The sequence below is a fragment of the Echeneis naucrates genome, chromosome 8 (genome assembly GCF_900963305.1).
Source record: "Echeneis naucrates chromosome 8, fEcheNa1.1, whole genome shotgun sequence".
Taxonomy (NCBI): Eukaryota; Metazoa; Chordata; class Actinopteri; order Carangiformes; family Echeneidae; genus Echeneis; species Echeneis naucrates.
This window is the reverse complement of record NC_042518.1, coordinates 16,542,028-16,667,698: the sequence shown is the minus strand read 5'-3', so window position 1 is coordinate 16,667,698 and position 125,671 is coordinate 16,542,028. Positions and strand designations below refer to the sequence as shown.

Here is a 125,671-nt window from a genome sequence, read left to right as displayed (position 1 = left end):
ACAGAATCAGTAGAATTTGTATTAAAAAAATAGCAGCCTCCCATCTTTGGGTAAGATGCTTTTTATTTGGTCAACCCCAATCACATGTAGGTGTGGGTATGTAGGTGCTTGCATGGTCAGTTTTGTGACTCCCCCAGATAAAACGTTTGGGCGTAGACTAGCTCAAGTCCTGACCATATTCTTTCTATCTGTTAGTGATAAAGTTTAGCTTGGCTTCTGCTGTTCAGAATGTGTAAAGGCTAAATAAAAACAATTTTCTGATGACTGACCAGCAGGGGACACTACCCTCCACTTTATGAATCCTCCGCATTCACTTTGCAGACCTTGGTGAGCAGTTTTTCAAAGAGTCCTCTGATCTGGGGACGTTTCTATTCCAGACTCCAAAATAGATGTCTTCATTCCACGCAAGGGCACTCAGTGGTTGAAAAAACTCAGGCTGGGCAGCACGACGACGTAGTGGTTAGTGCTGCTGCCCCACAACAAGAAGGTCACAGGTTCGGTTCCTGGCCTGGGGCCTGTCTGTGTGGAGTTTGCATGTTTTCCTCGTGCCTGCATGGATTTCCTCTGGATACTCCGGTTTCCTCCCACATGTTTGAATTAACTGGTGACTCTAAACTGTCTGTAGGTCTGAGTGTGAGTGTGAGTGGTTGTTGGTCTCTGTCTGTCTCTGTGTGTTGGCCCTGTGATGGATTGGTGACCTGTCCAGGGTGACCCCACCCTCACCCAGAGTGAGCTGAAATTGGCTCCAGAACCCCCCCCCCAACCAGATAAAGGTTAGGATGAATGATAGATGACTTTAGCCTTTTTCAGTCATCAGAAGCAGCAGAAGATGGGTGGTTTTATGTCTGAGAACCTGAATTTGTACAGTACCGTTCGATCAGTGGCTCCAGCTAAACAACAGAGAGTATGTGTAAACATCTATACAAAAATGCTGTGTTAAAAAAAAAAAACAGGTTTGATGTGTTTCATCATGTCATCAGTGTGAGAAGTTTGAGCAGTGTACACCTGTCCTAATGAGTTTACGCATAATTGCTTGGTTGGCATCATGGCTGCTATTTCAATCCCCCACACAACCATGTTAATCGCTCGCCACTGATGTACTGCACCAGAGAACAGCTGGCTGATGTCTTCCTCACTCAACCTTTGTTGCACCTGTAAGAGCAGGAAAAAGAGCAGTCTCATTGTTGCATTGCTCTAGCTTTAATCAACATTGATAAATGAAAACATTAGTAATAGTGTACATGGCCTCTAATTAACACTTAGTTAAACTGTTTAAGGTCCCAAACTGTTTAAGATTTTTCCATGTCCATGATTATAAATGAAATCTAATGCTGTGAAAGCATCAAAAGCGTCAGTGCACATAGAAATGCTCACAGTATTCAGAAACTGAGCCTCAAAACCAGCCATCTGTAACTTTGTGATGTCACAAGTGGCTGGTTGATTTGTAGTTAACAGAGCTGCAGAGCATCAAGGATAGCATTTGGTTCTTAAAACCATGAATATATATATCACATGAAATGTCAAACATGTGACTCAGTTATTGATTAGAAACAGTACACGAAGGGAAAACAGCAAAGGGAGTGAAAAGAAAAAGTGTAAACCTATAGTGACAATCAGAGCAGCTAAACATTCTCTATAACTTCACAAACCGCTTGAGCACATCCATTCACTGGCTAATGATATTTGTCTCATGCTTTTATTTTGCACAGTTGATCCATCACACTGACAAACTAGAACAGACACTTGACTCATGAGTCATTGCTGTCACACAGCCCTCCCTTTGAATGATTATTGGTCCTTGACATAATAATTTGTGTCTAAACAGTCATGAAAAGTTAGCCTGTCATATGCATCCATTAGTTCAGCATTGATTCCCCTGTCTGAAAACAGGATAACTCAGACATGCAGTGTTTATCTAAGCAGGCACGTGTCCTCGCTTTGGTCACATGTCTGTGTCCAAATTAATTATGCAGAACTATAAAATATATGTTAAAAGAGTTACAAAAATCCTGTGAGCCTTGTGTAGAACTCCTTGACACAAAGAATTATGAGCTGGCATCATGTGATAATGTTTTGAGGCCAGTAGCACCAATATGTTATGTCATATCAGACGCCTCATCTGATCATCAAAAAAAAAAAAAAAAAAAATCTGTTCTTTCCAAAATATTCACACTGTGTTCAGCTGTTCAGCCAACACACAGATAGTGGGTGTTGAGACACAATTAGCTTTTTTTTCTATGGCATAATAATGTATTATTCAGCAGAACTTTCATAACCTTTCTATAATTAATTAGCATTAAAATCCAAAGTTCAACATCCAAGTTCCCTTGTTGTTGTTACTATGCGTGCTGGCAGGAACAAATGGTTATGTGTCTGTAATAGAAGTGGCTGCAGAGGCATCTAGTGGCTGTGGTTGAGTGCAGTTGTATGCAGGAGCACCGACACGGACACTGTCTCTGAACATCGAAAAAGGAGAAACAACCAAATGTATAGAAATATTTATTTGCAACATCGAAATGTATACAAGGAAGAATAAAGTGCTTTGTACTTTAGATTTTTTTTTCTTTAGGGACATCTTGTATAGTGCATTATCTCAAAGCAAGGGGGTGAAAACATCATTCACTTTATACAACGCAGGAAGACTTTGCAGCGAAGGAAAAAAAAAAACCTACCATGTCTGATCATTTTATTTTTGTTGAAGTTTTATGCAATTCAGAACGAGGCCTTGTAAAAACCCTGCTATAGAGTGGCAGTCAAAAACTCAAAATCGATGAATACTTACATTTCTTTTGGGATAAGTCTTCAGCAAATGCATGTTCACTTCTTAAAACCTTTAAGTGTGAAATTATGATGATAATAATAATAACAAAAGTAAGATTAAGAAAAAGTTGATGTCACATCCGTCTGTGCACCAATCAGAATTCAACAACATATCTAAGACAGTCCTGCTCTGTTTGAGCATGAAAGTCTTTTGAATCTTGTGTAGGATTTACAAGGAAACTATTTGGTCTAATTTGACCTTCAAAATTCTCTCAGTTGTCGAAAAACATCCCCAGGAGTATTTTTGAGCAGTTAATCATCTAGAAACTGAACCTGACAGCAGTTTTAAAACAAATGACATCTTTACAGTTTAAAAGAAACTTACAGTAAAATGCATATTCATGCAAGAAAGTACAGCTGTCTGTTTCAGAGATCGATGGATATATACATGTGGCCTATGCACAAGTCACTTATGAAACAGAGAAAACTTTAAATGAATTTCTTTTGGCTGGTGTAATACCCTTGTGTATAATACTCCCTGATATTTCGCATGAATTATTGCAACAAAAATTTAGACAGCCAAAAATTTGAAATCTAGCTAAACATATTAAATCTATTTGAAAGCTTGTTGCTGAACTTCACACATTCATCAGCCACTCTCACACCTCCATATTAATTAAAAATGTCCAGACCTGCGATTGAGTATAATCACCAACAAAATTACCCTGAAGGACAAAGAAATAATGGTTGTTTGCGGTGTTATAGTGTCAATAAGTGGAGGAGATTAGCAGGTGTGACAGCTAATGGTGCCATTTAAAGGTTACAGGGATAAATACATGCATATGCTCTCCTGCTACCAATCGCAGTCAATATTGTACCGGTTTCAGTTTGCTTGAAGTCCCAGAATTGACATTACAATCACTTTCAGTTTAATATCAGTTACATGCACTTTGTCTGTGACTGAAATTTTCTAATTTGACTCATACCATCTACATCTCATGACATCTTAGTTCAAAGCAGTTCTCATAACATGCACGTCCACACACACACACACACACACACACACATCTTTATGTTTTCTATCCAAATCCAGAGTCTTGTTGCACGTTTCCGGAGACTCTGCTCTCTAGCCTTTATCATCTTGCTTCCTGCTGTGCTTCTCTTGAATATGAAAAACAACACCAGCACACACACACATGAATTAAAGCCACTTCTCACTGTTGTTTCTGTTATCACTGGCTGCAGCCTCCACAAGATACAAGTGACGAAGTGAAGTGATTTACACTGATAAAACTAATGGTGATATTAGACTATTTAGCATCTATGTTGGAATAAAGGTTTGTTAAATATAGTCAAATAGTCAGATATTCTCTTTTGTTTTCAACATATTCACGCAAAATATAATTTAACATTTACAAATTTCTTATTTCTTCATTGTCTTAAGAAATCTGTATCTAATCCAGAAGAATAAAAAAACCCTCCCTCTGCTACACTTCATGAATGCACTTTCAATATTGTTGTTGGTTTACTGCACAGCAAAATCAACATGTTTTTTACTGATACGAACACTGAGAGAAAGGGAGGGTTTTTTTCATGTTTTTCAGGAAAATATTGAAAAGAACATCTCCTACATGTGAAAATAGCAGACTTTGCAGGGAACTATTGCAGGCATGATGACAACTGGAATCAATAAATGACTTGGAGATTGTCAAGCATAAAATTATCACATTTTGAGAGTACATCTTAATAATTCAACATTTAAATCTTCCACTCAGTCCTCTTCAAAAGGGAGGAGAAGTACATCAAAAGTGCTATTGCTTTCATAGAATCTCTTGTTTGCATTCACAAAAAAAATTAAATTCTTACTTAAAGTACGTTCTCTCAATGTAAAGTGTTCATTCTACAATCTAAAGCACGACTCAAGTTTTCGGGACTTGTGCTTTCCTTTGGTTATGAATTCACAATAAAAGAATAATAGCCTGGCAGTGCTTTGATTCATTGTCCTCTAGCAAAATGAGTCTGACTCGTTGTTATGGCTCTCCAAGGAATGCAGTTGCATGTGCCAAAGATTCATTAGGAAAACAACTCCTTCTTTTTCTTACTCTTTCATCCCCACAAGACAAAAAAACACATGTGAATATAAACCAACACTGACAAGGCAAAGGGGTTGAATTGTCTGTACATCCAGTCAGAAGCATCAGAAATCCGTCTTCAGGTCCAGTATTGTCGGTGAAAGAGGAAGGACTTGGGAGCTCTTCAGATCTCTTGCTCGCTCTTATAGGTCATAGGGTCAAGAGGAATGGCAGTCTGTAGGATGTCAAACTCCATCTGGTTATTGTCCATATCCAGAACACACATGACGCTGTGACTGCCTGATGCCATGGTGGCATTTTCCTGGAACATGTTTGGAAAGTCTACAGAAACTGAAGTCCTCTCATCTATCTTCTCATTCCCTACGATCTGAGAGGAGTCAAAAATGTCATCCTCTTCCTCCCCGCCGCTCAGTGCTAACTCGTTCTCATAGCAGAAGGCGCTCAGCGACCTGGGAATCAAGTCCTGCGTGGTTCTACATTCGGAGGCATGTGTAGCAACAGAAGAGGCCCGGCTTGCAGCCTCGTCAAGCTCTTTGGCGCTAATGTGAGGTGTTGACGGCACCTCGTAGGTCTTGTGGAAGCGAGCGTAGTCTACCTTGTAGCGGTCACGGTCTTCATAGATCACAGGCTCAAACCTGTGACCCCAGAAGATCTCTCTGGCTAGGTAGGAGCTACGGAACTGGGTGGTCATGGCTGTAGCCTCGACCATCCCCTCCAGGATCACAACAATCTCAAAGTCATCTGTCTCCAGATCAGCTCGGCTCAGCGTGTACAAAGGGCTATCTTTATCTATCTCGTGGACAATAACCAGAGGGGATACTAGAAACAGTCTGTCCGTGCCCTCGTCATAACCCACATTGAGGTCCATCTGCTCCAAGGGAATAAATTCACCCTCAGCTGTGACATACGATCGTATCAGCTGGGCACGGACATGGGCCTCCACAATGTGGCTCCTCCGCAGGTTGCCCACCCTCCACATTAAGCACAGCCTGCCATCACGCAGGGCAATGACGGCATTTTTGGAAAACATGAGGGTCTGGTTCCTTTTCTTTGGCCGTGCCATCTTTGCCATGATGGTGCCAATCATGAATGAGTCGATGATGCAGCCCACAATGGACTGGATCACCACTGTTATTACAGCGACAGGGCACTCCTCGGTAACACAGCGCCAACCGTAGCCAATAGTGGTCTGGGTCTCCATGGAGAACAGGAGTGCCCCAAGAAATCCCTGGACGTGTAGTATGCAGGGCAAACTCTGTGGCTGCCCCCCTGCTGCATGTCCAGAGGTGGCTCCATGGAAACCACCCACCACCAGGCCTTCACCCTTCTCTGTAGGTTGCTCCTCAAAGTCCCCATGGGCCAAGGAGACAGTGTAAAAGATAATGCCAAAGAAAAGCCAAGACACCATGAAGCTGGTGCAGAATATGAGCAAGAGGTATCTCCAGCGGATGTCCACACAGGTGGTGAAGATGTCGGCTAGGTAGCGCTGCCTCTTTTCTTCCATGTTGGTGAATATGACATTACATTGTCCATTTTTCTTTACAAAGCGGCTCCGCACTTGGTTGGAGCCTCTTGTTAGAATCTTCCCGTTGTAGTTGTTCATTCCTCCTCGTACTTTCTTGTTGGGCTCGGCAGCTGTGGCTCCTGAGCTCCTCCAACTCTCTTCTGTCTCTAAATTGCAAGCTGAGTGGAGTCGGAAGCTGGGGTTAGTGTGTCCGTTGTGAAGTCCTAAGCTAGAGATCTTCTGGCGTTCCTCTCCTGGTAAAATGTCTGACACGATACTATACCTGTCAACAGCACAGAGGAGGAAATTAGGGTTGATGTGATTTCAAAGCATTTTACTTTTCTGAGTTTAGAAAGACGTGGTCGTGTTAAGTGTGTACTGGGTTATCGCTGATGTGCATGGCCTATGGCAGGCATCTAGACTTGGCGTCTGTCATGTCTCCTGCTATTGGATAGATGTTCCCCTCTCATTAACCACACAATAATCCATCATGGCTGTAATATTACCTGGCATGTTTATTTATTTATCAGAAAAACTGTAAACCAGTTTCTTACTCCATGTCTTAAACTTCCATTGAAGTATTTCATTGTAAAGTTTGGAGTTAAATAATGGCCCAGGAGCTCCTGCCTTAAATCATAAATATAAACAAATTGATGTTGGAAAATCAACATCACTCAAACTGTATAGGGAAGAGGAAGAACGAACAGGAAGGGAGCTTACAGAGGCATTAATCTTACTGATCCCTGTGTACTTTCCAGTGTACCATTTAAAGCACACAAGGGCTCTATGCACTATCTCAGACAGTGGAAGGAGGATAATGCCTGACTCATTGGGGGTGCAAGGGATTTGATAAGTATGAGATAAGCATCAAGCACCTCCAGTGTCTGAGCAAACACTCGTGAATAAATAGTGTGGTTGAACATTTTTTTTTTAAAGTCCACTCAAAAGCAATCAATCAGCCAGATAAACTCTGGTCACCTGGGTGTATGAATTAAACTAACCTGTCCCTCTCCTTTACATGAAGGATTAGCAGCTGGGAAGGTGAGTTCAGTTTAGCTATGTGAGAAGGATTGCTGTCATCACAGTTTATTGGATTATATCTGTATTATATATCAGTGTCATTTTCAGATGCACGTCGGTTTACTTTTCTTACGATATGTAGGCTAAATAAATGTGAACTCAATTTTAATGGTTTATTCCAAGAGAGATCAGATATTTAAAGGCGGAATTAAAGACAAATCAGTGTGCAGCATACATGGAGCCGCAGCAATTAAATGGACCAAAGGTATAAAATGAAAATATATATATATATATATATATACACAGCAGAGGTATGATATTCTTTACTACAACACTTAGTCTTATTTTCACAGCAGTCTCAGAGCCTGGAGCTCTGTGTGTACGCCCAGTCAGGACAGTGTAGGATGGCCTTGGCCTTCTTCAAAGATCTGCTTGCTGTAAATATCTCTGAGCTGGGCCTGACTCACCTCTACCAGCTCGCCACATTGACGCACCATTCCTATGGGCCCTGCAAAGATCTCCTGACCACACAACAAAACGAACAGATGAATTTGTTTCTGTAAAACTGGGTTTTCATGGCGTTGGTAAAGTATTTCTCAAATTCATCCAAATGAGTGTTAAATTCAAGGGGAAACTGAAATGTGAAATTATGCCATGAGATGGTGGGTTGACTCTCTTATTTTTCATTTATTTGTTGATGTTAGGCTCAACCAGATGTTTAATATTATAGAAGACAACCTTTGTGTCCTAGTTCATACATAAATTCCGTAAATTTGGATGTAGATGTAGTCCTAGACACTGCTGGATGCTGATTCCAGATTACTGTCAATCTCACCTGTTGGATCTACTTGATCCCATGGCACCAATGATCACTGCATGGGGTCAAGGTGGGAGGTCAGTCTCTGTTCTGCTCCCAAAGATCAGCTCTCCAGCACGAGAGGGGTTTTTGAGCTCCTGAGGGGACCACTGAGGAAACAGCGGCACAAACATAACCAGCACATGTCAGTTTTTATACAATGATCAAAATAATCTCACAATAGTAGAGCTACTGAGTCTTGAAATGGGGATTATTCGGTTCCAGAGTGTGCTGAGAGGAGACAGTTTTTATTCTGATAAATTCAGAATCTTCCTCAACTATGTTTAATCTAATCTTACACAGTTTCATCACCTTTTAACACAATATTGTATTGTTGTGCTGAGTCTCCAGTCTGGTTGTTGTGTTTTGTTTAACAGAACTGAAGATGTGGATTTAGACATAATCCTGATTTGATTCTGTCAAATTTCTTAAGGAGCTGTGACCTTGTCTGATCCTGCTCTTGACAATGCATACAACAATGAAAGGATTATCTTTTAAGACAGTGAACTTAAGTATGCCGCTGCAATATAACACTGATATAAATGACTGCTTAAAATGAAATCCTCTACACATCTGTGACAGTTTTTCATCTGTTTCATTAGTCTATTCTCATTGTAGAAAAAACAGTAGCCGTAAATAAGGGAAAATTCAGTTCAGCTATTTTAAGTAGGGGAGACAAAGAACCTGACACATAATCTAACCTGAAATACGTGAAAATCACAACAGATAGAGTGTACAAGTCTGCAGCAGTGTCATGAAACTCCTCAGTATAAAATAAATCAAGGGAGGAGGATCCATTTATGTTTGAAAAGCAGTTCTTAATAAGGCCTGTTTAATTAATTAATTTAATTAAACAGGCCTATCTGTGTTTATTATTATATTATGTATGTTTTGTGTCCCTCTGCACACAGGCAGGAATAACTTCTTCCACCTCCAAGCTGTATCTACAGTGTCAAAGGAAAGTGCATCCGTCCAATGATCTGTCATCAATGATGCTTCCCTTTTCGGAGTTTCATTGGGACTGATCGCAATGACTTTACCGAACAGGAGGCCACGGAGAAGGAGAGAACAGGTGCTACTGTGTGAGAGCAAAGAGATGCAAACACACACACGCACACAGACAATGCAAACTAGTTATTCATCACCAGGTAATACCAGGACCTTTCATCAAGGCCAGTTTCCATAGAAACATGCCTCTTGTGGCATTTTGGGGGATGGAGCTAAGTGGAGAGAATCACCAGAGACACAGTGGTGTGCATGTGTGAGTGTGTGTTGTTGTTGGGGGGGGGGGGGGGGGGGGGGGGACACGGGGCATGTCCGTCTATAGCAGCAACCAACTCTACGTAGGTTCATCATGTCCTGTCTATGTAGCCATGTTGTCCGTACAGTTTTGTCTGATTTAGCAGTGCTGTCGTTTACTATATCTCTTCATCAATAGTTCCTTCCTAATCCCATACATCACAGATTAATAGTCAGCCATATCTAATGTCACACTGAAAACGGAAAGGTGGAGTCTGTCTGTAATGTATGACTACTAATGCAAAAATGTCTCTACCTCCCCTGAAGACTTTGGTGATCTTTGGTAAAAAGTCCTCAATCACAAAAAGAAATGATGTATCCAATGTGTTCTCAGACATGGCTTGGTAATTTATTGTGTACAGGAACAATTATGCAGAGTGGTCTGACTCACTTTCAGTTATTTGCTGTTTGTAACTGGTCACCAAGGACAGGAAATGAACCTTAATGTCTCTGGGAAACCAGATGTATTGAAGCATATAAAATCTGTCATATGGACACCGAAATGTTTCCCTGCCCTGGATTATATCAATAATAATAAAAATGGCATCTGAATACCTTTTTACATTGATCTAACCCATGTGAATTACCATCTGAAACATCTCAGTCATTCCTGTTAAACTTTGTTTTTTCACTGTGGTGAAATTAGAGGTGATGATCAGGAGCAAATTGATTTCTTGTGTTTTCTTCCTAGTTTAAAGAATAGTTTTTTTGTCACTTCCCTGAATGTGTCCACTGTGCACATCTGCCATGTGCTCACATGTGCTGTGTGAAATAGGCCCACACACCCTAGATTCACCTCTGCTTGTCACGAACCAACCCACAGAAAAGCAGTCAGATAAGCAGAGAAGTATTCCACATCACATCACAGACAACCTCCGACTTGGTTTCATTGTATTTTCTATGGTCCTTTTTATCATTTGCAAAGCGTATCACGTATCCCATTTCACATGTGGTAGATCATATGTCCATCTGTAATCAATCCCACTGACACTATTATAAAGTTTTCTGACATTTAAGCTAAATGAGAGAAATTTTATATTTATTTTGTCACTTATTTTTTAATTCTAATCTTATTTCATGGTTTTTGAAAAAGTTCAGTTACTTTGCTCCTGAGGAGACACTGAGAGTGTCTCTTCTCATCTACGAGACCTGAACAGTATGGATGTGACATTAAATGGCCTCATAGACAGACAGAGGTCCCCACCACTGAGTCCACAGTTGGTCAGTCCATATCTTACCTGTGAAATGTCTCAGTGTAGGACAACACTAGCGTAGAGTCACATAATCAAGGCAAAATAAATGAAGGTTTCTCTATGATGGAGAAAACTTTTTCATAATGTTTTCCACTGACCTAGTTTTCCGGGTTCAAGGTTTTGTTGCACACTTACAGTTTGCATCGATAATGACAGCAGATAATTATATTATTTGTTTCCCTTTGTTGTTGTTTGTTGTTGTTCCCTTTTCCTTCAGCACATGGCAGGTATCACAGAACCTTTATTCATCTTAAGGAGTTAGATGCATTTCTTTTAGGTCTGATTTCAAGAGATATGAAAACGTACAATAGATTGAATACATAAAAAGGAAGGAGCCATTTGTTTTAAAATGATCAACAGGTGTGTGACAGAGTTGCCTTTAGATAGATTTTATGCCTGCCATGTTTTAATATGCCTCCAGGATGATTTTGTTGAGTCTCACACATGCCACAGAGATTTCCATTATATGAGGGAGCAGTGTGACTGTTCACTTGATCACACGACACAGCAGTTTCCATGAAGCCTGAGCTTCAGTCTGACTGACGCAATGCTTATTTTGCTTTGACATCTGTGTCTGGGAGTCTGGGAGCAAAACTAGACGAGCTCTTAACACCTGTCATCTGCCAAGCCAAGTTGTAAAGTGACTTTGATTAACAGAAAACAATTCAACTGTACTCATTATATACAACTACTGATGTTGAAATACTTCACAGTTCTAATATAGTTATATAAATAAAAATGATAATATAAAAATTGACACTCACCTACCAAGTTTATTGATGTTTTCTGTCACTTGGCTATGTAATAAACTCCCTGAATACCACAACTTCACTTCTGAGAACCCCTCTGTCAATGTGCAGGGCAGAGGTCCCACATCCTTAGACGTATGTGGTTTGTGATCTCTTCGCGTTTTAGTTTCCTCTTCATCGCTTCTTCATTGTTTTATCCCTGTTGTTTCTCTCGTTTAATCCTTCATTGTCCTGCGCTGCCTCCTTCGCTGACTATAATCCTGTCTGTCCACACTCTCCTGTGTGTACTCATACTCCCCGAGCTGAAAATGCTGTGTCAATCTCCCCTCTCCAGAGCATTGGTTTGGTGGGGGAGGGAGGAGAGAGCGATGGATGGACAGATGAGAGGAGAGGAGAGGATAGGAGAGAAAAAGAACAGAAAAGAAAAGAATAAAAAATGGGGAAAGCGAGAAAAGGAGAGCTGGGGCTTCCACTTTGTCTTTTTCCTCTACGTATGCGTAGGTGTTGAATAAGGCCTGATGTGTCCATGTAAGTGAGCAAAAACTCATTTGAGTCAGGACTCGCTTTGAGGAAGAACAGGGATGATGCTGTAACAGGTGGGAGACGAGGGAAAATGATACTGAGTTGCTATTGTGGTTTAAAACTCCAAAATGATTACGGTGCAGAGATATTCATGTACATTGAAAAAAGTAATCCCTTTATGTCTACCTGCATGGAAGTTTCCAAACTCCCTATCCCTGGTGTCAGTCTCTTACAACACAGGCACATTGTTTTCTCACCTGTCATTCTGTGCTGACTTACATTTTCAGGGCTGCGATGCTGCTACTTGTCTATGACAGGAAATGAACACGGGGAACCTGTCATGTCATAACAATATCCAGGCCTGACAGTCCATGCCAGCATGTCAGATTATTAATGCATCATGGAAGAGAGATGTCTTGCAATTCCAAATTTGTAATATAGGTTTTCTTGCTTTAACTATACACAGTGCATTATATTTTATGAATGGCTTGTTTTTTTAAGAAGTGATATGAACATCACTCTGCCTAAAAACAGGTAACTATGGCTTTATACTTTTCACCTTTGCTTCTTTCAAAGTTCATAACGTCCCGGTGTACATATGCTGATAGTAATGTCGGCTTTGAATACAGCTCTTACAACTTTTTCTTGTTTCTGGAAGTTTCTGGAAGAAAAGCTATTCAAGCAAACCTGAAAAAAAATCCCAGCATAACTGTGTATGTGCTCACGCTCGCTCTGTTGGCGAATGAAGACAGACACAGTCTCATCAGGCTCAACATCGATAAGACCAGCTCAACATTTGTTGGCTTTATTTAGAATTCCTTTATTCTGAATCCAGATGACTATATGAAAAATGAATTGAGCAAAACAGTTTCTATGGAAACCACACTAATCCACAGCTCCTTTAGCCCCCTCATCGCCCCCTCCCTCTCCCTACCTCTTCGCTCTACCGCCTTCCCCCTCCCTTCTAAATTATAGAGCAGGGGGCTCTTCTTTTCAAAATGTCTTTCCCTGAATAGGGATGTGGGTCTTACATCTGCCCATATGACAATCTCACAGAGGAGGAACAAGGGGGCGGATGGAGATATGGTGAAGTAAGTAGCAGGGACAGTAAACAGCAAACAAAAACTTCAAGGGCCAACTGTGAGAGTAACAAGGACACTAAGAGAAAATTACATTTTTGAAGGAAGTTTGTTTGTTTGAGTGCTGCTGTCAAGAACGATATGGCAAAAAACCCTTAAAGGGTCAGGCAAACTGAGGTAGTTTGTCAGTTGGATAGGAAATACTGCGTTAGCATTGCAGTACTCATCATCAGGAGAGTATCAGGGGAGACTTGAATGATGGACACAGTGAGTACAGACCCTAAAACTGAACCAAAATACAGTGAATTCTCAGATTGTAAAATGGGCAAAGTTGGAAAAGGAGTGGAAATACTATGATCCAGGTTTATCTTACCCAGTTTTTATCCAGCATAATTTATGAGGCTTGTTTTAAGCCAAATTCTGCTCTCCACCAAAAGACGTATCAGAAAATAATTCTTTGGAGCTGCATGAAAATCTAAATGGAAGAAATTCCACTGTGCAATTCTGCGTCACAGGGGATAGAAGCCAATTTTGGCACAGCTAGATTATTTTACAAATACAAACTATTATAAGTCAAACAGAGACATGCTTTAAAGCCTTAAATATTCATTAGCATACAGTTAGCATGAGTTAATATCCTTAGAAAACTGCACAAGCATTAAAGGGAAGCTCCAGGTGGGTAATTTGAACCATGATTGTCAAAATGGTTATACCTATTAATTACCCCAAGCCTCATTTTGAAGATAATAACAGCCTTCCTCCACAATGGTGTCAGTGCTCACAGCTGAGAGGAGTCTTTGAAACAGAGTGTCTGTAGCTTTGCACAGAATCAGGAAGTAAATAACTGGGTGGCATTAAAACAAAACATGTGTTTGGTAAGATGGGGAAAGGAGGATATAAACGGTTGCACACACTGATCAGACAGTCCCACATCTAGGGAAGAGATGACCAGACAGACAAACTCCTCAGCGAAGACCGGACTGTGTGTAGGTATAAATAGATACTAATCAGGCCTGGGTGTCAGATTAGTTCCCATAACCTTTTGCTCAGCTCACCCTTATTACGGTGGCCTACGTATGGGTTAGCTCCAGAGGATGTCCTCTATAATTAATATTCTGCTTTCTGTCTGCTGATGGGCTCTCATTCACATGTATTTGTATGAAATATTTGTGTGAATTACTGTTCGTTTTAAAGCTCTGAATCGGCTGGCCCCCTCCTGCCTATCCGAGCTGTTCCACAGTCATGCCCCTGGGAGAACATTAAGATCAGCCAATCAACCGCCACTGACCGTACCCAAATCTCAGCTGAAGACCAGAGGTGACCGAGCCTTGGGGTGGCTGCTCCCAGGTTTTGGAACAGTCTGCCATGGCACATCAGATGGGCTGATTCCACAGAGGTTTTTAAATCCTCTTTAAAAACGCTCCTCTTCCTTATGGCTTTTAATTGAGCTGGCACTTCTTTTTTTTTCATATTTTTATTTTATTGCACTACACTTTGTTTTATGTATACATTTTATGGCCTTTTTAAGTTCTGTATTTTATTACTTTTACCTTATGTCTACCTTATCATTACCTTATTTCATGCTCTTTACAGTTCTACTAACTTATGCAGCACTTTGGTCAGCTTTGGTTGTTTTTAAAGTACTTTAGAGATAAAGTTTGATTTGAGTTGAGTTTAAATGAGTCATGACTGGTTTGTCTCATATATTAAATATATATATATACATATATATTTATACTGTATATATATGATCATCCCTATTCACTGATCATGTTTCATTCTTAGATTTCAAATAATAGTAACACTTATGCTTGAGAATAATACACAGTGTGAACAACTGAGTTACACATAAAGGGGCCAGGCTCTGTGCCGGACGCCTCAGGGATGTATAAAGAAGCTGTGTATCTTTCTGTTGGTGTGTAGTGCCCTCACTCCTTTGTACCACCACAGAGGCACTCTAAGTAGGCTGAAAGCATTTGCTCTGTAATCTCAGGTGCCCTGTGCTGATTCTACTGCATCAAATGTGAGAGTAGGATGTGTGTGAAGCCAGAATTTAGCTTCAATTTGTATGGATTAGTGTGAAAGGGAGAATGAATGAGGAGGCAGAGATGGTGAGATTTCATGGGAAAGGAAACGCCCAGTGATTAGAAAAGGAGAGTGAGGGGTCGTTGGTGCTGACAGTTATTCAGAAAACAGAATTAGGGAGAAAGAGAGGTAGGTGGAGCATAAATGTCAGAAGACAGATAAGACAGAGAGGGTGGAAAGTATTAAAAATATATAAACACGAGTACAATTGTGTATCTGTTTCCGGGTTGTGGGGGTTGCTGGATCCAATCCCAGCTTGCTCTGGGTGAGGGTGGGGTCAGCCTGGACAGGTCACCAGTCCATCACAGGGCCAACACACAGAGACAGACAGAGACCAACAACCACTCACACTCACACTCAGACCTACAGACAATTTAGAGTTAGCCCAAACATGATGTCTTTGGATGGTGGGAGGAAAATTGAGTATCCAGCAGAAACCAAAACATGCACAAGGAGAACATACAAACTTCACACAGAAAGGCCCCAGGCTGGGGGAAAGAGGAAAAGTACAATCAGCTCACAGTCAAGCTTGAGAGCCCTTGAAACACTCTCCCCAGTGTGAGAATGAGATTTCTCTCAGATTAGTCTGCTGCAGACAATCATTCATTTTTCCACTGGGAAACACAACTTCTCATGCAATCCACTGATTTATAGATAGATATATAGATAGAGAGCTAGATAGCTCATGATTATTGCCTGCAGCTTATCGCCATCTGGTGTTTTATCAGCGCAGTACCTGTCTAAGGAGAACAGCATCAAGTTAGTTAGAGAAACTCAACCAGCACCGGATATGAAAGGATTAGACCTTCCAAATAAAACGGCTCGCCTTTCTAATGAGTCACTCTACAACAGTTACCGGTGCTTAAACATGTGTTGACTTTAGCAGGGGTGACACAGGGGTGAATGCATAAACATGACGGTCATTTTCATGACCACACGCCGCACGGGAGTGCCCGCGTTGCCGACTATGAGCTTCACTTTGAAAAATACGAGCCGGAAGATCGGATGTTGTTTGCATCCGGCTTAGCTCGACTCCGGTTCCTGTTGCCCGAGCTGACAGCCACGTCACCTCCTCTGAATCAACTGTACGGTGAGAGCCGATGCTCCCATCCCTCCGACCGTGACCCGGACCGACACACGGCCCCTCTGTCTGCCCACAGGCTGGACGGAGTCCTGCACACAGTCTGCGTCTGAGGCTGCACATCTCCACGCTGTCTGCCTGGGACGCGTAAAGGCCCGAGAGCTGCTGCACGGAGGCTTTCTTGTTGAAGCGGAACCTAAACAACATGAACGTTTTTCGTCTGGCCGGTGACGTGTCACATTTGGTGGCCATCATCATCCTCTTGGTGAAGATATGGAGGAGCAAATCCTGCGCCGGTAGGCGGACACACCGACAGCACGGCAGTGTGGCTGCAGAGGGACCGGCTCTTTGTGCTCCACTTAAATTATCTGCTGGGGTTGAGGGGATACGTTGTTTACACCATGTGTAGGGCAAGCTACGTGGCAAAGCAAAGCCCCTGCTCCACCTCACAATCTCATGACCTGCCGGTTGTCTGCTCCAAACAATGATTAATCTCATTTTATCGCTTTATTTCTGTCAGGCATCTCTGGAAAGTCTCAGGTGCTGTTTGCACTTGTTTTCACCACCAGGTACCTCGACTTGTTCACAGTCTTCATTTCTGCGTACAACACCATCATGAAGGTAAGTGAGGACCTGTGTTTCAGGTAAAGTGAAAACACAGGATTTAACTGAGGCTTGTGCATGTCACTGGCACGTCAGACCGGAGCAGTGAGGTAGAGCAGCCAAAGACACTGTTTTCCTGGCTGCTCTCCGTACCAATAATCGACACTTGGTTCTGGTCCCAGGTGGTGTTCCTGGCTATGTCCTATGCTACTGTGTATCTGATCTACATGCGCTTCAGGAATATGTACGACTCTGAAAACGACACCTTCCGTGTGGAGTTCCTGTTGGTGCCAGTCATTGGACTGTCCTTCCTTGAGAACTATGCCTTCACCCCGCTGGAGGTAATTAAACATCAATACCACACACTCCTGCATTCAAGCTTAAGTTGTCTTTCCATCGGTACCCCAACCACGTGTCTCCCTTCTGCTGATTTTACCCAGATCCTGTGGACCTTCTCCATCTTCCTGGAGGCGGTGGCCATCATGCCGCAACTCTTTATGATCACTAAGACTGGCGAGGCCGAGTCGATTACCACACACTACCTGTTCTTCCTGGGCCTCTACCGAGCCCTCTACATTGCCAACTGGGTGTGGCGTTACCATACAGAGGAGTTCTTCGACCAGATCGCAGTGGTGTCCGGTGTTGTGCAAACCATTTTTTACTGTGACTTCTTCTACCTTTACGTCACAAGAGGTGAGTATAGACTGTAAAGGTCAACGATTCAGTATAATAAAAATTTGTTGTAGCTGTGTAGCCTTTAGGTCAGCAGTGGAAGAGCAGAAGTAGTATTAATAGTAGTAATAATACTACTATTGTTTTTGTGATTACAATCCTTATCCATAACAGGGATTTGGATTTTTATCAAGTAGTTGCTCAATTGTTCAATCTGTTCAATATGAAAACAGTGACAAATGCTCGTTTTATTTCACCAACCTAGACAAACATTTATTTTTGAAGCCACAAATAAACTAACTCCAAATGACATGAGGCAAAAGTATTGAAACTGAATTTAGACTGCTGTAAAAGTTTGGTGTTTTTCCTTGATAACTCTTCATTTACTAACTGTATGTTGTTCATTCATTCATTCATTGGATTGCTTCACCTCTCACTACTGGTTTGTTGTCATTCTTTGTCCCTTGGCTGGCCGTCTATAGTTCTTCGTGGAAAGGCAAAGATGATCCTGCCAATGCCCATCTAAAAGAGGCGTCTGCCTGCTGCAGCTCAACAGTTGGAAACACCTTGCCCTTCCACTGTACATGTATTTAGCAATGGGACTAATGGTCTAACATCATTCTGTAGACCAAAATCAGTGCACCTCTAGAAGCTGAGTGTTCTGTCTCACTGGTTGCTTGTGTGTGTGAGTCTTTGTGTTTGCTAGAGTGTGTGTGCATATGTATACACACATGGCATGGTGTGGTGCGAAGTTTGTGATGCTTGTTTGGGCTTTTTTTTCATAAGACGCGAATGTTACACTTGAAATATGCCCATGATGTATGTATGAAACCTAAATTCAGGCAAGTGTGAAAACAGAATCTGTCCTTACTGTCCCCCTTTGTCTCCCCTGTGTCCTGAGAGATGATGTGGACAGAGATATCTGAGATTGGCTGTAGCGTTTCTACACAGAAAAGAGCCAGACTGTGTGTAGCCTAAGTTACCACACAGCACAATTTGTCTTCAGGACCAACTGCCCCCAGGCTTTAACAGCAAAGGTTCATAGTTTTCTGCAAATCTCTTGTCCAGTGATTTACACTTAAGAGAAATATTATATTTATACATTTCTACTCTGTAACCTTGCACAGTCTTCCAACTCTGTAATGTTAGACCCTCTCTTACTGTATGATGTGCTGTATGAAACTTTATCTTTATTGCCAAGTATGTTAACTTTTTGTATTTCCTTTTCCTTTGTTGTCATTTTGTATTTTAGTGTATTTCTTAGCGGGAGAAGAAGGGCTATGCATATTGTCATGTGAAAGAAGCCAAAGATGGAACAGAAAAGTGTTGGAATGTTGTTGTGTTTCAGAGGTGATCACCCCAAGTGGACCATCTTGTGTCAGGGGGATTAAAAAAAGGGAATTGGTTATTTTAGGGTCTTGATTTTGTGTAAAAACTAAGAATGACACCAACACAATGTCTATTTGCCAAAGGGTTAACTTGTACACCCTTTTTATGAGATTACTTTTATTATAACACGGGACTTCCCATTTCAGAGAGTGCTGTTATTTTTTTAGAACACACACACACACACACACACACACACACATATTTATCCATGCATCCTTATTTAACTGGATGGTAAGAAAGTGCTGGTGAATTGGGCCAATAATAAAGAGACACCGAATGAGGTGTGTGACACAGTGTGGAGACATTTTCATTCACACACAATCACATTTATGGAAGATGGCCCATCGACTGCAGGCAGGTTCCCATCAGTGCAGGAAAGTCTTTCTGTGTTTGTACAAAACCTTACTTCCTTCTCTCACAGCTCCTCCCACTGCTTTGGCAGCAGAGGTGATGGAGAGCGGTGTTGCAGCAAGAGCCGCTGCCTTCTCCACCACCTTCACCTTCTTCACAGCTTTCCCTTTCCCTTTGTCCTTCCCCATGATTCCTGCGCCCTCAGCAGCACCTTTCCCCAGCGCAGTTACCAGCTCGTACCAGAAAAGCTTCTCTGCCCTCTTCCTGGCCTCTTCCTCCTCCCTCTTCCTCTCCTCCTCTTCCCTCCTCCTCCTAGTCTCTAATGCTGCTCCTTGCTCCTCTCTGTATTCAGCCTGCCTCTGCAGAGACTCCATCTTCAGACCCCTTTCTCCAAGAATCCTCTCTTGTGTCTCCTTGATGGCTCTTTCAGCCTCCTTAAACATCTCATTGCTATAGAAACCACCTCCATTGTCTGCCACCATCTTGTCTACCTTCTGCAGAAGTTGTACAACCTGTGTGTCCTGTTTATTGTTTTCAAAGACATGATACCCACCATGGCAGCTGCTGACAAACTCCTGCAGCTCATGGCTCTCCTCCAGGAAGTCTTTGATGCATTTGCCCTGTAGCTGGTCTCCCCAAGTGAACAGCACCACAACAAATTTGGTGGCTCCGGACCCAAAGGTCGCCTTGATCCACTCCAGGCTGTTCTCCTCCTCTTGTGTGAATCTGCCCGGATGCAGGGTCACCAAAAAGGCGTGGGGCCCTGGAGATGATAGGACAACACATCGTCCCACCTCTGCCATGATGTCCTGAGGGGGGAGGCTTGTGTGGAAGAACCCTGGAGTGTCGATCACAGAGATGTTGCGGCCGTTTACGGTTCCAGTCTGTCTCATGCAATGTGTGGTGACGGAACAGGGCGAGGTGTCTGTAAAGAAAGCAGACCTGCCCAGGATGGTGTTGCCTGAGGAGCTTCTGCCTGTTCCTGTCCTGCCCAGCAGAACAATCCTAAGTGGTTCAGTCACTGCAGGAGGTGATGCTTCACAGGCTGCGGCAGGAAAGTGAGAAAATATACATTTTGTCATCCTACAGTGCAATATTTAGTCTCACTGGAGTCTACCAGTCATATCTAGACTAAGAGAAACTTAAATATATTTTCAGACGGTTTGTTAGAATAAGGTTCCTATATGCTGATATTTTGAATGTTATATGCTATTATTGTTGCTGCCCTGATCACCCGCTCAGTGTGAGGGCTAGTCGACATACCTTCATGTGACGCAGCATTTTCAGACGACGACATCCTGACAGAGAAACTGGAATCAAACCTTTGACCTCCCGGCGATTCGATGCATGGAAGCACGGATCCGGATATTTTCGCAGCGAATCGGACTTGATTCTGCTTTTAACTGTCATTTCATTTCCACTGAGGCGTAGAGGCAGCAGCTGATGCAGCCCGTAGGCGGAGGACAGGGATGGACAGGACCAGCTGCAGGATCACAGAGAAGAAGGTATAACGCAGAAAGCGGCCCATGTAGACGATGCTGCGGCCGCTCGTTATGATCAGACTGGGAGAAGTTGCAGGCGGCATCAATGGGGAGGGGGTGTTAAAGTTTCCCCATGCCGGCACTGGAGGGCAGTACAGACCAATGAGTCCATGCACACAGGCAAACTTCATTTATATAAATTCTGTGGCGACAACCACGATCACCAAGACCAAGAGTTCATTGAAAATAAAAAAAATTGAAGCTGAAATTACGTGCTATTTTGATCCAGCTAAGAACATTGGCTGTTCTGTTTCAGTGAAAACTCAACTGTTCCTGCAGATTAAGGTTGAATTTCATTTAACTTTATGACAGAAACGAGACCGCCTTACATAACAGAGAGACAACTAATCAGATTTAGCCAGGTGAACCAATGCAGACACGCTTATTAGTAGCGATAGCAATAGTGACCCCGCAGAAAATAATAATAATAATAAAAAAAAAATCAACTATTTCTGCTGAGATCCCCTATTCACCATCACTATGTTTGGCATTTTATGCTAATGTGTTATTTTATTATATGAAAGTGGTAACCAAGAACATTTAAGGCTCATAATTTCTAACACAGCAGGGGAAACATTAAACAAATAGTCCCCATATTTTTGCCTCGTCAGGGCGCAATGTGTTTAATTTGACAATGCAACTCCAATAAGTCAGTGAAAAATGATTTCTTCAAGAAAAAAGAACAATTTCTTTAAAGCCCAATTCTTCACATTCAACTCGATCATTCATCTGACCTTACAAAAAACAGAGTGATGTCGAAGAAGTCAAAGAGGCAAAGTCTGTGAGTGTAATTCAGTAAAAAGAGTGGAAACACCTGTGTGAGTGTACACACTGTTTCCCATGACCTTTAAAACTGAGTGCTTAGAAATATTTATTTGTTCTTTTCACCTGCTTGGTAAAAAGTAGAAGAAATATGAGGAACACAAACCAGCTCAAAAATGAAACATGAAAAAAGGATCACGTGAGCACATCGGAAGATATTCAAACATCAATTTCAGCAGTTACAACACACTTACCTGCATGTCAGAATATGGGGATGTTCTCAGTGTTAAACCGTTCTGTAAGAATTTCTTTTACTCCCTCCAAATAAAAAACCTTGCCAATGTCAACTCTGCCCAATGAAAAGAGCTGCACTTGACAATCCCACTCTATTGTATTCTATTTAACTATATTCTGTTTTTTTTTTTTTTTTTTTTGCTATATTCTGTTTTGTTTTTTTTTTTTGCTATATTCTGTTTTCTAATATCCCTGAAGAACAGTCCCTTACATGGTTGCTCTGCTGTACCCAAATTGTGTTAGGTGAAATGTAAAAAGAAATAAAAGACAAGCTGTCACTCATGTCTAAAATTTGTCTTTTATCCGATTCCTCTAGCCTGACTTGTTCCTGTAGTGATTACTTACTAAGGCATTATTCTCCCAAACTGAATAAACATACAGTATATACATACAACAATGTAGAGCCAAAGTAAGAATAATCCAAGAAGATTGTTCACCAAAGCACAATATTAAACAAAATACACTACATTAAAAAAAAGAAAAGAAAAAGAAGTATAGTATAGTATATATCCCATTTCCCTCCACCAAGTTCAGAACATATCACTGGAATGGCTTGAATTCCAATGAATTTGAATGGATTGCATTCTCCCCAAGAAATTAAGGCCAAAAAAACAAACATTTTAGATTGTGTATTTTTACAAAAACATAAATGTTGAGAAAGAAATAAAATGCTTCAGTTTTCTATTGACATCATTTGTGAAAACAGTTACATGATCCGACTAAATCATCCTTTCAGTTCTTCCTTTTTCACAACCCAAAGGCAACATTTTATTCTTCGGCTTTTCTGTCTGAATTGTTTTTTCAACTCAAACAGTTTCAGATGAAGGGAACTTTTGCACACGGAAATTGGGACACCGAAACAACTGACAGCTGCTACTGTGTTCCTATAATTACAGAGAATCAAACTACTTCCTTGTTTAAATACTAAAAGTTCACCAGGGTAAACCAAAGACATCAACAGTATAACAGCTTCTTGTAGATTGTAAAGAAAACTTCAATTTTACTGAATTTTATAAATATAATGAGTTTGTTTACTGACTCCAGCAAGCAGCAGTGTTACTTTTTGCTGTAGTGATTACAATCGTTAAAACTAGTCAGAATATTCAAATGATAGAAACTAGTACCATATCTTCTTTGAGGCATACAAGAAACTACAGATCCAGAATTATGCAAAACAAGTAAATTAGCCTCACAATGGATTCTTTTTTTATTTTCATTTTCAGATCAGCTGCAAAGATTCGTTATATGAAACTGATCAAAAGTTACAAACTAAATGGTCTAACTTAGATTTTTCCTCCTTCGAACAACCTAATGAGAATGTAGTTGGGTGTTACTTGAGTTGATATCAGGATGAGCTGTTGGCGGGCCTGTCCCACTCCACCTGGTTTCTCACTGGAAGGCATGCTCCCTTGCTGGGGACCTGCTGTGTCTCTGTATCCTCTGGAGGGAAATCCCAGCTCAAAACAGGCACATCTGCGCCAGTGGACCTGAACATGGCATGAGACGCTGATCTGTCTTGTTCTTGTGATACCTTATTCTCACCGCGTGTTTCGCTCAAGTTGCTGCTGTTGGTACCGTACTGGTTGGGCTGTGAGACACATCCAGTTCGACTGAGGAAGTCTGAATTCCCAAAGTCAAAGAAAGTGTCGTTTTCACCAATCCCCAGTCCAAAGCTCTCCAGCATATCCATTACTGTTGATGTGGATGGAGCACTGGGTGTCTCCTCCTCAATGAGACTCAATGTGGGCAAGATGTCAACCAACTCTGCTATCTCCATCGGTTGGATAACATCAGTGATGCTGGAAGGAAAATCCTTCTCGCCGCTGTAGGACTCTTGTGTCTCCAAAATTGTATATCCTAAGTCCATCTGCGTAACAAGAACAGGCTCTAGTCCAGATTCAATGAAGGTGCTTGTGCATCCCAATTCCAATGGGTCGATGTTTGCCAGGCCAACAGTTGGCTGGGCAGTGATGTCGACGGGGTACCCTCCCTTTGCAACGCCCTCTATTAACATCACTGCAGCCTCTTTGGGGCCGACCATGTTTCCTGCTGGTGGTGGGACCTCAGCAGTGACGACATTCGGTGGCGTCATGCTGACTAAACTCTCTGGCAAAAAAATGAGAGAGGAAGAATAAGCTTAAAAAGACAAGGTAAAATCTTTGATTTGTAGCATTAATCGGAACAAAGCAAGGTGACTTTATATCTGCTTGTTACAGCAGCAGTCATTGTGACAGAGGCAGGGCTTCTGGTGTAAATGGTGTCTACCACAGTGTTTTCTACAATTAACTCAAAATAAGTAACATGTTTTGATGTTCAGCCAAATACAGATTCTACAGCTGCCCGCAATGATTCATGTAAGCCATAGCATATGGTCGAAAGTATGCTTATTTACAGCCGTTGGGCTACAGCATTACAGCAAGTGGCATACATTAGTATAAAGCATAGCTCCCAGGGAGTCAGCACAGCATGGATTAGCAAGTATTGTAGACGGGTTTTGATCCATGGTGTTGAAAATGCGGGACACCTGGATGTGTTATTTGGCTTTGGGCTAATTTCGCTGAATGTTTTTAACAATGTTACTCCAGTAGAATTAGAAACTTGTCCACCTCCGCCCATGTCGCTGCTGTACCTGTGGTGGCTCGCTGTGCTTGTGTTCGACTGGGCCATGTCAGTCTGGCAGTCAAACTCCCCTCATCTTCCTCACCATGAGGACTTGGCGGTGGGTCACCTCCCATCACCAGACCCAGAGGCACTGCCCCCACCCACTGCTTGGACCGAACGCACTGTAGACAGTCCATTATCCAGCGTGCGTCTCGCCACACCACATCGAGGCGCTAATGTAAGAAGAAAATTCCGTTAGATTAGTTAAAGCTACAACATGTTTTGAGAGTAAATCTTCGGATGAAATCTCGAAATGGCATAATATTACTGTTGGTGCACTTTCATCAAACACATTGATGGGTGACTTTCCCTCATTAAACTTGTATAAATCAGGAGAAGAAAAGATGTACAGAGAGAAACGCAGAAAGAGGCTTTGAGTTAACTCTGATTTGCAGCAGCAGCTGTTCTGCTTTATTGCTCTTACATGTGATAGGTCAGTGATATGATTTAGCCTCTCTCGGGCTTCCTGCACCTCCCTGGTATCCAGCGCCTCCCTCAAGGCCTGCTGGGCCAGATGAGTGTCCAGCTCCAGCCTCACCCAAGCTTGGCAGTATTGGGACAGGAATTCCCGTTCATAGGTCCAGAAGTGAACTAGGGATGAGAGGAAAGACAAAAGAACAAACGATGACAAGCTGAGAGAAAAGGCATCAGCACTCATTACTCATGACTTTTTCCAGAGCAGTCAAAAGGAGAGAAAGATTTAAACTAGAGTAACACCAAACCCTGAGGTATGGTTGAGACATAAGATCATAGGACTTTAGAGACAATAAAACAGTCTCATCTTCAAAAGAGCAAAAGATAAGACGTACCATGTCAGTGTGATTTATGCATATTACACTTTCCAACCAAACTGGAAGAAATTAATTGAAAGGTGAAATGCATTTCATTAATATCTTCTTAAACTATTTGCTTTAGCTTCTTGGAAGATTAGACATATTTACTGCCATTAAAATCTATTGTCTCTTATAGGATGCTACTCTTTTTTTTATTTTTTATTTTTTGGACCTATTGACAACATGCTGTTCCTAATAAGAAAAGGTTACTCTGCCAGGTATTGTGTCTTAACCTGAGGGCACAATATTCCCTGCTGGTAAGAATGTTCCGTAGTTCCCTGATAGAAGAGCACCACAGTTTGCCGCTGTGATGCATGTCCCATATCCATGAACTACAGTTCTCCACCTACCTAGCTCAAAGATCTGCAGAGGCATGGTAAGGCCAGGCTCCTTGGTCCCTACCAGAGGCCAGTAACTGGAGCTGAAGTCCTCACTGGGAGGCAGTAGTAGCAACATGGACAGCTTGTCCCCAAACTGCAGCAGTTCCTGAGTGTATACGCCATACTGGTAGGCCTGTGGCACAACAGATGCATTTCTAAAAATATTGTACGCTATGAAAACTTTCAATATGCCTGCAGTATTTACCCAGAGGGAAAAACCATATAATCACTATAAATAAATGAAATAAACACTGACAACACTGACAAATCACTTCATAATAGTTTCCTCCATTATTTTGATGGACAATTGATGATATAATCATAAAATAAGGATAATTTAGAGATGGCTGTGGAGAAAAGGTTTTACCCTGTAGAGGGGGATGTTGAGCTTTGTCAGGAGATGTGTGACTGCTGCTCTCAGAGACCTGACAAACTCCACCAGCCCACTGCTCTCCATCAAGCTCTCATCCTCACCACTCAGCAAGTTCTGAATACTGCTGCTGGTTGCAGAGTTAGCGTGATTCTGGAGCCATGACCACTCCTCTCTGTCACGCGACAATTCAGTTAACAAAACATTGCTTTAAAGGGCATCACCAACACAGTCAAGGTAAAAAAAAGAAAAAAGAAAAAAGAAAAAGATAGAACTGTATTTCTCTATGCTGTGTTTGTACCATGATTTATGTTTGTTTTGACAGCTTACATATATTTTTGGATTTATATTCTAATTCTTTATATTGCCATGTGTTATCCAACTTCTTGGTGATGACTTACAGGAAAGTCAAACGTCAATTGTCAGCAACAACAGCAACAAGTCTATGGTATGGTGTAGACAATGCTCATCAACAATGAATATTTATGACATGTACAACACAGAAAACAATTGCTTTGAAATTTTTGGCTCTAATTAGCATAGTTCGTATGGAGGTTGGAAAAGTTTGTCACCTGGACACGTGGGCATTGTGTCGGACCCGTGTGTGGCAGAGTAGATTGGGAAGCCTCTGCGGCACCAAGACCCTGATCTGTTCTACCGAGCTGCACAGTTTTAGGATGCCCACGTACAGGCCTGACTGCGCCCACTGAATGCTGTGCCTGTGGAAGGACAGCTTCTCCTACAGAACAGAGAGAAACAGGTAGGGTGTCTACTGTTTCATCAAGATTATGTTTATCTGCCTTTTTTTCCTATGTCTGAATTTGTTTTGAATTTGGTTAGCTAATTTGGTTTCTCCAAAGTAATTCCAAGCGGTTATTTGATTTGCACACAGGAGAAAAGCAAAGCTCAATAATCAAGTCAGGGAAGTAAATACATTCAATCAAGATGTGCTCAGTGTTTAATATACTCTGCTGCACATAGCTGCTGCTCAGCAAGTGGTAATTTTGGATATTTTCCATGTCTCTTTTACACAAACACAAACTCAGGCTCACCTTTAGCTGCTCATAGAGCATGTCCATGGCAGTGGGCTCAGGTAGGAGAGGAGTCCTGCTGCGGTTCTTTTCCAGGCGGACCAGGGGCATCCAATGGAGAGGCGGATCAGGAGGGCTTGGAGTGGAGCAGAACAGTTAAGGTCAAAATGAAATGCAGGCACCACTGAGTTTTAATGAGTCATGTTACAGAAACAGGGCCGGTATAACACTTCTAACCAACAGGCATTAAGATAAAAAATCATTCAACAGATTGTGATTTGGTTATCTGTTGAAGTGTAACAGACACTTTTTCAAAAAAGCCGCTGGGCAGAGAGTTGGAGTCCTTTGTTTAAAGGGAGGCTGCACACTCTTTGTTAAGGAAATACAAAAGGGTTTAACAAAATGCTCTTTCTCACCTGGGAGGGTTTGGAAACTCTTTCAGAGTCACCAGTAGAACGTTGCCCTGCCGGTCTTTTAGCGGTTCATAGTACACCTGACCCAGATCCACTGTTCCAAGGGAAGACTGACAGAAGAGAAAGGTGCAGAGAAAAAAACAGAAGCACAAGGCTGAATAAATATTAAGAAATTATGGATTGTTGCAGTGAAATTCGGGTTCTGGGAGTACAGGTATGGCGCCTCAGATAGTGAAAAGAGGCAGCAGTAAGAGGAGTAGGAGGGAGAGGAGGTGTAAAGAGGTAATTAAAATGGCAATTAACCCATTTTGAAGCTTCTCACCATGTAAAGTAAGCGGCTTAACTTCCTACCTGCAGCTGGGAAACAGCTCTTAAGATGTTGTGCCTGTTCTGAAGGAGGGAGGAAGAAGATGAATGTGCTGAGGAAAGGGCCTCCTGGAGCCAGGGCACTTGCTGCCATGCACATGACAACTGCAGGTTAAAAATATGACATTCAATTTAAAATACAATTCACACTGAAACGGTATAAAGTTCCCGTTCAGAATAAATACACATGGAGAAACAATGGAGGGCTTCATGTCTCATGCAAAACAATTCACTGTTTACACATATTGACTCAGTTTCAAATGGATTTACAGGGTCTGTTGTGTGTCTGTGTGTGGGTTGAATTAATGCACACACATATGTACTGACAGTTCACCTTGGCAAACCAGAGGAAGTCGTGTGTGATGGAGTTGGAGCAGCATTGGATCTCCACCAGTGGGATTTGATCTTCAGCTGTCAGCATGATGTTTTCCTTGTGATAGAACACAGTCGCTAAGTACACACCCCTGAAGAAATTGACATGACAGCAGATACCAAAAAAGTTAGGTTATTCCGTTACACATATACCTATATATATATGCTGATATCAAAGTGAGGTTGTAATTAGACTTAACTTTATTGCAAATTGTGCAGATGCTTGCAATTTAATTCATAAACAGCAGATTTTTAATAATCTATGCAACTTTACTTCTTTGAAGCAATCCTTTTCCTTGCAGTTACACCCTTTCTTACTTACAAGCTGTCCTGTTCGTCCAATATTCTTCTCTGAATTCAGTCCACTGAATGTATGTGGCAGTGAGGCGCCTTGATCAGTCACTTCCAATTTGCCACAGTTTAGTGATTTCAACCCTCATCCTCAAAAGAGCTCTTCACTAATCTTGAGGCTACAGCAGCTTCAATGTGACTACTGTTCCTTTTCAATAGCCACAACAGATAAGAGTTTGGACTTGTAGTTAGCAGTTTACAGTAATCACATTTTGTTTAATCCACTACTCCCTGTACCCTAAAGGCAGAGTGGGACAAGGTAAGACAGAGTGCTACCTTTGTAAGAGGCGAACAAACTTGGTGGCAGACTGGAACAGTTGTTTGATGCCTCGAGACACAGACAGACGCTTGCTGGGACTCTGAGGCTTAGAGTTCTCTGTAGAGCACAGGAAGACAAGGATCAAATGGGATAGAAAATCACTTTGTATGCCAAAGTACATTTACTGTGCATGCACAAGATATTTGATTGGGACAAGGTGGTGAATGTGTTTCTCTGAAAAGAGTTGACACATACAGTTCATGCTGCTGATATAAAATGTTGTGAAGTGGGAATAAAATGCTGTACCATCAGCACATTAGGCACCTTTAAACCATCACAATAAATACATTTTGACATCCCTGATGTTCAGCGTGCTGTCACAGCCCAAGTGCAGCTACAGGTATGGGAAAATGAAAGCAATTCCGATCAACTGGACCACTACATATAGAGCTGCCATTCTGAAATTCATTCATCCACCGCTTATCCATTTACCTATGCAGTATCCCCTGTGATGGGGTTCTCTGGTATCTTCTAGTAATTTCCTCACAATGGTTTCATGGTTTCTGAACTGTGACTTGACACCCATGCATTCTCTCCAGCCTGCACAGGAAGGAGGAGAGAAACATCACCTTTATTTTCAATGCAATTAGGGAAAATATCTCGAGACAACAAGGGCTCATCTGCAGGCAAATCCTGAGCACACACTTTTTCCTGGCTGAAGTTCACTCTGAGCTTTCAGTTTCAACTTAAGCTAATGCAGCATGCATTGTATCATGAATATCAACACTGTGTTTATATTCTGTCTCATGTTCGCATTATTTTGCCCTTTTTCACAATTTCATAAATATTTTGACGTTTTTTTTTTTTCTCCACTTCACAGTTTGAAAGAACAAAGAATGCAGTGAGAGAGAATGTGTGCCATGCTGAATTCAAACTCAAAGTAGCACAGATGCAAGGCCCACTGACTCACAGTGACATCTTTAATTCTTCACATTTTAATTAATACAGATTAATTTATTAATCTCCCAGCCATGAGTGGATTCCACTTCACACTTCACAAGCACATCGTGCTTGATGTCAACCATGTAATTTCATTAAACTGAGAGAAAGAAAAAGAATGGAGCCCTTTCTCAGGAGAAAATCCACATTCATCAAAGTTTTGCAGTTCAGTATACTCACTGGAGGGGGCAGCACTGACTGGAGTAGAGCACTGAGGCGGGCCCCATCCTTTCACATTGTAGGCACTTACTCTTACAAAGTAATGCACTCCCTGCATTTGGAGAAGCACCAGACCGCCAAATTATCATCATGCATTAACCTTCGGAATTGTCCGTTCCGGGACAAAGAAATCCACATACTGCTCTCATTATTAATTCATCTGGTTAAGTAAGGCAGTTGAGCTGGATAAGTGTTATCTTACGTGAAGGGGTTTAGCACAGTTGATGATGACTGGGGAGTGATAAACACAATCTGCGTGTGGGTCAAGAGCTGTTGCGTGGGCATTGTTGCCTCTCCCTTACTTATCTGAGGATGTGCTGACAAGTTTGTCTATGTGTGTTAGATGTCCTGATGTGTGTTGAGGACTCCATTACTTACTGCTGTGAGTCCCTTGATATTATAGGAGGGATTCTTGGTCTCTGTAACTTGGACTGAGGCAAGGATGTGTTTGAAGCTTGCTGAGGTGCTCCATTCCACTATGAACACAAAACAATCCCACTGACTGATTATTCGCTGGCTTTACTCAAAACACACATAGGAGAACTTTGGAAGCCTTTGACTGTTTACAATGCTGGGAACTTTCTGTATCTAGGCTTAATCTATTCTTGGCTGCAAAGTCCGACATTTATGCAGCTATTAAGCTAAGAAGCAGAAATAGGGGTTGAACTAGATACATAAATATAGAGCTTTTGTACCTGATAGCTTCAGTGATGTGTGAAACCTTGATTATACTGGATCAATACAGAAAACATTCCATTATTTCTATTTTTTATACATAATGCCTATGTTTGTATTTGTCAAATCTCTTAGTAAGTGTTGTCGGACCTCCTTTTATCTTCTCATCTATTCATCCATACAGGTATAATATATCAAATTCTTGTTATGTACCACCAACCTCTGTAGCGAGTGATGAGTCCCATGGTGTCACCCTCTGGCTCTTTGATTGCCACAAACAAAGAGGACGAGCTAGTCACCACTATGGACACATAACTGGGGGGGCCCGGGAGCTCTGTGTGAAGCATTTAAGGAGAATTGTGTTCACAATGTGCACCAGTTCATTCTGAGAGAAGATGTACAGCAGTCAACACCAATATACATATATGTATATATATATATATATATATATATATATATATATATATACATATATATATATATACATGCAAACCTCACAATTCATTTCAATCCACCATGCCACAAAAATGTTACAAACTATTGCTTTTTGATTTATTTCTGATAAAACCCACTTGACAATAATGCAACCTGTTTGTTACACTTTACACATATTAATGTGGTTCAAAAGAGCCATAGTACTCGGTCAACTTCCAACAGCCAATGCTTAAGAGGTATCAAAAGCCCTCCTCCTCCTGGCTTTTAGACCAATTAACCAGGATTTAAAGTAAAGTATGGCCCTTCTTCGCTTGGAGCTCTGTGTCGCTCTAATACATCAAAATCTGTGCGCTGTAGCTGATCCTGCACTCTGACCCATCTAGATATAAAGAGATCAGTAAACTACTGTGACATTATTAATGAAACAGTAAATTAACTCCTTGGTTGTGATCAAATATAATTCCGCCTTCTTCCTTGACTCTCGCCAAAAGGGTTTTTATAGTTTGTTCAACCTAAGCTGCAACCTAGAGTGAATAGATAAAGTCAAAGGCTTAAGATAAAAACATACATTTGTATGTTGAATTTTAAGCAAAAAGCTTACATTCTTATCTAGAGGATTTTGTAATCTTAATTAAACTGCATACAAATAGAACAGCAAGGCCCTTACTGACCTTAAAATGCTGCATTCGTGAATGAGTCAGGAAAAGAAAATCGAAAGTGCTTCAGAGAAGTAAAATGAGAGCTAAGTGTATATACAGGTATATAATTAAATAAAAAATATGACAGTTTGAACCATTGAAGTATTATGAGTGAGAAGTTTGAGCAGCGCGGTGCAGGAAAAGCAGGGCTCAATATATCTGAACAGAGATTGCACCAAAGGCTTGGAAGCTAATCTGGGTGTGGATTATCACTCATGCACCTTCCATCACCGAGGTTTTGAAATTGATAAGAGCAGCCACTGGCAAGTCTTGGGCATGGGAGAGTTTAGAAATGTTAATGACATGGCAGTGTGTTGAATTTTGAACTAGTTCAGAGGGAAGGAGGGAAACTTTCAAGAGGCCAGCTATGGGAAGTCAGTAAAACATGAGAAAGACACTGGGCTGAATATTTCATCGCCGTGGCCTTACTCAGCAGTAATGGCAGGCTTTGTTGAGAAGGGCTGGAAAAAACCAGCAGATCTATGCTGGAACTAAAAATGCAAGAAATAGCTCAGAAAACATTGTGAAGTTGTAATGTCCCCAACCATGGTGCAAGAAATGCCACAAGCTTGACCCAAGACACCCGACCTGTCTTATGGAAGTTTTCTCTCATCCGGCAGTACAGTTGAAGCCTGAGGCTCCACAGGCGGATATGTCGCTGGATGTCAGACTGTGCCTGAGGCCCAGACCCTGTCTTCCTCACTAACTCATTCTTCCTATCCTCCACTCGTTTATCTGCCAGCGCCACCAGAGCGTCCAGCTTCAGTGCCCACTCTCTTGGTTGGCACACTGAGAGGAAATGGAGTTGGGAAAGACAGACAGAGAGAACAGAATCTCAATACAACATGTGTAGAACTGTGACATTTTGGATGACGGAGTGTTTTCAAACGCAGGACTTACAAACAGGGTTGTGCCTGGCTCCTGCTTTTGTCAACACATGGAGCAGAGGGGAATTGTGGGTAAGGGCAGCTACGTCCAGAGGGACCAGGCCCTGTTCACTCACTCTGTTCACCCCTTTCTCCCGATCTCTCTCCCAGTCCTTTTCTTTCTTCTCTCCTCTCTCCCACATGCTTCCACCTCCTCCACAGCCGGTGTGGTCCCTGGACAGCAGGCTTTGCACAGCCAAAGTGTCCTCATTTTCCACTGCCTCCCACAGGGTTTTGTACTAATGGGGAGCAGGATAGACAGCATAAAGCCACGAGGGGGGGGGGGGGGGCAGGTGAGAGAAAGAGAATAAGAGGGTTCATAGCAAAAGAGAAAAGAGAGGGAATAGGGAGTTACTGTGCCAAGGAAGAGGCAGCAGTTGAGACAGCATGTGATCTCAAAGAAAGATGTAATAATTTCAACCATGAAGATACCACATCAGAGAACAGATGCCCAGACCCACCCCTTAAAATGACAAATGAAACATCTTACAGCATCTGCAGACTTGCTGAGGTGCTTGTGTGGGTCAGTTTCACTGGCAACAGATGACTCTCCTCCCCTCAGTCTGACGGAGAGGTTCCTATATAGTCGTTTGGGGGAAACAGGACCCAGGGAGCGCCGGCGCTGGGGTGGGTTCCTCATTGATACAGACATGACAGGAGAGGGAAAGCGAGGACAGGAGAGGAGAGAAAAGCAAGAGAGGGAAAAGCTTATGAAAAGGAAAAAAATAGTTGGTATTACTTAACTCATTTAAGAAATACAGGAGAAGAAGTTATTTTTGAAACAGAGAAACAAGAACTTAGGGAAAGAAGAAGGAAAGGTGAAAGTCATTAGAAACCTGGAAGAGCGTGTAAGAGGGAATGAGATGAGAAGTAAAAAGTGAAAAAAACAAAACAAAACACAATATCCTGTCAGGCTCATACAAATTATCCCAAAGTAAAAGCAATTTTATGCCAATTTGAAGGGTTAGTATAGGCTGGGCTAAGAAGTACTGTTGTGTGGGTGGATAACTGGATAAAAGTTACACTGCCTGTACAGAGTAGATGAAAAATGGCTTGGAGCATTTATTTTAGTGCTTCTTATAGCCTCCCTTTTGTTCTTTTCTTCTTCCTCTAATGTGACACAGGTTTTATTCTCTATGAATGGCGCCTCTCAGCACACAAAGTAACTGACCCATCAATCTAATTAACTAAAGAAAAGTAATCTCACAGTAGAAAAGCTATGATTGTTTTTTTATGATAAATATGAATCTCCTCACATCATTAGCATAAATATAAGAATCCATCTTTGCCTCTATAGTAATGATAGTTCTTAATCTTTTGCATCATTAAATCAGTCACTTTTGTGACTGAAAATCTCTCACAGTTTTTTTTTTTTTTTTTCTACACTTAGTCTGGCATAGCTTTTCTCCCTTCTCCCTCTTCAGTCAGCAAGTCTTGTCTTTCATTTGTTTCGTCCCTCTTTTCACAGCCCTGCAGTTATCAGTGATTTTCACAGTGCTTCGGTTTACGTCATGCCTCAAGCACTTGTATCTGTCGTGTCTTGGTATAAAAAAAGAAAAGGGAAAAAAATGGGATCATCAGATGCTATCATCTCTGTCATCTTTCTCTTCTCTTTCCATCTTTCTATGTTCTCTTTCACAGTGTTTTTTTGTTTTTTTTTTCGGGCGGGGGGGGGGCATCTCTCTGGAGCTGAGTAATCCACTGTCCTCATGTGAAACTGAATACCCCCTAGTTGGTGCTAACTGAGAACTGATTATGAGAGCCCTGGCTCCACTGACTCCCCAATGACACATCACCTCTATACATGCCACCTTTCTGTGACTCAGTGTGTGGGGATGCAGGGACATAGGGGCAATACCAGCCTCTATTATTGGTGCAGGTTTCCAGTTTATTTATTTTGTTTTATATCACTTCTGGAAAGTGCTGATGAGACAGTTGAGCGAGGGGATCAGGTTTATCGTTTCCTTTATTTTGAGGAAATGCACATAATAAGAAAACACCTGGGAGGAGGAGAAACAAGTGTTTGCAAAGGGTGCTAGCATTGCAGTTGCAGGAATAATAGTTATGTGAGCGAGGTGAACGCCTGATCTATTAAAAGACAGACAGCATTCATTCACTGTGGTTTTGTTGCATGCAAGTATCTCAGCTTAATTGTTTTTAATTTGGCCCCAGCATTGCGGGAAACATGATGACAAAATGAACATATTTGGAAGGACACTTTCAGTTGTATCAAGTTCGGCAGTATATGGAAACATGTGATGAGTAATACTTCTGACGTCTCAGGAAGTAATGCGGTGCATTCATTTGTGTGAATAAAGCAGGGGTGGGAAAAAACCTTTCTTTTCATCGCAGTTCAGTTCTGTGTTTGTAGATTATTTACGAGCATTAAATTGCAACAGGCAGCATAAAAATCCAGATAAAAATTCTTATTTTTTTCATTAAACAGACAACAGCCTAACTGAAGGCAAAGAATGTTTCAGCAAGTCAGGTTATTATACAGACCGCAACTTTAAAAAGGTTATCTTCAAAACCAACAACATAATTTATGTTTTTGAACAACTTGAAGTTTTTTCTTGCCACTCTTGCCGAGTACTTCTTTTGTAGGGGATCTGTCAAAAGACTTTCGTCTAGACCTGCTCCATATGTAACGTACCTTGAGGTAACTTTGTTATGATTTCGAACTATAAACATAAAATTTGATTTGAGTCACTGAGTTTTTACAGTAGGTCTTAAGAATAGCTGATCATGCAGTCATTCGAGGCGGAACAATCTGTGACAGAAAATAACACCTGAATATTCATCCAGTCTTAAATAATATTTTCTATGGTGAGCGGATGGAGCGCTCCAACTAAACATTTCGTCAACTGAGTTTGACAAATCAAACTAACTACGGAGTAATTAGTTTTAAAAAGTTATTCACGTCTTACCGTTGGTCGACACTTTTGTTTCATCATGTTTTATTTCTCCATGATCGCGGTGCCCACTGAGCTCATGTCACCCGGCAGTTTTCACCTCCGGAGCCTGAAACGAGCGCACCAGAAAGCAGCAGCAGAGAGAGGGACCGCTGCTTCCCCGACACACACACGCACACACACACACACACACACACACACACACACACACACACACACACACACACACACACACACGCACACACACACACACACACACACACACCACGCACGCACACACACGCACGCACACACACACTCACACTCACTCACATACAGATACAGACTCACAAACACACGTACATACGTGTGTCCCTTCAATGTCATTTACTTTCTTCACTTTTTTAAATGACAAACAGCAGTATTGTCAGATGCAAATTGAAATATAATAGAAATTGGACCTGTACTGTTGATCCCAGATAAGCGGATGAAAATGGATGGATATTATTAAACTATTATTATTATTAAATTATTAAAGTTCAATCAAATTAATTTGGGATTTTGAGAGAACAATGTGAATTACAGATTTGATAGATCTGGGTTTGGGAGCGGGATAAGTGTAAAAAGTGTGTTTTAATAGTAAATGCATATTATTTCTGAGTACTGAAGCAACTATGTTATCAAGATGCAACAGTCTCTGTTGCAGTTACACATACTTGTAAACTGTAAAATCATTAACTTTACTAAGGAAAAGCTATTTCTGCTACAAGGCCTTTACTGTTGTCATCACAGGAAACAAAAAGCTATGGCACAATGTGAGCAGAGTGATGTGACAATGTGTGGGTTGAGGTGAAAATGAAAGGGAACAGACATAGAGCTATATTTTGGGCATCTCAACACCACCAATGATGGCCACTGTCTAGGTGAAGGAGTATAATTGTCTGAAAACATTTTCCCAATGCATGAATCTTTCACATTACAAGCTACTACAGTTTTTTTTTTATTGCTTATGCACAACTTTGAATAGAGGGCCTGGTTTTTCAAAACAATACACACAATAAGCACAACCATACAGACAATTAGCATAACAGCTCAAATCTTTTTCAAAATGAAACACTCATGTAAAAGCTATAAACTACTTTATAAAAATTATATTTCGTATTTACCATATGAAAACACGTTTCATTTGACTTAATTCTTTCTGAACCAGTTACACACTGCTGTGCTTATCCTAAAACACTTTTAGCAATTCTAGTTCTCAGTGATTTGAGTACTGTAAGTGAAGCAAACAGAAATTGCAAAGATGCAATACAGAAAATTCACCAAATACAGCACAATACCAGTGTGATGAAAATCTCATTTATTCCTCTCTACATACCCAAAATCAGTCAATATTTCAACGAAATATGTCCATATCCATGCTCGTACAGTAGTGTGCATAACACTGAAAATAAAAATTACACACACACACACACACAAAATGACAAAAAAAAAAAGAAATAATACTAATAAAATAAATTAAATAAATAAAATTAGATAAGGGGGGTGGGGGGGGGGGGGGGTCTGACAAAAAAAGAAAATCCACTAAGGAAAATAGTAGGGATTATATCTTCGCTGAGCTGGTTCAGGTCAGAGAATTTTAGTGACATCACAGACGATATCTTCATTGGCAAGACAACAAAGGGAAGAACCGCCATGAATGTTGAATCCATCCTTGAATGGCTGTGGTGTCAATTTGGTCACAGGCCTCCTCCATGGCCTGCATGAGGCGCACCTGAGCCTGAGGCTAAAGATCATAAACTTTCCACCTCCATGTTGAGTAGAACTCCTCGATTGGATTCAGAAATGGAGAGTATGGTGGAAGGTATAACACAGTAAATTGAGGATGCTGCTGAAACCAGTTCTGGACCTGTGCAGAGTGGTGGATGATACATTGTCCCAGATAACAATGCATTGCATATGTTGCATTTGTTTCACTGTGATGATGTTGTGCAATTGGTCCAGAAATGTCAGAATGTGAGGTGTGTTGTAAGGGCAAATATTTGCATGACGGGGAAGGACCCAATTCTCCGGTGATGGGTGATGTTACCCCCATGCTGCCCTGGGACATTGATTATAGTCCTGTGGCCAATGATATTTCTGCCTCTCCTTCTTGATTTCGTGAGATTAAACCCTGCGTCTTTAATGTAGATGAACTTGTGGGATTTTGTCAGCATCCATCTGTAAAACTCTCTGTATTACAGTGAAAGACAAGATTGTGTAGGTCAGCATGGCTCTAATACACAGTCAATTAAGGTTACATGTGCAGTGAGCAACATCAAAGTGCTAAAGTGAACAATACAAACCAATACATACCTCCACATACTCATGCCAAAGCCCTCTCCGAATTCCGCTCAAAAGGCGCTTGATACAGTTGTTTCATCTGAAGTTGATTTTTTTTTTTTTTCAGGGCACGTGCCAGTGTTGATAGAGAGACCCAACATTTTTGAAAATGGCGTTGTCACCAAACATGTTGACTTGAATTTCTCTGAGCCTTATTGTATTATTGTCCAGAACCATGTTTGTGATTGCTCTTTCTTGTTCTGGTGTGAAAATAGGCCCCCTTCCTCCTTGTTGCTCGCCCCTGAATCCTATGTGGAAAGAAATACACGTAACCTGTCGTAAAATGTCACAGGAACCACTATCAACGTATGGTACTAAATAGCTTATTAATTTTGTAGGTCTTCCTCTTCCTCTACTTGGCACAGGCTCTGCCTCCACCTCTTGGTATTCCTCCTCTCATTGTCACTCTTCCTTGTCTTACTTGTTCATTTTTATTTGAAGACAAGTGAACTCACCTGTGTTTAACCAATTGGCCAATGGGTGTGGTCATTTGAAAGTCAGTGCTTTGGAATTTGCAAGGAAGTGGTATCATGATATACTTCTGTCTAATGTATTCAAGTATGTTTAGTGTTTTGCAAATCGCTGTGTGCATTGGTTTGCAAAAAGTGTGAATCTGACATTCTGCTTATTGTGGTGCTAATCTGTCCTTGTGTTTTGCTCCTTGGGTATAAGGTTTTGATAACTGCGTCATACTTTTGATTTTAATATTCATGCAATGAAAACAACTGTAATGTGTGTGTGGTAAGAGTGGGATGCACAGGAAGTGGCTTAAGACAGATCAAGCCAAATGAAAGAAAAGCAAAGGGCAAGTATTAATGTGCCAGGTTTTTGCATGCCAAGTCTCCACTTATTCTTGAGCAGAAGCCAAATCCATTTGTTTCTGAGCTGCACTAGCCCCTGAAGAATTATCTATGTGCAGCTGTTGTCATATGAAGTTGACAGATTTCCCATCTGAGCAGTGAGGAGGTCTCTTTATCTTTCTCTGTCAATTCATTGCTCTCAGGGGCCAATAAAACTGCACAGACTGATTAATTTAACTCTTTCCCATGCACAAGTATCAGTATTTCCCAAACTCTCGTCAAAGGTCTGCTACGCTTCTGTGTCAGCCAAATAAGGCTTTGACCACTTCCTGCAAATAACGGCCTAACACAGTACACTTTGCCTTCAGTGCGTTCACCGGAGCACAACAGAGTTGTCTGAGGCAACATTATTGCACTGTAAGAAACTATGAAAGATTAGGATTTTGCTCTTGTGTACACTAGTACACAACAACACACACACACACACACACAAGTTGAGCCAAAGGTAAGCTGGCTATATTTTATACCATGCACTACTTTGATGTGCAGTAAATTGTGTTTAAGGAGAAGTAGAGTGAGACTATAAATTGACATGTTGGTAGTCGCTGATACTCGCCCCCACACTCATATCTTCAAATAGCTTCACAGTTGCTGAGAGGCTTTGTTGTCATGGTGATAGCAACATTGTGGCCTTCATAACATTTCATTCAGCAAGCATTCATTAGGATAAATTGAGGTTGATACAAAAATTTGAAGACACTAATGTATAGATTTTACTTAAATATACAACATCAACAAACCTTTGAGAGGAAACACCTAAGTAAACACCTAAGGACCTAAGTAGATAATGAGGCAATTCCAATAGAAAAAATATCTATTATAAATATGGTGGTATGGTAATTACAGTGTCTCCATGGTTAGTTTCATTCAGCTCCTTAGTCATTGTCCATCACAAATTGAAATCCCACGGAAAAGTGAACGATGTTTACAGTTTATTTCAAACAACATGACTCTCAAATCAAAGCCTTTCAATTTGAACCAGTCCAACTAATACAGATTTTCTGGATTCACCATCTTCATTGCTATTGAATAGTATAAACGTGGCATTGGAAGAAATATAATGACGAAGAAAACACTCATTAAGGCTAAAGTGTTTCTCAGTTCAAGTTGGTAGTATCATAATTAAAGATATTTATTTAAAAATGATCCATAAAAAGTATTTAATGCTGCCAGATATTGAAACGTTTTTTCTAATCTGTATACTCAAATGTATACAGTGTCATAATCTAACTTCATCCCTTGCATAATTTGTCACTATGAATAATAACTAACAAGTTCCTAAAATATGTTATTTATTTTCTTCTTTTGTTAATTTGAGGAACACATGAAAAGAAATTAAAATCAGTGTATAAAAATGTGTATAAAATAAATCCCATTTTCTCAGTTAAGTTCTCAGTACTCTTCGTTTTTCGTTTCTCGTCGCTTGTAACTCTCGCTTTGCTCTCGCTGTGTTTGTAAATAAAGTTTGAATTGAGAAAGAGAAACTTTGTTTGGGTTCGCCTTGGAGGAACAAAACGGGCACGCTGCTAATTAGCTTAGCCTTAATGCTATAGTTAAAAAGGTACGTTTTCCTGTTGGCTAATAAAATAAACTAGCTTACTTTCTGGCTGGCCTGCTTGAGCTCAGCCGTCCTTGTTTTGCTTCAACAGGCGAAATGAGCGAAATGGCGAGTATGGATATTATTTATGACAAGTTCCACTTTAGACACGATCCAAAATGGAGCGGCCGCTTGGGGCCCGCGGAGGGCGGCGGGCTGCTGGTCTGTATGGCCTGTGTCATTGAAATGATTGATAGCGCACAAGTGGCGGTGAGTTTTTCTAAACGAAATGAACTAATTTCACTCTGCTCAAATATAAAGTTGAGCCAATACCGCTCCACTGTAGCTGGCTGTGTATGTTTTGATAAAGGCGTATGTTATCCCAAGCACACCTTTGCCCAGCTAACACAACCAGGACCTGTTAGAATAATATCCACAGAAAACACATTGTCCCGTTTCTGTACCACGTTGCTCAACCTGTCTCCTCCATACAGTCAGTGAGGAAGTCTTTTGCCTTGTCTGGTATCAGTGAGGTGCTGAGAAGTTCCCCAGGCGCCCTGAGAGTGCTGCTCCAACAGGACCATCGAGTCTCAATGCGTTTCACAGCTTCGCTAATGGGTAAGAAATCTTGTTGCATCCAGCTTTATTGGGAAGCAATGGACCGTTTCAGATAGTTTGGATAGCCAGTTAATAATTCTAACATAAGATGTATCAAGTGTATCAAGGGTGAGTGTGACCCAGTGCAGAGTTTCCTATTAACAGCTTTTACTAACCACTGCTGGCTGTTCTAGACAGTTTCTGTTGAGTTCAACTGTATGACCTTCCTTCAAGTAGAAATCATAGAATAGGGGCAAAAAATATCAGCTATTTGCAAAGAAAAAAAAAAAAAAAGAACAATGAATCAGCCTTAAGAACTAAAATAAAGGATGCACATCCTGAAAACTTCCCAGCTAATCTGACCTTGATTCTTTATTTCTTTTTATTTTTCTTTCTGTAACAATAGGAACAGTCAGTAGAATAACGCAAATATTCAAACAGGGGATATATTGAATTTTTTTCCCTTTGACTTGAAGACTTATGAATGATCAGTATCGTATGTGTTTTAAATATCACTGGTGAATTACATTCTGGCAGTGTTCTAACTAGCAGTGTTTTTTTTATGGTGTTGCTTCATCAGGAGAATTGACAGATACTTCATCTGCACTGGATACATTTCTCTAGATCATTGCAGCATAAAGTATTAGGCCTACACAATTTTAACTCAAATCAATTTAAGGCAATGACATAATGTATGGTAAAATGTTAACCCGCTAAAAGCTCTGACCAATATATAAGACATTAAAATAGACCTTTATGAGTTTATGGTTTCCTGATGAGAGTATAATCCAGTATAAAAAAGCATTTTACCCCCTCCGCAGTACACATTTTTCTTGCTTATTTAATTGTAGGGTCGTATTTAAAGATGCTGTCGTGGAAGAGGTATCATTTGTTATGCACTTCATCATGTGCCTTTTTTTGCAATGGTATAAGTTTTGTATCTGTGACTTACTGATACAAAGCGTGCAGCCTGATTACTTATAGCTTAAAAACTTCAACAATATGAATATGCACATCCATGATTTTTTACCTTTATATTTGTGTCTGTTTTTCAAGCATTTTCTTATTTCAGCTCTGTGAGACCTCTGCGCATCTCAGTGGGTTTGTAAAGTTGTTTTTTTTAATCTAGTGTGTCATTACTTTTCTATCCCCAGGAATGCTTCACAGCATGGAGGACCCAACCTCTCTGGAAAAAGTTCATCAAGGTGAGGAGATGCCTCTTTCCAGTGTATTGGTGTGTCTCTGTGTGTGTTTGTGTGTGCATTTGCATGTGCATGCATGCTATCTCAGAGAGTAAAAGTGCACACACAGAGGCTCTGAGTCACTCTTTTTCTTAGAGACTTCAACACATAGTCTCTTTGTGACCAAGTGAACTGTCACTGCTGGTTATTTAAAGACATTTTGCACAGTTCAGAGTTTTGAAGTTTTTGACTTAATTTAATATTTTTCACTATTGCATAGTACCTATTTCTCTTGAGGTAGCTACTGTATATACAGATTTCTCTTTATCCTATTTTAATGTTTACTTCTCAGTTAACTATTAGTTTTTAGCATATAGACAGATTTATCTCATTGCATCTCATAATAAACAAACTGACTGACAAACATGGTAACAGACTGAACAGTTTGTAACATGTAGTGATCCTGAAAGTGCAACACACTCAAAACTGTCATTCACAAGGTAAACAGGATAAATAAAATCCTTGAGCGAAATAAACCTAAACAGATAAACTGGAGATAACTTTTTGATTTTGAATGAATGAACATGAATTTTTTTCCTCATGGATGCTGACATTTTCTTAGAATAAAGTAAAGTACCATGATGCTGATTTAATGAATGCTTATAGTCATCTCTTTACGTACCTGCATTCATTTGTGTGTTTATGTGCATCAGTGCTGGTTCAGCTGCTTTTAGAGCTCCAGAGTGAGGTGTTATATCGCTTTGTTTTGGATGAAATAAACAAACAGGTGAGACACACACACTCACAGACCCATGCAGGCACAGAAATATGCTGAATATCTTAAAGCTTTCACCAGTATTTGAGCATCATCCACTATATCCTCTGAGGGTTGTTTAGTTAGCAGACCGTCTCCCCCTTGCTCTTGTTTTGTCGCCTCTGGGGAAGACAGTATTGGAAACCTTGATTCAGTAGCTGCTGCAGGTGGTAAACAGTAAAGCTTTATATACTTATGATGACAGAGGGGTATACTACCGGGCAAAAGTGCTGAGAAGTCTCATTTATCTAACTAGAATAGAGCCTGATTAGGAGATTTTAAAATAAATCTACTTGAAGAAATCGCCTTTGAATTTGAATGTTGGCTGTTCAACTGCTGGTAAAGAAAAATATTTGTCTTCTGAGCTGTGAAAAAGATATAAATTACAGACATGTCTCAAATGAATAGGCTGTACATTAAAAATGGGAGCATTTTACCTCACAGTTAAAACAGCACTTGCTCTGCTCCTATATCTGCCCTCTACCTTTCTTTTAAAAATGTAGAAATATGTATATATTTATATATATATATATATAAATATATATATATCTTATCATAAGCGGAAGTGTTATTTAGAAAAGTTTCAGTTTAATTCCATCCAATTAAAACTCACTTCTCTTATATTACTTGTTTTTTTCCATCTGCAATGTTCCTGAATATCTCTATGTTGAGTATCTGAAACTTTGTTGATCTTTAGCCCTTTACAGAACGTCTGTAATGTGAAGCTTTACGGTATGCATGAATGTTTTTGCCATTTTCATACAGGTATGTTTCTTAATATTGTTGTATGTCTGTTGCTGCTGATTTATATTTTGTGCATTCTGCGTCCAGCTAAGTGACCAGCAAAGTGCCCAAGCTTTTCTTCCCACCTTTAAACTCTTGGGGAACCTTGTGGAAGTAGTCCCCAACCTGGCCCATAGTCTGATTACTCAATACGGTAAGACAATGCAACAGTTAACCAGTCACTTCTTATTGCTATGGAGGTGCTGATGTAAGAAGGAAAAGAATGGTTTGGTTTTGTTAGAATTTACACTTTTAGTCAATGGTAAGTTCTCAGTATAAGATAAAAAAGATCACTAAGTCAATGTATTCAGAAGGGAGATTGTTTTGAACTGTCCGGATCTTCATTAAGCCTCAATTATTCAACTTATGTTTCTTTGAGGAAGGAAATGAAGTTTTCTCAGCTGTCTGCTCTAATGCAGCCCTGACCGTTGATTTCATTGTACGCACCCTTTTTCTTATAAGGCACAATGGGAATAAAGTTTTGAATCATGCTGGTTTGGGTCCAGTTTAAAATATCCTGTGACAGAATCAACTGGGAGATGGATAAGCAGTAGAAGATGAACGAATGAGTGAATGAATGGAAATGAATTTGTAAAGAAATATTTGTACCCTGTCCATTCACTTATGTTCCCTGTTGCATTCCCTCCGCTCTTTACAGATGACAAAAAAGTCACAAAACTTTACTTGTTTCACTTTCTTTAGCTATATAACCTTTTCAATTGCTCTCCAACTGCAATGTGATAACATAACTGTGTCCATACCAAAAATTCAGTCTCCATCCAATTCTTGGCTTAAGCAAACTCATGACATAAAAAATTTACAGAAGTTAAAATTAGGTGTTTATCCAGTGTAATGAGGCAAAAAAATAATGCACATCACCACCCCTCTCAGTCAAAAATACACTGATTTGATCTCTGCTGCAACCATCTGTATAATCTGTGTCTACTCACTGAACTGTTACTGCACTATTTAGTGAGCACGGTGAACCAGCTCCAAGTGGTTGCATGTGCTGTAGTTTGTTTGTGTCATGCGTGCGTCCTGAGTGCTTGTCTTCATAGTGAAAGTGTGCCCTCAGGCAAATAAGAAGGTATCATAGTCATTTTACTATGCTACGTGTGTGTCCACTTCCCCTGAATTGTCATGAGTTTCACAAGCTCCCCTGAGCAGCTGCAGGTAGCAGTCATGTTGTTGTGATGCTGACGCAAGACACGGGCTGCCTCTATTGACTGTGTGTGCTTGTCTGCGGCCTGTCACTCAGCATGTCTCTGTGGGGCTGTTTGGACTAACGACATCAGTGTGGCAATGACAACATGAGCCCAGAGCACTGAACCTATTTCTCTCTCTCTCGCTCCCTCACTATCTCTCATTCTCTCTGTCTCTCTCGCTTTCTCACTCTGTTTCGCTCACTCTCTCTCTCAGCTGCACTGTCTGCCTGTCTATCTAACTGATTAACCCCTCTGCTTCTCTCACCCCATTGCTTTGCTCTGTCTGAATTTTCTTCTTCAGCCTCTCTCCTCTCCTTCTCTTTTCCCCATCCTTCTCTTATTTTTGCCTTGCTAGTGTTCTAGTCCCTTGGGTCCTAACTGAGGAGTGGATACAAAGAAAATAACAGAGCAGGGAAGGAAAAGGAAGCATTAATGAGATAAGGAAGGAGGAAGGCAGGCAAAGATAGGTGGAAAACAAGTAAAGTGACAAAGTTAAGTGATTAAGGACATTGTTTCTCTGACAAGACTCCATATTAATAGAATATTATGACAGCTTGGTCTGCACATTCAACTTTATTTCCAGGAAAATACAGGAAAAATATTTTTTGGCTTTGAGTAGGTGGGATTATCTGTGTGGTATGTTTTAGATTTGGGAAACACAGAAGGTATAAAAGCAGGACCCGGCATGGAAGACCCGGCATTTTCCCCTGCTGCTTTACAGCAGGGGAAAAACAACAAATCCAGTGAAAACAGATCACTAGATGGACAGAGCGTGCACAGGTTCGCAGTGGGGCAGTGAGGCTGTAAACAAGGCAAACGGTACTACTCCCTTGTATTTTCTTCCCTCTATTTCCATCCTGTGTCTGTGGAGGTTTTATTGTGCTCCTCCCCCTCATCCTTCTTCGTGCTCTCCTTCTCTCTTTATTCCTGGCTCTCATCTTCGCTGCCTCATATATTTTGGTTTAATCAAACATGTCTGGGAGCCTCTCCTGCCTCACATGGGTTTTGATCTGCTTCACAGAGCAGCTGGGCTTGGGCTTTGCCTTCTTCCACAGTCACATCTCTCTCTTTTGCTCTTTCTCTCTCTTCACTTGCTCAGTTCTCTGTCTCTTTCCAGCTCCAGTGCTGCCCTGCACTATATCACTGCTTTTCCTTCTGTACACAAATCACACATAGTAATTTACCTGTGTATCTGTGCTGTGCCTTCCATTGCGTCCTCCCTTAGATTTTGTTATTGCAGTGATTTAATTACTGCTGCAGTATTTCATTGCAATTGCCATATAAATGTTCAAGGTTATTTCTCTCATGTTTGTGTATTTCATTGAAGGAGTTTGGTTTTTACATTGTGAGCATGCTCATCCTTAAATACAACCGTTGTGTATGGGCCTGTGCTTTGATCAATGGCCAGTCATAGCTACACACACATTTTTTTTTTGCTTTTCCTGCTTTTGTTTGCTATATCATTTATGATATTTATTATCAACTCCTGATTCAAATTCAGCACAAACGTTCACTTGGATGAATTGAGTAATGTGGTTATAAGTCAAAAGTTGTAATGCATGTTTTTTGCATGAAAAATGCAATATCTTGGGAAGTCCCAGAGAGACTCCATTCAAATTGGATACAATTTTGGTGGTCAAAGGTCATAATGACCTCAGGAAACCTTGGAGACATCTGCCATGTCTGACTGATAATCTACACATCTGCTGCAGAAATTCAATTAGACTTAAGGATGAACGTTACAGTGATGGCAGAAGACATTCTTTTGGTCATAGCGCAACAATTCATAGGCTAATTGTGACATAAAATAAAATAAGCAAGTGATGACATTTGGCCATAGGTAAAGCATAATTTGCTGTAACATAATGTTCTACAAAACATTTTGCTTCCATTTGTCATTCCATTTGTCACAACTGAACAGAGGCAGAAATTGTGACCATATTTTCTACAACTTGACTGCAAGGCAACAATTTAAGTTTGGTTAGGCATTGTTGACTATCTCACATTGATTTTAATGTTTTAAGTGTTTTTTTGTTTTTTTAGTTACATTTCCACATAGATGATTAATTCCTGTGGTACCAGAATGCATTAAGGTTGATTCTGTCTGTGAATGACCACGTTACTTTGCATTCATTCAGTTTTTTATTCTGGGGAACTGTAAACCATGTAAATGTCAAATTATTAATATAATATCACTATTATTCACGAATTGGAAAACAATGTTGCTGAATGCTGGAGTCATTGGAAAGAGTCATGGTCTCTCTTCACAGCAACATTTCATTGAAGCAACTCCCAATCTCTCAATATTCAACATTTTTGTCCTAATGAAGTGAGGGATCTAAGTGGTTAATATCCCTTCTTTCAGTGCATGTCTCAGAGGTGATCATAATTATTTAGAATATATTAAGGGCTTAAAGGTTGTATGATTGGGAGTGTGTTTGTTACTCTGATCTTAACTAACTACATGCAATTAGTGTAAGTTGTTTTGTAATTTTACGGCAAAAAACCTTAAGTGAGATTGTTTTAATGTTTTTATTTTGCGCTGTGTAGTCAAGTAAATGGAAATGTACTTGCAATAACATGTATGACAACCATCTCCTCCTTCTGGGACTCTGTCCTGTCTTCTGCTGCCCTGCTGTTTTTGTTACTATGCCTGGGGCTCCCTTTCCTGTGTTTGTCTCATATGCTTTCAATTAAATAAGCCTTTCTACCCCAGCCTGTGTAGTTTTACCTTTTGCTGTCCGGGAATCTCCCTCTATTCCCTACTCACTATACCCTACCTGCCATTTTACTGCACTTAGTCCCCTATTGCACAATCTGGCTCTACAACAGTCTGCTGTAGGTAAAGTGTTGCACTTTTTTCCGAGTGATTTTTCTTCCCATCCATCTCATTTGCTCTTCTCTGTGTGCCTCTCACAGTATATACCCATTACCTTTCCCGGGGGGATTTTTGTCTTTCTCATGTGTCACATGCTCGCACAAACAAAGAAGGTCTTCAAAATTTAAAGACATGACACAGGCGAGAAGACACAAAGACACAGTTTACTTGATATATTTTTTTAATATGCAAGATATTTATTTGTTGTGGTGAACCAACCCAGTTTCACGCATGATCATATATATATCCTACTTTTCTGTGTATTCTCCCTGTGTTCATACATCTGTTTCCCATCTCTCGCAACCAGTGCCCTTGCTGGAGCATCTGTGCTCAGCTTTGCTTTACCCAGATGAAGTGCTGAAGGCCTCTGTGGTATTTGTGTGGCTCAAGCTGTTCGGGGCAGCCGGGGGCTCTGCAGCCCAGTCATTGCCCACTACCATCAGGGACCGTGTGTGTATCCTGTTGCTGCAGACCTTAACCAATGCAGGCTCCCCACAGCTCATCAACAACTGTACTGGTGAGAAAAACATCTGAGAATTTTATATGTTAGACGACAGATGACATGAACTATATTCTATGAGATTAAAACACCTCAAATTTAAGATTACATCCACATTCCACTCTTATTATAATTTAAAAAGAGTGGAGTGTGGATGTAATCTTAAATTGATTTAATCTTAATAAGATTACCCTCACTAGCCCTGGTGAGAACAGCAACATGGAGGGATTAAAGAGGATTACTTTTCTTTTTCGTCAGCATTGGCTCATATAAATAGTTTTCAAGTAACTGCTTTAAAAATGTGTAATTAGTCTCCAGATAGCATGGAACTATGCTTGAACTATGCTTCAGTCACATCATATATCTCATCTGGATGTATCTATGACACTGGGCCGTATGGTTGATGTTTATTATGTATGTTTATATACATACAGACTTTTTGTCTTGTTTAGTTACATCATTATGTAAATGTGAAACACCTCCATATCAGAGACATTCATCATAATTGCAGAAGTTGTTTGTTTGGTCTGATAAGTGCATATTATCAGACCAATGGTGGTGGCTCTGATAGGGACCATTTTGCCCATTTTGGACAGTAGGAAGGAGCAGTTTTGTCTGTGACACTGATACTACAGAAACAGTTATATCAGTATGTTACTAACACTAGATCTTTCAAAGTAAACAACCCCTTTCAGCATAATTTCTTTAAGAATATAAATTAACAAGTCTGTTATAACAATTATTAATGGGATAAAATTTCAGCAATATGTTGAACATGTGTGCATACATTTGTCATCATTATCTGTTTTCACACCTTTTCTGTCACCTGTTAGGTCTATTGTGGCTGCTGGTGCAGCTGGGAGAGACAGTGTCAGTTCTGATGAACAGTCCCGATAGTCAGACCATGTGCAGTGAGAGCCATAATATCCATGCTAACAACAGGCAGGTTGTCTGCCAATACCAAGAGCAACAGCCCCCTGACCAACGCCATTTGCCTCTCATACTGAAACAGGTCTCTGTCCAAACATCCTGCTCCCATGCCCAAACATGCATTCTGGCACTAACCATAATCATAACAAGACATTCTAATCCTGGATTAATGCACCTTTGAATGGGGATCCAGTGGATTTTACACTGGAAAAATATTTGTGCTTCATGTCTGGGAAATCAATGTGTGATGACATCTAGTTAGATTATCTCAGTCATGACTTATGTTACTCAGCTGACATTGGTATTTGTGTTTCACTTAAATGTGTAATGACTTAAACTAAGTTTTAACTCAATAAACACCCAATCTAAATTTTTTCCTTAAAAATAAGTAATGCTTATTTTCTTGTAACAAATTAAACTACTATGAATTAGGCTTGGGAAACCACTGAGAACTTAGAAAGTGAAGCACGTGAAAAACAACAAAGAACAGCAACATAGCAGACTAAAACTAAAGAAGAAAAGAAATCCTACAAACAGTTTGATTCACAACAGTTAAAAAATACTTTGTGATTAGACAACAGTGATTGCACTTTCTCCACGTCATGTTAAAGTCATTGTTACTAAGTAACCTACATTATATCTAGATTGAAGGATTTACTTTGAAGTGTTTAATCAATGTTCATACCCGTTTCCAGGGTTAATTTAACTTAACAGTGCCTTGTTAGTTTCTTTATAAGCTAACATTAACCCGACTTATTCAGAAATAAATGATGAACAATGTTATCTAATAACTTCTAATTGTAGTGCTGTTATTCTAGTCCGATCCAGTGCTGAAACAGGCATAAGAGGACAATGTCAACGAATACTTAGATGTGCGAAGTAATGAATCTATCTTGTCTTCAAATGATCTCAGACTTCAAAAACTGCAGCTCAGGGCACAAATGGTGGACTGAAGACAGGGCAGATGAGAGACCAGTTTTTTATGTCATCTCTTACTGTCATCAGTGACATAAGTGGAAGTGTGGAAGAAACACTATGTACCTCAGTCTATAAACACTGCATAGGCCCTGATGCACTGTTTGTGTCTTCAGCTGACTGCTGGATTTTAATAAAGCCCATTGAATGTGTCTTCCAGTTGCTGCTGAGTGGTGATGAGATGTTGCAGGTGACCAGTGCTAAGTGTATTGCATCTGTCCTGGTTCATTCCCCCAGTCAGTACAGTGCTCCATTCATCAAGGCTGACGTACCTGGTGATATGTACACACAGAAGCACAGGGTTTTTTAAACTGTTGCCTGTAAATAAGTTCCTTTTCTCTTAATTCTGTTCCCTTCTAACTTCCTATTCAAATGCTATTAATTTCTCTTTCCTATTGTATGTCATTGTTGCTCTCGCCTTTATGTTCTTATCTGCACTGTGTCTCTTCATCATTGCAATGTTTCTATATGTATATCGGTCCTGCCCACAAATTGCGGTATACAGGACTTAAAGAGAGAGAGTTGTATCACATTTGCATGAACACATAACAGCGTATTGTGGTACGATGATGCTACACAGGAGTGTTGCAGTGTAGCAGCATTCTTCATTCTTTGCTCTTGTTTCTCACAAAAGTTATGTTTTTGTTCCTTGCCTCTTTTCCCCTTTAGAGTTTTTGTTCGACTGTCTAGCTAGTACTAAAAGTGACATGCTGCTGTGGTCAGCCTACAGCTGTTTGGTGTTAATGACCGAAGAGCCACTGTTCTTCTCCCAGTGCCACTCTGTTTATGGTGAGCAAGCTTAGACAGATCAGAGACCACTCCCAGGGCATGGTCAGTCCATCATTCTTTCTGTTTTTGTGTTTGAGCTGCTTTGAAGTAAAAATTTCTATTTCATGGTATATCAGTTAACACGTCTGAAAATAACTTATGATCAGTAATTGGGGGAAAGATGACTCATGTAACAGCTTAAAAGCCTGAAATTCAATTTCAACTGCTGAAGAGGAGGAGTTTGCTTCTGCCTGTTTCTTTGTTGCAGTTTTATACATTTGCATTACATTTCCATTACAAGGGACACTGGAGGAACAAAGGGCCACTGTACATTGTCGTATTGCAACTAGACAGATGCTGCCATTTTAATATAGCACAATATGTTTAACAGACAAAATAACCACATAACCTGGTCGTGATTACTTTTGGGCAAGAATTACATGATTGCGCAACACAAATGAATGGTAATGAATGCTGTTCTGACACAAAGTTGTGTACATGTGTACACTGGAAAGCCTATGGTGTATGCCTTCCAAGTAGATTATGTATTTAAGGTTTTACTCTTGATGATGCTCTTTAATCCTGCAACACTCCAGCTCTCCTGTAGAGAAACAGTTTGAAAAACGTTTGTAAAGTAAAGAATAGATTTAGCAGTATGCAGGGATAGTGGAGCTGCTATTACTTGTGCTATTAAGTTTTTATTCTGACTCCCTTAAAACATGAGATTGTGACAATGGATTTTATATTGTAGTAAATTGGAATGATTGTACCACTACCACTGTTTGACATGCATGAATCTATGTGTGTTTGTGTGTGCATTATCTGTGCATGTGTTACATTTAAAAGAATGTAACAGACATATTAATGTAGGGAGTGTGAAATCAAACATGCAGTGAAAGCACTCTCATAACTTTGACACTGAGCAATATTACACTTGGTGAGTGTTTTTGGGGTGTTGGTGGGCCGTCTGCCTGGTCATGTGTAAAGTTAAGTAATGTGTGTGTGTGTGTGTGTGCATGTGTGTGTTAGGTATTGAGTCCCTGGTGCGAAGTCTGAAGGAGGCTCTGCAGCTGTTCAGCCTAGAAGTGCAGAGGCAAGGTCTGCTGCTCCTTACTGAGATACTCAAAAGGTGACACTGGGCTATAATTTAATTTTTTTTATATTCTGACCCAGTGCCACGATTATTTCCTGCACTGGATGTGAAGCTCAGTTGAAATTTCCTGCTCTGAGCATTCTTGCTCACTGACTAAGAATTATGCTGCTACACCTAAGTATCTCTCCACTTTGAATGGAGGGCTACCATGTCACCAGAAGAGAGCTGTAGCAAATTAAATATGATTCATTTAGTGTTCAATTAGCTGTTCATGTTGACATTTTCATCAAAGCATCTTTGTTTGAAATTTTTGGAAATACAAGTGTTGTTAAACCTACATTATGCATGAATGTAAGGGCCTTTCAGCTCAGTCACAAAAAACAATGTTTATTTATTGATGTTTTTAAGTATCTGCTCCTGAGACTTCTTTGGCATTGAAAAAAATCAAGCAAAGACAAGAAAGACATTTTTCCCACTGCAGTGTTTTTTTCTTTTTTTTTTAAAGCAGTGTCTTTGTTACGTCACATCTCACTGTCTCATTAGAAAATATTTTTTATTGAAAAACGTTTTAGCTATATCTCTAATGTAGCATATGAAATTCTGCACAGATATTTTGTTGAGTGGTATAATTATGTCACAACATATACTTATGTTGTGGGCCATTGACTTAATGTTCAAATGTTTGCTCAACCATGGAATCAATCAGTGCCCTGATTAGTTTGCAAAATATGACAATTAATCATATTGATTAATATGGTTACATTAAGGGATGTCACATATTTACTTTTGGGGAAATTACATAGCCTGGCATTCATTTCTTGCTGCACTAACCCTAACCACTACTTGCCTAACCCCTTGCCTAAGTTAAACCTAAGCCTAACAAATGCAGTAAAACTGCAATATTCACACTCATACAAACACTTCTTCATCTTGTGATTACTGCATCTCTCCTCCATCTTCTTCCTCACTTTGCATGTAATAGAACATTTGGTGCCTACAGTGCTTTAGAAAAAGTACTGTCAAATCTGGCATCAACTTGGAGCTGATGTATTGCTTGAATACATTATTTTTGACTTAATGATATTACTGGCCTCATAGTATTTTTCAGTGTCTAGTACTTAACAAGCTTTTATATTATAGTGAAACATAGTTATTAGTAGGTCATAGTCAGAAATTGTATGCATTGTTATCAGTTATAATGATATATTTTTTATACTCTGCTATATGTTTTATTTAAAAAACGACAGTATGTGCAGCTACAGCTATACATGAAGGAGAAACATCCTGTAAAATATGTTAAATATGGTTCACTTGAAAGTTTAATCTGATATGAATTATTTGGCTGCTGGCTTGTAGAGGAAAATATCGTACACACCAGTAAAACGTTGTCATATTCTGCAAGGCTGACATAATTTTTGAAGAATTGTTCCACTCATCACATGGCAATTAAACAGGAGATAAGATATTTTTGAAGGGCGAGGGAAATTTGTCCTTTATGCTGAGTGAAAAAGTAGTTAGAACAGAGCTCCTAAAATGCTGAACAAGCTACCGTGTATGTGTGTATATATGTACTTCAGTTTTGAGAGGACCAGTTTTGAGTTTATAGACCTCATGGAGTGACGACAGTTTGGATGGTTGGATGGGAGCCTATGATGTCAATGAGTGTCCTCACAAAGATAGAACCAGAGATTACGTGTCTGTTTGTATGTGCAAATCTGTTTTTGTGTGCATGCATGTGTTATTTAAGATGTTCTACATGACTACTGTTGTGGCAACAGTGAATCAGTCTACATCACAACAGCACAACAAATGTTGTAGTGCTGTGCCTTGAACGAGGGACGTACTCTGGTGATCTTTGTAGCGTCAATAGGTCAGCGCTATTTGTTGATTATATCCTATTACCCTGAAAAAGTACCTCTCTTTGTTGAGGTGAGTAAGGTAGAGGAAGGGCATGTTCATTCTGACTCAGCAAAGAGTCACTGCTGGTATTGGCACCTCAATCCAAAATAGATGAATGGATGAGATAAAACTCGAAAAAGTCAGATTTTTTACTTTTACTTACTTTGAATTTGAAATGTCTGTGTCAGAAAGCTGCATCAGTGAAAACTACTGTCTGCACCCTTTCTTTGTGTTATTATCAAAATGACAAAAGTCATGTGTTAGATCCACATTGTTCTTATTTCATGTTTTTCTTACGATAGTAATTCTGATAGAATTTGTGATACATCTATCTGTCTGTCTAATCTAGGATCTGTTCCTTTGGCTCTGGATTACAGTTAAACTATGGCATTATGAATGAATGCACCAGTTTCTTAGGATGTGAGGTTTTAGCTGTGTGTGTGTATGTTTACAGGCAGCCCCCAAATGTCCGTCTTTTCCCCAGTGGTCCAGGGTTTGCGGCAGTTTCAGAGGTTGTGAAAGCTGCAGTCACATCCTCTTGCCTCTTGGTAGCCACACAGGGTGCCAGTGCTGCCTCTGCCCTCTTCAGGTATACAAAGAACATACATGCTCTAGGGAAATTACTCATACTGTCAAGAATACTTCACAGTCAGATCCTCAGCATTTTAAAATTTGACGTTTGTTAGTGAAACATGTGAGTGTTGTTTCCCTGTAGTCTAGACATCAAGACTAATCAAGGACTTTATAATTTAATTTAAGTGGGATTTGCAAACAGATGCATCTTTCCATTCATTTACATACACAGTCACTTACATTCATGAGGGAATAATACACACATACAGTACACGCATAAACAATCCATTAAATAGAAAACACATGCTTACAGATTCAGAGACTTGTGGATTAATTAAAGTGCCTTGTCTGTGCCTTGTCTGTGTCACAGTTTTTATATACGCTGGCAAACCCATAGCATGAGCTGCAGTTACTGAGTCACTTACAAAGAGACACACACACACACACACACACATTAATTTAGAAGCCCACATTATTCTGATGCTTGCATGGTTCCATCCTCCTTCCATCTAAACACGTATGCATTTCCTCTGTCATTCTGAATTCTCCAGACTGAACCACCAGTCCAGACCAATTCAGTACACTGAGGTTGAAGGTCTAGTGGAGGCCATCACTTACAGATTCCCCGAGCTGCCCCAACCCTCCCCTGCTAATCTACGAAGTTCTGTGAGTTTGTTTTTCGTTAAAATAATCAGTATAAAATAAAGCCAGAATATGAAACAAACACCCTCAAGGACTTTCATTGTCTTGTTGTGGGGCAACAGCGCAAACCACTATGCCGCCGTGCTGCCCTCATGTAAATCAATGGGAGTTCATTCTTCCATGGTCAACTGAACACCTTTTTTTCTACAGTTCTTTGATTGCTGCCTGTTCTGAAACCTACTGACTGTCTGAAACTTAAGTGAACCATTCACTTAAGTTTCACTTAAACACTTTTAAACACTGATAGTTAAATGACTGTCAGTGTGATATATCCAGTTGGCATGCTTTCGTGTTCCTGCTTACACAATGTAAATACTACACTTTAATCACACTTAAGAACAATAAAGAGTCATGATTAAGGTTCATTAAGTGTTAATGGGATTTTTAATTCTTACACAGTTGGATTTCTCCAGGTGTTAATGGAGGAGTTTTGTTGATTTAGATAAATCTTTATTGATTTCCTTACGGAAATCTTTTGGATAATTGCTTTGATAAGGGATGGGAGATTTGATTAGATTTGCTTGCGCTGTGTTTCCTCAAGGGTTTTTCAGGGAGGGGGAAAGGGTTTTGTTGTACCTGGGTGGTGTGCATGTGTAGTATGCAAGAGGTTGGAGTGAATACCAATATGTTTCTATAGTACCACAATATTTAGAGATGAAGGAGTTTCAATGTACATATCCGATACTTTCACACTGCAATTTCTCCAAGTTGTAAATGCACTTAAAGGAGCTATTTGTAAGTTTTTACTACTGCAACTTGTTACCAAACCAGATGATACGTTATAACTTTAACATCAGACTTCATCTCTTTTCTTGCCAAGAGCTGTATCTTTGCCTGAAGACAATCTGACAATCTGCCTGAAGATGTAGCACTGCTCAGAGGATGTGTTTTGACCTCTTTGGATGTGAACATAATTACTGATGTTTTTGCAAAGCAAAAATCAGAATACAACACCATAAAATTTATGCTTTCAAAAAATCTCTACTTAATCTGAACAAATTGAAAATGCTCTAGGTTCTCAGAATTGTCCTGATCTCGGAAACATTAGCCACAGTCAGGAAATACTTATTTCAAGTATTCAAATCTTTATTTATTCTATCTTTTATATGCAAAACGTGCCTTTGAAAGTTGAGAAAAAAATTAGCAAATAATCACTAACGTCACATTACACTGCATCATCTGATCTGACGTTTATCAAAAATGCTAGTGTCCTCCAACACTTCTGCTTTCCAGCTGCTTTCTTTTTATGTTTCTTTTGTTTTTATCTCATGTCTCACTGCAACCCTCCAGGGGAGTTTGAAGAGGTCAGGCCCCTCCAGCCAGGCTTCCAGGTCCAAAGGGTTTCTTCTCCAGGCCCTGGTTTGTTTTCAGGCTGCCTGCAGGTCAGCACATTGTCAGGTCACATATTCAAGAAATTAAATGGCAACACTTAAACAGTTCAAAATTGTTTAATGGTAAATAATACTTAAAACTTTGTTTTAAATATCAATTACAAAAAAGCAATCATAATAAGCATTATATTTAGTTTTTGTGTATCATTGTAGTCTATGGATTAATTTTATCATCAGAATTTTTAATTCAATGTGCGTGTGCATACATTCTTTGTCTCTGCCATTTTTGTAGTGCGTGTATGTATTTCACTTTATGCTTGTGTATTTGTGTCCAAGGTTAGCTGAGGAGTGTTCATCAGAGCCTGTTCTGAGGGTGAACACATTTACAACTCCATCAAAACACAACGATGCTCAGAATTCACTGGAGTCTCTTTGCCACTGTCTGCTTCACTGTTGCGACTCCATCTGGATACCGACTGTCATTGTGAGATCTGGACACACAAACAGCACATTCCCTTTATCATTGTCTCATCTTAACCCTCCCTCTCCCCATCACACACACTTGTAGCCAGACACTTGAGAAAATTATCTTGCAATACCCCACTTCTCCTTTCTGAGAAACAGGTCACAATAATTGACATGCTCTGTCTGGCGGTTCCTCTAAATGACTGTATTAATAAGCATAGCCACATAGCCTCTGTCTTTGTTAGCTTTGTGTACACATGAATCAATCAGACACTCTTCTCTAGTCCAACCATTCGTTTTTTTATGTGATATATTTCTAAAGTTGTTTTTTATTCAGGCAAAAAAATTGTTTACAGTTTAGATTTTGCTCATTTGTCTCTGATTTGCTGTTTGTGTTTGTATGTGTGTAGAGGATGTGTGAGCTTGTACCCAGTGCTCAGATACTGCAGCAATTCTATTCCATCATATCCTGCCAGTTCACCCTCCTTCCACCTCTCATGCCTGTCTTTGCAAATAAGCTGGGTGAGTTGAGTACCTCTGCATATGTCTTCAAATTAAAACCATGTATCCACATTATTTCATTTCATCTCAATGTTATACAAACTGTCGTCTTATTTTACGGTATTAATACGACACTGTCACTTCCCCAATTTACATTGGCACACTGGAAGGAACGATATTGATGTTGCTATCTATAATCAGTCATCAGCCTAAACTGTTCAGCTTTAACTCGTCATTATTTCTGTGTCTGGAGGACATTTAAACAAGACAGGCTGATAGTCCTATTAGTGGTCTTGGAGTATATTTCCATTTACAATCATTTAAAATCATGAAGTATAACATTAATCACAGGTTAATTCAATAAATGACACTACATTGTAGAGCAGATAGCTACATAGATTAACTGGCTTTTTTCTCTCCTTTAGGCTTCTTATCATTGTGGCTCTTTGTGTGGCAGTGTCGGTCCAGCCAGCTGTTTCCTTTACTTTTGTCCCGACTGAAATATCTCACATACACATCAGAAGGGCTGTCAAGAAATCTGATGCAGATATTCATGGTCTTCTCAGTTCAGTTCAGGTCCTGACACTTTCTCCAGCCCTTATCAAACATCAGCATGTTAATATAGCATTAGTCAGTATTTTACTACAGCCTCACATTATCGCTCAAAGACCTTGAACTCCCAGTCTGATTTTATACAATCCTTCTGTACAATAGAACACGTTCCCTTCTGTCTTCATGACATTTAACCATAATAAGTAACAGACGTTTTATGCACCCACAAATGAGACAGGAGTAAATGAGCCACTTAATGAAATGAGATATCAAGCATCCATAGTGGACATTTTCTTAATTTGAAACGATGGACCATGAGTTTCTCTTCATATTTCTGTCAAGAGCTGGCTGTGCTGGGGTGGACAGAAAATTTATACATACAGTTCTCTTAAACTGTGATAAAATTCATGATATCAGTAACTTAGGTGACTGGCTGAGGGACAGTGCACACAGCTCATGTTTTTAAATTAGCCCCACTCTCTTTCAGTCTTTCTATTGGGAGCTGGTCATGCCAGCCACATAATGCACAAACCATACCTGAAAGAAACAAGGGGCATCTGCATGTCAACTATACCTGGAAGTACAAAACAATGTTATTACAACTAAACATATGTCAAATTAATAAGGGTGCGATTTTAATGCAGAGCTGTAAACACCTTGGTTAAATGCTAAATGTCCCATTAAAATAACAAAACCCAACTAAACATACAGTGAGAAATAAAATTAATTTCTCTTTTTTTCATTGTTCTTTTCTGAAGTTCTTTCTACTGTAGCTCAGCAGCAAGGTAATGTTTATGAAATTTAAATCCATATGTTATGCAGTTAAGAATTATGCCAAAAACAGTATTGCTAATGCGTGATTCTGTCTCCATCAAGCATAGAGATAAATGGCTGAATGTTGACTTCATGAAATTTCACATCACTGCAGGGAAAAAACTAAGCAATCTGTCCAAAGCTGGCAGTCCACATGACAAGCCTCAATTATTGACAGGAATCTTATTGCCTCAGGCATTGAGACAAGCCAGTGCAGTGGCATTAAAAAAAACATAAGTTTTATATTTATGCTGCAAGCAATTAACAAGGCAGAGCAGTTTTCAATATATATTGTTGAGAATGGCCCTGGCATATCAGTCCAGAGGAAAAGGAGTTTGTAATTTTATCAAATGAAGAGAGCACCCCTCTCAAATAAGTGAGAGGTTCCAAGTGCTCTTTCTCGCTATCTTTCTCTCTAACTTCAGCAAAAAAACAGCCATGACATTAACAGCAGAGTTATGATCTACCGAGTTTTCTTCACCTTTTACATTAAAATGGGTATGCTGTCCTTTTAACTCCAGTGTTGCCATATGAACAACCTTTTTTTGCTTTGAGCTACTTTAACAAGATAAAAGGGACCACTCATGTTTCACTAGTTGAATTTATTCATACTGATCTCCATAACATATCTGATGAATGACAAAGGTTAAAGTAATTTTTCATTCATCTTCCAACACTTAGCTGGGTCGTGGGGGTGCTGGAGCCAATCCCAGCTTATACTGGGTGAGGGCAGGGTACACCCTGGACAGACCAACAACCACTCACACTCACACTCAGACCTACGGACAATTTCGAGCCACCAGTTAACCCAAACATGATGTCTGGATGGTGGGAGGAAACCCATACTGGCATGGGAAGAACATGCAAACTCCACACAGAAAGGCCCCAGGCTGGGAAGCAAACCATATTGTGGGGCAACAGCGCTAACCACTATGCTGCTATGCTGCCTTAAAGAATTGTGTTCCATAAATAGTGTTTGGGTTTTGTTTTTTTTATTGTCTTCCTCCTCTTCCTTGTGCCGCACTGTGTCATTCCTCATTTATTCTGCTTTCCCCCCCTTCAGCATCCTCTGGTTTCTACAGGCTGGCTCTGGAACACAAAGGCTTTCTCTGTGTTGGAAACAGGTACACTGTAACAGGATAACCTGAGGATACACACACACACACACACACACACGCAAACTCACACACAGCAATTAACAAAGCACTGTTGTTTGACTGTGGGTGTGTTAAACTGTGGGGCCTCAGAAAGTTGGGTTCTTATTATTGCCTGTCACAGCACATAGAACAACGAGGCAGATAACATGGCTGAGGCATCTGTCATTTCTGAGCTACACTGTCTAATTCTTTCCAATAAGTCAGTCTTCTCAACAGTGTCTGTCTCAGAGCAACAAATCTTTAGCCTCAAAGCCCTCTGTGTTTGATTTTGTGTGTGTTTGTTTCCGTGTTCTTTGATGTTGCTGTTTTGTATATATAAACATATTTGCTCTTGTGGGTTTATGTGCGCGTGTGTTAGTGTGCCTGCTTTTGCTTTAGCGTGTGTTGCTGTGGTCATAATTGTGGTCGGCTCAGTAGGTTTTAGGCCCCTATGCTCTGAGCAGTAATGAAACTGAACCATGCTGTGTCTGTTTCATATCTGAAAGGACTAAGTCAAAGCACATTCTGTCCATTTTCTCGGTTCACTTTTCACTATAAGGACAGAACATAAACAATGTTCGTGTGCTTTGTCTTTTTTTTTTTTTCACTGTTCCTATACTCTCTTTTCTTTTTATCTTGTTTTTCAGTCATTCGTTTGTCCTTCTGATCAATTCTTTCAGGAACCCAAATCTGAATGCATCTTGCTGTGGTTTTCTACAGAAACTCAGTAGGTGTCTGCTCTCCCAGGCCAACCCTGCCTCTGGCTCCTACCAATATGGTATGCAAATATGCACGCACACACTTGCAGCTCACAGAGAGCAGGTACATGCAGCACCAGCAAAAACCCTGCTGTCAGTTTCCAAGCAATGATGTCATTGAGACTATTATGAATGTAACTGCTGATAGTACTTCAGTCAGTTTTTCAAATCATATATTTCCAATATCCTAAAAATGAAAGAAGTATTTTTAGACAAAATAGTTAGTTAGTTAAACATTAAAACTAACTACAACAATGACCTACAACAATGCCACAGCCTGCTTTTTTTTTTTTTTTTTTTTTTTAGTAACTCTGCTGGATTCTTTCTCTCACTCTCTCACTCTTTTTTCCTCACCCATTCTTGAATACTCTCTCTCTCTTTTCCCCCTCTCTCTCCTCTTCTTTATGTTTACTCCACAAATCAAAAACATAAAACAAGACTCTCATCCCTAATAGAGCTGCCTGTTCTCACAAGTGTCCAACTGTGTGAAGAAGAAAAGTCTTGGGACCAGCTTGGCTCACACAGTAAACAAACAAGCTGGTGATGCGATTTCATAAATATACAGTTTGCGACCCTGAATAATCACTCATCTATAGAGAATAAAAGGAACTGACTCTGAAGTTTGTATTGGAAACATGGCCTTGAATTGAAAATTTAACAGTGTCTGACTAAAACCTCAAAGCTCCTGTGGAAAGAGTCAATGCCAAATTTTTTAAATGCTATTGTGCTTTGTGACATCACAGATAATACTTCAAATTAAAAGGTTGTTGCTTTCAATTATGTGAGACTGGAGTTAAGTATATTAAAGAGCAGTAAATTTAGGAAGGTGAAGATGTCACTAGACTAAAATCTAGCATATTCCTCTTCTAGTCCCTCCATACCATAGAGTCGCATTTTATTGGAAACTTGAGCTGCTCCTATGAGACATGTTGCAACATAGAAACTAAAGTTAGGTAAAATATTTCTTTAAGGTAATGAGGTGTACTAGCAACAATGTTGGTGTGTATTTGTGTATTATATGGAGCTAGACTCTTGTTTGCTTCCTTTGGTCCCCCCCTATCAATATCTTCCTCCTTTTCCTCACCCTTATCTGTGTCTATAAATGAAGCATTTGGCATTGGAGCATTTCTTTTTTTTTCTCTCATTCTACCAATCAATTTAATGTCAGATATTTATCTTGTTCAAAAAGTTCATTGTTTTCTTTATTTCAAATTTTAGTCACCAGATTAAAACAAATTTTCCCTTCATTATCTTTTCTGTGCACTCTCCACATCAGTATTTGGATTTTGTGTTTTGTTCATTGAATTACTCTGATACTACATATTAATTGTAGTTATTTTTTTAAGGGCATTCGTACTTTTGCATAGCTGTCTGGTATAGCTGTGTGAATGCCAAGGACCTCTCCTCTCTTCCGCTTTCTACCTCTACTACTATATTCTGAGCAGGAGGCAACATGTCACTGGAGCCTGCTTTGTTGACCTGTTTTTTTTGTCTTTCTCCCATCTGCTGTTTCCCTTCTCATCCTCATCATCTGTCCGTCCTTTGCTCTGGGCCTCCTTTTGAGGCTTCTTTTTGTCATCTGGGACATCTTTCTCTTCTTCTCTTTGCTTCCCTCTGTGATCATCAGTATTGCCGTGGTCTTTGGCCACCTCCCCTTACAGCTCCTGGCTATATTTATCACTGGCCGTCTTTATTTCATTTATTTCTTGAAATCCAGTTCCTTTCTTCTTTTTCCTCTCTGGTTGATTTGTAGTCCCCACAGACTTTGCTGTGAGTTTATGGCTGCTCTGTAGTCATGCATCAGTGACTCTTATCCCTGTCTGCCATCTCCATGTGCCTGCTTTGTCATTTTCCTCCCTCACACTGTATACTGCATATTGGTTTGTTTCCTTCCTGTTTGCCATAACTCCCACCCAACAGCACCGTTTTTCTTCTTTGCCATGATTTCTGTTTTCCTTTCTCTTTCAGTGCTGTTTGTTTTCAGTTCATTTTGACTTGTGAATCATACTCTTCTCCCCTTTCCTTTGTATCTTTCTCTTTCAGTAGCTACCTAAAGACCACCCAGGAATGCAGACAACATATAGATAGTAATAGGAGGTAGTTCTACTCCCTGAACCCACCCTGAATTCCCAGATTTTTCCCTTTCTCTCTCTTTTATCTCTCTTTCAATTTTGTGATATTTGATATATTTATATATGTCCCAGTCTTTCTGTCCTCCAGCCAAGTCTTCCCAAGAAGTCCCACATTGGTCCCTCATATCTCTTGTCCCTCCTGTGGTGTTTAACTTCTCATCTCACTGTTCCTTTACCATCATTTCACATGCCTTCTTAATTTTATCCTGCTATTCTTCAGGGACCTCATTTATATAAAAAAGTATTCTTTAACATTGCCGGATAACATAGTATGGCTTTTCAAATAATGTTATGGAATTTTAATTGTGGCATCTTAGAAGGCATAGCTTGGTTAATGGTTGATGTTGGCTGTTTGATATAATATATAATTGTGAAAGTGTGAATCAGCATACCACCACTCATTTCTGCCTCAGATGAATTTTTCATAAACCACAGCTTTGGCTTGGCTTCAGTCGTAAATATAAAATTGGTGCGTAATTCTTGCTGTGTAAAAGAGGCCTCAGGGTCTCTTCTGGTGTGTTTTACTGTACTCCCTTCATCTCTCTCCTCTATTCTTATCCTCCCTTTTTTTTTTCTTCTCTCTCTCTCACACCCACTACCTAAAACTATGTCTTCTTGTTTTGTTCTTGTCTCTGTTTTTTTGTATTTCCTCATTCTTCCCCTAGATGCTGAAGAGGTGGAGAATCTTCTGCTGTACAATCTTCCCTCTCTGTGTTGTCGTCTGTCAGACTGGCCAACTCTGCTATGCGAGGCTCCAGGGCTCCAACTGTGTGAATATAAAGGGCCAAGAGCTACTCAGTACTGTCTGGTGATAATACTGCACCTAGCCTTGCAGCAGGGAGACAGGTAATATAGTGCCTAAAGAGGAGATGGTATTTGTTCTTTTTGTGTTTTGCTTTTTAAAATGGGAAAAAATGTCATATTCTAGACTGATATTTGTGGCTGGAAAGTGAACTAACTAATAACTGTTCCATATAAAAAATCATTTAGCAGATACAAATTCCTGGTAGCACTGTATTATCTGTACTAAATAAATTAATATCAAGAGTAACACATCTTTTTGTGGTCATACTGATTTGGGCAACTAGCTAGCTGCACAGTCTGTGACCCGGTTTTTCTGTTTTATTAGCATAGTGTTGCTTGATGATATCAACTCAATCAAATGTTACATCACCTCAGAACCTACTGAGCCATCTAAAGGTGCTTATAGAAATGTTTGACAACAACAATAGTTATTTTGCAAAACATTAATTATTAATGTGCACGTGATGATCAAACAGAGACATTTATTGTTGATTTACCTGACTTATTTCTATGCACATGAGAAACTCTCTTTACAAAGTGTCATTTTTCTTTATTTTAAATCAGCCCATGACAGCAGAAAAAAACATTTGAACTCTATCACAATATATCCCAAGTCTCCCAAGTGTTATCATATCACCCTCAGCATGAGAATAAAAGTGTCAAGGAAAAAAATAGAACTTGGAACTTTGGAATTATGCAGACTTTTGTGCAAATTTGCATTCAAATATGGTTAGATCTTCAAATAAGTTAGAATGATTAACAAAAAATTTAAGTATTTGTCTAAGAATCTATAAAGGAAACACAGGAGCTGGTTGCCATCTCTATTCATGAGCTGACAAAACAGATTGTGGTGCATGAAGCTTAATGTTCCCACACCACAGAGGAACCTGCTGCTCCTCAAAAATGCGTGATGTTCCTCAATCAAGTAGAAGCCTGAAATTTGTCAGAGCAGTTTAATTTTCAAATTAATGCTGGGAAAATGTTCAATGAAGTGATGGAACTACTGTTTTGGAAAAACATTGAGTGGGACTATATGGGAACTGTACCAACATGAAAACATAATTTTGGGGATTTTCTCCCTTTTGATTTTGACACTTCAACATAATTTAAAAAGTCATTAAGTAAATCTTCTACAGAATTACTTCTAACAAGGAAAATCCACAAGTTGGAGCCAGACCGCAGTCAGAGTCCAGACCTGACTCCAGTAGAGATGCTGTGTAATGACCTCATAGAGCTGCTCACATCAGGCTTCATGAGAGCCTGTCTGACCTGGAGCTACTCTGTTGGAAAAATTTTTCAAACTTCCCTCTGAACTATGCAAGACTGATTGGCAGCCACTGGCAGCCAACTTGTTCCAATTCATTGTTGCCACAGGATCATCAGTCATTAAAGTCAAGGTTTCGCATACTTTTATCACCAGCAATTTGTAATGGCTGTGTTCAATAAAGAGACAAGTCATTAAAACAGTTTTTGTGCTAAATTAAGCCCATTGTGTTTATCCACACTTAGGTCTGATCAGATCACATGTTGTAATAAATGCAGAAAACCAGGTCCATCCACAGAGTCCAGCGACTTTCTCTTACCACTTTGAGCCAGTGTATCACTTGGCTCTAGAGCCAGATTGTGTTATTGTTATTATATATATTAATATATAGGCAAATATATTCATTGATTCATCTTTAACTGCTTATATAGTGTTATGGTTCTCCAACTCTTTTTAAGTATATGATTTATGACCTCAGAAATGCATAAGCTTCTTTGGAAAGTTTAATCTGTCCTTCAGTGGCACCTCAGCTTTTGTATTACCCCCAGGGAAGGGCAGTGTGGTCCCATCAAAATTAATGATATCTGTGGTCAGAGATTTACATAGTGCTTCTATGTGTAGTGTATGAGTACACAAACAAAGGATGGGTCCAAACAGGGTGAACCTATTACATAACAAGACTAATTATGTAAATTGAGCCAGCATTAGTTTTATCCAACAGCCACACCTTGTGACTGTTACATTCCAACTGCGCTTGTGTCTGTGTGTATTTTTGCGTGAGAAAGAGCAAAAGCAAGTTTGTGACATCAACATGCCCCTGGAGCAGTTTGTCTGCTTTGCACACAGAGTTTGTGTGTTTGTCCACATTATTACCCTCACACTGAACATGTCTGCTGGGGTTTGTTTGACATTAAGCTTTTTTTCTGTTTGTGTGTTTTATATATTCAAAAGTGAATTTGGCCACATATGTATAATATTGAAAGTTAATGTCATCATTGTCATTCATCCTTCTCACTCAGGCTCCTCCCAGACCAGACAGTGTTCTCCAGTGTGTTGTGGTTGTTGCTCTCAGTGCAGGAGCAGGGCAGCTGTGTCCTTCCTCAATATGTGCTCTGCTCTGCCCTCTACCTGCTGGCAATGACACAGGACAGGAGCCCCAGCCTTGACATGGTAACTGTTCAGTTCGCTGAGCACATAACAGAACAAATTCTGTAACTTACTGTAGTAGTGCAGCAGATACACAGCAGCAACATTAAAGTACAGTTTAAGAAATGGTTGAACAGTTTTTTAGTAAAGCACCAAGGCTGTACTGAAAAATCAAAGACCAATTTGTAGACTCAAAACTTATGCTTATACATAAATTAGTTAATACACCTACTACCACTTATCCGTTTCTGGGTCACAGGGGGTGCTGGATCCAATCCCAGTTCACACCGGGGCGAGGGCAGGATAAACCCTGGACAGGTCACCAGTCCATCACAGGGCCACACAGAGACGAAAAAATGCTCACACTTAGACCTACAGTCAATTTAGAGTCACCAGTTAACCCAAACATGATGTCCTTGGACAATGGGGAAAAAACTGGAGTACCCGGAGGACAACCATACAGGCATGGGGAGAACATGTAAACTTCACACAGAAAAGCCCCAGGCAGGGGGACCAAGCCTGCAACCTCATTGTGGGGCAACAGCACTAACCACCAGGCCGCCGTGCTGCCCTCTTTTTTATACATGCAGTATGTAATTACATTTAATGATTTGTTCAAACTTTTATTGGATTTTAGTGAAACAAACAAATAGGCAGATAGATATTGGCATAGGCCTATATTAATACAGAAACGACAGTCTTTGAGTCAAAGCAGCGTGTCAGGCGTTCATGTGAAGTATCACGAGTGTCCTGCAATGTATCATCAATGTCTTAACAATTTGTTCTTCCTGCCGTATAACCACTGAAACTGTCATTTACATGCATCTTTTGTGCTTATCAAATATACTGAGACAAGTCTGATTCACTTTAAAATATTATATGAAATAAGATTAAGCAACATTAAGATTTCATCCAAAAAAACAAAAAAGCATTTTTAATAAGCAGCCTATTCATGTAGTGTCTCCTAAAATACTCAAAGCTTGTCAGCTCCTATACATTTTTTTATGTTACATCCACATTGTGCAGTAGATGATTAAGTGGCAAAAATATTAATTACAGCACAATTTCTTTACAGCTACAGTGAAAAAATCTACATTTTCTCACAATAATGCCCTTTTGTCTCAAGGATGTTCGGAATGTGCTTTTGCGAATTACTTCACTTTGTATACCTTATTTTCAATAATGAAAAAACACAGATTACCAGTAAGATTGGTGGGATTTAAAATCATACTCAAATATAGGCTGTGAAAGAATATATATTTTTGTAACTTATATATGTGCCTCTGTGCACTCATCCAAAAAAAAAAAAAAAACCCAACCGAAAAAATCTTTGGCTTTCTCCCTTTTTCTTTACCACTTTACTAAGGCTCATTTGAACTGCATCTCCAAGGCACTCTCCTCTTGCCAAAGCTTCTCCTCCCTCTACATTCACCACCCTGCACTGCTACATTTCATCTGTCGATATCCAGAGCTTGCAGAGAAATTTGGACCCATTGTCCTGGAACTTTGGTTGACCAATCAAGCAGGGCAGACCATGGTAACGGTTTCACTTAAAGCTCATGCTCACATCTTGCATTCAGTGTGTTTTGTAATGTATGATGTATGATGTAGACTGTCTTTTAAATTACTTTTAACTTTCACGATGTCAGAACTGATTAAAATGTCTGAATAGGGAGACGAAACTGAATGCCATGCAGATGAGGAGAAGGATCAGGAGCCAGACAAAGAAACCATGGAACTTTTGGAGCTGATAGAGAAGTACCCATCAGTTTTACTGACCGTCTTGGTGAGACCCAGATACCCAGGGACTTGGATTTTAAACGTTGACCACATTAGGAAAAAGACTTCATCAACACTTTCATACCCGTAAAGCTATTTGTGAAGCCTGAAATCCTACAGCTTACAGTCATGCAGTTTGTGGAAAACAAAAGGCTTTAACCTGCAACTTGTACATGGTTGGCTTTGGTGTGTGGGAGTATTGCCCATACAAAAAATATCCCATGTTTGTGTCTGTCTTTGTTCTTGCTTGAATGACTATAGGACATGATTTGCACCAGAGAGCCCCCCCTTGCTGAGCGAGCCCTTAGGGTGCTGAAAGTGCTTTTGTGTGGTCAGAGGCACTATGAGGTAAATTTGTCTAGCAGCCTTAGACCAGCCCTTCTCCAGGCGCTACAGAGGCTCAGTGTTGAGAACATGGGCCATGGGCTTGGACAGAGACGCACTGAACAGGGTAAGAGAAAATAGTCACTAGGGGAATACATCAAATACATCATCTTCCAAAAACCACAAATGGGATAAAAAAATCTTTGTAAAGTTGATTTTGACACATCATTTTCTGGTAACCAACAGGATGAGATTGACTATAATCTATATGTAAGACATTAGGAAATGTGATACTGAATTTTTACAACTGAAGAATTTGTTGAATTCAATGAGTCAAGTAGTTTTTAAAACAACAAGGCAGCTTCATGTAGAGACTAGCAATTCATTGAAAAGACAGATAAGTCAGGCAGCATAAAACTGTATTGGCAGCTTCATGCACCTGCAATGCAGCAGTTGAGCATTAGTTCATTATTTCAGTTGGAATTAATGTGTACAAATAAAGAGCTTTGAATACTAAATACCTTATTACAACATTTGAATAGAACAGTCATTAAGAAGACTGCTCCCTATATCACACCCTTTATTGTTATTCACCTAATCACATCTATATAATCAAATGCATGAACAATACATGCACACGGTAACATATAATCAAGAGACACATTCAAAGACCAAGAATGTTTTTTATGGTTTAATCATACTGCTCAAAGATATACCACTTTACAAAATAAGCTATCTTGTCAGATTTTTTTCTTAGTTTTTCCAAAGCTCTTATCATAGCTGCACACTGGGGCCAAATTTAGAAATGTAATACCTCACAACTCTGTGATGGTTCATATGGCTTCATTCATCTCCTCATAAGCATTTTCTATAGCATGTCACAATTTACTATCCTGTATCAAAATTTAATGTGAACAGATTTTATTTGACACCCAGTTGTATCTAATTAAAGTGCAAATACACTTAATTACAGTTGGTAGATTGAAGTAAATGCTGCTGTTCTTTCCCCTGGGTTGACTGCCTTTGATGCTACAGACATTGTTATGTTTTCTTCTGGGGCATTGTGCCGTCTCACTCATACATATCACAACATAATATAGCAAATTGCAGCTTTAAATGAAACAATCTCAGTCCATAAGCCCATGCACATAGTACACACAAACACACATGCATTTAGCCAGTGGACTCGTACACTGTAAAATGTAATGGACAAATCCACCATGACAGTCTTTGTTCTCCCCACACAGCGAATACTGAGAGAGTAAGTTAAATATTAGTTTTATAAGCAACCAGCAGCAGCAGTCACATCCAGACCCAGGGTTAGGGTTAGGGTCCTTCAATTATGGCTAGAAAGTGATTTTTGATTTAGAAATGATTTTATGTTTAAATTACTCCACACAGAATTCCCACTGGAGTCTTTATGAGAAAAACATTTGAAGAGACCAATATGTTACAAGAAATCCAAAGTGTTTGTTAGTCAACAGACAGGCAACACTGAAATAACTGGTGCTATAGGAGAAAATAGATGCAGATGCCAGAGATATATGGCAAAGATAGTTACTTTGGATTTCATTTACTCGAAGAGGAACAAAGCCATGTGTAATGGTGAGGTGGGCCATGGTCAATATCAGAGAGAGCTAGATACACAAGCCCAAAAAATCTGAGTCAAATAAACAGGAAGACACAAGCAACTGAGATGAGAAACACACAGTAACACATCACAACATTCTGGTAGGTAGCAAAGTAAGTGAACACTGGAGGGGACCGGGTGCAAGCGGAGAACGCTCAGGTGACTGCAGGGCTGAGAACAGGTGTGTGGATGGGTGTGCCAGTCATGTGATGGATAAATGGGAAGGTGTGAGGACACCTGCTGGAGAGTTAGGGGAAGACAGGTCTGGAGAGTTGAAGGGAGGTGTGAATGAGCAGGGTTACTAGAATTACCCTAAGAGATACAGATGAGCAGACTGATGATGTGAATTCACCCAATCGTATTTTCCTCATTACTCACTATGTACGGAGATGGGCAGAGCACTGTATATTGTGCTCACTGGCAAAAAAAACAAATGAACAAAAGAACATGAGGCTTTTCTTTCAGTGCAGTGTATGTTGCAATGCAGTGCTTGGCTAGCAACCATCAATTTTAAAACTTTTCACACTGCAGTGTAGGATACTACGAGGCCTTGACACAGGGTATAGTAGTTCTCACTTCACATTCAGACAGCACTACAAATTGGTCAACTGACTGCATAGTGGACTATAGGGAGAGTAGTGAGCTGGAGAATACAACCGTTATTCTGTCTACTCCTCAAATAGTGATTGATCAATTCCTATCAAGTTATATATAAATTTAAAAAACTAATCAACTTTAAAATGAGCCTATCCTCTACAGCACAATCTTGACCTAAGGTGGCTAACAAATTATACTAGGAATTTCAAGAATGATGTGAAAATAAGAGTTGGTAAAACAATAGCATAGCATAGTTTGATTATTATTGCTAATTTAAGAGAGAATCTGTGCTGATACATGTTTGTTGAGCCATTCACTCTGTTAGAGATAAACACATGATGATTACAGGAACCCAGTTACGTGAATTGGGCGTATCTTCAATCTGTTGCTGTATAACAAAAACACATAATGAAATAATGTAAGTAGTTGTGCATAATTGGTTGGTTTGTTTTTGTGTAGGTAATGTGTCCTGTGGTGGTGCTATTTGAATTTTGTGTTTGAACTGTCATGCAACCTCTGCTTTCACTGAACTGTAATCACAGAGTTGCTGCTATAACTTGGTTAGTTTTAAATTGGAATGACATAGCAAAACAATTCTCAGAACACTGTCACCTGTGATTAATGTTTTGAGGGACGAACCATTAATCCATTATAACAAACCTTCCCAAAATCCTTTGTCAACACAGACTGCAAGACACTACTTTATCTTGACTCTTTTGAGTGAAAGCTATAATTTTGTTTGCTTTTTCCAAGAGACTCTACTACCAGTGTGCATTAGGCTGTTATCGTTCAAAGCTTTAATGTTGTTCTTGTTCTAAAGAGGAAAATGTTTGATATAATATCAGTTCTGAATACTGGTTGTGGTACTTTTTCGAAGATGTTGGTTGATCAGCTAGTGGGCTCTATTTCAACTTGTTTGTATTTTGTGTGGAAAGTGTAGCACTTGTCAGACCGTTTCAGGCAGTATAAATCCAGCGTTGCAGAAGAGCCTTGCCTGTCAGCTACAAAATGTGTCAAATTGTTGAGACTGAATTTTCAACAATTTGACACTTTGAGTCATTGTAATCACACCGTAATTGTGGGTTTTATTCTTGTGAAATTACGCACTGTCCTGTCTGAATCAGGCAGTGCATGAGTGCTTCCAGGTTTACAGCTTCAACTCTGTGTCTGCATATCTGCACCTTTAATGTATTGGTGGTAGGGGTGTCTGATGCCATATGGCATGATTATATCTATTTACTTGACCAGGTTAATGAGCGCAGCTGAAGGGCACAACACTAATGTGCCAGCTGGGGATTCAGAAACTGTTGCTGTGGATGGGCTCTGTCTGCTTTCTGCTGATCCTGAGCCTTGTGGGAATTAGAGACTGTTATCCTGCACATGTTCCAGTTCAGCCCACTGTAATTTGCATTAATATATACTTTATATTAGCCTCTAATGTGCTGGCATCCCAAGGGGAAGATATTTTAATGTTATGCTCTACAGTGGTGAAAGAAGTATGTAGATGACTAGTCTGCAATCTCTTTCCTGTTAGAGCACCCCTGCCCTTTGTCTCCTTGCACGTTGTTGCCCTCCTTACATTCCGCCTTTGCTTTTTCTCAGTCTCTTTCACCCTTAACCCTCCCTGGTTCCAAACCAAGAAGTGTTGGTGTTAATTTAAAATTTTTTTTACTTTCTTCAACTTTCTTCTCCCTAATGATTTCTATTTTTTCCAGACACATCTTATTAAGAAACCAGAGCCTCTTATAAAATCCAAGTTAATGCAAGATATGTCAGTTCTATAAGAAACGAGTTTGAACAATGTCCTCTAACACTGAGAATTACTCTGGGAACATGTCAGGCTTGGCAATAAGCAGAGGTGAATTCAGCAGATGTCAGCTAGTCATTTACCTTCACCCTTATCTTTCTGTCTTCTCCTTACACACGTACACTTTTGTTGCTAATTCTTCTTTCTTTGTACTGTTTTATTGAATGAATCCTCTTCCTCCCACACTTTCACTTTGTTCATATTTAACTTTTCCCGTATGCCTTTTTCTCTTGCCTTTTTTGCATTTGTACTTTACTTTCCTCTCTCTCTATTTAGCAGTGAACTCACTCCCTCTGGTGCTGAAGCTGCTTTGTATGACTCAGGCCAGTGACCCACCTTCATCTTTCTCCTGCAGTAAGATGGACGAAGTGCACTTCAAGCTTCTCTACCATGGTGAGGTTAAAAGGTGCCAGGAGCAGGTCATAGTAAGCATAGAGCAATGCTCCTCCCCATCAAACCTTAGCAGTTAGTATATAGACGCAACAACGCTTTTTTAGACATTGTTTACACTACTCGGCTCACTCAGTCACACACCCACAATAGATTTAGTGACATGCCTGACAGATTGCAAAGATGCATACAAACATTGTCTCTTGCACAAACAAAAACACTACAGACGTAGAAAACACATACTCATATACTCTTCAGCAGTTTCCTTGCTCACGTAGGAACTGACATGCTGCAGTACATCACGGACACACAATCAATGAGCACCTTTACAAAAACACATCTCTACATTCAACACCTGGCATGTTGCATTGCTGTTATTTCCTCACCCCCCTCTCTATACGCTTGCATTCCTGCCTAAGTTGAGGCTTTGATTTAATGTCACCATCAGCAAACCCACTGAGAAACACACTCAATGTTGATCTGAAAATGAAAGCACTGTTCAGAGATTTGCTAGACATTTACAAGACACGTTTGACATTTGCACTGGCATATCAGATTAATTCATTTTTTACCAACCGATGGCAGGCATGACATGACAGGCAGAAAATGGCAAGGCTCATCTTGTTACATTTTATTTGTCACTCACATTGTGTGTCAATATCTTTCGATGAAATCTTTATCACAAGCCTTTGAGAGGACCAGACTTGAATGCGGTGTGTGTGTGTGTGTGTGTGTCAGTCAGTAATATAGCTGGGAGGTTGAAGCCTACCGACACAGAGAGCCTGCTGCCTGCCCTCAGCTACCTGTATTGCTGCCTGAGCGTGTCCCCTGCACATTGTGCTGACAGAGGTTAGACACACTCTCCCTCCCCTTCTAACTCTCCATCTCTTTGTCTTCACGTATTTGTCTTGCTCTCTTTCCTCTCCTCACATTACACCCTTCACACACTCTGCCTCTTCAGCCTCATTGTCCCTGTTTCTCTGTCTCAACTGCTCTCCTCTCCTGCCCTGCTTTGACAGAAGTGGGAGGCTGACCTTGACAAGTATGTGGCATTGACACAGAGGACATAATAAGCACACAAGGTGTCACCTGCTGTACATCTTAATGGTACTCTGGCGCATTTTCTTCAAAACGTGCAGATATAGCAATGTTGTCAAGCCTGAGAACTTCTCACACATTTGCACAAGGGTGCTCAGGGTTGTGTCATCACCTTGCTGAGCCTAGATACTGCACATGCAAAGACAAAACCACATATGCCAATACACAGTATAATGATAAGTACAATAAGTAAAGAGCTCTGTCCTGCACAGGAAGTCACACACACACACACACACACACACTTAGCACGATCTGTTTTCTCCTTTTTGCAGATAAGAGGAAGTAAGAAGAAATTTATCAGTTGAGTTTTATTAGACATCTTTGTCAAAGAGGAAACAAAAAGAGCAAAACCATTCCTGATGACCACACAAAGCCAATACAAAATTGTAATCAATGAGACAAAACAGTGAGGAAATAGCTCCACTAACTTAATAATAGAAGAATTTACAGTGAGCTGCCTTCCACAGCATGTATCAGACAATGCTAATATGCCTCCTGCCTCAAGATATCAATTGTATGACATGACATATTCTTATGAACTGACTTTATTGTGAGCAAAATAATTTGACCGCACAAGCTTCCAAGGAAAAACAAACCTTTAGCTGAGGTCACTGAGCTGGTTGTTGTTAAGATGCAATGACTGGCCATAGAGCAGGGGTGCCATTGGGAAGCAGACTGCTTCTGCTGCAGCCAAGCTACATTCACCATATGAGGGTGTGTTGCATAGAAATAGGCAGTGTACTATATATTACTCCAATATTATGCAAATGATCTCCACCTGTATTCTGTTCGTTTTGGTTGGTGCAATAACCCTATTTCTGCTTTGTACATTAAATTCTAAATATATGAGCTCTGTCATAGTCAAGGCTGAAGTGGCAGATAATTTATTTTTTTTTGCAATAAGGGCTTGATATAAGCCTGTGTTCCTTTGGCCTCACAAGTTGGTGTGTTGGAATCACTGTGGGTGGGTGCCTTAAGTATGTCATTAGGTAGTCATCCAGACCAGCTGCTATTAACACACTGGCACACTCTCATCAGAGTGTGATGACATGATGCCTTCTCCTCCCCAGCTGTCTCCATGTTACTCTCTAACAGCGGACTGATGGACCAGCTGCAGACAGTCCTTGCTGCTTCTTCCTCCACTGCTCCATCCTTTTCTCCATCAGCCTGTCCTCCTCCAGCCCTGCTGTGCTGCAGCCATCTACTCATATCCTCTCTCATTACCTTACAGTGTGTTCACAATGCTCAGGTACATACTACAGCTCAGCTCAGTATTTATCTAATCACAACTTAAAGATAAACCTTCCCACTGTCAAGGTACCATCAAGGACAAGACAAAGAGCATACAAAAATGGAGTATAAATTCAGATGTAGGTGATGAATATATAACACTATTGAATTCAATATGCAGATTTAGTTTAAATCTTTGCTCACACAGAAGGGATAAGACATTCTTACTTGCAATGAGATTTTTGGTCCTCATCTGTAACTCTTGTTCTCCCCTCTCTCTCTTCTTTGTTTCTCTCTTGTCTGCATTATTTAAGGTCCACAAGAGCATCAACTGGGGTCTGGACACAGCTGTGAAGCGACTCCTAGTTCAGAAAAGAAACACAGACAATCTCTTGCTTGGTAACAAACTGTACATTTTTGCTGATAGCTCATTATTTTTTGATATCTTCTTCCCTTTTAGTTAGCAGATCCTAAAACTTTTCACCAGCCATTTAAATGCTATGTTCATAGCAAGTGTATGTAACCAAAATGTACTTCAGTGATTTTGTGAGAGTAATTTATTGTATTTATCAACAGCCCATGGTTGCTCTCTTCCTTTTTGTTTCTTTGCTAAATTCTGCTTTAATGGTTCCTGCCAAGTTCATTGCAGTCCATTCTTCCTGTAGTTTTGTGTTGCCCCATTTTTCTTCTATATTGGAAAACATGCTGGACCATTTGTAAAAACCAAGACAAGCTCAATTTATGTCAGTAAAGTTTGTTTCAGATCTGAACAGAGTAAACAAACCCTGATTACTGTTGAAGCTGACATTTTACTGCATGAACTTCAGGATATACTAATGTGGTTCATTCACTCTTCCCACAGAAGAGTGACTGTTAGTCAATGTTTTATCCCTGGCAGACGTATCCAAACCCTGTGTATGCATTTCACACACTTTCATTATATTAAGTGGCCTACCTCCCAATGCACCACTCGGAGACAGATCATCCCTGCTGCTCCTGTGTCTCTGTCTGTCAGCTGGATAAGTGGCCTGTCAGAATGACTGTGATGTATTGGCTTCCTCCCTCTCCCTGCCTATCTCACTTTCTCTTCACTTGTTTGCACCCTCTTTCTCCTCTCTGTTTTCTATTCTTTTCATCTCCTTCTCTTCACATTCTAGATTTCCTTTTTCCATCTATCCATCTTTCTTTCTCTATTGTTTTACCCTCTTTTGCAAATGACTGAGTCCTCCCTCTCTCAAAGAGCTCTGATCTAAGTGTACATGGCATTAGTACAATCATAATGGCTGGCTCGCAGTTTGGATCCCTCTGTGTTTAAGCAATAATTTTTGCCATATCAGCCTCCTTAATCGCCAAAAATAATTTGATCTCTCAGCCTTGTTGAGCTTTCTTTAACCCTGTCTATCCCTGTCCCTCTTTGACACTGCACTATTTCCTGCGACTTAAATGTTTACCTTTTGTCCCTCCCCATTTCCTGTCACATTTCAGTTAAGAAATTGGCCTCAGCTCTTTTTATTACTCTTGTTATTCTGCCTCTCCTCTGTGCTTGTATCTTTTTCCACGTTCAACTTTGATTTCCCACTAGCTTCCTATGCATTCCTCACTGCTGTGTTTAGGTGGTCTATTTTATTCAAATTTTCTTTGACTTTCAAGTAATTTACCAGTCCTTCCCCTCTAACCTTCTCTCTCTCACCTTTCATTCCCAGTCAGCTACTTGAGGTTGTTGCAGGCACTACTTGATGTTGACTTGGCATCAGCAGTTGTGTGTGTCAGCACTGGTCCTGGCTTGGTTGGCTCCAGACCCCCGGGAGTCCACGATGGAGCTTTGTATCCACTTGGCTTCAGAGGGGCCCAGTGCCTCTCAGCTGCTCTCAGTGGACTTCTTTTACAGGTTGTAGTACTTGGGGGTGGATTTGTGTCTTTGTGGGTGTGTGCGTATCTGCAAACACACACGTAGCTATAAAAAGGAACCATAGAGATTTAGACCCAAATAAATTGCTTAAGAGACAGTTAGTGTTTGACCATGAAACTAACCGTATGTACAGTCAAATTGTAAATATTGACATGGAAAGATCAGAGGGGTTTTTTTGTCTTGTTGAAATGTTTTAATCATAATATGGTTTTTACATCAAGCGACATATTTTAGTCCGCTGCAGAGACAACCAATGCATTATTATTGCATTTCCCAAATCTTTTTTGTGTGTGTGTGTGGGTGCCCAATTTAAAAGCAGACACCTTTAGCAATTTCACTGTTTTAATGGAAGGCTGAGTGTGACCAAATAAATTATTTTCAAGCAAGGTTAGAAATGTGGTGTTAAATGGAGACTAATGTGACTAATGTAACTAATGTGATGTCATTCAAAATTCTATAAATCAGCAAATATTGACTGACTTGACAAATGATGACAAATATAAAAACAATCACAATGCGTGCAGAAATGTTTATTCAAAGTATTAAAGACAAAAGCTTTACCAGTTTTGAACTATCTTGTAACAGATGTACATGTGCAGATACATACAACGTGTGCACAAATTTCCAATGGCTTAAATGTTGGCATGAAGATTCCTCCCTGCTCTACCTTTCCTTTTCTCCTCCCTATATCTCTTGGAGCAGAGATTGCATAAAGGAAATCTTTAAAATCTTTACAGTCTGACATTGAACCTGCCTTTCACAAACAACGCTGTGTAGAAAACAAGGTTGCAATTGATTTAGTAGTTAGCATAATGGAATGGCACATAGATCCGTAGCGATCACAATCTTCTTCAAAACAATATTACTGGGAGCTGGTGTATTGACTTTGGCTACTAATCAGAAAGGAATCAGACTGTCCCGCCAGCATTTGTTTTACATCAAGTAGGTGAAGCATTATTTCTCCTGGGTAGCAGCCAGCAACGAAAAAGAATTCAAAATATGAGTCCACAAAACAAGGCAGTGGGTAGACGCTTTATCAAACAGATTATACAGAATCTTATCTAGGAATGTCAGCTGTGCTGAACTGCTGCGTATGTTGATCATTACACAGCCCTTTGATTTTACCGTTGTCTTAACCTGGTAATTTTTTAAGATTTAAGCAGGGCTCCACAGTGGCACTGCATAAATATGAAGCACTAAAATGGTCCATCAAACAGCTATTTGTTACTACATCTAATGCTGTCAATTAATGCTCAAGTCTGAACAGTAACACGATAAACACTTAATTTTTTTATATATAAATGAAGCGCAAGCTTGGCAAGCCATGTCACCTGTTCAAATGAGGCTTATAAGTAAACATGAAAACAGTGTTACAGAGGTGAAAATGCAAACAGAAGCAGCCAACTCCTAGAACAAGGATGTGCTTTCTTGAAAACAGTTTATCTGAGCAACATGTGCTTGAATTAACAGATACAAACAGATTTTCTGAATGCACAAGGGCCCAAAGTGGTTGTGGGAGCTTGCTGCTTTACTGTATATTTCAAAAACCACAAATAAATCTACATCTAATGAAGTGTAAAACCACATGCACATGTTGATGCCAATGGGTAAAAAAACATAGCCATCTGTTCCACTGCGCTGACGAATACTATATAATATGGTTATAATAATGATGATAATTATTATCATCATTATTATATCATAATAATGATGATATAATAATAACATATTCATTAAGTAACAATGAGCATCCTAGCTGTAAAGTTAACAGTTTCAAGGATGAGTGATAAACAAAATGTTATGTAGTTTTAAAGAAAATATTTTAATATTTGAGTTTGACAATTTTAAAATAACCTGGATCCATAGGATAGTTAGGATCATGCCTGTTGTATCTTTTTTTCGTCCTCTGCCTGTGGTGCAGCTTGGAGACTCCGGTTCCACACCAGTGAAATTTCCTCTCTGTATAAAAGACTGTAGTGCTGAACTGAGCTGCAGCACAGAAGTTCAGTCCTCTGTAGTCTGCTGTTCAGCAGCTGATATGTGTAACACCTCCCAACTCTCCTCTTCTCACCTCTGTTTTGCTCTCTTTTCTCCTTGATACTCTGGTGTGGTGGCAGATGGAAACATCAGAGCTTCTCGCCTCTCTTATTTGGTTCTTTTCTTCCCCTTCACTCTGCCCTCCATTTTCTTGCTCTACTCACTTTCCTGTCCTTCGTCTCATTTAAAACCTCTCCTTTCATCTTCATGTCCTCATCTGCCCTTTTCTGATCTGTCCTTTCTCTTACCTCTGGCCACTTCACCTCCCTTGCTTTTTCATCCCCTCCTGCTCATAAATTTGATTTCTTTCTTCTCCTATCTCCTCTTTTCTGCCTCAGGATTAGGGTGTAACTCTCCACTGTTGTCTATATATCCGTCTGGCCTACTACAGTATTTTTGGACACTACATAGAGCCCACTGCAAATACAGCCACTGTAGGAAATACATATATTATCAAAACCTCTCTGCTGTTCCCTTGTACTTCCTATTAGTTTCTGTCTGCCTCTGTGTCCATTGGTGACTGTGTGTTTGTCTGTGTCCATATCTGACAAACAATATCAAATTTCTGTGGCTCTCATGACTTGCAATGATGTGATGAGTTGAGAGATGAAAGATGATGTTAAAGATCCTTTTATGTGTGTGTACTCATCTTCCGTCTCATGTTTCACTCCACTGTGTCTGTCTCTTCTTAGAAGCACGAGCTGTTGCTGAGAGCCTCAGTCAACTGCCTAAGCTCCCTTCTGGGCTTCCTTCAGAGGAAGAGTCATGTTACAGGTACAACACAGTCAGCTTGAGAATGAGTGAGTGCGGATTTTCTGCACATGGACATGACAAAAATTATATTTTAGAATATTGGTGCCTTATTAATTTGTCTTGCTGTTGTACATCATATTATTACTGTCATCAAAGTTGTAGTATTTGTGTTTTGTTTTTTTTTTGTGTGTGTGTGTTCTGGCTTTGGTTTTCTCTTGTAAATCATTTTGAATAATGGTACCAGTAGTAGTTGTGGAGCAAAATTAACTGAATTGATCTCACTTGTAATTTTTCCCCTTCTGGTTTTTTTTACATTTGAGTGTGACTGTGTTTATGTCTGCGTTGCAGCAAAATTTGTGGTGTGTCAGCCGTGGAGTCGATTCCTCTGCTGCTGCCTTCTCAGCTCAGGAGAGAGTTGCCTTCTCCATCCTGCCATTCTCAGATTCATCACACTTGTGAGAGAACACACACACACACACACACACACACACACACACACACACACACGTGTGCGCACAGACGTACACACACATACACCACTCAAATCAAGTATAATTGCTTGGATATGGGTTTGAGCAGTAATAAATATTTTATATTAAGGGAATCAAGTGTTAATGAAGGTAATAAAAACATAAAAGTACTAAGAGTTTAAGCTCAAATGAGCAGTGAGAGTGAATACATTGCAGTGTTTTGAAGCCTGGTTAGTGCAACACTTGTAAATTAAAGAAATATATTTTGTGTTGTGAGCTTTGGCTCAAACACTTTATTTTTCATTTATTGTACGGTGAAAGCAGGGGAGAGGCCACTGGTAAGTTCCAACCCACTGAGACATGTTACACAACATTAAAGGTCTAAAATTTGGCATTTGAGCTGCTTTCATCAAAATGTATTTGTACATATTTGACATCAACTTGCCTTGATTCTTTATGCTTTTCTTCTCTGTTTATTTATATCTCCCTCTGGCTTTTCTTATGTGTGTCTTAATTACTGCATCTGTGAATGATTCTACAGTTTATATGTACATCTGACTGTGTATGTCTATGTATTTGTGTTTTTTTTGCAGCTCCTGCAACACAGCAGTACAGCAGTGCTGTGGGAGCCTGACCTACTCCAGGTGATTGAAGCGGTGGAGAGAAGGGGGGTGAAGGACCTTCGTCAGGAAGCTGTGCAGGTCCTCCGGCTCCTCCTCAGTCAGGTAGATGTGTATACATGCCCACACATGGATAAAATAATGAGATTATTGTGTGAAAGCAATGGTATTGGACATGTCAGCCCTATGAATATCTATATTCTAAGACTCTCTATTGAATACAGCCTTTAAATATTATCAGTGCTGGTGGAAAAAGTAAATGAAATTTGGGCTTTAATTTTTTCTTTTATGCATTAAGGCATCATTCAGTAGTATATTTTCTTCAGTGTTAAAGCACATTGTCCTGCTTATGGTGATGTTGGTGCTGTCCAAGCTGAGAGGCAGCAAAGATGCCTCTGCTGTACTTCATCTAAGGGATGATGTTTTCATGTTGGTACACAGTGTCCCTTTTTACACCATACATAGTACTGCATGTTTTAAAAAAAATGTTCCCAGTACCATTGATGAGAGTCAAGCTGCTTTTTGTCAACCTTCAAATATCTATGTGAGATTTTTTGGAGAGCAGGGCTGGTGTCTGTGGCAGGACACAAAGGTCCATGCAGTGTGATGTTCATTTGATGGCCTCATGAACAGAGATGTTCACAAGTTTAATTTATTCCTTTCAGCTTTTAGCTGTTACTTTGAGCTTCTTCTAACACTAACCCTTAATTTTAGGGGTCTGTATTAAGTCATCTTCACTGTGTCCACTTCTAGGGAGACACTCAAATCTTAATTTATAAAAAGTGTCTCAATGTGTACTGATGAATGTCTAAACTCTTAAACACAAGTCTAACCCTTTTAAGTTTATGAACACTTACAAACAACTCGTGATCATAAGTCTTTTGAGATTTCCCCTCTGCAAGGCATATTTCACATCGCTAGAGTTTACTTGTGAACAGACAATTAACTACAGGTCCCTAATTTTTCCCTCCATTTAGATTGTGTTGATGTCAAAGGCTGTATTACTTACAATTTTGATTCATTTGCTTTGAAGAGCACAGGCAGAAAAATTTGGAGACAGCAGAGGAAATGTTAACAGGAAAAGGGTGGTTTGTTTCAGCGTCTATCATACTTTTTACACTGCAGCAGAAAAATGCCAATTTATAGTTTTACAGAGGCCTTGGTGTGGGGTGTTATCACACTTCACAGAGTGGTGAGGCAGGCAACAGGTTGAATCAGCTTTAGTTTAATGTTGAAGTGCTCAAATACCCACTTAAAGTGGAAGATAAAAGGTCACTGTATTGTCTGGGTACTTGTGGTCTGATTACACAAACTAATGGCTCAGTGAGCTTTCTGGGATAGCTTTGTGCTTCCTTCACTGCACTCTGCTCCAACTCCCATAGCACTGATGCTCAGGTGCCTGGCTCTACGTAAAGGAAAGTCTATTATTTAGCAACACTTGTCATTGACATTAATTCGTTCACCTCAGGCATTAGTCTTAATTGCTCTTTGGCGTCGTGCCAGCTCAAATGAGTCTTTGTCAGTGTTGGTTGGAGAAATTAGATGCTAACTTTTAAAAGCTCAATAACAGCCGTCCAAGCTGTGTAACCAATCACTGAAAACTGATTAGTGTCCATTTATTGTATCTGTCACTTGCATGTCCAGATTCTGGTGTGATATATTTTAAGAGGGCGCTGGGATGGTTTGTCAGCAGTATGAATCAGAAAAATGGGTTTGAACATCAGGCCTGAAGCCTTTCTGGGTGGAGTTTGTCTGTTCTCCTTGTGAGTGTGTGGGTTCTCCTTGGGTGCTGCAGCTCCTAATGCAGTTCAAAGTCATGCTACTTTAGGTTAACTGGTGACTCTAAAGTTTCCCTTGAGGGTGAATGCTTTTCTGTTACCTGTATGTTGGCCTGCAATAGAATGATGACCTGTCCAGGATTTACCCCCCGCTCACTTTTTGAAATAATGAATTTTACTGTGAAACTGTTACCAAACAATGCCTTCCTCAGAGACTTTGGCCTGATAATAGTCCTCAAGATTTTGATATTCTTGCATTTCCATTACCTCTTTATATCATTGCTCTCTGTAGTGCACAAGCATGGACTTTTAGAAATTCAACAATACTTATCCCTGGTTTATTTCAGAATGACTTCTTGGTAGTGATTAAGATGCAAAGGGGGCCCAATAGGCTGATCATTATGGACAGTCATGGAGGCATTCAAGCAATAAATAAATAACTGCAGTCAGACCCGCCAAGTCAGAGCCTACTGTGTAAATTCTGCAGGCCTGTTCAGTTTTATGATAGCAAAGTCCTGACCTCTGTGTCTTCGAGTATTGATTGATTGAGGACTGTAAAGTTTTAAGCAATGTTGGATACAAACCCCACCTCTTAAGGAGGTTGAAAAGTTGTTCTGAATTCTGCTGGTCAGAGAATGGATAATTATAACTACCTATTTACATTAATCTGCACTATTCTGTGCTTGGCAAATTCAAATTATTGCAGACTATTATTACATACAAGATTATTAGTAGTATCATTAAGACTAGCAGTGAAAATCCTCTCCCACTCTGGGCACAGACACGCCACAGGGCCAGGCAAATTAGATCCTGAGCAAAACACCAACATGTGGTTATGACCTGGTTGTGCTGCTCTGTCCACTGCCTTGAAAATAGAGCCCTCAAGGTTTGCACTTTCTCAGCGGTCTATTCAGCAGTTAATTTCATTTGACTAGCACAAAAATAGAAAGTTAGAAATACCTGGGGCAGTGCACAGTATTATTGGAGCACAAGCATTTAATAGTTTTCCACCCACATGCATCATTGGAATATTGTCACATTGTTTATATAGGGACGTAGACTCTAGAAATGTATAAGGAGCAAAAGCGAAGACAGAGGCAGAGGTTGGTTAGGGATGTAAAATATAGTAATTAATAATGTATTTGTCAAAATACTGAAGGTGAATTGAGCAGAATAATTGAAAGAATGGCAGTGCTTCACCAATTTCTACTCTGCTCTGCAATCGCACCTGTGTGGCCCCAGCCTTATATCATTATCCTTAAGGAAGAAATGTGAATTGGCTTCGAAAACAAAAAATATAAATAGATTCATCATTCAACAGTGCATCAACACAATGAATGGCGCTGTGAGCACTTTAACAGAAACACCACACTAATACAAGGTAGTACCTGCCTTTTCTGTGACAACAGCCTCGGTTCTCTGTGGTGTCAGCTCCAACAGGTGTTGGAAATTTTCATTTGAGATTCTGCTCCATGTTGACATGAGCATGTCACATTTTATCACATCCCAGAGGTGTTCCTTTGGAGTCAGATCTGGTGACTATGTTGGCCATTGAAGTGCTCTGAACTGCAGGTGTGCAGGTGTTCCTAATAAAGTTCTTGGTGATTGATTTTCCTTGCTATTACCCTAAATAGCTTTGCAGCATGCCCATTAAAGTTTGTTAAAAGGCTTTATTAACCACAGAGGTTGGAGCTCCCACATCAGATTGCTGAGCTCAAATCTGGCATCGCATACAGGACCAGCAACACATTTAGTATTCTGCATGTGGCTCAGAATCAGAGGACTGACAGAATGATGGCTGCAGCTCCCAGTGCAGTGTGTGCCAGGAAATCATGAACTGTGTGAATGTGTGTGTATGTCTGTTTCCTTGTGTAAATGTACGTGTGTGTGCATGTACTGCATAATGATATGTGTGTTTTTGGAGACACTCAGGCAGTTTAACTGAGGCAAGGTTCAATGTGACAGACATGTTTCTCCAGACACTATGATTTTTCTCCCCTGTCATCTTCTCGGCTCCAATCTGTCACAGCCTCACACACACAGAACACACAAACACACACAGACACACACATTAGATGTCTCAATTTTTGCAGGTTTTGTTGATCTGCTTTTGGACAAGTAAAGTCAAGTCAAGTTTCATTTGGAAGGCACTTGAGCAAATTTGTCAGTGATCTCGGTATCATGTCCACCCCATATGCCCTGATGTATCTGTCAAGTCAGAGTGAGCATATGTGTGCGCACACTGTACTCTTGAGTACACGTGCATCATTTGCTCTCGTAGCTGTAGCCCATGGTGATTTCCTCTGCTCTGTACATTTGCATATCCTTGCCTTTCTGTCTCTAACGGTCTCTATAACGGTACATTTGTGTCTGCGTGGTCATGTGGCCAGTGTTCAGTGTAAGCAGGGGTGAAGCTGCTCCAGCTTGCACTGTGCAATTAGTTTGCTATCCACATCAGAGCTGATTGTAGGGTTCTAAAACGTGCAGGTATCTAATAACTTCTGTCACAGATCATTCATTCTATCACTTTCAGTCTAACTTACTAAACCTAACTTTGTACTTGCTATCCTTTTCAGTTTCTCTTCTTATTTCTTTTCTTCCTTTCTCCTTTCCTTCTGCTCTTGAAATTTTTCTCACTCATCAACTCCACTTAATTTACCTCTGCTTTCCTTTTGTGCTTTTCAATTACTGAATTGCATTGGAACCACTTCTTTATTCTCCCCCTTTTTTCACCTCCTTCCTCCTAAAAATACTGTCCTCCAGAGTCACTTGATGGGAACTGTTGCCAAATAAAAACAGCTTTAACTTCCAGTACAACACTGACTTGTTGTTTATAAAAATCTTTGAACACTCTTCCAAAATGTTTCTACCATCCATGTATAGTTAGTTTTATATTACTGGTAGGTGCAGCCTGGTTGGTCTCAAATCTAAAATGGCACTTATCAGAGCACAGTCTCTCTGGCCATCCATCTGGTAACTCTGAGTAACATTCACAGCCCTCAAGTATTGACTGAGTCATTCATTCATCTTCTAACACTTATCAATTTTCCGGCTCATAGGGGGTGCTGAAGCCAATCCCAGCTCACTCTGGGTGAGGACGGGGTACCCCCTGGACAGGTCAACCAGTACAGCACAGGGCCAACACACAGAGACAAGACAGAGACCAACAACCACTCACACTCAGACCTACGGACAATTTAGACGGTCGAATTTCCAGTTCTGCTCAACCAGGAAGAAGAGACTTGAAGATGAACAGTCTCAAGTTAAACAGTTTAATGCAAGAGAAGTAGCAACATAGCTGTGGTCTCTATCCCTGTGTCACTGAGAAGAGCCCTGACTTCCGGGTTAATTTACATTTATCTTAGGGCAGGTCCTCTGCGCCCTCTAACATAGTTCTCTACTTCTACTTCTCATCAGGAGTAGTCACTCTTCACTGAGACAAGTGCATGGGCTGGGGCACGTGAATCAGCTGTGCAAGGTTGTTGTTATCTTCTTCTGCCATTGGCTTGGCAGCATCTGCTTCTCAACAAAGGCAACTTTTGTAATGTGTGAGTGTAATCAGTTTCATCTCAAGTTGTATCCTCGTGTTCTCCTCCTTGTACAAACATACAGAGCCTTCAAGGTCAAACTGATGTCTGGAGTATTAAACCTTAATTGTTCATGAGTCTGCACTATTCTGCAATGAGCAGTAAACAAAACATATTTATTCACATTTCAGCAGTGAACTAAATATATTCACAAAACTCAGTACACCCATGCAGAGAACATGTAAACTCCACACAGAAAGGCCCCAGGCCCGGGAACCAAACCTGTGACCTTCTTATTGTGGGGCAACAGCGCTAACCACTTTGCCTCCGTGCTGCCCTGACGTATTGATGTTGAGATTAAACATTCTGTTTGAAATTGCTGTAATGCCATCAATTTTAATTCCTACCTGTAGTCTCTAATTTAAAACCCACACCAGCCCAGACCAAAAGATATAAAAGTCTTTCATCCCTGCAGCTTTCAGCTGCTTACTGCTTACTCTGCGATGGTGTCAAGAAGATGATTATGGTAATTGCGACAAGGATGATGAATTGGTGACAGCTGTGACGATAATTTTGCTGTATCAACTAAGAGCGCTATTACGTGTTACAAATTATTCTAACTTGAGCCAGATGACCATCATGAGATTCTGATCCTCATTTTGTATTGATTTATGCCATATGTGTAGAGCAGATTTGGTTTTGTGTTCTACACAAACTTGAAAATGTAGCCCTTTTTCAATGCTCAGATCCTCAGGATTAATGTGAAGATCAAACCTTGAGTTAGTCTGTGAACTTCTGGCTTGTGCTGGCGAACAAATCGGTGGCACCTCTGCGTTGGCATTTTGTGTTTCTTGGTGAACATACACACACACACACACACGTATATATATACATATCAATCACAATCACTCACTCACTCACCTTCATCCGCTTTATCCGTTTCTGGGTCGCAGGGCTGCTGGAGCCAATCCCAGCTAACATTGGGCAAGGGGCGGGGTACACCCTGGACAGGTTGCCAGTCTGTCGCAGGCCCAACACACAAAGACAAACAGAGACGTGTATATATATATATATATATATATATATATGTGTGTGTGTGTGTGTGTGTGTGTATATATATATATACATTTATACATATTCAGACTCTGTATCTGATCAATTTGCAGCCCTTTGAAAAGTTTTTGCTTGACTATTTTATTTATGCTGCTTGTGCTCTTTTCTCATTGTCTTTAGTATCTAGTTACATCTACAGTACTGGTCTGTTTGTTGCTCCACAGCCTTTTTACCCTTTTTATCTATTTTATATGACAGCTAGAATAAATAGTTTCATTTTTATGGTAAAAAGAGGACTGTGTCTTTGTTACTTATTTAACACTCTGCAGAAGTACAAAGGCTTTTAAGGTGATTCTCTGGTCCAAAAAATGGTCCTTGGTTTCTTTTTGTGTTTTTATCCTATTTTTTTTTTTCACTGCTTTTGTTCACCTTCAATCCCGACATTAGACTAGTCCCTACACTATCTTCTTTCTCTTCAGTTCTTCCCTGTGCTTTGTGTTGCCATCTCTTGCTGTTCCTCTTTCCTGCTCTCCCTCTCCTATCAAAAGTAAAAGTCCCCCTCTTCTTTTGTTGCAGATTCAGAGCAGTGTCCTGCATCCACCACCCACAGAGAAGCACAAGCAGAGAATGAGGGATGTGATGGAGGCCCTTGGCCCACAGACTGCAGACGTGAGCTGCAGCCCCAGTCTGCCCAGCAACATCCTGTATCCCTCATCAGAAAGTGAAACACACTCATAACTCATAACTCTGAACTACTGAAAACACATTCAGCCCTGTGCACTCTTGCCTATATGTGAGCTTCAGCTCAGACCTTGCAAAAACCTCAAGCATGCCCCTGTAAGTATGACAAAGGGTGCAGAGACAGCAACACCTACACATGCACACACATTTAACATGCTGCGAAAGATAACCATATTGTACTTCAACTGTCAGCAGTACATCTTTATTGATTTTCTCTCGAATGTCTTTGTTGTAACATTCAGTTAATCTCTTTAAAGGGTGTCATACAACAGAGTCATTACTGTATTTCAGCAAGTCGGTACTTAAAGGTTCTCTGGATCTTTCCAGCTGACTGACTCTCTCTCTTGTAACCATTCCTTCTTTCATCCTCCCCCTCATTCATATACTCAGTGTATGTCAGGTCAGTTTGATATTAGCTCTGTTGCCTAATATTGTATAAAATCAATATTGTCACATCATATTATTAGTTTAAAAACACACAGCAGGAAGAAGTGAAGCAATATTGACTGGGACTGAAACAGTGGTTAAGTAAAAAACATTCTCACACATCTGTTCATGAAAAGAATCCAACAAAGTTGAAAGACTTCACATTTTGATTTAGGAATTTTCTCTTTGGCCGTGTTCAGACCTGGTTTTAACATTCATCTCACGTCATCTAATTACGACATGCACAGGTATGAACGTGCCCAAGACTGATGAAATGTTTTGTAATTTTAAGTTGATAAAACCCAATTTCATTGTACAGCTATGAGTAGGGGTTTTATTTTCTCAGTTCCTCAATGTCACTCTAGCCTCCTCTCCTGTCCCTCACTCTTGTTCAATGACATGAACACATTGGCCACAGACCTGCTCATGGTTTTGTTAAACACCATGTTCCCAATCCATGTGTAAATAAGCACACGTATGCTTATTTACATATAAAGGGGAGAAGTTAGATCCAATCAGAAGTGGCCACTCAAAATGCATGTGGGGGCACCTTTTAATGCCTATGATGCGATCACCTTATCCAAACTGAGCTGCATACACACGCACACTCATTTCGCTTGATCCTTAACTCTGGTATCCAGGCATGTTGGCGATGTATCTATCTGTCTGTCTGACTTTACACTGAAAGCAGGCTGCAGCTCCACCTAAGTGATGTATTCAGTTTGGAAACCAGTAACTAAATCATTTAGGCTCTTTCTTGATTGTTCATTAATTGTTACCTTTTTATTCCTATGGTCCACTGTGTGTTTTGATCGTGTCCTGATTCTGAGAAGAATGAAAGCATTTACTGACTATATTTATTATTTGCAAGTTATTTAAATTTACAGTCACTGTAAAAGTAAATTAGCTCAACTATAATCTTTAGTTGCTGCACCATCAAAAACCTTTTGCAGTCTTATGATATAGTGTTAAGTACACTCTGAGTCTTTATGTCCCAGACAAAAAGGACACAGTCAGACATACAGTGTCATTTTTCTACTTCAAAAAATGTAACTCCTTTATGCTACAACTTCGGAAGGAGAGAAGTTGTCAAGGTGAACCCTTAGTGCAGTCATTTATTACTGGGACAGCCCAGTCATTTTTATGGATTCTGTTCTGTGGCCTTTCCATTCAATTAAACTACCGCTTTAAAATTAAAGTACTGCTTGTGCTGCTTATTTTTCTGGGAATCCCATGGCTCCCAGGGGCAGTGAACAGAAATGAAAGGATCACATTTAAATTAGCACAAAATGCTTTGTTTCATACAAAACAAGGAAATGAAAGAAAGTAGTTGACATGTTCAGTGCATTGGTTATCTTTATCCCACACCCTGACCCACAGCTCTTTTTTATATAGCCCAGGGAGGAGGGTTTTTTTTTTCCACACTGAGGATTGTGTTTGTACAAAGCTATGGAGCAGTTTCCCTTGAACTGTTTCCCTCTCATCATCAGATTTGGGGGTTGGTGGCACCTGGCAGGCCAGGGGTCAAAGGAGCAGCTGGATGTGCTTCGGTCAATTGTTTGCAGAATATCTCTCATTGACTTTTATCTATAATGTCCATTTTCTAGGGGAAAAAAATAAATGTTGGTCTTTTTTGTAATAAAGCAGTTTGCATGAAGTTAAGATTCACTCAAAGAATGAATGTTTCCCCCCACCACAGCCCTGCCACCTTCTGTACCGCAGGATCTGCTGCAGATTCAGTAAAGTCGGTCCTAATGGGATGTTTCCTTTCCTCCATACAGATGAAGACTCTGACTCTGTTCGGCTCGAAGGCGACAGTTTCTTAGAGGAAGCGCGCAGAGAGAAACGAAACGCGGCCCGGCCCGTGCTCTGGCGGTGTACCCCTGTAAAGCCTCCGTGCGGAAACAACGCTCCTCCGTGTTCATAGCCCGCTCGCTGTCATTCGTCCAAGGCGAGCCAGCCGGTGTGATCGTGGCGCTGGCAGAGTGGAGCAGGCGAGAGCCGCATGTAAATGAACACCTCCACCTCCGAGTGGTGGTCACCTGAAGATCCCCGGGGGCAGAACACTTGTCCCGTCCCCTTAATCGCCCAGCGGACCTTTGACGTTTTGTGTGGGGATTTAAAAAGAAAAAAGCAGGCTAAACTGCACTACTTTGGAGCCGCCGCCGTGAGCTAATCGCCGCCGTTTCTTGCTACAGTAACGCGGTGAGTGATCCGTGAGTTTTGTGGCTGAGGGGTCCGGCGCTCCCTCGGTCGGATGTGGCCGCTGGACGGGGGATCCGACGGGGCGGCAAACAGCTGCGATCACAGATCTGGCTGTTGTGGAGCGACTTCAAATACTTGGTTAATTCCCAAAAGCTCGCTTCTTGATGGGATTTCATATAAATAATTGTCAAATATTGCGGAGTTTTTGTGTAGCACCAATAGACACTGTCTTAGACCACAGCTCGATGATAAGATAAAATAAGGGAAATGAGCTCTTAGTTGCCAGTCGCAGCAGACGGGGACGCGGGTCAGGTAGGGGACATGCAGTCAATTAGGCGATCTGCAATTGATGGTTTATATGACATCTTCACCCAGACTCAGCCATCATCATCAGCATTGAGCATGTCCGCGGCTCTGCCTCCGCATGAATGATGATAGAGGGAGAGCTCCGCAGATGTGAGCAGAGTGACGGAGATGGTGTGTCAGTCCTTGAACCCCGAACCTCTACAGCAGGCAGCCAGCCTGAGGGGAATCTGGATCCTCTCCTGCCGCACACCCAGCTGTTTGATAGGCATCTCTCCCTTTTCCATCCTCTCTGGAGATGCTTCCTCCACCTGGTACAGTTTGTCTCTTGACATTAATGTCCAGGAGTTTGTTGCTTTGCAGTTTTTACTGTTTCCCGCTCTTGGCTGAAGATTTCTTTCCTTGTTCTTTTTTTTTGTTCATCCCTTCGGGACCAGAGAAATAGCAGCTGCACTACATCCTAGAATATGGGATACATGTTTTCACACCAAGGTGCAGAGTGGAGTTATCTTCACAAGTCTGTAGTATGATTAGATATGGGAGCCTGCTTATCTGACAAAGCTGGAATCTGGATCTCCCACAGAGGAAATCAAACTTCAGCCTCTCTGCCACAGGAGAGTGTTGTTGGCTGAGGAGAAAATCTCCTCCAGCCAAGAGGTTTATGTGGGCTTACACAGCTACAGCAAGAACCATTCTGCCTTCAACCCCCCTCCCCCACTCTCTCACACACAAACAGACACACACCTTGTCCGTCATGAGCACCCCAGGGATGGACCAATTCTGAACCAGACCCTCCTTTGGATGCTGAATGTCAGAGGGGTCAGGTAGAGGGAAATCCATCTAGTCCGGGACTGAGTGTGCGAGGCTACTTTATTTGTGTACAGTCTGTAAGTAAGACAGGTGGGGTTTCAGGGATGATCTCCTCGCTGCTGTTTTGACCGCAGGCAAAAATCACTCAGATGGGCGTTATCTCAGCAGTTTCTCTGTTCAAGGTCTTATTTCTTCAGGGGAGCCCAGCTTAAGGTTCAAAGGGCAGTTAAAATGGGCACGGTTCCCTGTCAGTCACTTTGAATTGAGCCAGATTCAGCCACATGTAATCTGATCTCAAATGTGAGTGCTTTCTGATGACTTTGACTCTCAAATTATCATCCGGTGTAATTAGGGTCGCCTGTTTACAGTTAATGGATGCACTTAGACTCTCATTTCTGTGCTGCCCATGCCACATTAGAGATGATTGATCCCCTCCCTTAATGTCCTTTTTACACAGCTTCTTAAAGTCTCAGTGCTTTGCCCTACCACACAGAAATGTTATCAGCTGCTGGATATATGTGTTGACTGCTTAAAATTGTGCAAGTGGTGATAACCTTTTTTTGCTCGTAAATATCTGTCAGAGCTGCATAGCCGCCTGCTCAGAGGCACACAGGGCCATCAAATAACGCGATGAGCTGCCGCCATGGGAGAGACAAGGCCCCGTTTCCTTGGCTGTTATCAAGAAATACTGAGGCTTTCGACCAGCACTTAAGGATATTTAGAGCAGTATTTCTCAGAAAGCTGGGAAGCTACCCAAAAGATGTTCCCAGAATGCACAAATTGGCTGTAATCGAACATTGTCTTCACTCACCTGTCTTCAGGAACACTTGTTTCTGCTGACTCTGGTAAAAAGAAAAAAAGCTTAAAAAAAAACAAGTTATCATTAAATAAGAGACTTAAGTGAACACAGAGACCACAAACGGAAGCCAAAGTAGCTCCAAGAAAAGCATTTAAATGTTTTCCCCCTGATTTTTTCCAGGGTTGGGAATAATGTCATGGGATGTACTGTGAGGTAAGAGCTTAGGGACAGCTGTCATACTTCTACCAGGATGTGTTGTGAAGCCCAAGATGTTGTGAAACAGGAGGTTTTAGTGTGATTTTATGGCTGTTGGTCCCTGTAATCCCAGAGTATGTTTAAAATCATACACCTGATTTTAGTGAGATCCTTAAGGAGACAAATGAACTTTATTACCCCGAGACGTTTAGTCACATCCAATCCTTCACTTTCAGAAATCAGCAGACAGGCTTGTACAGATTAATTCTGTTGGTGCAAAACCAAGTCCCTGGTGCTTATTATCCTGTCACACAACCTCATACTCCTTGCTCATATTCTTCCGTCTGTGTGTCTTTTAGTTTTATCATTGCGCCTTAGCAAAGGTAGATGAAATATTCACCAGGAAAGCAGTTGTTTCCTGCAGGGTCTCGCTTTCCGACCATCCCTGTCTGAACTCCTCATCCCCTTCTGTCCATCTGTGGCATCCTATCCTCCACCCACTTTTCTCAGTCTGACTCTGTCTGTTTGCCCCACACCCCAATTTAAGCCCCCTATCCTCTCTACCCATCAGATTATATCATCGAAAGGAGCCCTAAATTTTACATGAATTACATCTAGTAGCTTTTCATCGACGTTGTCTCATGCCTGCCTTTACTCACTCCTCTTTTCTTAAAAATTTGGCTTTCATTAAAATTTCATTTAATGAGTTTTTAGTTTTTAGTTTTTGTATTTACGCATCCCTTCCTTTTAAATGTAAAAAGAAGCTAGTAGGAAGAGGAAGATGTAAGCGAGTGAAAATATGGGCAAAGGTCACTCATTTGGAGAGAGAGACCAAGGGGACAGGGAAGAGGAAGAGAAAGACCAAAGAGCACCTCTGGGTACAGGCATTGTAAATGTTCCTTTGGGGATTTAGCAAGTGGCCGACATCAGATGCGTCCTTTTTAAAAGGAACAAAAGAAAGTCCCTTCATATCACATGTGGCACAGATATCACAGGAGAGGGAGCCTTTCTAGCAGCTTTGGGGGAAGAAAAATTGCCTCAAAAAAAAACCAAAAAAACTATTTCAGTCAAAACCTAGTTTTCAGATGAAAACAAAATCTGGATCAAAATAAAACTTGTTCAGTGTGACAGTAAAGTCAGGAATGTTTGTTTGTGGGGGTAGAAATGCAGTCTTTGTTGAGTAGCGTTAAATGTTGTGGTATAACACAACTTTGCTAACATGTTGATGCTTTTACAATTTGATTAGAATCTCATGGCTTTGTCATCTGTGGTGTTACAGAACAGCATCTCTCTGCCGCCCCCTGCTGACCATGCAGAGTGTGTGTGCGGTGGTCCTAGCCCTGGCTGCTGCCGCCCTCAGCTCAGCAGACTCTGACGTTCACAGGCCCAGACATGACTCCAACCTGGAGATCTGTATCCTTCTGATGTCAGGGAGGAGAGCTGCTGCCAAAAGCACAGGCATGCTGGCAAATGTCAGCGTCTCTGCCCTGTGTGTGTGTGAGTGTGTGCGAACAAAGGTATGCTTATGAACACGTTTCTGTGAGACAGATGGATGCATGAGTGAGCAGTTATGCGATTTCTGCCCATGTGGAGACCGGGTGTGTCCTCCTGACCTCCACTTGTCAGACAAGCGGCTGTTTGAGACCAAGAGGAAAGATCAGCTGAACGCACTCAAGAACCTCGTGGAGCTGAACGACATAAACCAGCAGTACAAGATCATAGACATCATGCTTAAAGGACTCTTCAAGGTAAGATGCGTATGTGCACAGACATCATCTTCTCACATAGTCTGTGGGCAGCAGCAAAATTAAGCACAAAAATGAAAAAATTCTAAAAGATGAACATATTTATGCTCTTAGCAGATAGAGGGATAAGAAGGTTTCAAGAATCAAAGGCTTCAAATCCAATGATTACATTCATCAGCGTGTTTCCTTGCATTCATTTGAATATTAAATCAGACTCAGCTGCTCAGAGTTCCATTCACTTGCGGTAGGCTCGGGGCTCTGCGTTACAGTATGCCTCCCTTGCCCAGAGGACATTTATCTATGCATCTGCATGCCTCTCAAGGACAACCAGCCGAGTAAACCTTCAGTGACTAAAATGCATCCTCAGCATTTCTGTACCACCATGTTTGTGTGTGAGAGTGTTTCTGCTCATGTCTTGTCTTTCTGTCACCTCAACAGACTCTGACTCTAATGTCGGTTAATATCCGTCTTAGCTAAGATTGCCTGTAATTTCACCCGATTACGAGATAAAAGGGGGAGTCGCTCCTCTCAGAAGTCACATTCTGTGTCTCTTAATGTAGCGACACAACTCTATAAGTGAGGCAACAGTCAGAGCAGCCTTCAAACACGTTAAACTTCAGGATGCAAACCTTGATTATGACCCACTTCTTGCTTCCAAACCTCATTATGTTGCCACTCATGTTGCTTGCACTGATGAAACGTGGTTTCTTAAATATCAGGAAAGGAGGAATCTGAATTTTTTCGCAAAGCATGTACAGCCTTGCAGAACTGTTAGAATCACTATATACCCCTGTTCCTGCTCACCTTCCATAGGTAAGATAAAATGTCTCTCTTTCTCCCGCTTTCATTCTTAAGGTGTTGGAGGACTCGAGACAAATCCTGGTTGCAGCCAACATGCAGCCTGATGACCCCTTCCCCATGGACGATAAGATCAAAGAAGGTCTGAATCGCTTTTACACCTCAGCTGTTTCATCATTTCGCTTTTATCATTGTCTCCTGCTCTACTTCTATAAGTCACTTTTTTTAGCAGCACATCTAGTGATTATCCACCAACTCTGACTGGTTTGTCTTGTGCTCCTTTAACCAGCTCTATAATAAAGTTCCACCACCTCTGTCAGTCCCTCTCATCCTTATCTTCTTTTGGTGCCAGTGGCTGCCAATAATATCAACATTCTCCTTTAAAGTCTGTCTGAATGCTGTGGCTATTAGCTTCCTGTCTTTTCCATCTCATTCAGCCCACTCCTGCCTCCTCTCCTGAACAAAATCAACCATTGCTTCAGCTGCACACTTCTTTTTGCTGTCTTTGTCAGCAAGTTTTTTTGTGTTTTCTCTACAAAAATATCTCTTCAGAGCAGTGCTTGACTGTTAATTAACCTTATCTTGATAAATCTCTGCAGCTTATTCCCATGTGGTGGAGAATACAGCATTTTTTGGCGATGTGGCATTGCGTTTCCCACGTATTGTTCATCACTACTATGACCGGAATGCTGACTGGGGGGGTCTGCTGCGCTGGGGGCTGAATTTCTGTAACCAGACGGGGGTCTTTACAGGAGGAGCCCACCAACATGTCCTCACACTTGTAAGACCAGACAAAAACCTTCAAATGTTCTAAATGTCCCACCTTTATTCAACAGATTGTCATAATATACTGATGTCCTCCAAAGTAAGGCTAAAAAATAATTCTTCCATTGAATGCCAGCTGTGAAAGCTACCTTTCTACCAGCTGAATTTAGAAAATGTTTTTGACATTGTGCATATCCTGATAAAAATAACTGATGTTGTTGGATAGTTGGAGCTGCTGTAAATATGGATTCAGACCACATTTAAAAACTCACGTGCTTTCAGTCTGAAAAAAAGGCCTTGATAATATGGAAACAAATAGTGTGCCCCTATATTGAGGTGGAAAAAAAGAAGTGGGGGTCTGTATCAGGTCATAACATGAAATGAAACAATTTGATAAGATCTTGTCTATATAATGACATGTCATATTTTTACATTATTTTTGTTAGTTTTCATACTGTTATGAAAATAAATATTATTTTAAATATTATTTTTAGAACAGTAACAGTGAAACTCTGAAACAGTGTGTGGATAATGAGGAATATGACTAATTTATTCAATTTGATTAAGTTCCACTTCATGCTTGGGTAGAGACTTTGGGAGATTTGCTACTATTGGGCATGGTGGTTGATACACATAACAAGTATGTGTAGGCTAAGAAGGATCTTAAAATGCTTGGCCATGTTTTTGTCTATTCCGATGCCAGGTTATTGCAAAAAAACAAATACCATTCAAAGCCTGCGTGTCACGTTATAATGTGAAAATATCTTATCTTAAAATACCATGAAAATATAATGTGATATTGTAAGTGAGATCTGAAACATTTAATGCTTCTGTTTAATATTCTCTAGATGTGAAACCCAAGCAAAATGTTAGATATGGTGATACATCAAGTTTTTTGCTGAGGAAAATGAATCAAAGCAAATCATTGCTGGATTAAATCTTTATGACTGTGTTGTGAAGTCTAGAATTCAGAAGTGCTGAATTCAATAAAAGTGCTAATTCATATTTTTCTCTGCTGGGGGTATTGAATGTGGAAAGACAATGCATAGTAATATACATGCATAGTATAACACACATTGAGGTAATTATGACAGATGCAGACATAATTCAGGTTTTAGACCTGGAGGATTAGCTCAATCGTCTTGCATGTCTTTATACAGTATATCCTCAGTGGCAGCTAATACCTCTCATTCCTCAGCGCAAAATGTGTCATTTATCATCAGAAGTATGAATGATGTACTGTCACCTCAGAAACTTGAAAGACCAGAGCAGATAAAACGGTGTCTAATGTGAGGTTTAATGAACTAAACTCTTGCAGGATTCATCTGTGACCTTAGTAATGCACCAAGAGGATTATATAGTGGATTAATTCCGAGACCCAAAGCAGTAGAAGTTAGCACCCTGAAAATGTGCATCCAGCCCTCGCATGTGCGTCAGTAACCCAACTTGCGCCTTCTGTTCCTCAACTTTTCATTTTATGTAGCTCAAAATAAGATGCAGGCTGCCACCGTATTGCTTTTTAGCTGGCAAATAAGATGAAATTGTGTCTCACTTTTGTTCCTTATCTCTTTTGTCCCCTCTTCTGCTCGCCATCTTTTATCTGTCTGTGCCACTTCGTTCTCAGATGTCACAGGAGCTGGGAATAACAGAGAAATCCCCAGACTTTATAAACCCATACCGCACTGAGAGGGATGATGTGAGTAAGATGTAAATGTGTATTTCCCTATGCTGCTATATCCTGCATTATCATCACACACCACTCCCGCATCAGCCACTAACACTCTACTGACCCCTCTAGCTGCCACTAATGCTCAGCCAATGACAGCTTTCCAACACCTTTGGGACCCCTGAGCCAGTAAAAAAAAAAAAAAACAAAGTGTGAGAGGGATTCTCATACACATGCACACACGTGCTTTATTGTGCTCTCTTCAGAAATCCCTAATTAGAGAAAACTCAATCACAAGTCTAATTCTCTCGCCTTTTTCAAATCTTCAGGTGCTTCACACTGCTGAGGCTTTCCAGAAGATCCTGAGGGAGGAGGAGAAGAGGAGGCGGAAGGAGGAAAAGAGGAAAGAAATCAGGAAAGGTCCTCGCATCTCCCGCTCTCGCACTGAGCTATAGCACAGCACCTTGGTGCTTGTGCCAAGCAGACAGAAGCAGAAGAGTAGGAAGGAGCATACGCACAGTCCACAAGGGGCAGCTTGACTTGTAAACTCAGATGACAGTGAAGGAAACAGAAGCTGCCGTCACTTGTACAAAAGCCAGGTGCTCTGTTGAAAAGAAGGAAGGTGCCCTCAATGTGACACAACAAAGTAAAATGGAAGTGGAGGTTAGTCTGACAAATGGCCGAGTTGCTGTACCTTACAGTGATTACAATTGGAAAATCTGTTGTTATATTAGGGGTAAATTATGTCTCTGGAATAGGAGTTGATAAGGGAAACTCATTTTTGATAACTTGAGGATTACATAATTGTACTTTGGAATATAAGTAATTTCAATAAATTTGCTTCAGAACTTTGCAAAACCCTACTGTATTTGTGTCTGGTCTAGATTTAATGTGTCAAAAGCCTAAATGCTTCGAATATGTGTTTGCCAAATATAAATTTGACCTCAACTCATTAAAGTGCAGCCTGTCTCTGATTACTGTTAAACTTGATTGAATAATGGAATACAGTATTTTTTTATTTTATTTTTTATTTTTTGTTCCGTGGGCTGAGCTCTGTTCGACAGAAGTTTGCGAACAGAACAGTCTCGCCGTTCCAACTCGCATTTTGTTTGCCCAAAGTACAACTTTTTCATTTTGAATATTTACTTTATCACCACCCCAGAGCTTATGAATGTGTTTTTCCTTTTACACATCTGCCAGTCTTTTTGTTAGTGGGTTGTTGTCGTTGTTTTTTTAAAGAGCGGTCTCTGTAGTTTCTGGCTTTCATGTTCCCCTGATAGTAAGAATGATTTACTTAGAAAAGATCTGTCTATAGCCTGACTCTTCATCTTGCAGCCCTGCATTTGTCTCTTTGTTAAACCTCTTACTTTTTAAATTTCATTTTAATTCTTTAAGTATTCTTTCTTTCTTTTTTTTTTTATCTTTGCAGGACGTTTAGATCCATGGGATTGAAATCGATGTAATTTTAAAATTGCATTTCGACTGTTACAAAGCTTATATGTATATCTAGAGAAATGATATCATTGCTGCCGAATGAACAAGCCATTTTGTTATCAGATTTAATGAAATAAAGTTACTCTGATATGTACAAAATACTGTCTTGGTGTGTGTGTGTGTGTGAGAGAGAGAGAGACAGATCAGCCAACAGAGGGCGGAAACACAATGATTCTGGACCCAAAGTCCAATGTTTATTTTGGGGCTGAACAGTCAGAACGGAGACATGTAGCTGCTACCACTTTCTCAAGATCCTAATAAAAGCTTCGGGTTATAGAAGGAAAGACGTGTTTTAGTGAAACTGGAAGACAGAAGTCTGCTAACATGGATTCCGGTGAGACACAGTCTTCCAGTCGTGACAGTTGACTTGTCGATCGAGAACTTAGCCCCTTGCTAAAGCTAGCATGCTAACGGGGAGGTTGGCTATGCAAGCTAAAGAGTTCAGCTCAGACATGTTGGCGACAGTGTGGTGTTAAGCATTGAACTTGAGCCCTTGCATTTTGATGTTTGATATATCATGGTTGGTTATCACTGGCTCATACTTGAGTTATAAATAACATCCGGCTAAACGACTTAACAACGTCATGAGTCATAGCAGGAAGCCAAGCTGTTCAGCTGACATCTTTTGTTTCTGTGCAGAAACTTCCAGAGACGGACTTGTGTTGTGAATCGTCTCCATCATCAACAGTCAGTGATACAATGAAAGCCTTGATTGTTGTATTTATGTGTGTAAATGTCTAAAGATAGTTAGACAGATACGTCCATTGTCTCCATCATCAACAGTCAATGATCCAGTGAAAGTCTTGATTGTTGTATTTATGTGTGTAAATGTCTAAAGATAGTTACAGGCAGCTTCTGTTGTGCATTTGTTCCATCAGGAAGTGACGCGGCCAAAAAGGATCCAGTTATTATGGAGAGTGAGGAGGAAAGCGATGGCTCTGTAACCAGATGGACTGAAGAACTCAGGCTGGTCCTCATCGGAAGGACTGGAAGTGGCAAGAGTGCATCTGGAAACACCATCTTGGGCCGGAAGCAGTTCCTGTCAGGGATCAGTGCCTGCTCCATCACACAGACTTGTGAAATTGGGAGCACGGTGCACGCTGAGGAAGAAGTTGCAGCAGAGGATGATCGGCTTCTTGTTCCGAGGAGAATGAGGAGAGTCAAGGTGGTTGACATGCCAGGTTTTGGGGACACGCACCTCAGTGTGGAGCAGATTCATGCAGAGATAGCCAAATGTGTGTCTCTCTCTGCCCCTGGCCCACATGCTTTCTTCCTGGTGTTGCCAATAGGACGATATACCGAGAGTGAGAACCACACTGTCTGTGAGATGGCAAAGATATTTGGCGATGATGCTGTCTCTCACCACACAGTGGTTCTGTTTACCAAAGGTGATGACCTGGAAGGTATAGGGATTGAAGATTACCTGAAGAACACAGCACCTGTCGGGCTCAAGGCTCTGATTGACAGGTGTGGGGGCCGGTACCATGTTCTCAATAACAGAGATCCCAGCAACTCAACACAAGTTAAAGAACTCTTGATGAAAGTGGACAACATGGTGAAGCAGACTAACACAGGGTTTTATACCAGTAACATGTTTTTAGAGGCCGAGACTGCTATCAGAGAGGAGCAGGGAAGAATGCTGCGGGAGCGAGGGGAAGCAGAGGGGGAAGAACAATGGGGAAATAACAGCAGCATTGAGGAAGAGGTTAGACTTAAAAAACAGAGAAAGTTTGACTTAGAGTCTGACAGACAAGGAAGCAGGGATAGATGTGCACAAGGGCACAGTATGATGGAGACAGAGATAGCAAATGAAGAAGGCTTTAGGGAGGAGAGGTGGACAGAGGAGAGCAGAGACAATGCATTCAGCTTTAGGAACAGAGCTGAACAAGGCAGGCATCGAGGCAGCAGTAGGGTCATAAGCAGGAGGCATCCTCTCCGTTTATCCTTGACTCGCATGAGAAGGGAGGCAGCACTGTCTGCTAAGGTGCTGCAGAGAATTAAGATCTTGGTAGCTGCTGGAACTACTGGCATGGCAGTCGGGGCAGTTTTTGGGGCAGCTGCCCCTTTAGCAGCTGCAGCTGGGGCTTCTCTCATGGGAAATTCAGTTGGCTTTGCTGCAAGTCATCTTGCTGGCATGTCTGTAGCAGGAGGCACAGGTATAGGGAAAGCCGTGGGGGCCATCATGTCAGCAGCTTCAGGGAAAACTGCAGTGCTTCTGGGAGCAGCAACAGGTGGAGTTGTGGGTGGTACAATGGGAGCCATTGTTGGTGCTGAGACTGCCACTCCTGGGGAGGGTGCTCTAGATGCCTTTGGGCAGGTTAGCGTCATCGGGGCCACTGCTGTAGGGATGGCAGCAGGAGTGGGAGGGGCATTGGGGGCTGGGGCTGCTTTAGGTGCAGTTCTGGAGGGAACAGCTCTCACCACAGCAGGCCTCAGTGGGGTCGAACCTGCAGCAGGTGCAGTCAATGTTTCGATGGCTCAAAGTAGTTTAGCTTTTGGAGCTGGGCAGCATACAGTGGAAACTGTAGCTGCTGGTACCGGGACTCCTCAGTGTGCAGCAGGGACGGCCTTAGTTCAGGGAGTGGCAGCTGAGTCAGCTGGTGTTGCATGTGGGTTAACAGGACCGAGCGTGACATCAGTTTCCAACAGCGTTGTCTCAGATCATTGGGGCACTGTGGCAGCAGCTACACGTGTTTTGACTGCAGTGGCTGAGATTGGCAAGGCTGCAGCAGGCATTGCCCTGGCTGGTGGTCTGGTAGTGAAGGTAGTAAAGGAAAAAGTCAGATTTAGCACAGGAACAACAGAAATAAGTTCCTCAGAGAAGAGGTCTTATGAGATCCGCTGGAACAAATAAACATGGAAAGGAGGAGCTAGGAAGGAAGAGGTAATATGATAATATGATATTTATATTTTCTCCTGCCTCCCAGATAAAATCCAACAATCCATAGTAGTTTCCCCATAGTAGTGTCAATGTTAACCACCTCAAATATGCAGAGGCACTATCTTTTTTAAATTTAATATAACATATTACAAAATATAGGAAGAAGAAACCACTCATGTTATTCATAAAAGAAAGAAGAAACTCTGCTTTATAATGTTGGAGCTGCTGGAGGCTAGAGAATGAGTTCAGTGACATTTGCCGTGCTGTGTGGAATGACAGACCGATACTTTTATTTTTTGCCAAGCACATTTTTATCTCTTTAATTGTCACTCAAATTCCAGCTGGTTGATTTTGAACTAAAGTTTTCATATATATTTTTATGATATAAAGAAAGATACATTTACTTGTGGAAATAGGACTGCTGAAATCACAGACTCTCACAGTTCAGCTTTGTGATTTCAGTTTAATGAATAACAGGAAGTTCATCAAGCTTGGTGGTTTTTATTTTTGCATTTGTAAAGAATCACAGGGCTAGTTTAAAAATAAATTCTCCAATGCACTCTACTGCGTGAGATTGACGTATTTATGTCGTTAATCTTGCTTATTACAGTAATTTGTGTGAACAAACTGAAGTATAAAAAAACATTTAAACCCTAAATGGTGACAGTAAATAATTGTACTGCAATTTTTCCATATCTTGTAAACCAGAAAAGAGTTTTATGTATCAACGGTTTTCAACTGCTGGAAATGAATAAAAACCTCGCTAGTTGCAACGAAAAGAATAATAAAGATTTATAATCTTCCGCTACTGAGCAGTTTGTACTAATTTCATTGTCATTTTTGGGTCTTTTCTGTGCTTGTGTATTTGTAATATATACACATGTATCCAAAATACACACACTTTCGAAATGTATTTATTGACGGCCGTCTGCGTTGGTGCGCCGATGAGGATGACTTGTTTTCATGAGGGAAGGGGGCGCGGTTTATTCAAATGACACTGGAGCTTCTGATGCTTGACGTACGATCAGACCACGGTGAATACGGCCCTGTCATTGGACGATGATGACTGGTCTCACGACAACAACAGCGAGGTTTCCACCAATCAGCAGCCGCTTTGGGCCACAGCGTCTGTTTGTGAATGACGTAATGAGCGTAAGAGAAGATGGCGTCGTCTTAAAGCATAAGTCGGTGTGAATGAGTTTTTCGACGTGAAAGTCTGCCTCCCCTGAGGCCCTAGTGTCGTTTCGCGGTTTTTCCGGGGGAAAATAGCCGCTGGGGTTGAAGGGGTGTCTCGCTGGCATCCCTGGTCGCCACAGAATAACCTGCGCAGCTCCAAACGTTTCCCCTTCGACCCTCCGGTTCCAGCCGGGGAGGCGAGCTGCGAACCGACAGGATGGACAGCGGGGAGTACATGGAGAACATGGACCCGACTTTAGCGGAATTAGGGGACGAATTCACCCTGGGGGACATCGACGGTGAGTGGCCGTGTCGTTAACGGAGCTCAGTCTGACGGCTCGGTGCTGCGCAGCTCGGTGTTTGAACTATGACAAAGCTGCTCGACACAAAAACATTAGCATTTCAACTCATCACGGGATAGACGGGCTGTTCCTCTAGAGCGATTTGCCCCAATTTTTCTCTTTACCCAGTTATTTCGATGTTGATACGCATCATCTGATCTGTCACATTGCCGTAAAACATAATTGTTTGCACGCTGGTTTCAGGTTTAAAGTTTTATCATGCTCATTTTGGAAGCTGTGTATCCAATACACCCAGGAGAACTGAGTGAATGAAGTTGCAGACAGGGTGTCATGCTTTAGGAAGATGTGTATGTTGGCAGTGTGTGAGGCCGCTAGAGTGTAACCTGCTCATCAGACTTGACTGTGTTATTACTATAAGCCAAGAGCCATAAAAAGAAAGCCACTCAAAACCATCATTTATTTGCTTCAAGGCTTTCATGTCAAGATTTAAGTTTTTTTTTTTTAATTTGTCATTGAAGACCTTTTCCTCCGTTTATCATCATTCTGTCTTCACTTATTCAACGAAAGTCTGTTGGATCACATCGCTGCAGAGATCCAACTCTGAGCTACGCTGCACAAAAGCCCAGAGCATCCCTGACCAGATCTCCCTCCAATCAAAACAAGTTTCAGTCTTTGGCACACAGTGAAAAGGTTGAGCTTTGGGTGTCATGCTGGTGGGTGCAGAGTCACCAGATTTCCATTAGGGTGGAATTTTACTGAATGCTAAATCACCAGACCTGACTTATAGACCGATTGTGTTCACCAGTAGAAAACGGCACAATAAACAAGGCTGAAGTATTGCAACAGAAAATTATGGCTGCCAATGATGAGACTGCACACACGCTTATGAAATATTCCTGAAACTATACCAGCTTTTGTTGTCTGTTGGTAATTCTCCCTTCAAAGAGGGCCTTTAAACAGGATGAGCTGACAGCACCCCCCCCTCACCCCCATCACAGTTATGTAATCCCACTTAATCATTGTATCAAAAGACAGGAATGTACAATGTAAAGATTGTGTGCATGAGAGTTTTGACAACTGAGAGGTGTCTGATGAATTCACAGGAATGCTGCAGCAAACATGGCTCACACTTAATTTGGTTTTTGGTAGTCTCTGTCTGGCCCTACCGCTTATTGATAATGACACTTTCCCCATTGGCCAACCCACACCGCAGCAGAAAAATTTACTTCAGTTACAGAAATTGTGGACATTATACATTCCTTCATCTTTTACCACTTAGCTGTTTCTGGGTTGTGGGGGATACTGGAGCCAATCCCAGCTCACATTGGACAATGGTGGGGTACACCCTGGACAGGTCACCAGTCCATCGCAGGGCCAACGTACAGAGACAGAGAGAGACAAACAACCACTCACATTCAGACCCACAGAGAATTTAGAGTCACCAATTAACCTAAACATATGTGTTTTTGGATGGTGGGAGGAAACTGGAGTGCCCAGAGGAAACCCACGCAAGCATGGGGAGCCCTTGTGGACATTCATTCATGAATAATTAATTCAAGGGATAATTTGTGCTGCTCATTTGAAGTATATTGTAAAATATCGCAGCATCTTTCAAAACTTTAATGGGAAACTCAGCTGACTGATGATAGCTTCCATCGGACTGTTTGTGCTGCAGTTGTTTTACTTTACTATTTGAAAGATAGTTAATGTTCTTCAGATGAGCCATGGGTGTTTCCTGAGACAGTAAGCGTCTCAAGGGCCCCTGTCAGGACTCAAGGAGTTGACCCTACAGTCATCTGGACCATTCTCCCTCTCTCAATTATGCCCTTAGCAACTGTGTCACTGCTTATATAACCTCTCTTCTTTGCTCTGCGCAACCTAGGAAACGGTCCCTCTTTGATGGATTTGCCCTTTGTGTTAGTGTCTGAAGCACTGGGGGATCCCAGAGGCTTTGTCCTCTATGTCATTAGCAGTCCACCCCCCACGGAGGTGTACATGGTCTAGTGTGTCTACTAATATAATGTCTGTATGTGTATGTGATATGTGCTGGTAAAAGCTCTTGACCAGGAAGGACATTCATTTTACTGAGGTTTGAGCTTACAAAACTATCGCACTTCAGTCTGCCAGCGTGGTTTGATGTTTTGAAGGTTTGTCTTCATAAGTATCATTTATGTGCAGGATTTAGGAAGTACCTCACCGCTTTATGGACTGGCAGCCCTAGCATCTGAGGGCCATCTGAGGGCCATCAAACCTCTAAAAGACTTATGCGTGCAGCCATTATAGTGTCACAAAGTAGTGACTGATATCACATGAGCATGTAAAGCAAGTCAGGTACATCATTAACTTGCACAAACAGAATTTAACAGGGCTGTAAAGATCTCTTGGTCTCACACTCAGTACGAATATTAATTTAAACCAAATTTACCAATTAAGGGTGTCATCAGTGGTCTTACGAGCAGGAATGTGAAAAAGTGAGCAAATGTGATTGTAGGATTGGACTTTTTGGTCTCGCTGTATAAAAGGAAGACAGAGTTCAAGGCTGCAGTTTCTGCTTGTTGACACTTCACCGACCCTGATGGCCGAAGCCATATCAAAGATATTAATACTGTGCAGCTTTGACTACATGGATCCTCAGAGGCTATCATCTAAGAACCTGCAGTTCAACATTCTGTTAATTTTATATCTGTCATATTGATATTGTAAATTTCATCATACTTCCAGTTTATTTCCTCACTCATCAGCAATGCAAACCTCTGCTTCCATACTGACAACAACAACAAATTATAACCCTAAAACAGAAAGAGCATCTGACAGTGTATACTGTTTTGTCACCCCACGCTCAACATGTACAGCTGACACCCCCCAATAAGACAAATAGCTGGAAGCCATTTGGTGGCATTAAACGCATGGTAATAATAAACACTAGGTGTAGTACACAGTCATTGTAATCATAAATCATCGATTATCAGGTGTTTCAGCACTGTCTGACTCTTTATCTGAATGCTCTTTTACCTGCTTTCGCTGTCTTCAGTGGCTATTGCCAAGGTTACAGTACTTCTCAAGGTAATCAGTTTGAAGGCCATTCACTTTGTGTGTAAGTGGGTTGATTTACAGGTTTATGACCAAAACGGTAGCTGATTCTATGTGCACACGCCATACTTCAAGGTCAGCTCATTACACTCTCTTCACTTTTAGGGACAGCACTCACATGTCTGAGAAAAATCTACAGTTAGACTGCCTTACATCCTCATATTAAGTTTCAATGGAAGAAATCTGTCTGAAGGTCACATACTTGAAGGCTATGCATGTATTATAACTGCTGGTCCATGTAATGTTGGGTGTGAGGAAAGGCCTTGGCTAAAAGATAGTTGCATTATCATCATCGCCGTGAGTCACAGGGTTTAGCCTCTGTTGCAAATGTGGTTTTACAGGTTTCAACAGTGACAATTTTCTGCTCTCAATAACAGAAAAATTGCATAAAGATACTAGAAATACCAAATGAATTTATGTAGAATAGCTCCCATGGTTGGTAGTGTTTGAGCACATAGAATGGGATGTATATGTCATATTCCTCATGAGCTGTTAAATCTTTTTTTAAAATTCATGTAATTGAATCAATCAAATGAATGGGATTTTCGAATCAAATTAAAGCCTGTTTTTCCATTTCCTCAGAGATGCTGCAGTTTGTCAGCAACCAGGTGGGGGACTTCCCAGACTTGTTTGAGGACCAGATGAACTCAGCAGGATCGCTACAGAGTGGTGGCTCAAGCATTACACCCCGTCCAGCTATTCAAACCCCTCAAACTCCCCAGACACCCACCCCTGTGTCCTACCAGAGCTCCAATGCTAACCTCACAACTTCCCAGACACTGTCTCCTCAGTCTTTACCCCTCACTCCTCCCCTCACTCCTGCTCAGACCCCCTCCCCCATTGCCACCCCAGCGCAGCAGCAGGTGACCCGCAGCCCTCCCCTCCTTCAGCCACGGCCTCAGGTTCAGCCCATCCAGCCTCAGCCCCAACAGCCAGCCCAGCCTGCCATCCAGGTATCAGCTATCTGACACCACTTTGACATAAGCACTGTGTTTGACATGGGTAGTCATGTAGATTCAACTCATTCCACTACAAGGACTAACTTAAGCTCAATGTTGAGAGTAAACTAAAAGTTGTATTCAGGATCGAGCTGGCATAGTTTTAAATAATTGTGTGGGCTTGAAAGGGGATATGACTCCTGCAGTGATGGATTAGCGCTGTAGTTCTGGTGTTTTCACGGTCCCTGTATATTATTATATATTGTAATATAATGAAATGCGATTTTTCTAATCGCAACGTGTGCAAATACAATGTGGCCATGTAAAAAAAATGGTTATGTGACGCGAGAGAGAGGACCACAGACTGCATCAACCTTTTATGCTGTACCTTAGCCTGTTGCACAATGGCCTCTGGTTCGATAGAACCATCAGAAACTGACTCAACTGAGACTTTAGTCTTGATGAGGAACAGCACATCAGCGGTGTGGAATTATTTCAGCTTTAAAAGGGAAGATGCTGCGCAGCGTCAGGTGTTGCGCAGATAATGCTGTGCTGCTGTTGCTACTGCACGGGGCAACACAACAAACCAACAAACAAGCCATTTACAGCAGCTGAGCACCAGGGCGCCACACACAGGACAGGAATCATTGCCTGACATGTTTGAAAGAGTCGCTCTATATGAGCGTAGTCCTAAATGGCACAGGGATGTCACTCAGGCAATAACTGAGTTCACCGCTAAAGAAATGGTGACCAAGCCTGGGTTCACAGCATTGATAAATGGTAGTATTAGTATGTGTATTTATCCATCTTTTTATTTATAACTTTATTTTCTTTGATTTTCCAAAATACTTCCAAAATAAGTAGTAGAAGCAAATTGTGTGTCAGTTTGTGTGAAATATTACTGACATGGGAGCAGTGAGATAGATGTCATTTAAAAATATCTTTATTTTGCTGAATCTGAATTGCATACTATGAAACAGTAGCTTTTTTTTCTTCCAAATACGTAGAGGCAAAGCCAAAGATTGTTGCTCTTATATTTCTGTAATGAGCAGTTAAATGAACATGTTATTTATTTCAACTCTTGCATCTTATTGTCACCTTTGACCTGTGATCTTTTAATTCTAACGACGACACCCGGCCTATGGGAAAGAACATTCTATACTAAATGTATCTAATATTTTGTTGGCCATATTAAAATAATTCATGAAATGTGTTGAAAAAATAATAAAAAAAAATCGCAATATTAGAGAAAAAAATTGCTATTAGATTATTTTCCAAAATCGTTTAGCCCTGGTCTGTTGTGAACACAGTGTGGTTTCATTTTCTGTTGTGATGCTGTCCATTATAAAAGAGCTTTTGCTAGCAAGTAAAAAAATTACTGACAGTCTGTAAAATATAATATCTAAGACCAATGCACATCCCAGTAAAAACTGTAGTCAACTTGAAGATGTATTGTCTTGAGTAAGATAAGATAAGATAAGATAAGATAGACTTTATTAATCCCTTGGGAGGTCTCCGTCAGGGAAATTGTTGTTCCAGCAGGTACAGCACCGACAAGAACAGTAAAAGAAAGCACACAGTTTGAGATATATAAACAACAAATGTACAACCATAAATATTCAGTTTTTTTTAGTGTCCCATCTTCTCCAATCCCTCTTTCTTCCTGCTACTCCTCCCCCTCCCACCTAGTGCAGAGTTATACAGTTATAATTATAGTTTAATTTTAGTTATAATTATATTATAATAATATATTATATATAATATATTATATAATAATATATTATTATATATTATAATATATATATTATAATAATTATAATAATATAATTATATATTTAATATAATTAAATATATAATATAATTATATATTATATAGTTATACAGTAAAAAATACATTTTCTTCAAACAGCACCTTGAAGAAGATAAGATGAACTGTAGACTTTGATTATATCAAAGAGAAAGATAAAGAAAGTTGTTTTATTTTGTTGTTGTTTTTACTGAAACACAGATGCACACCCAGGGGATCCCTATGCAGACCCAGAGCTTCCCAGTCCACACCATAGTTCAGACCCACAGCCAGACACCCCTTCCCATTCAGACCCAGGAAGCCCAGACTGTGATGATTACCTCCAACGGTGGGCAGTCTCGTTTCATCCAGAACCCTGTCATCTGTCACCAGAGCCCTGCTCCTGGTTTCCAAGGTGAGTAAAGAGAAGAATAGGAGGGCACTGTTGAAAAAAAATTTTTTTTTTCATTGTTAAGAGTTTAGAGGATAAATTTATCAAATACTTTTATTATTATTACATGTTGCAATAATACGGTCTGCACTTCAGAGTGACATGAAGGCCACAGTAAACTTTCAGTTTTCTCCTTTCAGTCCTCCAACCACAGGTGCAGAGCATCATGACATCGCCACATCTCCAACCAGTGACCTTTCAGCATCAGCGGGTCCTTACTCCAACAGGTCAAACAATCCAAACTCTGTCTACAGGGCCGACCACAGTCCACACTGTACAACAGCAGGTGCAGCAAGTACCTGTGAGTAACATCTCTGTTACTAGCAGGTCTGGATAAGCTATCACTGTTTTTGTTTTGCGGCAACAAGTTAAAATTGGCAAAAGACATAATCTCTAGTTGATCACTATCTGGTAGTGGAATGATCACACATTGACAAATTGATTTGTTTAATGGGGTAGTTTTATATATGAATAGAGCAAACAAACATTGCAATCATCCTTAAACATCATTCCTGTAGGTTCTGGTCCAGCAGCCTCAGATTCTGAAGACAGACTCACTGGTTCTCACAACACTTAAACCAGATGGCACACAGGTCCTGTCTACCATGCAGAGCCCCACGGGGATCACCACCTTGACCACGCCCATTCAGAACACAGCTCTGCAAGTTCCGGTATGATGCTAACCTGAATATTTTCAAATTCATTCACAATTCATTGTGTGGTCAGACTTTGGTCCCTAAATCTGCCAATTCTGTTAACGCTCATTCACATTCACTGTTGATTCTGGACATGATTGTTTTACACTGATTTCTGTCCCCAGACGCTGATGGGCAGCAACATCCTTACCACTGTCCCCGTTATGATGGGAGGAGGAGACAAGTTGCCCATCAAGCAGCTACAGTCGAACTCAGGTCACACCACAAACATAAGCAGATCAAATGTAGAGCAGAGCCAGGTGACAGCAGGAGCAGTGGGCCCAGGAGGAGTAGTGAAGGAAGGCGAGAGGAGGACAACCCACAACATCATCGAGAAGAGATATCGGTCCTCCATCAATGACAAAATCGTGGAACTCAGAGACCTGGTCATGGGTACTGATGCAAAAGTTAGTGTTTAAAGATGGAATAGTTGAACACTAAGACTAAGTTTAAAGTCATGAATTGTGTACTCATGAGCGGAACACAATCTTGGATCCTGAGATGTTGTCCTTCATGTCTCTCTTCACAGATGCATAAATCAGGAGTGCTTAGAAAGGCCATTGACTACATCAAATATCTGCAACAGGTCAACCACAAACTACGACAGGAAAACCTGACCCTTAAAATGGCCAACCAGAAAAACAGTAAGTGTTGTACACCAATGGTAATGTCTGACCATCTGTAGCAGGTTGAGAGCTTAATTAAAGTGTCTCTCTCTAAGAACCCGTGTCAATGTCCGAGGATGTGGAGCTAAAACAGGAAATAGTGATGATGTCACCCCCAGCCTCAGACTCTGGTTCCAGTTCCCCTCACCAATTCTCTCCTTACTGTGTTGACTCAGAGCCAGGCAGCCCCCTACTGGATCATGACCAGGTAACACACATGCTAACAGGTAACACTGCTCAGGGTGTGTATTTGTGAAGGTGACTGGTAGGACAACACAGGATGAAGTTCTTCAAGTTTATTTCTTAGCACAAGCCCCTGGAAATGAACCATCTTGTTTTTGAGGGATTTCTAAAACATATTGTTATTATTGTTTGATATGTGGTACAATTTTTTTGGGAAGATTTGAATATTTGCTATTTCTATTTTGGGGTTTCACAAGTTTACCAAAAGTATCTTTCCATGTCTTTCCACAAAGTGCATCTTGAAATGCACGAATATATAAATCCTTGTATAGCTTGTCTATCAGTCACAAACCTTCTTTTCAGATCCCAGAGTAAAGATGTCAGGAGAGACTTGTTTTCAGTTGTTGAATATATTATCTTCTATAGAAGGAAAACACATGACCCCAGGCTTCACAAACTCCTGCAGGTTAAACCAGGCTAACTAATAACATTTACCAAGCTAACTCTGAAACTTGGTAGCCCTGCCATGTTAAGGCTGCAATGCTTTCTGTAGGAGCCATATAGTTACTCTCTCTCCATTCAAAGAGCAAACCTGATATTGTGAACATATATTGTCCTCAACTCAATTGTTGGAAAACTCCCTGCATTTGGGCAAATGATGTATCTTTATTTTTTTTCTTTCTGTCAGGTGAAGAGTGAGCCAGATTCTCCTTCCTCTGTTGGAGTGATGGATGGTTCCCGACTGCTTCTCTGCGCCCTCACCTTCTTCTGCCTGTCCCTTAACCCACTGCCATCTCTACTGGGATCTGAAGCCTCAGGGAGCCACAGCCTACCTGCGGGCCATGGGCCATCTAGAACTCTGGTGTGGTTCCCAAGTCACACACAGGACTTTGGTAAGCAGGATTTACCTTGTTGCTTTTCATGGATCATTCAACCCATACAAGATAAAAACATTCAGTTTGTCCATTATATAATAAATTAGTCAGGACTGAATGTCTTATGCAGGTCATGGCCATAATGTAAAATTGATTGGGTCTTTTCATCATGTTGAATTTCTTCTCCTCCAGCATCATGGCTGCGGTGCCTGTTGCCATGGGTGATGGTGTGGCTTCTGAGCGGGGTGGGAGCTGTGTGGGGTTGTGTCAGGGTGCTCTACCTGTGGGAGCCTGTCACGCCCCTTCACTCCCCAAAATCTGTGTCCTTCTGGAGGCATCGTAAACAAGCTGACCTACATCTCAACAGGGTAATTACACATCAGCCCTGAGATGACTAAGTACTGAGAGAAATAGAAATGACTGTTCTTTGTGGTAAACTTTGACCAATAATTATCCCAGAGGTTTGAAACAAACCAAGAAACCCATTTTTCCTTTTTTATCATTTTGTTCTTTTTCTCATGTGAAAGAAACTCAAAAAAGAATGAGTTAGCATTTCCATATATAGGACAAAAGGATCACAGGACCTATTTAATTTGATAGTGTGAAACATTGTATATTCTCCTTTTGTCTTATCCTATTTTGTATGTGCTAGAAGAATCAGATTTGATGTTTTCTCACCTATTGAAGCACACTTCACCCACTTCGCTTTGATTCTCACCATTTTGATGTCTCAGTTCAGCCTTGCTATTTGCTGCATGGGTTTATTTTTAGCGTTCGTTCAGATGTAACTCATGACCTTCATTTCATCTTTCCTGTCATTCTGAAGCTGAATACTAAACAGCTTGCTATTCCTCCCATCTCCTCTTTTCCTGCAGGGAGATTACACAGCAGCAATGGCTAGTTTAGAAACCTGCTTGTCCGTCTTGACCAGGGCTCTACCTTCAACCAAACTGGACCTGGTTTGCTCACTATCCTGGAATGTGATTCGCTACTGTTTGCATCGTCCAACTCCCTTGGGTTGGCTGGTTCATCAGGTCAGAGGAAAGCATGAAGAGGCGAGGACAAGTGCAAGAGATGCAGCACTAGTTTACCACCGGCTTAGCCAGCTGCAACTCACAGGTGAGTTTTAAACAAAGTGGTCTGCTTGGTTATACGATACACATTTTGTAGTTAACAAATTTGCTGGTCCTCACTCAGTGCCAGGAAAAATGCACAGTGGTTAGGAGGAGTTTCACATGCTATCAGTGAAGGCAGTGTTTCTCTCTGTCTGTAGGAAAGCTACCTCAGCGTAGCAGCCTTTGGGCTTTGTCTCTCTCTCTCAATGCTGTAAACCTCAGCGAAAGTGCCCAAGGAATGATGGCTCCTGCTCAGCTCACCCAGATCTATGTGACAACAGCAACAGCCCTACGCACTGTGCTGGGCCACCACCTCTCCTGTTTGCCCGTATGTCTCTGACGTCATCACCCTGTTATATATAATATTTATCTGGTTTATGTCACATATTTACCACAAAAACATAAACCGATAGAGAGATAAATTTCACACTGGTCTGATTGAATTTTTTTTTTTTGGTCTCTCAAGGCCTACCTGTTGAGCTGTGCAGAGTATGTGGCTAGCCAGTCAGAGACAAAGCCACTTCCTGACTGCTTGCGTTGGCTCTTCACCCCATTGGGCAGGCAGTTCTTTCTGAGCTGTGATTGGTCACTGAAGTCAGAGAGCAGTGACAGTGTGTACACTTCTGAGAGAGATTCAGGTATGTCTTGAATAGTGGAGTTAGCCAAACGCTTTTTTATTTTTCTCCTTGTGTCTTTTTTCACATTATTTTGCATTTTCTTACTAATTTCAAGTTATAAACAAGCAGTTCCTTTTTATTTGCTATGAACAAAAGTAAATGTTTCAATTCCTGTTTGTTCCATCTTCCCTTCTTTAGCTGATCCTATTGCCCAGCTCCACCGCTGCTTCTGCAGGAAGCTTTTGGAGAGAGCTGTTCACACACTCATTCAGCCACAGAGTGATTCTGACGCAGGCAAACACAAGAGTGACTCTGGGTAAGGCAGCAGTACATTGCAGCATCAGCTCGGTACTGTCTACCAAAGGTGTATCATGTTTTAAAGATATACAGTACAGGCCAAAGGTTTAGACACACCTTCTCATTCAAATTAATAGGAAAGTATGTCCAAAAAGTTTGGCCTGTACTCTTTCAACCAATTTTAAATTTCCTGGTCGATTACTTTTCAGGGAGTTTTCCAGTGCCCTGGAGTTTCTCCAGTTGTTGAACAGCTGTACAGAGGACTCTCCTTCACCTCCTCCTCCCTTTTCGACTCCAAATCACACCACCACTCCAGGTATTAATAGCATAAATAGAACAACCGTTCCCATTTCCGAAGATGCATGAATCACATTAATGTTTGTGTGGGAACCTCTTCAGTGAAGATTAACCAGATAGCCATCTGAGTTATTACTGTCAACATGAATAGATTTTCTTGCTTCCATTTGCCAAACGCTAACAGCCGCTTCAGCTTTTGGGATTAATTTTTTATTGGATTTTCACAGTTAAGTCTTGCAGCCATTGATTTATGGTAATAAATAGCTTGCAGTGGATATGAGCACAATGATGATGGGTTAAGGCGTTCAAGCACTGTTAATTAACTGCAGTCTTAATCAATTGTTGTTGGTCTCCATGCTGCACACAATGCATAATACCAATACACACACACACACAACACAGACAGTATTGATATAACAGGATTGTCAGGATGGTCATTTGTCATTTGACACAAGGCTTGACAAGTAGAAACTTCTCACAACCACACAACAAAACACAAAAATTGTTTCCCTTTTTGCTTTTCTTTTCTAATTTCCTTTCCTTCTTCTTGCAAGTGCGAGACCCAGTGAGTCGATGGTGGGCTTTGGTCTTGAAAGCTGCGGTGCATTGGCTGCAGGGCGACGATGCTGCAGTGAGGTCACTGTTAGCAGATTCAGAGCGGATGCCAAGGGCTCTACACACTCTTGAGTGAGTGAAGTGAAAGTTGTAGTGGCTCAAAATGTAACAAAACACAAGCTGTTGCTATAACACAGAATAAACTTTAAGGTGAACCATTCAAAATCATTTTCGAACTGGATTCAGAGACATGGAAGTAATTTCTTGTACATTCCTTTAGAGATTATAGATTCTATACTTCTGCAATGCATTTAACTGAAGGATGTTGGCAAAAACCCAGATTTAGCATCCTCACAATTTTTCTCTAACCTCTGTGTTTTAGCCACCCTGTTCCTAAGGCTGTGCTGCTTCTTTGCAAAGCGGTTCAGATGAGTCTGTCACCTCTGAAGGGAGAAGGGGCTGTAGCCTGCCTCTCCCACTGTGACAGAGCCAGCAGCTACCTCCGCTCCAGCATCTCAGTATCCCTCACCCAGTCTGGGAACTGGCTTAACAAGGTAAAATACCAAGATATTCTTAAAAATATCCTGTGGGTTTGTGGTTAGAGTACTTATGTAATAGTTATGTAATCTTTTTCCTCTGTCTTTTACCCACATTTGTACAGAATATGCTTCCTATCAAAAATCACTATACTCACTTCACTGACTCAGACAGTGCATGCTCAGTTGGGGTCAGGGCAGGCTGATGTGTGCGTGTGCGTGCGTGTGCGTGTGTGTGTGTGTGCAGTGTGGGTGGCAGGAGGTCGCTGTGGTGCATTGTAGTTGCATTGCATGATCCTGAAGCCGAGTGCAATGTGTCTGTAGTGCAGTACAGAGGCCTCCCCAATCTGCACGCACCCGCTACACATCCCACCACTTCACAAGAGACAGCAGTAATGTTCAAGTAGATTTACTTGCTGCTCTTTCATTTAAGGCATGCATGTTGGGCAAGGTGGACTTGGAATGATGGCGGTTGGGATTGCTCTGACAGATTTCATTCAAGTTCTCACACAAATAAAAATCAACCTTAGTATAAAATAATCTTTTCTTTTGTTACTGCAATAAACTGTTTTTTGATTATTATTTTGTTCTCTCATTTATTAAGGGTGTGGAGCTCCTGGCCTGTGACCTTCTGCTGACCTTGAGGACCAGTTTATGGCAGCGGGGGGGTGGAAGTAATGGAGAACCTGGCCTGGCCCCTGGATCTCAGTTGGCGGGTTTCCAAAGGGACCTCAGTGCATTGAGAAAACTCACACAATGCTACAGACAGGCACAACACAAGGTACATCTGAGACTGGATTAGTCAGTTATTGTGAATACACAAAAGATAAACAGTCCCTAAAGTTTGGCTTCTAACATCTGCAAAAAACAATTGCAGGATGACAGAGTATTTCCTGCATTTCCTTTGGCTGCCATTATTATATTATTTTATATTTAGCAGTTAGATCTCTAATCTAAACTATCTAGCTCTCTGCAAGAAAATACATTGCTTTAACACTGTCAAGCTGCCAACTATTGACATTTGTACAGACGTTGCAAATTATATGCTAAAATATCAATTTTAGGCATTTCATAGCTTTCAGTATTTTCCGAATACTATTCTGCACTGACAATAAGCCTGTAAATCAGCTGGAACCTGCATGACTGGGTCATAGTACTATATTTACTGCATCAGCCCAGGAAATCAAGTTTTCTCACACTCTTGCCAGCTGCAGAAACGTCATTGCAGTTTACCATATCATTAATCTTAGTTAGGACTTACTTTACTGGCGTATTCATTACTGTAGCCAGAGGGTCTTTAAAAACTGCTGCTTTCGTAGCGGTTGGTGATCATTTGTTATGTTCTGACTGGTGTGAGTCTCCTTAGAACCACATGAGCTTTATGATGATCATTATATTGGATTGTGCTGTGAGACTTTAAGAAAAATGTTCACTCTTGGTGTTGCAAGGCAAGTTCAGTAAAATCCTCCCTGTGTATGTTTCTGGTAGTAAATGATGTTAGGGATTTCCTATTGTCTTGTGACTCAGATGTGTTTGATATTTCATGCAGGTGTTTCTTCATGAGACCACAGTCAGGCTGATGGCTGGAGCCAGTCCGACAAGGACACACCAGCTGCTGGAGCACAACCTCCGGCGCAGGACACATGGCTCCTTCACAGCTGGTAAAGAAAGCGCGAGCTCATAATCACACATTGATTAGTAAAGTGCAGACCTCGCAATCATTTTGCCATTGATATGCACTCACAAGCACATGATCTTAATTTTTGAATTGTGCATTTGAAAAAAGGGTTTTAAACAGCCCTAGAGAGCAGCGTTATATGCCCTATAAGCACGCATGTAATTATACAAAGATGTGCACACCAGAAAGCACAAGACACTAATGTACATTTTCTATCAACTTTCTCTCCCCCCGGCTACTGTCAGAAGGTGAGTGTGTCGTGGGTGAGAGGGAGAGAGCCCATGCCATCTTGCTGGCCTGCCGTCACCTGCCAATGCCCCTGCTAACCCCGCCCGGGCACCGCGCCCGCCTCCTGGCTGAGGCCAAGCGCACCCTGGAGCGAGTGGGAGACCGTCGGTCTCTACAGGACTGTCAGCAGATCTTGCTGCGTCTCAGTGGGGGCACAACCATTGCAGCCTCCTAAAACACACATAAAGTGCAAGAACAGCACTCACAGATTAAGGCTACTTGCTACTCAGAAAAAAAGAACTCTGATTTGATATGTCAAATACGCTATCAGACTACTCAATCATCCAACAAAGTTTAATTATTCCATAACTCACATATTTGCGCCCTTTCACTCATCAAAGGCCATGAACATGGACTTTTATTCAAACTGGCTCACATTCCTCACACAGTGTCTGAATTTAATTGTCAGCTACACAATGTGTCAGATCTGTATCCACACTGCAGCTAAACAACTGAATACCACACATTTGATCCTTTGGTTATTTGCATTGTTGCAGCACAATCGTGCCCCCTTCTGGTCATTATTATATAAGGTTGGTTAACTGCTTCCTTTAAAACGAATATAAACAAGGAAAATCAGGTTGAATAGGCCCCAAAGGGAAAAGGGACCATTATCTCACAACTGTTAAAATTAATGTAAAGCAGCTGTTTGTTGCTGTAGGATGCCATGCTGTACAATCATTATTGGTGCACAGTGATATGAGTGCCCAAAAAACTGTTTTGATAAACTTGCAAGCTTCAAGGAAGGGTGTTAGAATATTGAAGAGTAGACAGCCCAGACCTGTTTAGTGTGGCTCTTTTGTGAGATGCAGCCAGAGTAGCGTGCTTTGAACTCTACAGGGCTGAGTAGTGTCTCTCTTAATCTACCTCATACACTGTACATTCTGTCACTGTACGGTGGAGCAAAGCACCGTTACCATGAATTTGAATCATGTGACCATCTTGAAGCGATGCTTTGATCCAATGCAATTCAATCAAACGACAGAAAAAACGATCAGATTTGTGGAACATTTTAATAACAGAGGGAAGTAGTCAATCACTGGCCATTAAGAAAAAAATGCTTACTCAGACACACACACACAAGTTCATATATACTACCAGTCAAATGTTTCAGAACATCTCCATCTTTGAACTAGATACAACAAGATTCATCCCGACCCTGTTGAATTTTCTGGTTGCTTTGCTCACATTCCACACCAGCTCTGTAGGGTTTAAGCCTGGAGGCTAGTTCTTTTCTAATGTTTTAAATCATTGGTCCAAGTCCACTGGATCTGAGCTAGGGATGTAAAAGTTTACCCGGTAGTGTACAATTTAATTGGTTGTATTGAAACTCACTATGCGGTTGTATATAGGTTGTACATAGGCAGATTAAGAAGTCAAATTTGTAATGGTTGTAATGGTCAGCGTCTGACCAGGAGAGCAAAGTTAACTGAATGTTATCCCACCAAAAATAATTTTAGCATCAAACTCTCGCCTACTGTCACCCTGTGAGATGGTCACTGATAAAAACAGCAGCTGTGGTCAATTTAAATTCGTGATGGGTTACAGAATAATTCACCAAGTTTTTAGTGAGTGTTTGATTCTTAAAGAGATTTTGGTTGGTGTGAGGATGGACAGTGATAAATGTGAGGAATGGTATTTCTTGGAAGCAGTGTCCACATATAATGCAAAGCTCTCAAGCAAAATGGCCTTGATGTTATGTTTAAAAAAAAAAAAAAGTGTCAACATGTTTGGACTGTTTAGCTTTGTGAAACCTTTGTCCATTTTGCTTTTTATTCTTTCATTCCTGTTTTCTGTGCTCTGGTTATCTTATTTAATGGTCATGTAATATTAATATAAATGCTTCTTTTGGATGGGAAAAGAGCAATTTTATCAATTTTTTTTTGTGTTTGTAAAAGCCTCCCAGGTTCAGGAACTGTCAGAGGAAAATTCTCAAAGAGGGAAATACGTATTTTATTGGATCCCAAGTTTAAGCAATTAGCATGTTGCCTGAGAATAACTGCTTTTGGCACATGCTGCAAAAATACAAACAAAAACTTGTGCTGATAGAAATGTCCAGACCTCTGTCTTCCAGGTCAACTCAAGATGTAAATAGGTAATACAAGGAGATTAAATAAGATTTAGCTTTCGTGACTGGTAAAGGTGTGCAAAGAAAGCTCAGCCATTGACATGCTGGTGTCTTTGCTATCATAATTATGTTTTCTTGACTCTTCCCCTTGATGTATTTTATTGTCTGATTTTTTTTTTCTCTCATTTTAATGTTTGTTTTATAATAAAACACATGATCATAGTCGGTTTGCATTTTGGTGGTAAAGGTATCGTCCTGCAAATGTGTGTCTAAGAAGTCCAAATATAAGCACTGACAAAAGAAAGAAGGGCCCACATTGTTTCATCTGAACGGATGTTAGTTGGCTATGAATGTCTGTATAAACCTGACAACTGTTGTGTGAATGTCATTGTGTCAATGTCTTTTTCATGCTCACCGTTAATCACTAGTCGCTTCTGTCTGAACCAGAAGCTCCCAGCAGTTCACAGAGACATGACTGCATCTTTAAGTCTGTCCCTGCAGCTGGCACGAAGTAACAGTGATTGGCAAGATGGTACAATTAATGAGTAAGAATATTTAAAATGAAATATATAGAAAGTCAAGGTGATGAGAATAGTGCCCGTGTTGTATCGTGATGGGTGGCAGTAAGAGCATGCAATCAAATTTTCTCATGAATACATAAAAGGAAGACCTGTTGCCAAAAGTATGTCATGTCTAGCAAAAGTATGTGGACCATGTGTTTTAAACCTGCTTACTTCAGCAATACTTTTATAGTGTTCTATATTATAGTAATATGTGACTACAGTAACGTAGCCTACAGATATGCCGAAACACCAACAGTATAAAGCCCTAAATATGTGTTGAGCGGAACATGTAAGACTATGGTGTTTCTACCCGGACACAATTAACTGACGTGCTCAGTGTAGTGGTGCCGGAAGTAACAGCGTGATCTCACGTGTACAACATGAAAAACTCGAAAAAGCACAACAATGGGCCGAAAAGGGCGAAACACAAGGCTGGCTCGAAGAAGAGAGAAAACAAGTGCATCGTAACGTTTGACGACAAAGAAAGAAAGTAAGTTTGTTTCCTTCCTTTGGCATGTTGCAGCGTTAACCAGCACGCTAGCATTAGCATTTACTACTGTGTTTCGCAGCCAGGTTAGCATTAGCTTTCTACCAAATATTTTTGTTCTTTAGAAAATATTAATCGCTGTCTGTTGTGTGTCGTACGCGGTGTTTTCTGTACGGGTCGGCTGGTTTAGGTGTAATTTTAAATACCACTAGGTTTGTCAGTATATAGTTAAGTTTTGAGTGAATTCATTTGTAACAAAATCTTCGATCTTTCTTCATTTTGAGACATTCACTCTAAAAGGTTTAACATAATTAATATTTGGCCTACATCCTGTGTCCTGTGACATATAAACCAGCACAGGCTCAAAACGGTGACTGGTTTCTAATTTTCTCTCCTGCCAGTGACTACCTTACTGGTTTTCACAAGAGAAAGATTGAAAGAAGGAAAGCTGCAGTGGCAGAAATTCGTAAGAAAATCAAGGAAGAGCAAAGCAGAGTCCGGGAGGAGGTAAGCACACAATACAGTGTTTCTATGTCTGACCTATGTGAAGAAGATCATTTACTTATTTTTTATTTCAGAGGCATAAAGAATATATGAAGATGTTGAAAGAGAGGACTGAAGCTCTAGGTGAGTGAGGCGAAAAAAAGTCAGTCACTTATTTTTTACCATTTAGAAGAATCTGAATATTTGTAGGTGTGATTGAGTTCCCCCCCCCCCCCCCCCCATCTGACTTAATCTCTCAGAGGACTTTGAAGACAATGATCTGGAGGATGCGATAACCAGCACAACAGAGTCTATACAGTATGATCACCCCAATCACACTGTCACCGTGACAACCATCAGTGATCTTGACCTCACGGGGGCTCACCGGCTTGGTCCTGCAGTAAGTCAGGTAAACCGTTAACTTTCATGGGCTTTTGTTGGCTTTTCACAGTTGCTCCTATTGGTTTTACTGCTCATTCATGATCATTCTGAAGGAAATCCATCAGTGACACCGATGGCAATGAAACAACATTAACAGGGACCCTTTGCTCTCAAGGATAATGGGGAGAGCAAGGATGGAGACAGGGAAGAAGGAAAGGAGGAGGAAAGAAGTGCAATGCCAAAAAAAGCTGGAAACCCAATCATGAACAAGAAGTAAGAAGTCCTCATCATACCAGTCAACATATTTGTATCAATAGGTGTAGTTCTCGAGTTTTGCCTATCTGTTATCTAACTCTAACTCTTATTCTTTTCTCTCCCCCCTGCTGCTGCAGGATCCGCTCCCTAATGACGTCTCTCAACACTTACACCAGCAAGAGGAAGAGGAAAGGGAAGCAGGAAGGCCGAAGAGGACGAGGCCGTCCCACAGACAAGAGACCTGGTGTCACAGAGATGAAAAAGAGAGGCGGTCGGACCAGCAAGTGGCAGAGACGTCGACAGACTGGACAGAGGGGTCATCATCAGGACTGACAGTGTTTGTGTGTAAAAATACGATGTGAGGTCTGAACTGTGAAGAGAGTTGACTTCAGGTTTATGCTCCTGTTTTGGAGCAGGACAAGTTTGTTGCTGAAACATCTGTAATTTTGGAAAATTTATAAGGACACTCGGTGCCTATTCCATATGGGACTACCTGCAACGGCACAACTTCTACATTACCTGCCACTTGAAATAGTTGGCTCAACTTTGTAGATTTTTCAAAGCAAATCTGTTTTTGTATGTAATGTTATTCCATAAAATAAACTTAACTGTATTGACTGAAAGTTCGATCGAACAAAAGATCTTATGTTGCACTCACATGTCACGCACTGTCAATGTGCTCTATGTGGAATTTGTCCCCCTGTGCTCCATTGTTTGATCGGAAACCTGACGCTGTTGTCAACATCCTCCCCAGAGCAGGAGGAAATCAACCCTTAGCTCTGTGTTTCCTCAGTATTACCTGTGTGTGATCTAAAGGAGAAGCAGCCACTGCTTCTCTTGGAGCATCTCACCGTTAACACGAAGAACCTAAAACCGCCCAGCCACCTGTTTTAATGTATGTCACCCCCCTCTTCAGCAGTGTTTATTTATTTACGTTAACCTGAGCTGGCGTGTGCCAGCTGTCACTAGCATGAGCGCTTCATTTTGCTCTCTAAAGCCCATGATATTTAATACAAGCACTCAATAGAGGAACTAGTGGGCTGTTGGCTCCATGTTGGCTCTGTGTGTGTGTGTGCTACAGGGTCTCTGCTGTGTTAACTGAGAGCCACAATGGCTGTCATGGATGCTTCAGTTTCACTCATTGTTAGAACAGCCAATCAGATTGATCTGAGAGTTTGATAGCTCGAGGGCATAGAGAGCATGGAGAAGAGGAGGCATGTCCCTGATGAACAGTTAATCCACGGACTCTTAATGGCATACTTTAAGTTGAGCTGACAACTGGAGCTTCACTTGTCAGGTAATGCTCACCAATTGTGTTCCCCTTTTTTTAAAATACCAAACCCATCCCAGACTGTCACTCTTCATTCTGTCCTTGTGGGTTCGCTCACCTTTCTTCTATCATTGGTGCTTGTAAAAACTGTTGTAAACGAGTGTGCGTGTCTTGTGGTTGGCAGTAATGCTCCTCTGTGAGCAGCTTTGACACAGTTTTGAGAGGATTGTGTTTCACTGTCCTCTAGTGTGATTAGTTATCACCCACCTTAACAGATCCACTTCAGACTTTGCATGAACTGTGAAATTAAAAGGACCTCTTTAGCATTCACCCTTAGCTGCTGCTCCGTGCTGTCTGCAGTGATGCAGTGTCAGGCAAGCTCAGAAGCATGTCGATCTTTTAAATTCAACATTATTATATGTCCTCATTTTTTAATGCCCTTTTTATCCCCACTGTGTTGTCAATGCTCTGCAGGTTTATGAAAACATTTCATGGCATGGATTTTTCAACTAAAAGTTCCATTTATTGTCATAAAATGTTCTGTTTCTGTTAAAGTTGATTGTATGGCATAATATTTGTGACGCTTATCCACCTTCTCTTGTTGTTTTTTAGTTTCCCGCGAGATGTGATGCAATGTGATGCGATGAATAGGCAGGTTCCCTCTAGAGACCCACCATGCCCCTCTCTGTAGATGAGCCCATCTGCCCCAAATTCCAGCCCAACATCTTCGACCCCTCCCGCTGCCATGACTGCCTGCGCCAGAGGCAGCTGCATGCTGGTGCAGGGCAGAGCACCGAGACAGCACCACAGCAGAAATCCTCCACAGATGCTGGTGGGACTGTGGCAGGAAAAGGAGGGTTGCTAACACCGATCCCATCTCAGGCAGAGGAAAGAGACACCAGCAGCAGCAAGGTAAGAAAGAAGAGAAGCCAGAATGGAAGAGGGAGGAGTGAGATGCACAGAGCAGCTAGGTAACAGGGTAGAGATGAGTGATGGGATTAACTCGACAGCGTTAGAGGTCACAGATGAAGTCAGCAAGACACAATATAAATCAAATATGTAACAGTGATTCTACAGTACTCTCAGACTTAGTTTCCTCAGATCAGGAATAATGCAGAAAATTTTATATCATTTGGGCAGAAATCACCTCTCACTTTTTCCCTAAAAGTCAGCATTTCTGTGGACAATAAGTGCCATATTTAAGCATAGTTAGTGGGATCATTTATGTGTCTGTTGCCTGTGTGTGAATGAAAAAAACGTATGATGTAGAATGGGAGGTAGCGATCAGGAGCAGGACGACAACAGTGGCACCTGCTGTAAATGAATCATGTACTGGCCTATTGGGAATCACATGAAATGCTAGCAAAAACGGGTGATGTGCGGAACAGGTGTTTACTCTAATAAAACTGTGATTTTTTTCTATAGTTTCTCATTTTATGTGACAAAAGCAGTCATCTGGTGGAAACTTCCTGTACTGAAGTGTGGCTTTAAAACACCTTTTTAACACCATTGGTAGGTTATAGAGATCATTGGCAGTTGTTGACATTTACATGTATGTGTTTTTCCACCCTTTTTATGATAATCTATTTCAAGAGAAGGGATTATGGCATGAAAAAAGGGATTAAATATTAATGTAGAAAGCCACAAACCAGGTCATGTTACAGAGGTGTAACTCTAATCGAATCGTGTGTGTCAGAGAGGACACAGAGGAGAGACTCCATTCGGCTGAACTGGACCAGCAGATCTAGGGTTGTTATTTATCTACATTTCTACTCTGATTTAAAGTCGGTGTATGGTCAGCGCTACAAAAAACCCAGAGGTGTAATAACAACCTTTTTAAGCATCACCTTTGTCTGGAGGTACATTAGCTGTGAAGAGCATCACAGTGAAGCTTCCTGGGATGGAGTTTGCTGCAACGGTGTGATTGGCCCGCGTCTTACCTTGTCACCCTCTCAGGATGATTCTGATGGTGTGTCGGTGGTGAGCAGCTACTCTGATGTCAATGGGGAGAGCTCTTTGTGCATCTTGAGCCCGGACTGTGAACTCTACATCTGCGCCAGTGACGACAACAGCACTGACAGGTAAAGATACTGGATGGTGACAGTAAGTCTTGTAGATATGGCTTGTATGTCATTACAAGTCGATCAGTTAAAAACACTGTCAAGGACTCTAGTTTATAGTCGTGTTTTTGAAGTCTCACTAGTTCTCACCATTTTGTTAGATGCAAAATTGTCATGTTGTGTCATGTATATCAACGGCTTCTCAACGATATTCTCTAGTAAGGCATACATTTAGCCTTGTTTTTTCCTTGTCCATTCCTCCTGGCTCTTCACTCGTTTAATTTTCCACCTTCTTATCTCGATTCCTCGTTCTTCTCCCATCTCCTCTTCCATGCAGCTGCCTTGACCAGAGCGATTACC

At 40.8% G+C, this 125,671-nt stretch overlaps 9 protein-coding genes across 12 annotated transcripts; 6 read left to right on the top strand and 3 right to left on the bottom strand.

The window, feature by feature from the left end:
- Positions 1 to 5,016: 5,016 nt before the first annotated feature.
- On the bottom strand, positions 5,017 to 8,243 carry kcnj4 (potassium inwardly rectifying channel subfamily J member 4). Its single transcript, XM_029509212.1, has 3 exons — positions 8,213 to 8,243; positions 6,163 to 6,640; positions 5,017 to 6,108 (listed from the first exon to the last, which is right to left on the bottom strand). Exons 1-3 carry the CDS (start codon positions 8,233 to 8,235, stop codon positions 5,017 to 5,019), a joined length of 1,593 nt encoding a protein of 530 aa, XP_029365072.1. The 5' UTR covers positions 8,236 to 8,243.
- An 8,026-nt stretch (positions 8,244 to 16,269) lies between these two features.
- On the top strand, positions 16,270 to 19,110 carry kdelr3 (KDEL endoplasmic reticulum protein retention receptor 3). The gene is made up of 5 exons (XM_029509222.1): positions 16,270 to 16,597; positions 16,822 to 16,922; positions 17,087 to 17,245; positions 17,345 to 17,597; positions 18,059 to 19,110. Exons 1-5 carry the CDS (start codon positions 16,507 to 16,509, stop codon positions 18,100 to 18,102), a joined length of 648 nt encoding a protein of 215 aa, XP_029365082.1. The 5' UTR covers positions 16,270 to 16,506; the 3' UTR covers positions 18,103 to 19,110.
- Positions 19,111 to 19,330: 220 nt separating this feature from the next.
- On the bottom strand, positions 19,331 to 20,707 carry LOC115047957 (GTPase IMAP family member 7). Its single transcript, XM_029509221.1, has 2 exons — positions 20,580 to 20,707; positions 19,331 to 20,361 (listed from the first exon to the last, which is right to left on the bottom strand). Exons 1-2 carry the CDS (start codon positions 20,611 to 20,613, stop codon positions 19,331 to 19,333), a joined length of 1,065 nt encoding a protein of 354 aa, XP_029365081.1. The 5' UTR covers positions 20,614 to 20,707.
- A 1,326-nt stretch (positions 20,708 to 22,033) lies between these two features.
- Positions 22,034 to 35,955, bottom strand: LOC115048064 (ankyrin repeat and fibronectin type-III domain-containing protein 1). The gene is made up of 19 exons (XM_029509310.1): positions 35,829 to 35,955; positions 33,392 to 33,737; positions 32,876 to 33,140; positions 32,564 to 32,764; positions 31,063 to 31,176; positions 30,546 to 30,643; positions 30,129 to 30,219; positions 29,442 to 29,549; positions 28,967 to 29,066; positions 28,302 to 28,431; positions 27,953 to 28,072; positions 27,605 to 27,711; positions 27,210 to 27,324; positions 26,730 to 26,896; positions 26,155 to 26,332; positions 25,758 to 25,920; positions 24,999 to 25,165; positions 24,543 to 24,747; positions 22,034 to 24,019 (listed from the first exon to the last, which is right to left on the bottom strand). Exons 2-19 carry the CDS (start codon positions 33,551 to 33,553, stop codon positions 23,259 to 23,261), a joined length of 3,252 nt encoding a protein of 1,083 aa, XP_029365170.1. The 5' UTR covers positions 33,554 to 33,737; positions 35,829 to 35,955; the 3' UTR covers positions 22,034 to 23,258.
- Positions 35,956 to 40,697: 4,742 nt separating this feature from the next.
- Positions 40,698 to 89,633, top strand: mei1 (meiotic double-stranded break formation protein 1). Its single transcript, XM_029509089.1, has 32 exons — positions 40,698 to 40,841; positions 41,066 to 41,189; positions 42,323 to 42,373; positions 43,063 to 43,136; positions 43,995 to 44,100; positions 48,337 to 48,546; positions 49,362 to 49,540; positions 50,594 to 50,708; positions 51,103 to 51,222; positions 52,231 to 52,330; positions 54,648 to 54,782; positions 55,318 to 55,432; positions 56,759 to 56,850; positions 57,136 to 57,283; positions 57,675 to 57,786; positions 60,194 to 60,254; positions 60,947 to 61,044; positions 63,822 to 64,002; positions 66,244 to 66,394; positions 67,737 to 67,925; positions 68,043 to 68,156; positions 68,411 to 68,600; positions 72,784 to 72,900; positions 73,636 to 73,746; positions 75,066 to 75,244; positions 75,540 to 75,624; positions 76,929 to 77,113; positions 79,864 to 79,945; positions 80,273 to 80,379; positions 80,988 to 81,119; positions 87,949 to 88,076; positions 89,181 to 89,633. Exons 1-32 carry the CDS (start codon positions 40,698 to 40,700, stop codon positions 89,245 to 89,247), a joined length of 4,002 nt encoding a protein of 1,333 aa, XP_029364949.1. The 3' UTR covers positions 89,248 to 89,633.
- An 815-nt stretch (positions 89,634 to 90,448) lies between these two features.
- On the top strand, positions 90,449 to 99,372 carry ccdc134 (coiled-coil domain containing 134). Its single transcript, XM_029508356.1, has 7 exons — positions 90,449 to 90,744; positions 94,131 to 94,264; positions 94,478 to 94,599; positions 95,452 to 95,536; positions 95,994 to 96,175; positions 97,784 to 97,855; positions 98,155 to 99,372. Exons 2-7 carry the CDS (start codon positions 94,162 to 94,164, stop codon positions 98,278 to 98,280), a joined length of 690 nt encoding a protein of 229 aa, XP_029364216.1. The 5' UTR covers positions 90,449 to 90,744; positions 94,131 to 94,161; the 3' UTR covers positions 98,281 to 99,372.
- Positions 99,373 to 99,506: 134 nt separating this feature from the next.
- LOC115047429 (uncharacterized) lies at positions 99,507 to 103,000 on the top strand. 2 transcript variants are annotated; one of them, XM_029508350.1, is made up of 3 exons: positions 99,507 to 99,653; positions 99,959 to 100,006; positions 100,198 to 103,000. In XM_029508350.1, the coding sequence occupies exon 3, from the start codon at positions 100,230 to 100,232 to the stop codon at positions 102,171 to 102,173; it is 1,944 nt and encodes a 647-aa protein (XP_029364210.1). In that variant the 5' UTR covers positions 99,507 to 99,653; positions 99,959 to 100,006; positions 100,198 to 100,229; the 3' UTR covers positions 102,174 to 103,000. The 2 variants fall into 2 exon arrangements, with proteins under 2 accessions (XP_029364210.1, XP_029364209.1); XM_029508349.1 differs by lacking the exon at positions 99,959 to 100,006.
- A 345-nt stretch (positions 103,001 to 103,345) lies between these two features.
- srebf2 (sterol regulatory element binding transcription factor 2) lies at positions 103,346 to 119,502 on the top strand. 2 transcript variants are annotated; one of them, XM_029508348.1, is made up of 20 exons: positions 103,346 to 103,675; positions 107,351 to 107,721; positions 109,715 to 109,907; positions 110,084 to 110,244; positions 110,462 to 110,614; positions 110,764 to 111,045; positions 111,168 to 111,282; positions 111,360 to 111,511; positions 112,175 to 112,379; positions 112,554 to 112,729; positions 113,237 to 113,480; positions 113,635 to 113,804; positions 113,943 to 114,114; positions 114,292 to 114,409; positions 114,600 to 114,706; positions 115,242 to 115,374; positions 115,625 to 115,796; positions 116,383 to 116,559; positions 117,328 to 117,439; positions 117,705 to 119,502. In XM_029508348.1, the coding sequence occupies exons 1-20, from the start codon at positions 103,594 to 103,596 to the stop codon at positions 117,917 to 117,919; spliced, it is 3,510 nt and encodes a 1,169-aa protein (XP_029364208.1). In that variant the 5' UTR covers positions 103,346 to 103,593; the 3' UTR covers positions 117,920 to 119,502. The 2 variants fall into 2 exon arrangements, with proteins under 2 accessions (XP_029364208.1, XP_029364207.1); XM_029508347.1 differs by having other exon boundaries at positions 117,702 to 119,502.
- A 1,222-nt stretch (positions 119,503 to 120,724) lies between these two features.
- nol12 (nucleolar protein 12) lies at positions 120,725 to 122,598 on the top strand. 2 transcript variants are annotated; one of them, XM_029508355.1, is made up of 6 exons: positions 120,725 to 120,865; positions 121,264 to 121,369; positions 121,441 to 121,489; positions 121,606 to 121,754; positions 121,902 to 121,999; positions 122,119 to 122,598. In XM_029508355.1, the coding sequence occupies exons 1-6, from the start codon at positions 120,756 to 120,758 to the stop codon at positions 122,312 to 122,314; spliced, it is 708 nt and encodes a 235-aa protein (XP_029364215.1). In that variant the 5' UTR covers positions 120,725 to 120,755; the 3' UTR covers positions 122,315 to 122,598. The 2 variants fall into 2 exon arrangements, with proteins under 2 accessions (XP_029364215.1, XP_029364214.1); XM_029508354.1 differs by having other exon boundaries at positions 121,884 to 121,999.
- The last annotated feature ends 3,073 nt before the right edge of the window (positions 122,599 to 125,671 follow it).

Bases quoted from the DNA above. Each gene is read 5' to 3' on its own strand.
- ccdc134 (XM_029508356.1), top strand. From the start codon at position 94,162: ATGCAGAGTGTGTGTGCGGTGGTCCTAGCCCTGGCTGCTGCCGCCCTC. The intron at 94,600-95,451 runs GTAAGATGCGTA...TTCATTCTTAAG, and splicing joins TGCTTAAAGGACTCTTCAAG to GTGTTGGAGGACTCGAGACA. The intron at 97,856-98,154 runs GTGAGTAAGATG...TCAAATCTTCAG, and splicing joins ACCGCACTGAGAGGGATGAT to GTGCTTCACACTGCTGAGGC.
- LOC115048064 (XM_029509310.1), bottom strand. From the start codon at position 33,553: ATGTCTGTATCAATGAGGAACCCACCCCAGCGCCGGCGCTCCCTGGGT. The intron at 29,550-30,128 runs GTGAGTATACTG...CTTCCTGTGCAG, and splicing joins AGTCAGTGCTGCCCCCTCCA to GCTGGAGAGAATGCATGGGT. The intron at 24,748-24,998 runs GTAAGAGCAATA...TTCTTACATTAG, and splicing joins ATATCACTGACCTATCACAT to CGCCTCGATGTGGTGTGGCG.
- LOC115047957 (XM_029509221.1), bottom strand. From the start codon at position 20,613: ATGTCGTCGTCTGAAAATGCTGCGTCACATGAAG. The intron at 20,362-20,579 runs GTATGTCGACTA...TTCCTGCCGCAG, and splicing joins AAATGCTGCGTCACATGAAG to CCTGTGAAGCATCACCTCCT.
- nol12 (XM_029508354.1), top strand. From the start codon at position 120,756: ATGAAAAACTCGAAAAAGCACAACAATGGGCCGAAAAGGGCGAAACAC. The intron at 121,490-121,605 runs GTGAGTGAGGCG...TTAATCTCTCAG, and splicing joins AGAGAGGACTGAAGCTCTAG to AGGACTTTGAAGACAATGAT. The intron at 122,000-122,118 runs GTAAGAAGTCCT...CTGCTGCTGCAG, and splicing joins AACCCAATCATGAACAAGAA to GATCCGCTCCCTAATGACGT.
- mei1 (XM_029509089.1), top strand. From the start codon at position 40,698: ATGGCGAGTATGGATATTATTTATGACAAGTTCCACTTTAGACACGAT. The intron at 44,101-48,336 runs GTAAGACAATGC...TCTCGCAACCAG, and splicing joins TAGTCTGATTACTCAATACG to TGCCCTTGCTGGAGCATCTG. The intron at 61,045-63,821 runs GTATGCAAATAT...TTCTTCCCCTAG, and splicing joins CTCTGGCTCCTACCAATATG to ATGCTGAAGAGGTGGAGAAT.
- srebf2 (XM_029508347.1), top strand. From the start codon at position 103,594: ATGGACAGCGGGGAGTACATGGAGAACATGGACCCGACTTTAGCGGAA. The intron at 112,380-112,553 runs GTAAGCAGGATT...CTTCTCCTCCAG, and splicing joins AAGTCACACACAGGACTTTG to CATCATGGCTGCGGTGCCTG. The intron at 113,481-113,634 runs GTGAGTTTTAAA...CTCTGTCTGTAG, and splicing joins TAGCCAGCTGCAACTCACAG to GAAAGCTACCTCAGCGTAGC.
- kcnj4 (XM_029509212.1), bottom strand. From the start codon at position 8,235: ATGGGATCAAGTAGATCCAACAG. The intron at 6,641-8,212 runs GTGAGATTGACA...TGCTGTTGACAG, and splicing joins GGATCAAGTAGATCCAACAG to GTATAGTATCGTGTCAGACA. The intron at 6,109-6,162 runs GTGGGTGGTTTC...GGGCAGCCACAG, and splicing joins AGAAGGGTGAAGGCCTGGTG to AGTTTGCCCTGCATACTACA.
- kdelr3 (XM_029509222.1), top strand. From the start codon at position 16,507: ATGAACGTTTTTCGTCTGGCCGGTGACGTGTCACATTTGGTGGCCATC. The intron at 16,923-17,086 runs GTAAGTGAGGAC...TTCTGGTCCCAG, and splicing joins CGTACAACACCATCATGAAG to GTGGTGTTCCTGGCTATGTC. The intron at 17,246-17,344 runs GTAATTAAACAT...GATTTTACCCAG, and splicing joins ATGCCTTCACCCCGCTGGAG to ATCCTGTGGACCTTCTCCAT.